The sequence below is a fragment of the Sorex fumeus genome, unplaced genomic scaffold (assembly GCF_029834395.1).
Source record: "Sorex fumeus unplaced genomic scaffold, SorFum_2.1 ptg000177l, whole genome shotgun sequence".
Classification (NCBI taxonomy): Eukaryota; Metazoa; Chordata; class Mammalia; order Eulipotyphla; family Soricidae; genus Sorex; species Sorex fumeus.
Genome location: NW_026606234.1, coordinates 1,193,383 through 1,330,000, shown reverse-complemented (window position 1 = coordinate 1,330,000; position 136,618 = coordinate 1,193,383). Strand labels below are relative to the sequence as shown.

Genomic DNA, 136,618 nt, shown 5'->3' with positions numbered 1-136,618 from the left:
AACAGGCGGAGAACACAGGGGCTCGAACATGTGGGCTCCTGCGCAGACCCCTCGGGGCTCGGCAGTGCCTTTGTCTGCACCCCCCAAGGGCACCTGGTGTGGGGAAAGTGGAAGCCGAGACATGCACTTCTGTAGCCCCCAGCGAGGGCCATGTCAGGGCTGGACCTGCCAGGGGGAGGCCAGGGCTGGACTGTTCTGGGTCAGTGAGTGCAGCCAGACTCCTGGCCCTGTGTGTGTGGACAGGGGTGACCTCAAGGAGGCTATGGCCCGGCCCTCGCTGTGTGCGTGTCCAGAGTGGGGAGGAGGTGGAGTGGGCGTGTCCCTGAGGCAGAGTGGACGCAGGCTCTGCAGTGGGCACAGCAGGCACCTCTGGCAGCAAGTGCCCCTGGCTGCCTGCAGGGCACAGCCCGCTGTGCCTGAGGAATGACGCCTGTGCCCAGGGGACTGGGGGCAATGACCACTCCTGGCCCATGCTGAGTAGAGACCAGAGCCTGAGGCCCGCGGGGACGCCCACTCATGACTGCCTGACTCAGAGCAATGCCCCGAGCTCCGGCCGGGCACGGTGCCACTGCCTCCTGCCCGTCTCCATCTCACACAGCCCAGGGCAGTTCCCCAACAGCACCCGGGTTGCTGAGGGAGGAAGCACCAGCCCCCCCCCCCAGCCCTCTGCCAGAGGGGCCGCCTCTCAGTGCAGGAGGTGGGGGGTGTCTCCAGATGTGCCCCTGGGACGGCCAGTTCACACTGTACGTCCCTGCCCCCCCCCACCTGACATCACTCAGGCACCCACACACACCCCTCAAGGTCCTGGTGCCTGGGGAGACTCGGATATCAGTTCCCCTGGGACAAGCAAGGACCTGGGGCAGCCAAAGTAAAGCATGGGACTGCGGGGCCCCTTGCGGAAGGCGCTCAGCCCCAAGCCGGCCACTCCCGCTGACCCAGCTCTGAGCCGGCCGCTCCCTCCGGCCCAGCCAGAAAGCAGACCCAACCCGAGTTGGTCTGAGTGTCCACTCTCAGGAATGTGCATGGGAAGGCCACACTCTTGAGCGGCAAGTCACCCGTGAGGGCCCATCACTAGAGCCCACCTCCACGCATGGGAGAGAAGGACTGGAGAGAGGACAGCTGCAGCCACACTGCCCTGTCCACCCTCCCCCCTAAGAGTGGACAGCTGCAGCCACGCTGCTGTCCAACCTCCCCTCCTAGAGTGGACAGCTGCAGCCGTGTCACCCCGTCCGCCCTCCCTTCCACCTTCCTTTGGAGCCACACTGGCTTGCACCCTGATGGCATCTGGGGTACATGGAGAGTCCCATCTGGGTGTCCTACACACACCCCAGTGACCACCCTCCTCCACTTTGCTTTTGGTGGCCAGTGGTGCTTTGGGACGGCCGTGGTTCAAAGGGCAGTGTCGACTCTTCTCAGGCATGTGTGGGGACCTCGGTTGTAACTTCAGTGACTTTATTAAAGTCAGACCAACTCATTCCCCACTCGTGCTGGTCCCTGCCTCAGGATGGGGTGGGCCCACGTGGCCTCGTGGCTCTGGCTCCCGGGAGCACAGAGAAGCCCAGCGCGTGACCCAGAGCTCAGAGCTTTCCAGGAAATGGAGAAGCTCCCTGGTGGGGAGGCGATGCCTTGCCACACGGCAGGTACCCACTCCTTGACCTTGGGGTTCCGTTCAAGTCCCACGCGTGTGCCTAACGGGATCGAGCTGAACCCTTACGTCTCCCGAGAGGCTCTCCGGTGGCCTTGTTTCCGACATGGACAGGAGCAGCCGTCAATGTGCCATCGCAGTGTGAACGCACCGTCACACCTCAGGGACTCCCCCGTGGCAGAGCGGAGAGTGAGCTGCCTGAAGCCGGCGTGTGAGGGAGCAGTCCGGCAGGAACAGTGGGCAGTCCTGGCAGCAACAACAAATAGATGGGCAGTAGCAACAGACAGCCGGGCAGTAACGAGGAGCAGATGAGAAGAGGAGAAGTAGCAGTGGACAGCCAGGCGATAACCACGGGCGGTGCTGGGAGTAACCACGCACAGCCAGCACCTTGGTCTCTGTATAGCACGGCAGGACAGCAGGCAGCGCGTGCGGAGAACAGGCGCCGCTGCCGTTCCTGGGCAGCGGGCGCCCTCTGCTGGAACGACTGGCGCCTCTCCTCGCTGGCCCGGCGCTCACAGGGCAGCTTCTCCTTTCAGCGTACTGAGAGGTGGGTTCGTGGTACCAGTTGAGGTCTCACTCGGAGAGGCCAAAAGCAAGAACCAAAGACAAGCCCAGAGAACCCCTCCCCGCGTCTGTCTTGCCACAGAAGGGACGTCCCCACGTCAGTCATCTTCAAGAGAACCGAGTGGTCTCCTCTCGCTGAGGGGGCAGGTTAAGGACTGCCGGAGCGAGCACTCCTACGAGCTGAACGAGAGCTCGGGTCAGCCAGGCCCGGGGGCTGCCCGCAGGCAGCTGGAAACAGCAAACGTTGAGTCCCTTGAGACCATCTCTAGAGACCACGCGCCGCCTAACTCCTGTCTCACGGACTGTCTCGAACCTAGTTCAGCCCGAAAGCCTCCCAGGCCGAAGCGGAACCAGAATCTTCCTTTCTAACCTTCCACTCTGGCTGACTCCATGGCTCTGCCCTTGCCTCTGTAGAAAAGCCCAATCTTTTGTCCGACCACGTGAGGAGATAAACCGCTGCGTGGTGTGAGGCTTTGCTGTTCCCTCCCTGGGGGCGCTGTGCTCGACCCACACACCCGAGACTTACAGCTCGGGGCAAATAAGGTACTTGGAAGTTCCCTTCACGGGGCTGTCTCTCCTCCAGCTGGCAGCAAGAGCCCCGGACTGTGATCCTTCCCACTTGTCGCCTCTCCAGAGGCTTGCCCCTCTGTGTCACACGCCCCCTCCCATCCTGTCACATCGTGTCCCCTCACAGCATGTCCCCCTCACGGGTCTTCTCACACGACATTCCCCCTCACATCGCGGTCTCCTCACATCTCTTCCCCGTTAGTTTTCTGTACAGGAAAGGAGGGTGGCTCCAGGCCCCCCCCCCAAGAGTCCGGGCCTCTCCTCACCCCGTGAGCGCTGACCAGGCCCTGTCCTGACACTGCCCGGTCCCGTGACCGACCTCCCTGCCCCGTCCCCGCTGCCCACCGGCCTCCCTGGACCGCTGACCAGGCCCTGTTCCTGTCCCCTCCCCACCCCAGGCCGTCCCCCCTCTCCGGCCACAGCAGCTCCGCGGGCAAGACCCCGAGTACTGTCGCCTCGTCTCTGGTCCCGGGCCCAGGACCATGTCACTGGCCGAGCTGGGCCCCATGTCTGGGGGCGCCCGCCGAGCGGATGGGGTAGGGGGAGAGACCGCGAGAGAGCGCCAGCCGGGCGAGGACTCCTCTCACCTGCGGCCAAATCGCACCCCAGCCCCCGGGGAGTGAGCTCCTGCGGCACTGGCCCCCCACCCCTCACATCACCCCACGTCCCTGCGCAGCACGTCACTCCCCCACGTCACACCCCCTCACAATCACGTCACTTCCCAACCTTACGTCACGCCCCTTCACATCATGTCACTCCCCAACCTTATGTCACGTCCCTTCAGATCACGTCACTCCCCCACGCCACGCCCCCTCACATCATGTCACGCCCCCTCACAATCACGTCACTCCCCAAAGTTATGTCACGTCCCCTCACATCACGTCACGTCCCCCCCACGTCACGTCCCCTCACAATCACGTCACTCCCCAGAGTTACGTCACGTCCCCCCTCACATCACGTCAAGTCCCTTCACATCACTCCTCCACGCCACGCCCCCTCACGTCACGTCACTCTCTTACGTCATGTCTCGTCTCCTCAGATCACGTCATTCCCACACGTCACGTCCCCTCACATCATGTCACGCCCCCTCACAATCACGTCACTCCCCAAAGTCACGTCATGTCCCCCTCACATCACGTCACTCCCCCCACGCCACGCCCCCTCAGATCACGTCACTCTCTCACGTCATGCCTCGTCCCCTCAGATCACGTCACTCCCCCCTCGTCCCGTCACGTCCCCTCGCAGCACGCGTCCCCGGGTTCCCCCCACCCCCCGGGCGGCGCCGCGGGTGCGAGGCGAGGCCGGGCGGGGCGGGCCGGGGGCGGGGCGCGGGCGGGCTCCGAGCCGCAGTCCCTGGCCGAGCCGGCGCGGCGCGGTGACGTCAAGCGCCCGCGCCGCCGCCGCCTGCGGGCGAGCACGTGACCCCACCCCGGCGCCGCGGCCCCTGCTGGCGACGCGCGGCCTCACGCGCCCGCCCCTTCCGGCGCGCTCGGCCCCGCCCCTTCCGGCGCCCGGCCCGCCCCTTCCGCGCGCCCCTTCCGGCCCGGCCCGGCCCGGCGGTCGTCGCGATGGGCGCGCGCGCGCTCGAGGGCTACTTCTTCTCGGCCGCGCTGAGCTGCAGCTTCCTGGGCTCGTGCCTGCTCTTCTCGGCCGTGGGCCGCGCGCTGCGGGAGCCCTACATGGACGAGGCCTTCCACCTGCCGCAGGCGCAGCGCTTCTGCGAGGGCCGCTTCTCCCCGGCGGAGGTGCGCGCGCGGGGTGCAGGGCAGGTGCGGGGGGGGGTGCAGGTGCAGGTGGGTGCCGGCCTGGGTGCAGGGCAGGTGAGGCTGAGGCATGCGTGCGGTGCAGGGGGTGCAGGCCTGGGTGCAGGGCAGGTGAGGCTGAGGCATGCGTGCGGTGCAGGGGGTGCAGGCCTGGGTGCAGGGCAGGTGCAGGGGTGGGTCCAGGTGCAGGTGGGTGCAGGCCTGGGTGCAGGGCAGGTGAGGCTGAGGCATGCGTGCGGTGCAGGGGGTGCCGGCCTGGGTGCAGGGCAGGTGCGGGGGTGGGTCCAGGTGCAGGTGGGTGCAGGCCTGGGTGCAGGGCAGGTGAGGCTGAGGCATGCGTGCGGTGCAGGGGGTGCCGGCCTGGGTGCAGGACAGGTGCGGGGGTGGGTCCAGGTGCAGGTGGGTGCCGGCCTGGGTGCAGGGCAGGTGAGGCTGAGGCATGCGTGCGGTGCAGGGGGTGCAGGCCTGGGTCCAGGGCAGGTGCGGGGGTGGGTCCAGGTGCAGGTGGGTGCCGGCCTGGGTGCAGGACAGGTGCAGGGGTGGGTCCAGGTGCAGGTGGGTGCAGGCCTGGGTGCAGAGCAGGTGAGGCTGAGGCATGCGTGCGGTGCAGGGGGTGCAGGCATGGGTGCGGGTGCAGGGCAGGTGACGGCGAGGCATGGGTCGGTGCAGGTGAGCAGGTGAGCGCAGCACAGGTGTGGCTACGGGCGGTGTGGACACGGGCACGGCGCGGGTGCGCCTGTGTCCTCGCCAGCCGGCCGAGTCTCTGCAAGCCCCCCTGGCTCGGGTTGGGGTCCCGCCGTCCGCACCCAGCGCCTGGAGCCCCCTCTCTCTCTGCCCCCCCTGCCCTCCACTGGCCGCTGCTCCCGCGCGTGGGGGTTGGGCGGGACAGAGAGCAGCCTCCTCCCTCCCTCCTCCAACTCACTCTGCACCCCCTCCCCCGCAGTGGGACCCGATGATCACGACGCTGCCCGGCCTGTACCTGGTGTCGGTGGGCGTGGTGAAGCCCGTGGGCTGGGCCCTGGGCTGGCCCGACCACGCCGTCTGCTCCATCGGGATGCTGCGCTTCGTCAACCTGCTCTTCAGCGTCGGCAACTTCTACCTGCTGTACCTGCTGCTCCTCCGGCTGCACCCCGGGGCCAAGGTGGGTGGACGTTCTCGCCTTTGGTTTTGGTTTTGCAGCCACAGCTGCATCACCGGCTGCCCCCATCTCTGCCGGGCACTGGGGTGGGGCTGCCTTCCTGCAGAGCTACTTTCCCAGCCCTGATAAACTTCCTTCGGAGTCTGCAGTGGTTGGTAGTATACCCATGTGTGGGCGAGAAGTGGATGCCCGGGTCTTCTCTGTCTGGCTCCTGACATAAGCAGCTGCTTGTGGGCCCAGGGCTACTGAGAGTTTTTCCGCGCTCGCGCTTTGCTGCTGGCGCTGCTTGTGCAGAGGGAAGGGGACATCCGTCCCCTGCTTGGAGAGCTCGTGCGTTGAGTGAGGATCCTCCGCCGCCTGGGGTTTGTGGGACTCGCGGCATCTGCCCTGATCCACCGAGGGCCTCTGGGCGGAGACTTCGGGCTGCCTGCCTGACCCCGGATGGGTGGGGTGCTCGGAAACCTCTCGCCAGCATGGTGTTGACCAGCCGGCGTTGGAGGAGGACGCGGGCAGCCTTGTCGGCCACCCCCACCCCCCGCACCCGTGACGGGCCGTCGGTCTCTCCCCACAGGCGTCCGGCGTGCAGCGGGTCCTGAGCACGGTGACCCTGGCCGCCTTCCCCGTGCTCTTCTTCTTCAACTTCCTCTACTACACCGAGGCGGGCTCCGTGTTCTTCACCCTCTTCTGCTACCTGATGTGCCTCTACGGCCACCACAAGACGGCCGCCCTGCTGGGCTTCTGCGCCTTCCTGCTCCGCCAGACCAACATCGTGTGGGCCGCCTTCTGCGCCGGCAGCCTCGTGGCCCAGCGGCTGGCCGAGGCCTGGGCCACGGAGCTGGCCAAGCGCAAGGAGGGCCGGCCGCCGCGCTCGGACCTGGGGCCGCTGCTCCGCTTCCTGGGGGCCTTCTGCGCGCGCCCGCGGAACCTGTGGGCGCTGCTGCGGCCGACCTGGCCCTACGCGCTGCTGGCGCTGCTCTTCGGCGCCTTCGTGGCGGCCAACGGCGGCATCGTGGTGGGCGACCGCAGCAGCCACGAGGCCTGCCTGCACGTGCCGCAGCTCTTCTACTTCTGCGGCTTCACGCTCTGCTTCTCGGCCCCGCACCTGCTGGCCGCCGGCCGGCTCGGGGCCTTCCTGCGCCTGGCCTGGCGGCGCCGCGGGGCCTGCGCGCTGCTGGCCGCGCTCGGGCTCCTGGCCGTGTGGCGCTTCAGCTACGCGCACAAGTACCTGCTGGCCGACAACCGGCACTTCACCTTCTACGTGTGGCGGCGCCTGCTGCAGCGGCACGCGGCCGTGCCCTACCTGCTCGTGCCCGCCTACCTGTTCGCCGGCTGGGCCATCGCCGACGCGCTCCGGGCCAGGTCCGTCTTCTGGCGGCTGGCCTTCTTCGCCTGCGTGGCGGCCGCCACCGTGCCGCAGAAGCTGCTCGAGTTCCGCTACTTCATCCTGCCCTACGTCCTGTTCAGGCTGCACCTCCCGCCGCCGTCCATCCCCCGGCTGGCCTGCGAGCTGGGCGGCTACGTGGCCGTCAACCTGCTGACCTTCCACCTCTTCCTGAACAGGACGTTCCGGTGGCCCAACAGTCAGGACGTGCAGAGGTTCATGTGGTAGGGGCGGCTCGGCTCGGGCCCCGAGCGAGACCGCTTCCCCGGGCGGGCGGGCGGGTGACGTGGGGCGTCCTCCGGCACGTTGGCGGCGCTCGGGCCACGTCACGCGTGGGTGGGTGCCACGGCTGGAACGGGGAGGGGAGGGCTGGGAGAGACGGGCGGACGCACGGCCTGGGAGGGGGTGCCCGCCCCACGCACCCGGGACAGGGGCCGCTGCACTGCCCTGCGGGTCGGCCCCTGGGTCCCCGCAGTCAGTCTGCGGGTCGGCCCTTGGCCCTCTCGGGCCGGGCTGGTTCTCAGCAGCAGGTTCTGGAGCGTCTGAAGGTCCCTGTGCCCGAGGGGGTGGGCACTTCTCTGCCCACAGGGTCACGTCAGTCTCCTCGGGGTGCCTAGACTCGGGGACGGGAGATCTGGAGGTCAGCTCCTGTTTAAGGGCCAAGTGGTTGATTTAGGAGTTCTTCCGCTTGTCCCTAACGGGAGGTACGCAGTGTCCGCAGATACTCATGTCAGCGAGGACCATCCTAGTTTACGTTTTACTGGTTTTGGGGCCACACTCTGGTGCTCAGGGCTCACTCCGGACTGCCCAGGCCTCAGGTCTTATGGGCTCAGGGGAACCATTTTGGGGCCCAGGATCAAACCCGGGTAGGCCACGTGCAAGGCAGGGGCCCTCGCCTCTGCACTGTCTCTCTGGACCCGAGAGAATCGCTTCTACAGGGTTCCTTTGTTTCTGACACGTGACCTGTGTTCATTTCCCGATGCCGCCCTCGCTGGCGCTCCAAAGACTCAGGACCCTCGGAGCCCGCCCCCACCCACGCCGTCTGTCGGGCTGTTCTGGACACTTCCTGCCGTGACGGCAGTTTTCACAGACTGTTCAAAATCGGACTTTCTTGCCACTCTCAATTAGTGGGGAAACCTGCTGCTGAGCCCAGGACCTGCAGCCAGGCCCTGACGCCTGTCCAGGGGTTGGGGGGCTGTGGGCGGAGCATCTTCCTCGCGCATGGCCCGCTCCAGAGAGCAGGGCAGAGGCACGTGTGACTCGGCCCACGGGCTCGCGGACTCACCTGCAGCGCGTGGCCAGTGTCGGGAGAGCATCCCCTGGGCCCTGCCCGAGTGTCCTCGGGGCCGTGCCAGGTCCCGGGGCCGCCCTGCGTGGTTGCACCTCGCGGGAAGCTGGTTCTGGCTGGGCACCGGCCCCGCCATGGGGGTTCCTGGGTCACGTTGGCGACAGACCCAGTGTACTCGAGACGCGCGTGACTGACCTCGCTAATAAAAGGTGAAGGATACGTGTCTCGCGTGACTCCAGTGCCGGCGTGTCCACACACGGGAGTCGTTCCCGGGCTGGGTTCTGCCTCGCTTTGCAGCCGGCGCCTTAATGGCGCTCTGGCCCCCGGGCTTGAACTTGTCCGTGTGTGGCAGCCTGAGGCGGGGCTGTGAAAGGGGCCTTGTGGGGGGGCCCTCGCCAGCAGCCCACGCGGGGTCAGGGCTGGAGCTGCGGGGGCCATGGGCGGAGGTGCCAGGAGTGTCTCGCCTGGGGGAAGCCCTGGCACAGGCCACCCCCAGCTGCCAGGAAGGCCAGTTTGCTGCCCTGGCGGGCACATGTTCATTCAGGACAGACCCAGTGATGGCAGGTCAGGGCTGGGCCCCGGGATGCAGCATCACACGTCAGCTCCCCGCAGACCCCAGCAGCAGCTGTGGGTGTGCAGAGCTTGGGCACCCATTGGCTCAGGGCCCCGGAGGTGCCCGGCAGAAGGCCCGCCCCGTCTGTCTCCTCTCGTGCTGGCTCCCGCTGCAGAATTTGTCACGGTTCCTCCTGGCCAGGAGCAGCATGGAGCCTCCGGATTAGCTGCCCTGCCCCAAGTGCTTCCTGGGGTCCCGAGGGGCTGTGGGTGCGGGCAGAGGGGACTTCATTGCAGTATGACCCTCTGCCCGGGGGTGCACTGCCTGGCAGGAGCCTGGGGAACCCGGAGGCCAGGCCCAAGGTTCCGGCCATCACAGGAGCCTGACGGTCAGTCCTGTGCCCTCTGCCCTGTGGGGACCATCTTAGCCTGAGGCGGGAGCGTGTGGGCAGCGTGGGGAGGAGCGTTCGTGGCGTTGGCGTGTCCTGGGCCTGCAGACGCCTCACTGCCCTGTGTGGGGCCTGGGGTCCGGCCTGACCTCTGCGCTCGGGCCGGCTTCCCCCCAGCTGCTGTGGGCGGGGTCGTCATCCCTGAGGGCTCCTGGGGTGTCTGACATCTGTGGGGATATGGGCAGCCTGGGCAGGGCCGGCTGTGGGCGCCTCCTTTGGCCTGGCTGCCCCGAGGGCCTGGGACTGGGGTTCTGTCCTGGGGGGCTTGGGACCGGCCTGCCACCCGCCCCACAGTCACCTCTACAGGGCGTGCTGGCGAGCAGGCCGGGCCGGGTGCAGGTGCACGCGTTGTGCTGTAACCGTGTGCTTGTCTCATGTGCTGTGTGCCGTGTTGACAAGTTGTAGCCATGTGTCGCGTGCTGTGGCCATGTGTTCTGTGCTGTGACCACGTGTCGTGTGTTTTAGCCGTGTTCCGTGTGCCGGCCGCCCTGGGTCCCAGCAGGGGGAGGGGTGTGGAGCAGGAGCGGGCTGCCTGGAGGAGGCGACCCCTCCCTGCTCTCTGCCGGCTGCTCAGGGTCCTGTGCTGCCCCACCAGGGGGCGCTCTTGCTCTTCTCCCGGCCTCAGGCGGCGCCAGCTGGGTCCAGTCTCGGGGTTTGAGCTCCGTCAGGCAGGTTGGGATGTTCTGTGCACGGGACCACCGGAAGCGGCACCCCTCTCCCGTCCCCGCTGCCAGGCTGCGTGGGGAGCTTCTTCCCGCTCTCGGCCCCTGGTCACACTGTGTGGCGGGAAGGACAGAGCTAGTGGAGAGGGGCGTCCCGGGGAGTGACCGCAGGGCCCTGACAGTTGGCCGCGTCCCAGTGTTGCCCCAGCCAGGGCGTGAGAAGCCTGTGCGGGTGGCAGTGGGCAGTCACGAGTCTTCTCCGCTGGAGCGTGTTTGTACCACGGAGGCCGTCCTGTGCGTGTGTGTGTGTGTGTGTGTGCGTGTGTGTGTGCATGTGTACGCATGTTTGTATGCGTGTGCTGTGTGCATGTGTGCACATATGCTTGCATACGTGTGTGCATGCATGTGTGTATATGTGTGCTGTGTGCATGTGTGTGTCTGTGTGTGTGTGTGCACACGTGGCTTGCCGACCTGGCTCAGGACATGAGCCACATAGCCGAGAGACTGTGACTGCCCGCACGTATTTTGTTGTTTGCTCAGTAAATTCCCAGTTGCGTGTTTAGGATGGACTTGTGAGGAATCACTTGAGAGTTTACTTTCTTCCGAATCCTTTTGCCTGTGCAGGGTCCTCTCAGAGTGAAATCCCAGAGCTTTGTGGGAGACAGCTCCTGGTGGGAAACAACTGCCAAGGCTGTAGGAAGAAAATCTGGGTCGCAGTTGGTTTTCCGTGTCTCTGTGGGCTGAAATTCGGGGCTTGGCCTTTGGCAAGAAGGGCCGGGCCGGGGCCGGGGCTGCCTCTGAGATGGGACAGTGGACAGTGTCCCTGCGTGAACGCCCTGAGCAGCGCCAGACCCCGAACTGTTCCCGGAGCCCCGCCTCCCTGCAGGCCTCGAGGGGGCTCTGGGGTCCCTCTCGGACCCGGGTGTGAGGCCCTGGCGGGTGCCGTGAAAAGCCGCTACTCCCACACGCGGCCGAGTGCTCGGGGTGCTGCCTTCCGTGGCGTCACCTCCTGGGTGCTGCCCTGCTGGGTCCCTGCTGTTCTGGCTCCACAGCTGCTCTGGGGGTGGGAGCGTATGTCCCTGTCATGTTGCTCCCGTCTGAGTGCCCTCCCTCCTCCCCGGGGCCTGTTCCCACCCCAGTGCTCCCCCACTCCTGCTCCTGCTGTAGCTGCCCCTGTTGCTTAGGGCAGGGAGACACCTGGGAGCGGGAAACGGCAACGTGGTGTTTCTGCTGTTCTGCCGGGGCTCAGGGCAGGTCTGTCAGTGGGAACCGGTGCTCTGCCAAGCGAGGGGCCGGCACGTCCTGCCAGTGCCCTCTGCGGCCTCACCGCCCGCTCCCCGGGATGAGAGCCCTTCCGGGGAGTGGACCAGCGCCGGCACCACCAGAACCAGGCGCTGCTGGGGATCCGGCAGGGAGGGAGATAGCCATATCCTCCCAGAAGCCCCAGCACAGCGTCACGGCCACCGTGGCTGATGTCACGTGGCCACCAGCACCGTCCCTGCCAGCAATGACACCAGTATCTCAGATCCACCCTCCATGTCTCTCCCCAAAGCAGGCCCCACCCGCTGGTCTGGTCTCGGGGCTGGTGCCGAGACCGTGGGTGAGTCGGGGCCGCAGTGGGGGTGGGCCCAGTTCTCGTAAGGTCCCGCGGGCTGGACACTGGAGTCCAGACTGTCGGTGACCGATGAGACCCCAGCGGTGGCCCAGTCCTCCCTGTGTCTAACCCGCGAGTCTCTCGTCCGTGAAACGAGAGAAACCAAAGGTCACAGCACCTTGTCTCGGGGACACCCAGCCTCTGGGGCTTGGGGCTCAGCCTCAGGTTCGAGTCCAGCCTCCGTTCCCGAGGCAAGCTCGGCGGTGGGACTGGAACCTGACATGGGGTCTCACAGACAAGGCGCCGGCCGCTAAGGCAGTCTTCCTCAGCATTCACCCACGTCTGCCCCAGCTCACGACCTTCTGCCAGCGTTGAATGAACCATTAGAAAGTGCCCTGGAAAGGGCAGCGGGGGAGGGCGGCATCGTGCCCACCCGTGCAGGGGTGGAGGGTGCTGGGCCGGACCGGGGACACGTAGGTCACGGGTGGGACCTTTCGCTCTGCAGGGGAGCCTGGGATGTGTGTGCGGTTTGGTCCTATTTGATTTCTTTCGGGGGCTCTTTTGTCCCCCTGATGCCGTGCTGGGCACAGACCAGGCCCAGAGAGGGTGGCCTGGGCCCCTGAAGTGGCCCCTGGGCCCACCAGCCTTTCTGAGAGGGACAAGGCTGCGTGTGGAAGCCTCGGCCCGAGGAGGTGGCACCGAGGACGCGGGGCTGGAGCCCCGGGACGTGCCCACGGCCACCAGGCACAGCCGTCTGCTCACACATGGGCTTTGCTCTGGTGGGCACCCGCCCTGCCGCCTTCCTGCCCACCCGCACCCAAGGCTGGGGGCACCTTTCTAGACACTGTCAGGTTCGTTCAGAGATGCTTGGAGACGCAGAGACACTCAGAGACTCAGAGACAATCAGAGATAATCAGACACTCAGAGACAGACACAGAGACACTCAAGAGACTCTCAGAGACACTCGGGGACACTCAGACATTCAGGGACATTTAGACACTCAGAGACACTCAGACAATCAGAGACACTCAGATACTGAGGGACACTCAGAGACACTCAGGGACACTCAGAGACACTCAGGGACACTCAGACACTCAGAGACACTCAGACGTTCAAAGACACCCAGTCACTCAGAGACACTCAGACACTCAGAGACACTCAGACATCCAGAGACACTCGGGGACACTCAGAGACACTCAGGGACACTCAGACACTCAGAGACACTCAGACATTCAAAGACACCCACTCACTCAGAGACACTCAGACACACAGAGACATTCATGGACACTCAGACACGCAGGGACATTTAGACACTCAAAGACACTCAGACAATCAGACAGAGACACTCAGACACTCAGGGACACTCAGAGATACTCGGGGACACTCAGAGACACTCAGAGATGCTCAGAGACAGACACTCAGACATACAGAGACACTCGGAGACACCCAGGGATGCTCAGAGAGGATCAGGGAGGGTCAGACACAGCCCTTCATTCTCTGCCTTTGGTTTCCCCTTTGTAACATGGGCTAGAACAGCCCCAGTCCCCTGGCGCCCTCGGGAGCAGTGGGCACGGGCCACGCGTGCTGCTCCCTGTCACTCCTGAGACCATGCGGGGCTGTCCCCTCCTCCCAGCACCAGCGCGGCCCCCTGAGTCCCCACCATAGCACTGGGGTCCCGTCTTGGTGTGGTTCTGCCCAGACACGCTGGGTTCTGGCTCAGCTGGTGTCCAGGCCTCAGACAAGCAGACCCAGGGCGTGGACAGGCAAGGCTGTGAAGGGCCGCGTTGGCAGCCGCAGAGCGCCCAGACACCCAGGGTTGGGGACACGGCAACAGAGGGAGAGAGAGGAGGCAGGGAGGACAGAGGGTCCTGACCAGCGCAGCTCAGGGCAGGGGGTCACGTCTGCTGTGAGACCCCGGATCCGGGTCTCTGTGGCAGGCGTGTGCCCCAGGGTGCAGGCAGTGGGCTGCACCGTGGCTTCAGAGGACCGTGCGTGCAAGGCTATTCCTGGGCTAAGGAGGGGTGGGAGAGAGTCACCGGTTCCTGGCTCAGAGAAACAGGCGGGGAGCTGTTGCCTTCAGAGCCTCCGGAGCGTCTTCACACCAGGCGAGTCAAGTGTGGAGTCAGCCGGGGCTGCTCCCGGGGTTCTAATGACTGTACTTAAGGCATCTAGAGAGGCACCATGGCAGAAAATAACCAGTGAGCCCCCGGGAAGTGTCACGCGAGCCCCACCCTGGCAAGGGTGAACGTTGGAGTGGGATTCCTTCCTCTTCTGTCTGGCAAAGGTTCTCCCGCGCACCGATCCACATGGCACTCTCTGAGGCTCTAGGTCACGGTAGCTTTTCACCAGCATGATGTTTTGAAATCGAATTAATTGTATTTGGATGGAAATATAAATAGCTTCCAGATGGTCAGTGAGTCATAAACCCGTGTATGATTATAAAGAAACCTGGTGACCGGAGTCCTAAAGCGTTCACTCTTCTGGATAAGGACAGAAGTTACTGGCAGCTAAGACCTCATTTGTGGCAATATTTTCTTTTGAATAACACAGTCACTTATTTACGTGTCCACATTTGATGTTCTTGAGGCTCGACTCTGGGTGTGATTACCCAGAGAAACGAAGCTGGAGTCGGGAGCAGCCCCGGCTCTCGGATCCTGCACCCAGCAAGTGAACCGTTTCCTCGTGTTCTGACGAGAATCAGACATGGACGGTGAGTGAGTGTGGCAGAACACAGCGGCTGAAGAACTGAAGAGTTTTTGGTGAGAGTGTGAAGTATCGATGACAGATTGGTGAGGACGAACTCGGTGAGATGTTGGAAAGGGTGAAGTATTGGTGAGGTATTCTGTATCACTGTATCACTGTCATCCCGTTATTCCTCGATTTACTCCAGTGGGTGCCAGTAACGTCTCCATTCCTCCCAGCCTGAGATTTTAGCAGCCTCTCCTTGCTCTCTTTCCCAACAATTGGAGGCTCTTTCAGGGTCAGGGGAATGAGACCTGTTACCGTTACTGTTTTTGGCATATCAAATATGCCACGGGGAGCTTGCCAGGTTCTGCCCGTGCAGGCGGGATACTCTTGGCAGCTTGCCGGGCTCTCCGAGAGGGGCGGAGCAATCAAACCCGGGTTGGCTGGGTAATTATGAAAAATGGGTAGGAACTGTCTTATGATGTGCCGTGAGGTATAGTGAGGGAAAAGTATTGATGCCATATTGAGGATGTACTGAGTATTACAAGGTAGTGAGGTATTGAGGAGGCTGAAGTATCGATAAGGTATGGGTGAGGGTGAGGTCTTGGTGAGGTCTGAGGAGGCCGGAGTATTTCTGGGGTATTGGTGAGGGTGAGTACTGATGAAGTGTTGAGCAGAATGAGGCATCCATGAGGCACTGTGAGGGTGAGGTCTCGGTGAGGTACCGAGGAGGTTGGCATATTTCTGAGGCATCGGTGAGGTGTGAGGGGCTGGGTGCAGTGTGGCTGCGGGTCAGCGAGGCGACCAACGCAGCAGCCTCCACACCAAGCGTGGTGCCCCAGCTCTGGGGCTCAGGTCTGATCCCTCCTTGGCAGGTGGGGCAGAGCTGCCGACTCTCCTCAGGCTCCCTCTGCTGCACTGAATGGAGCACTGTACCGCCGAGCAGTCTTGCACAACAGCCACAGAGCCGACTTGGTTGGCAGCCTGTCAGCGGTACTCAGGGGCTCCAAGCTTCTCCCGTGGCTCTCCCGGCACCAAACAGGCTGGCGGCCACCCGGGTGCCACCGAGACGCCTTTGGCCTTCTGGGGGTGGCCCCCCTCCGTGACCGCTGAGGGACGCAGGAGAAGGCCCCCGTGGGCAGCTGCTCAGAGAGGCTGAGCCGTGGCGGGGCGGGAACGCACGCGCTCCAGGCGCCAAACTGACTCCTCTGAGAAACAGTAAATCACGGATCGGCCGGGCCGAACGTGCTGCAGGGACCAGGTCAGAACCCGGCATGCTGACGGCCCGGAGGACGCCGGGGGACTCCCGGGCACAGAATCCGGGGGTGGAAGCGTTGGGGAGGGCGTGCAGGGACCCACTGTCTCCGAGTTCCTCATTTCACACCCAAGGCAATGGCCCCTCGGCCAGACACAGGCGGTGCCTGAGCACACGATCGCACAAACACGTGCACGGACACACGCACACACCCAGTCCTGCGTTCACAGTGCACCTGTGAACCCCACGTGCACGCTCGTGTATGCGTGTGTGTGTGCTCGGCCGTGTACCGTGCATGTGCACACATGAGCACAAAGGTACATGTGTACTGAAAACATGTGTATGCGCCTAATCATACCTGTACTGTGCATGCCTTCACACACATGTGTGCACACAACTGTGCTCATGTGCATGCGTGCAATGTGTACAAACACGCACTTGTGTACATGACCCACGCTGGGTGTGGGCATGTGCCTGCACACACATGTAGACACGCAGCACGGCAGGAGAGCAGGTGGGCCCCGACCTCCCATCATCATGACACCTGTCCCAGGGCCGGGAAGCAGCTGCTGTGAGGAGCCCGACCTCGGCATGCACGAGGCCCCGAGTTCGGTCCCTGCACACGCCGGGCAGCCCCCTGCCTCGGCCACCAGGCCGAGTGCCACCTTCCCCGCCCCGTCCTGCGGAGACTGACCCGAGCTGGCCCAGCAGCCCTTGGACCCGCCCTGGCCACACTCCGGGTCCACAGAGCAGAGGAGCCCAACTCCGCCCTCCCCCCAGCTCAGTGCCAGCCTGTGGAAGCTTCCAGAACCAGCTGCCCACACCCAGTCATGCTCCTGTCACCTGATGCCGAATCCAGCAGAGCAGCAGGAAGGGAGCCTGTGTGCCGGACAGTGCCTTGTTCCCAGCCCTGCTGCTCCGGGCACCCTGTCCCGGGTGCTGCCATGACCCGCCCCAGCAGAGCATTCCCCCAACCCGGCCGCTCCTGGTGCCTGGGCTAGGCTGCCTTCTCCCTCATTGCCTCAAGGGGTGACACTGGACATTCCAGCGCGACACACGGGGACGGGGCCCTGCTGCCCCCCGAGTGCCCGGCACCCCGCCCCCAGCTCTGAGCGTCTGGAAACATCAGGCTGGGCTCCTGGCTTGGGGACCTTTGCACCAGTGAGGAGGACTGAGGCGTCCGTGCCCGCCGACCACGCCAGGAGCAGGCCTCGGGATGTGGCTCAGGTGGTTCCCAAGCGGCTGGCTGAGATGGAAGCAAGGACGATGAGGGGGCTGGAGGGGCAACCCCGAGGACCGGGCCATCCTGGGGGGCGAGAGCGAGTCCTCGTTCCCCATGCCCAGACCACGGTCATCTGTGCAATGGGGTCACCCATGTCCACCCAGGACCTCAGCCTGGACACAGATGCAGTGGCCCAGAGCATGCTGGCCCACAGCCCATCACTGGGGGCACCTGGGTTTGAGCCCTGCACGCAGCTGCTGAGCTCAGGACCTCACACCCTGCGCCCGGCTGGCCCCTCTGCTACCCGCGTCAGCACGCTCAGCCCGAAATAAATCGCATTTAAGTGTGTTCAAATCTAATCTTGCGGAATGCGGTGGCACCTCGCGTCTGCCTTAATTTATGTTTTTAATATTTCTTCATGGATTTTCGAAATCTGCGAAGAAATTTAAAAGGCGAAAACAAATGCATGCGGAGAAGGAGGAGTGGGGGAGGAGGGCCCTGCCCCGGTGCCTCCGTCGGAGTCCTCCACCTTGTCAGCTCGGGGAGGGACGTGGGTGACACTGGCCTTTCCCGGGGTCACTGTGCTGGCGGGAGCTTTTGTCACCAGGGTTTGGCTGGGCTGCTGTGAAGGAGGGAGATCGGGCCTCTAGCACGGCACTGGCCCAGCAGGACATGCCCCCCCAGCCTCACCCACTCTGTGGGGGGGACAGCTTCTCCCCTCCTCACGGTGGCCCCACGCACACGTGGCGCCGGGTCGCTGTCAGCCGGAACCCGCCTGCACACTGTGGGCCGTGAGGCAGCTGCAGGGGCCGGCACCACCGAGCCTGGTGTCAGCTTGTCTCCCTCCGTTGCTCATCGAATGTCCCTGCTCATTAAGGAACCAGAAAAAACCTCACGCAGGGTAATTTTCCCAGTGATTTTTCTCGCTCCCTTTTTTTTTATTTTTGCTTTTTGGGTCACACCCGGCGATGCTCAGGGGTTACCCCTGGCTCATGCACTCAGGAATTACTCCTGGCGGTGCTCAGGGAACCCTGTGGGATGCTGGGAATCGAACCCGGGTCAGCGGTGTGCAAAGCAAATGCCCTCCCCGCTGTGCTCTCGCTCCAGCCCCTGATTTTTCTCACCTTTGCAAGTTTCTCAGGGCTCAGCTACGTGGTTCGTGGAACCCAGCTGGACGGATGGCCCGTCTCCTCTCCACTCTGGGACGGGTCGGTTCTTTCTAACCACGCCCCGATGCTCCCTCACGAACGGACCCACCACGGTGCGATGGGGGCGGTGCTCTTGGGGATGGTGCTCCTGAGTGACCATCTGGGCTCCACAAATTCCCAGCTCCACGTAGGGCTCCTTCAACCCTCAGTGCTCACGCCACCCCAAGGCCTGTCTCCTCTCCCAGGAGACTGGAAAACGGCCCGTCCACCTTCGAAAGAGCGATCTGCCCGTGAACTAGAGCCTCCTTCCGTGGGCGAGGCCTGGCCCTGGGAAAGACTGTCTGTCATCGTTTTCTGGAATCTGTAAGGGCTTCTTGAATGAGTGTGACCCATCGGTTCTGCTGTAAAAATGTACTAACGCCACTTCAGGGAGTGAGCTGGCAACTTATGCCTATTTCCGATATGCTAGTCACTCCTCATTTTTGCCAAGTTGCCATTTGGATCGAACCTGGGTTGGCCGCATGCAAGGCAAACGCCCTACCCGCTGTGCTATCACTCCAGCCCCCGCAGGGAACGTCTCTGCTCGGCCAGCCCACCAAGCCGGGGACTCCTCAGCAGGGATCCAAGGGGGATGCCCACAGCCAGGTGGCTCTGCCAGGGGTGTCCAGGGAAGGGGTTCGGGGAAACAGTGCTCCCAAGCACTGCCACCGAGCAGGGGCTTCCTCTGGGATTCCCTCAGGCACCACACACACATCTCTGGCGGTTTCCTGTCAAATCACAAAAATCCCTTTCAGCTAAAATGACATTAAGGCGGATGAATTTTCCATCAGGGAGAGCTGGCTGGCACCCCTCAACCCTCTGCGGGAATGAGAAACGAAACAGGCCAATTAGCCGGGAAAAGAGCAAGGGAACGTTCGCCAAAAGTCTCGTTGAGTAACTGGGTTCCAGATCATTCTAATAAAGGAAACGGTAATAATCCTTGCCTATAGACATGCAGGCCGGAAACATGAAAGGGAAAAGACACAACTAGAGAGATGGAGGAGGGGGGTGAGGCAGGGCAGAAGAAGAAGAAGCGCGGCAGAGTGCCCTGGAGGAAAACGTCAGCCAGGTAAGTGCAGCAGGAAAGACCCCAGCGGGACGGCAGCTCAGCCTTGGTGTTTGAGGTCGCCGGAGACGCAGCCAGTCTGCTCCGGAAGAGCCTGGTGCATCCACCTGAAACCACACCCCCCTGCCCTGCAGAGCCCAAGGTCAGCTGGGAGAGGCAGCCCCTCTCAGAGTGGCCGAGCGGCCCCGAGGCAGGACCGAGCTAACCCTCACCACAGCCATTAGCACTTTCTCTCCTGAGTGAAAGGCAAGCGGTAACAGGCTCTGGTCAAAGCGTTTCAATTGCTGCTGGTTAATCATGTAATCTTCTAAACAGTCCATTTTTTTTTTTTTTTTGCTTTTTGGGTCACACCACTCAGCAATGCTCTGCTCAGGGGTTGCTCCTGGCTCTTCACCTCCGTACTCAGAAATTACTCCTGGAGATGCTCAGGGGACCATATGGGATGCTGGGAATCGAACCCGGGTTGGCCGCGTGCAAGGCAAACGCCCTCCCCGCTGTGCTATCTCTCCAGCCCCAGCATATATTTTTTAAATTTATTGTTTAAAGCTTGGCGGTTTTTATTTATTTTTGCTTTTTGGGTCACGCCCAGTGATGCTCAGGGGTTGCTCCCTCCTGGCTCTGCACTTAGGAATTACCCCTGGCTGTGCTCAGGGGACCCTATGGGATGCTGGGAATCGAACCCGGGTTGGCCGCGTGCAAGGCAAACACCCTCCCCACTGTGCTATCACTCCAGCCCCTAAACAGTCCATTTAAAAAGCTGGATCATAGATCAGAAATGTGCTATCTTTCTTTAACCATCTCATTCTGTCCAATATGAGTCAGTGAAGATGCTTAGTACGGTGTTTATTCTAACCGCATTGTGAAACTACTTTTTTTTTTAGTTTTGTATAAAGTAGCTCATGAAATTATGTAAAATATAGCTCACTGAGAGTTATTTGGGTCATATTACTCTCACACCTCCCAAAGGCCTGACACAAAGAGAATGTCCTCATGGCAACAAAGGTTTCGGTGGCGATGTTAGGATGGAATTTATGTAGTATTTTCCTAAGAATTCAGACAAACAGAGAAAAGCTATGGCTTGGCTCAGTGGACACCGCCCTGTCCCCGCACTCCCAGGCTGACCTCTGTGTGGCCACTCCAGGTCCCCACCACGGGAGCCGCGGTCACGCCCCAGCCCCGCACGACAGCACAGGCTGTGGCTCACAGACCACCGATGTGTCCGCATCATCCCAAAAACTGCCAGAAGAAACCTTCATCTTGGATGGTCACAGACCCTTTCTGGCCCCAGTTTTTAAAACCTGTAAATATCAGCACGGACTCGGAGTTCCAACGTTCTCCAAGAACATCGACCTTGTTTGCCGGGTCTCAGCTACTGGGAGGCAGACCTATTCTCAGCGGCATCGCTAATGAGCCCTCTCCCCTGGGCCGCAGTGATAAGTGGGGTGGAGAGAGAATGATCTTCCTCTGTGGCAGGGAGCCTCATAAAAGGAGATCAGAGGCTCATTAACTGGCTCATTTCTTGAGGCCCCAGAGTGGGGACCTGCCTCCAACAGCCCGCACCAGTGGGGAAAGGAATTTCTTTGCCAAAGTCACGGTTCTGTCGGATCCACGAGGAGAGTGCGCCTAGCTGGGATCCTGGCTTAACCCCTTCAGGAATCTAAGCTGTGCAGGCGGGAGAGAGTGGGGTGGGGGCAGATCACAGAACTTCACAGAGGACGGAGACCCCGGGGCTCCAAGCTGGGCAGGAGAGAAAGGCGCTGAGAATCTGTGCTCTCCTGCTGGCTGTGCCCCCAGGGCCTGCCTACCAGTCTTCCAACACCCCCCCCCCCCCCAATGTACTTTCCCAGCCTCCAGCCCCTCCTCGCTCCGTCCTGGTCTCTCATCTCCCCTGGGCGAGTCCAGGGCCCCTGTCGTCTCTAGAAAGTCAGTCTCGGGTGCGGGGATCACAGTGTTTATTCTCAGCTGTTCTCTACCTTCCGCACGTTAGTGGCATCACGCTGTTCATAGTTACTCTCTATGCTCTTTTTGTGTTCCCGAGGTATCTGTTGCAACTTCTTCCCTTTGGATTTTGATTTATTTGGGTTTTCTCTCTTGCTCGTGAGTTTAGCTAAGGATTTGCCAATATTTCCTTTATCTTCAAAAATAAAACAATCTCTAAATACCAGGAGGTTTACTCCATGGCTTGGAGGCCAGCCGCACACTCTAGGGGAAAAGGCAGCTCAGATAGAGAAGGGAGCACCAAATAAAGGGTGTTGGGAGGATCCTCCCAGGATGGGAGAAGCATGCTGAAAGTAGACTGTAGACCGAACATGATTGCCACTCAATGCCTCTTTTGCAAACCACAACACCCAAAAGGAGAGAGAGAACAAAAGGAAATGCCCTGCCACAGAGGCAGGGTGGGATGGGGGGATGGGGGGTGGGAGGGGTACTGGGATTAGTGTTGGTGGAGAACGGGCACTGGTGGAGGGATGGGTACTCGATCATTGTATAACTGAAACCCAAGCACAACAACTTGTAAGTCTACAACTGTACCTCATGGTGTTTCACTAATAAAAATAAAATAAAACAATCTCTTGGTTTCATTTACCCTTTGAAGGGTTTGCTTGATTTCTGCACCGGTGATTACTGCTCTAATTTTTATTTCCTTCCTTCTACTTTTTGTGGGATTTGTTGGTCTTTTTCTTTTTTTTTTCTTCTTGGGTCACACCCAACGATGCATAGGGGTTACTCCTGGCTCTGCATTCAGGAATTACTCCTGGTAGGTTCGGGGGATGCTGGGAATCGAACCTGGGTCGGCTGCATGCAAGGCAAACGCCCTCCCCACTGTGCTATTGCTCCAGCCCCATTGTTGGTCTTTCTCTAGATTCTCAATCTGCTTGCTTTTTCCTGCTTCGTGATACAAGCCTATACTGTCTGAACTTCCCCTCTGTGCTGTTTTTACTAGGTCACATAGGTTTGGATAGTTTGCGTTTTCGTTCATTTCAAAGCATATTTTCATTTATTCTTTGATATCCTTCTTGCTCCAAGAGTTATTTAATGGCGTGTTGTGAAGTTTTCAAGTGCTGGCGCTTGCCCCAACCTTCCCTGTCTGGGTAATTGTCACCTGTGTGGTATAGACGACACTTGGTATCCTCTTTTTGTGACCTTCTGGACACTCAGGTTGCTCTCAGCTTGCGCCCTTGAGAGAATATGTATTTTGGCTTGGGGTGGGGGTGGAGAGGTCGATACGTCTTCCAGGTTTCCCAAGACTTCTGCTCAATCCTCCCACTGCTGTTGTGTTTCCATTCCACATTCCTTAGGTCTGTGAGCTGCGCCTTTATAAACGTCTCAGGCCATTGTTTCGGTGCATCTAGACTGTGAATAGTTAACCCTCGTGACCTACTACCAGTACGAGATGTACCTTCCTATCTCATTACTGTCTTTAGGCCTAACGCCAGTCTGATACAAATATAGTTCTTCCTGACTTTTTTGGGGGGTCTGCTGTTAGTGTTAGTCATATGACTGTTTTCCACTGTAACTTTCACTGGCGTTTATCCTGAGAGTTCAAATGTGTCTCTTATAAGCAGTAAGCTAATTTTTTGCTTTCAGCTCTCTCTCTCACCATTGTGTGACTTTTGCTGGAAGAGTTTAGCCCACTTACGTTTAGAGAAATTATTCTCTACGTGGATTTGGTGCCATTTTCTCTAAGGATTTTGGTTGTTTTTGTCATCTGACATTTGCTTTTTATAGAAGGTCATTCAGTCTTCCTTGCTGAGATCTGTTTGTCTTCAACAAATGGCTTCAGCTGTGTCTTTCAAGAATTCTTTTTATCACGCCTTGGGATCTGAGCGAGCCTTGCGGGGTGGAGGGTTTTTAGCTGGAGGTTGTTTTCATTTAGTACTTTGAGCGTATCTATTGTCTTTTTGCTTACAGAGTTTAAGCAAAGAATTGGTGTAGATTTTAAGTTATTTTCCTTCTATTTGAGGCTTTGCTTGTCTCTTGCTACTCTGAGATCTCTCTCTCTCTCTCTCTCTCTCTCTCTCTCTCTCTCGTTCACAGCATGTCCTGGTGTCGATCTGCTCGGGTTTATTTGGTTTGCAGCTTTGGGCCTCCTGGACCGTTGCACGAGCCCGTCCTCAGGCTGAGGAGCCTGATATTTCTCCCACCAGCCGTTCTTCCATTTCCTCTTCACTCTCCTCCTGTGTCCGTGACATGGAGGTTGTTCCTCTTGATACTGTCAAATGTATCTCAAATTTTCATTTTAAAAATCCCTTCTCTCTTATTTATTCCTTGTTGACACCATGTGCCTTATCTTTGGGGACCCCAATTTGATTTTCAGCTTCTTCCGTTCTGCTGCTGGGCCCTCCTCCTGGAGTCATTAATTCTGCTTGGATTCGTTCTTTCCTTCAAGCTACCTTCTCTCCCAGTGAATTCCCCCGTCCAGTGAACAGAGCAAGGAATGCGACTTGTCCTCAGTGTGGAAAGTTCGAAAGTAGTCAAGGACTTTCCTGGGCTGCTACCCCCACCCACCGGTGTGGCTGAACGGTCTTTCTTTCTCATTGTTTCTGGTGCCTCGTGGGCGCTGAGGCCGGAGCGCCCGGCTCAAACCCTGTGCTCTGTTCCAAACTGGGGCCCGCGATGACTAATCTCAGGCCGCCATAGCTACTTCATTAGAATTTATCTAGTTCTTTCGAGATCAACCCTGGGCATGTGGCTCTGTGTGCATCTGGAGGGCAGCAGGGATTTTTGGCCGCCAACGTCCCGTAGCTGCAGCATCGTGCCTGGCCGGTCTGGGCCCGGCTCCCAATCTGATGTGTCCTCGCAGCCCCACAGACATCGCAGTGACTGGACACGGTGGCCACAAACATCCAGTGGCGGTTCTTCATCAAGTTTACTTTAGTCACGGGGGACTTAGCATTTTCCGGCACAGCTAGCTCCGTCTCTGACACCACAGGTGAGCCTTCGGGGTCCTTGACACGGAGCCTCTGCCGCTTCGGCCTCTGCTTGCAGACTGGGTTGATGCCGCCGCCCTGTGAGCGCGCTTCAGTTCCAAGAGGGTGTGACTACAAACCTGTCAGCTCATCCCACAGCTGGAATCTGACAGGCTGGCCTTGAGGGTGGACTTGGGCCGGCCAGCCAGGCTCACCTCAGGGACAGCTGCTCCCGGCTGGAGCAGGTGGACACGACCTTGTGTTCCTGAGACCTTCTGGCTGAGGGAACTCAACTGCAAAGCTAATCCTGTTTCTTGTTTTTCAAAAGAACCAAAACCAACAGTTTTACGTTCAGCACCCCAACACGCACCTGAAGGCTGGCGTGCTGCCGCAGAAGCTCACACAGCCTGTTGGCCCGGCTCACCTCAGGAACTCACCTCAGGAACTCCCCTCAAGGTCTCACCTTAGGAACTCACCTCGGGAACTCATCTCAGGAACTCACCCTCTGTGGACCCAGTCCTGGCCTCCCCAGAGGAGAGATGGGGTGGGCAGACCCAGAGTCCATAGTGCAGAAGCAAAGTGTGAAAGCCCCGAGCTTGTCTCATCTGCCTTTTCTTCCCCCAGAACATGAGAACAGACCCCAGCCACGCTCCTGGGCCCTGCCCTGGAAATGGGCTGAAACATCCTCTTCCTGTGGGATAAAAGTGGGCTGTGTGGCCCCTAGGCCCACCTGCTCGTGCTCACGGTCACCCAGAGTTCAGGGGACCTGAGAAGACAGCGGGTGCTCACGCACGCCCTCCCACCACACCCCAGGGCCCTCAGCACCTTCTACAGAGGCCCCAGGCCCAAAGCTGAGCGTCTCAGCACAGAACAGGAAGATTCGGGCTCTCCCACCAGGTCAGAGCACTGCCCACGTGGCCCCCCACACACTACATACACATGCACACACCACACACAGGCACCAGACACACCACACACACATGCACAAGAACCAGACACACACACACAAGCACCACACCACACATACACACAAGAACCAGACACACCACACACACACACACCAGACACACCACACACATACACAAGAACCAGACATACCACACACACCAGATACACCACACACACATACACAAGAACCAGACACACCATACACACACTAGACATACCACACATACAAGAACCAGACACACCACATACACACAAACACCAGACATCACACATGGACACAGAGGCATACACACAAGCACTATATATGCAGCACACAGGTACACCACACATACACACCACACACATCTTACATAGCATATCTAAACACACCCGCCACGTATCACAACATGCACTCTGCACACATGTGCACACATGCCACAGCCATCTGCACACAGTGCACAGAGCACAGACTCGTCCTTTCAAAGATTTTAATACATACTTAAAAACGGACACTGTCACACAATTAGAGAACGTGGGAAACGTCGCATCTGTAGAGAGAAATGTCTGTATGGAGAGTTTCGTCTTTTCAGCAAAATAGTTTCATGCGTATAAAAGTGTCACCCTCAGCCACTTGTGACAAAGAGAAGGGGCAGGAGAGAGAGCCCGGGGAGGGCTCAGGGAAGGGAGCCGGTCCGCAGGGACAAGGCCGGCACGAGAGCATGGACCAGGCTGCTCTGTCACCGGAGGCGGTTCCCGATCGCTCCAGGAGTCCTGGGGAATTTAAGGCCATTTGTTCTAAGGAAACGCTCCAGTCAGACTGACGCCACCTCACAGAACTGGAATTCTGGCAGGGGCCGCGCACACGTGGACGCCATCACGTGTGCGTGGGTTCTTGATGGCTGGCTGCAGTCAGACGTCACGGAAGGTTCCAGCTTGTGTGCTGTGCGGGGAGGCAGGAGTGGGCGGGGGGGACCCACCGCGAGAGCTGGGGTCCCCTCTGAACGTGGGCGTTGATGGGGGAGCAAGGAAAAGGGTCAGACTCCTGCCACGGACGCGTGCGTAGGATCGGCTCATCCCCCTGGGCCACGCCTGTCGCTGCTGGAGAGATGCCCTCACGTCTGACTGGCTTCCGGGCACAGCCACGTGAGGCGCCTCCCGACGGTGCCGTTGCAGCTCTGGGTATTGCTCTCAGGAGAGGAGCGACGGGGCTAGAGCCTGGACTCCAGGGCCAACCTCCCCCCCGGACAGTCGGACCAGTGCAGAGACCCAAAAGGAGTGATATGTAAACGTTGGCAGACTCCCTCTCCACCAGGCCGAGGACGAGACCCGAGTCAGACCCGCGTGTGCGCCTCTCGGCGGAGGCTGGGACGGAGCCGTCTGCCCCGCGGAGGCTCAGAGGAGACGCCCGTGTTTGGCCCCAAGCAGCTCCACGCTTTTCCCGTGGCTCATGCAACCACCGTATTTACAGTTTTGGGTCAGGAAGAAAATCCGCTTCCAACCCAGGGTGCTCAGCCCCCGGAAGGCCCGGGCTCGGTCATATCTGCGTCTGCAGCACGTGTGTCGGGGGCGTGTAGGGGGGCGGTGCGGGCGAGGGCTTGACGCCGTGCGCCCGCATGTAGGCCAGGAACTGCTCGGGGATCTCGGCCAGCACGTCCTTGGCCAGCCGGGCCATGCTGAGGACGTGGTTCCCGCTCCTGTCCATGTAGTCCCTGAAAGGCACGAACTGAGAGAGGGGGCGTCATGGGCACCTGTGGCACCGCACGCAGGCAACACCGCTCGGGGGCGGCGCACCCCACCCGCCCTCCAGACCCCTGGGCCGGGACTGGCGGGGGGTCCTGAGTGGACGCTGCAGGCTGTGTCCCAGCCCGACCCAGCAGAGGGGGAGCCACCCTCATTCACGCTCACTTCGTGCCTGAATCACGCCACTTCACGCCTAAAGCGTGCTACCTCACGCCTAAAGCATGCTATCTCACGGCCAATGCACACTACCTCATGCCTCAAGCATGCTACCTCACGCCTAATGCATGCTACCTCACGCCTAATGCATGCTATCTCACGCCTAAAGCATGCTACCTCATGCCTAAAGCATGCTACCTCATGGCCAATGCACACTACCTCATGCCTAAAGCATGCTACCTCACGCCTAATGCATGCTACCTCACGCCTAATGCATGCTACCTCACGCCTAAAGCATGCTACCTCACGGCCAATACACACTACGTCACGCCTAAAGCATGCTATCTCACGGCCAATGCACACTACCTCATGCCTCAAGCATGCTACCTCACGCCTAATGCATGCTACCTCACGCCTAATGCATGCTACCTCACGCCTAAAGCATGCTACCTCACGCCTAATGCATGCTACCTCACGCCTAAAGCATGCTACCTCACGCCTAAAGCATGCTACCTCACGCCTAATGCATGCTACCTCACGCCTAAAGCATGCTACCTCACGCCTAATGCATGCTACCTCACGCCTAAAGCATGCTATCTCACGGCCAATGCACACTACCTCATGCCTCAAGCATGCTACCTCACGCCTAAAGCATGCTACCTCACAGCCAATGCACACTACCTAACGCCTAAAGCACGCTACCTCACGCCTAATGCATGCTACCTCATGCCTAAAGCATGCTACCCCAAGGCCAATGCACACCACCTCATGCCTAAAGCATGCTACCTCACGCCTAATGCATGCTACCTCACGCCTAAAGCATGCTACCTCACGGCCAATGCACACTACATCACGCCTAAAGCATGCTACCTCACGCCTAATGCATGCTACCTCAAGCCTAAAGCATGCTATCTCACGGCCAATGCACACTACCTCATGCCTCAAGCATGCTATCTCATGCCTAATGCATGCTACCTCACGCCTAAAGCATGCTACCTCACGCCTAATGCATGCTACCTCACGCCTAAAGCATGCTACCTCACGCCTAATGCATGCTACCTCATGCCTAAAGCATGCTACCTCACGGCCAATGCACACTACCTCACGCCTAAAGCACGCTACCTCACGCCTAATGCATGCTACCTCACGCCTAAAGCATGCTATCTCACGGCCAATGCACACTACCTCACGCCTCAAGCACGCTACCTCACGCCTAATGCATGCTACCTCACGCCTAAAGCATGCTACCTCACGGACAATGCACACTACCTCACGCCTCAAGCACGCTACCTCACGCCTAATGCATGCTACCTCACGCCTAAAGCATGCTACCTCACGGCCAATGCACACTACGTCACGCCTAAAGCACGCTACCTCACGCCTAAAGCATGCTACCTCACGCCTAATGCATGCTACCTCACGCCTAAAGCATGCTACCTCACGCCTAATGCATGCTACCTCACGCCTAAAGCATGCTACCTCACGGCCAATGCACACTACGTCACGCCTAAAGCACGCTACCTCACGCCTAAAGCATGCTACCTCACGCCTAATGCATGCTACCTCACGCCTAAAGCATGCTACCTCACGCCTAAAGCATGCTACCTCATGCCTAATGCATGCTACCTCACGCCTAAAGCATGCTACCTCACGCCTAATGCATGCTACCTCACGCCTAAAGCATGCTACCTCACGCCTAATGCATGCTACCTCATGCCTAAAGCATGCTACCTCACGGCCAATGCACACTACCTCATGCCTAAAGCACGCTACCTCACGCCTAATGCATGCTACCTCACGCCTAAAGCATGCTACCTCACGGCCAATGCACACTACCTCATGCCTAAAGCACGCTACCTCATGCCTAAAGCATGCTACCTCACGGCCAATGCACACTACCTCACACCTAAAGCACGCTACCTCACGCTTAATGCATGCTACCTCAGGCCTAAAGCATGCTACCTCACGGCCAATGCACACTACCTCACGCCTAAAGCACGCTACCTCACGCCTAATGCATGCTACCTCATGCCTAAAGCATGGTACCTCATGGCCAATGCACACCACCTCATGCTTAAAGCACGCTACCTCACGCCTAATGCATGCTACCTCACGCCTAAAGCATGCTACCTCACGGCCAATGCACACTACCTCATGCCTAAAGCACGCTACCTCACGCCTAATGCATGCTACCTCACGCCTAAAGCATGCTACCTCACGGCCAATGCACACTACCTCATGCCTAAAGCATGCTACCTCACGGCTAATGCATGCTACCTCACGCCTAAAGCATGCTACCTCACGGCCAATGCACACTACCTCATGCCTAAAGCACGCTACCTCACGCCTAATGCATGCTACCTCACGCCTAAAGCATGCTATCTCACGGCCAATGCACACTACCTCACGCCTCAAGCATGCTACCTCACGCCTAATGCATGCTACCTCACGCCTAAAGCATGCTACCTCACGGCCAATGCACACTACGTCACGCCTAAAGCACGCTACCTCACGCCTAAAGCATGCTACCTCACGCCTAAAGCATGCTACCTCACGGCCAATGCATACTACGTCACGCCTAAAGCACGCTACCTCACGCCTAATGCATGCTACCTCACGCCTAAAGCATGCTACCTCACGGCCAATGCACACTACCTCACGCCTAAAGCACGCTACCTCAGGCCTAATGCATGCTACCTCAGGCCTAAAGCATGCTACCTCACGGCCAATGCACACTACCTCATGCCTAAAGCACGCTACCTCACGCCTAATGCATGCTACCTCACGCCTAAAGCATGCTACCTCACGGCCAATGCACACTACCTCATGCCTAAAGCACGCTACCTCACGCCTAATGCATGCTACCTCACGCCTAAAGCATGCTACCTCACGGCCAATGCACACTACCTCATGCCTAAAGCACGCTACCTCACGCCTAATGCATGCTACCCCACACCTAAAGCATGCTACCTCATGGCCAATGCACACTACCTCACGCCTAAAGCACGCTACCTCACGCCTAATGCATGCTACCCCACACCTAAAGCATGCTACCTCATGGCCAATGCACGCTACCTCACGCCTAAAGAATGCTACCTCACGCCTAAAGCATGCTACCTCATGGCCAATGCACACTACATCACGCCTAAAACACGCTACCTCACACCTAATGCATGCTACCTCACGCCTAAAGCATGCTACCTCACGGCCAATGCACACTACCTCGCGCCTAAAGCACGCTACCTCATGCCTAATGCATGCTACCTCACGCCTAAAGCATGCTACCTCACGGCCAATGCACACTACCTCATGCCTAAAGCACGCTACCTCATGCCTAATGCACGCTACCTCACGCCTAAAGCATGCTACCTCATGGCCAATGCACACTACCTCACGCCTAAAGCACACTACCTCACGCCTAATGCATGCTACCTCACGCCTAAAGCATGCTACCTCATGGCCAATGCACACTACCTCACGCCTAAAGCACGCTACCTCACACCTAATGCACGCTACCTCACGCCAAAAGCACGCTACCTCACGCCTAATGCATGCTACCTCACGCCTAAAGCATGCTACCTCATGGCCAATGCACACTACCTCATGCCTAAGGCATGCTACTTCACGCCTAATGCATACTACCTCATGCCTAATGCACGCCAATTTATGCCCATCACATGCCACTTCATGCCTAATGCACGCCAACCCTTGCCTAATGCATGCTTTATGCTGGCAGACACCACCTCCTGCCTAGTGCAGGCGCACGGCCCAGCACGGGCTGGAGAGGCTTCCCCGTTGCCCAGGCGTGGGGTGTGAGACTGTGTGGGTCTCCCATGGGTCTCAGAACAGCTGTCAGGGCACAAAGCCGGAGGCTCAGGGGGCCTTTGCACCTGCTGCCAGCCCCTGGCAGAGGCACAGCCCGTGGGCCGGAGCTCACGGATCTCTCTACGCCTGCTCCCACATGAGGGCCTCCATGGCCTGCAGCCAAGAGTGTGACGGCTGAGCCCTGCTCGCACGGCACCTGGGACACCTCGCCAGGCATCTGCCCTCTGCCCTCGATGTGGCCAGGCAGCATGTCCTATGGCATGTGTCCTGCAGCCGTGCCCTGCGGCCATGCCCTGTGGTGTTGTCTGGGCCTCTGGGCGAAGGCTGGGGCTGTCTAGGGCACCTGTGGTGGGACCAAGCAGTGCCTGCTCCCGAGAGCCATTTCTGGCCCCATCACTAAGGAGCTTGGCTTGGCGTACCCTGCAGGGCGCAGGTCACAGTGCTCGGCCGTGCTGGGGGTGGGGGCGGCCACTGCGGGGGTGTGAGCCTCAGAGCGGGGTGGGGGCACGGGCAGTGCTGTAGTGCTGTCCAGGGCACTGCCTCCACCGACAGCAGGAGGAATCTGGGCTCCGGCCTGGAGGAGGCGCCAGCAGGGGACAGGGGTTGTCTTCGAGACCTGACCTGTTGCAGGGAATCAGGTGTGGCTCCCTGAGCCCGGGGGGAGGGGCTGCTGCATTTCCGTCCCTCCTAGCACTCAGCCCGGGCTCAGGGCTCAGTGCTCCTTGTAAGCAGCATGACCCTGAACACGCTTCCTTCCTCTCTCCCGAGTCCTCGCAGGGATGAGGCTGCCGTGCAGACAGCACTGGGCTGACCCCAGAACCTCCAGTGGGACGCCAGCTCTCACGGCCGGGGTGCCACCAGGCGGCCCGTCCTCCGAGCCTGCGTGGCCCACGCGGGAAGTGTCTCGACAGACACCTAGAGCCGGTCAGTTTCCAACTGAGCACGAACCAACACGGTCTATGGAACAGCGACCGCTAGCCTTGCTGGTCCACAAAAACTTTGCTTTCCTAGAACACCCGCAGAGGCACCAGGGGAGGGTGCCAGGGAGGGGCGAGGGGGAGCGGGCGGCAGGTGAGGGCGGGTCTCTGGGAAGGTGCAGCCCCACCGCAGAGCAGGGGGCAGACAGTGGCATCCTGTCTCCCCCCACAGGTCTCACTTTCCTGATTTGCAAATCAATGGAGTGAGTCATGTTGGGGCAACACTGAGCCCAGGCCCCCAAGTGACCCCGGGGTGGGGGGGTGGGGGGGCCCTCTGGGAGAGAGGGCCGAGGAGTGTGGCTGTGTATGTGTGTGCGCATGGATGTGTGCATATGTGAGTGTGCATGTGTGCATGAAAGCATGCGTGTGCATGTATGTTCGAGTATGTGAGTGTGTGTGCGTGCAGGTGTGCATGTATGTGAGAGCATGTGAGTGTGTATGTGTGTATGCAAGCATGTATGTGCGAGCATGTCCACACATGCAAGCATGTGAGTTTTTGTTTGTGCATGTGTGTGCAGACGTGTGTGTGTGTGTGCATGAAAGCATGTGCGCATGAGCAAGCCCGTGAGTGTGTGCACATGTGCGTGTGTGTGTGATGTGAGTGTGTGTGTGTGTGTGTCCCCGTGTGAGAGTTTCGATAAGTCACGTGGGATCAGGTCTCAGTGGAGACCTGAGGTCAGGACCAAGGCACTCGGCGGGCAGTGGTGGTTTCGGGCTGAGACTGGCCCAGCCCAGCGAGCCTCAGGCTGGGTCAGGCGTGACCGGGCTCCGTGAGGTGGGAGGGACGCAGCTCCGACTGCCTCGCACCCAGGGAGGCTGTGGGCTCCGCTCCCGCCCCATGTCCCCGTGGAAGGCCAGAGGCCACCAGCGTCCCCCTCAGAGCCGGAGCCCGGGCACCCGCCGACTCAGACCACTGCACCCCACAGCCACTTGCTGGGGTGCTTAGAGCGTGTCTGTGCCACATGGACAGGCTCCTCACCCAGGCCCGCCCTGCTGCCAGGGAACACCTCAGGGCAGTGCTTGAGACCCCGTGACCCTTCCTGGCCTGCAGAGGGGCAAGGGGTCACCCTGAACCTTTCTGCTTCCACGACTCCAGGGTCATTCCGGACTCGGCTCTGAATCTCCGGGGAGCAGAGTGTGCATCCCCTGCCGCCCCTCACCCTCAGGGGCCCGCGTCACTCTGCGGAGCACTTGGCCCTCCGGGTGTCCAGGCGCTGGTGATGGGCAATCGCTCTAAGGGCCTGACAAAGCCGTCCTGCGGGCCTCGGCACAGGGAGCCCTGCGGCTGGGGGCACCGGGGAGCCAGCAGCCCGTGCCCCGAGACTCGGGGCTGGCCAGTGGACATTCCCGCCTGACCTGGGCTGTCTGGTGTCCCTGCAGGGCCCTCTGCGGTGCTGGGGCTGGTGTGCATCTCCAGAGTGACTGTCAGCACTTCAGGGGGCACCGGCCCCTCCAAGAAACCGCCCCGACGCCGGCAGCAGCCGGGCCCCTCACCTGCACGATGTCCCTCTCGGCGAACTTGCCTCTGGACGACACCCGGACGTCATCCCCGTCCAGTTCCACCATGGCTGGGGGGGACGAGACGGCTGTGAGGGTCCGCCGGACACACTGGATGGCGCCCAGCCCCTGCACACCCAGGGTGCCCCGAGACATGCTCCGGGCCGGCTGGCACGGAGCCAGGTGCAGGCTGAGGGTCTGGTGGCCCTGCAGACAGCCCAGGGCTGCCCAGCTGGGGTGTGGGCAGGACTCTGTCTCGGGGAGGTCACCAGAGTCTCTCTGTTTGTCTCTCTTTGTCTCTGTGTGTCTCCCTTGGTCTCTGTCTGTTTCTGTCTCTCTCTGTCTCAGTGTCTGTCTGTGTCCATCTGTCCCTGTCTGTCTGACTGTTTCTCTGTGTGTGTCTCTGTGTATGTGCACGTGCATCTCCCTGTCTCTGTGTGTGTGCGCGCGCATGTGTGTGTGTGTGTCTCTGTGTCTGTGTGTGTGTGCATGTGCGTCTCCCTGTCTTTCTGTCTGTGTGTGTGTGCATATATGTGTCTGTGTGTGTGTGTGTGTGTGCCCGTGCATGTGCGTCTCCCTGTCTTTCTGTCTTCCTGGGGAATGAACCGGCCCAGCAGATGGCACGTGTCCTTTGAGCGGGGAGCGAGTGGCCGCTTTGGTCAGACTGCCTGGGCCCCTGAGCCATGGACTCGCATCTCCCACAACGCTGGGGGGAGGGGAGGGGACGGTCCGCTGTGGGCCCTGCAGAGGTGCCCGCACTCACCATCAAACTCCGCAGGCCCCACGCCAACGATGATGATGGACATGGGCAGCTTGGAGGCCTGGGGGGGAGAGGAGAGAGAGAGAGAGAGGGAGGGGGAGAGAGAGAGAGAGAGAGAGAGAGAGAGGGAGGGTCAGCGTGCACAGACCGTGGGTGAAGGACAATGGCCCAGAGCCCCACTGATTCTGCGAGGAAACCTGGATCCTTATTATGGGGCCATGCAGCCGACACAGGGCCACCCTCACACACTGTTGTGAGGGACAGGCGGGACAGGTGTGAGGGACTGTTGCAGGACAGGTGTGAGCAGGAGAGGTGTGTAAGAACAGCCTGGCAGCGGGAGGGCGGCTGTGCGAGGCGTGTGAGCGGCGATGACCGGGGTCAGTGCTGACTCAGTTTCCCCGTGCCCACTCACGTTCACGATGGACTCCTTGGTCTGCGCCATGTCCGAGATGACACCGTCCGTCACGATGAGGAGCACGAAGTACTGGGAGCCGTCCTTGACGGAGGCCGCGTACCTGCAGGCGGGGCTGTGGTCAGCGGGGCCCTGTGGCCTGGGCAGCCCCTTCACCAGGACAGGACACTCGGGCCTGGGGGCATCACTGGGAAGGAGACTCAGCAGCCCTGCCGGGGGCCGGGCCCTGGACACGGTCACTGGCATCCTGTGGCACGGCCGAGGGAAGGGCGGGCGTCTGCAGCCAGGCTCCGCGCTCGGTGGGTGGTGCAGGGGCACACGCAGCTCAGGGTGCTCCCCAGGTGGGGGCCACAGGAGGCGCAGGCCCCCTGGCATGGCCGCCTGCGGGAGGCCGGGAGCAGTGGGACGGCCCTGCCATGCCCTGAGCAGTGCAGGTCCACCGCCACTGAGGCAGGAGCACAGGAAACAACCAACGGGGCCATGGCGAGGGCCACAGAGCGGCGGAGACACGGCGGAGACCCGGCAGGAACCCAGCAGAGACGGCCCGCCTGGTGCTGACCTCTGGGTCGCTCCCGTGGGGCTCAGGGCCCCCCAGCTCTGCTCAGGGGTCACCCCTGGGCCTGGGGGTCAGGTGTGACACTGGAGACGGAACCAGGACCGGCCGTGCCTCAGTACTCCCTCTAGCCCTGAGCACGGACATCTTCCTGGGTAGATAAGCTAGTTTTAAACCAACAGGCCGGTAAATAAACTCGTAACATGTTTCAAGCAACCTGGAGTTCCTGAGGAACCGGAAGGCAGCAGCCCTGTGGCCGCCTGTGCAGCGGGTGACAGGGCTGCGGGGCCGCCGAGAAGTGCCCTGGGACGAGGCCACAGAGAGACCCGCCCTCATGGATGGTACCGGGCAGGCGGAAACCGCCTTGCTAAGAGCCCACCATCAGTCGAGCCGGCTCGCAGAGGTAAAAGCAGAACAAAGCCTCGGGCCAGAGTGACACACAGTGGGCGGCACTTTCCCCGCCCGCAGCTCATCTGGGCCCCGAGCCCACCGGAGGGTCTCTGAGCACAGAGCCAGGAGTGAGCCCTGAGCACCGCCTGGCACCGCCCCCAAACAGAACAGCCGAAGGCAGAACCCTTTGGGGGCCGGTGACGGACCCCTGTGTGTCTAAGACCCAACTAAGAGCGACCTAGTAGCTCACGGTGCTTTCAGAAAATAACATCTGGGAAAATGTCTTTGTAAAGGTTGAGCGTTGGGACACGCGAGGGCACCGATGCCAAGTGCTCTCTCTGCGGAGGCAGGACGAAGCCTTCTGCGAAGAGGTGGGCCGTGGAGACTCAGACTGTTCTGGGCGGGGTCCTACGTGGTCAGCTAGTTCCTACTGGTTCCTCATTTCAAAATGGCAATAAACGACCAGGTGTACGGCCTCCCAGAGAGCCCAGGAGGATGAGTGACAACAACTCACCGCGGGCGGGGGTCCTCGGCCCCCAGAGGGGTTGTGCGTGGCCCCGGAAGGCCGGAGCCCATCCTGCTGGTGGTGCTCTCGGAAGCTCGGCACCAGGAAAGGCCCAGACCCCCGCACAGCAGAGAGGTCTCAGCGACGGGCATGGCGGGCACCGAGTGGGCCAGCGTCTCCCTGGAAGCAGGGCAGAGGCAGCGTGTGCCCCGCAGGGGTCATGCACACTATAGCCGCCTCCCCTTGGCACTGCACCCACTGATGGAGACGCTGGCCTGTCATAACTGGGCCTGACACAGGTACCGGCTGGTAGCCCTGGTGAAGTGAGGGGCACTGCCCTCAGGGACCAAGGAGGGACAGGGACTGCCCTCGGGGACCAGGGAGGGTTGGGAACTGCCCTCGGGGATCAGGGAGGGTCAGGCATTGCCCTCCGGGACGAGTGAGGGTCGGGAACTGCCCTCGGTGCCCACCAATGAAATGACAGGCACTGGCATCAGTGGATCCCGGAACCCACGTGGCTCCAGACGGGCACCCCAGTCACGGGGAAACAGGGACACGCAGGGCCAGGGATGAAGGGGGAAGCAGAGGCGGGCACACCTCCCTAAGGACCCACCCCCAGCGGCCAGTGTCACCTGAGGAGAAGCCGCCCCATCCCTGGGTGGGGCGGAACTCTACAGGGATGTGTCTGCCCAGGCGGCCCCTCCATCACCGCCCGGCTAAGGGGAGCTCCCCAGGGACCCGGCCAGCCGGGCTGCTTGTGTGACTTTCCAGCCCAGCCTGAGGCAACACACACTGTGAGGTGGGGCCAGCAGAGGCCGCGTGACCCTCCACACCAGAGGGCTCCCAGCACCCCTGCCAACACCCCTGCCGCCCGCCCCCTGCACAGTTCACCTCCCTGCCCCCACCCCTGCTCCCTGCCCTATGCCCCCTGCATGACTTGGGCCAGGGAGGGAGGCGAGAGCGCCCCTCTTTAGGGGTCCTAAACCAGCGGAGTCTTACCCACAACAAGTCAGCGGCGCCTGACTCATTCACACCCAAGTGTCAGGGCAGAGCTGAGCCCGTCCGGGCATCGTCCCCCGGAGAGCCCCGAGCGCGCGGTCAGGGAACAGCGGGGAGGGGGCTGGCCCGGGCTCGGGGAGACCCTGGAGGAAGGCGCCAGCCCCCGGCACGGGCGGACGGCACCGTCCACGCCGACCTCGCACCCGTGTCCTCGGGCGTAGGAGCAGGGCCGGCGTGCGGGTCCCAGCGCCCCTCACGGCTCACCTGGCGACGTGGTTGATGACGGGCGCGAAGTTGGTGGGGCCGTAGAGCTGCACGGCGCGCAGGCTGCGGTAGTAGGCCTCCATCACGCCGTCGATGCCCTCGCAGTACGGGTTCTGCGGGTTGCCGTTCTGCGGGGCAGGGCGGGGCTCAGCTCACGGCCGGCTCACGCTCACGCTCAGTCACCCACACTCGTGCTCGGTCGCGTTCACACTCACTGACCCACTCACACTCACTCACACTCCGTCACATTCACCCGCTCTCACACCTGGTCATGCTCACACACACCCACACTCGTGCTCACACTCTCACTCACGCCCAGTCACCCTTACACTCAGACTCGGGCACACTCACTCTCACGCTCAGGCTCACACTCACCCGCTTTCACTCTCGGTCACGCTCACACCCAGTCACACTCAGCCTCACCCACACTCAGCCTCGGCCATGCTCACTCTGCACTCACCCACATCCACACTCACACGCGCTCCCTCGCACGCTCACTCTCACCCCGTCACGCTGACCCTCTCACACTCTCATTCGCTCTCACGTTCACACGCCCCTTCACGGTCCTGCTCACCCGCCCGCACACACTCGCGCTCACCAACACGCTTACACTCACTCATGCTCACACTCCCCCACTCACACTCGCCGCAGTGCGGGTGACGAGGTGCAGGGGGCAGTCAACGGGCAGGGGTGGGCCCTGGAGGAGCTGAGCTCTGCGGAAGCGTCTCCCACAGCACCACGGCGAGAAGCCCGCGGCCCGTCTGGCCCACGGTGTGGACTCGCTGTCTGGGGCCGGGAGAGGCCAGAAGAGGCCGGGGCGGCCCCGAGCCCCCTGCTGCCAGGCCACCCGCTGAGGGCTGCCCCCGCCCCCGCCCACCAGCCGACTCAGACCACTGCGGATAAACGCGGGTGTGAGTTCCACAGCCCTGAGAGGAACAAAGGGCTTTTCACGTCACGGTGGTTCTGCGAGCAGGTGGGCAGGAGCGCGGTGGCCGCCCGCCGCCCCCTCGGCCCCCCGCCCAACCCCTTCCGCCACGCCACGCAGGGCCAACGCAGAGCGGAGCTGGGGGGTGGCGGGGGCTGCCGGGGCCACCTGCCCTAGACACGGGCCCAGGGAGGCTCTGGGGCCTTCTCGCGCTCACCCCTTCCTGGGTGCCGGCTCGAGTCAGCCCAGGCGGGAGCCACGGTCACCGCTGAAGCTTCCGCCGCGCCTGCCTGCTGAGAAACTTTCTAACGCAGAATGACACGATCTTTTAAAAACAAGCGCTCTGACTTAAAATGATTTACAGCTTTCCCCTGATTCCTCTTAGTGGCAAAGTTGCAGCGAGGTTTAACAATCTGTTTAAAAACTACTTCTTAAACTAATCTGAAAATTAGCGTGCTAGCTGAAACAAAAACAGCTTGTGGGTGGACCCAGCACAGCAATAAAATGGGATACTTCATTTCTTGTTCTTGTTGTTGTATTTGTTTTCGGGTCACACCTGAAAGTGCTCAGGGCTCACTCCTGGCAGTGCTCAGAGAACCATATGGGGCGGGGGGGGGGGGTGTGCCAGGCATCACACCCAGTGACCACATGCAAGGCCGGCACCCTTCCTGCTGGACTATCGCCCGGGCCCCGAAAGTTCTCTCTGGATAGTGCTCTTGGCTTCAGCCCAGTGAAGAGGACCTGACGCCTCATGTTCCCTTTCACTTAACTCTTTTCCACATCTAAGTGACAATATGCACGCACGGGACACCCTGAGAGTTCAGAGAACAGAATCCAAAATGGGCCTAGCAGCCCTGGGGGTGACTCAGTGTCACCCGTGTGTGGCCCCTGATCTGTGTGTGACTGAGAATGGACTGTGTGTGTATAGCTTTGTGTGGTGTGACTGTGTGTGGTATGTGGTATGTGTGACTGAGTGTGTGACCCGTGTGTGTGGCCTGCTTGTCAGACTGTGTCTGACCTGTGTGTGTGGTGTGTGTGACTATGCATGACTGTGTGTGTGGCTGTGTGTAACTGTGTGACTGTATGTGGATGTGAGACTGTGTGTGACTGTGTGATCATGCATGACTGTGTGCGTGGCCCGTGTGTAACTTGTATGTGTGGCCTGTGTGTCACTTGCATGTGTGGCCCATGGGTGACCACGGTTGGGGCCTGGTGACACTGTCCTGTGTGTGGCCAACCTGATCTGCAGCTCCAGGAGTGGCGCCGGCTCAGAGCCACATGAGGTGTGGAAGAAGGGATCTCCCTGGCAGGAGAGGTCTTCCGGGTTCGAGTGCAAAGACGGGCTGGCCCCGAGGCTGGCGGAGGCAGGAGGGAGGCCCAGGCCGCACTTCGCTCAGCCATTGGCTCCCTGGGCTTTAAACAGCCGCTGACCTTTCCCCAGTGACGCCTCCGGTGCGGGAGGGACTTTCTCCGTCCCTCGCCCCTGATTCTGGTTCCTACGACCAAGAACCCCATGACTCTCCCGGGGGGGTGGGGGGCTCAGCCTCCCCGGGGTGAGGGTGTGGGATGAGGAGTCAGGAGCAGAGACTCAGCGACTGCTCCAGAGGTTCTGGGAAACGGAACCGTCCAGAAGCTTCTAGAAGCACATCTACTCGCAGGGCAGTGAAGGGCGGGCAGGTGGGGGGCCAGGGCTTGGGATGGGCTCTCCAGAGCAGGCCGGCCAGGGGCCCACGAGGCAGGGCTGGAGCCCTGGCACCGTGGAATGCGCAGAGGAGGGCCTGGGCCGGCTTTGGCTGGGCCTGAGGCTGTCTGCAGCTGGCCTGAACCAAGGCCCGATGCCGCCTGCCATCCTGCCCCTTCTCCCAGCCAGGAGACCCTCCACCCCAAATGCCTCTGGCAAGGAGGGGGGTGCGGTTGCCCCCTGGCCTCCCAGCAGCTCTCCCGAGTGGCGGTCAGTCCCCGCCTGCCCTGTGAGGTCCAGCGAGAGAGGCCCAGCCTCAGACACTCGCTGTGGGACGCGGCTTCCCTCAAGGGACCCCCGACCACAGGGTGCCCCTAACCCACTGCAGAGAGCGGTGGCGCCTGGCCGTGGGCGAGGCTGGCAGTGGCATGAGACAGCAGGGCCCTGGCAGGGGGAGTGGAGGGGGCACCTGGAGGCCCCCTCAGGACGAGCTGCCCGGGGCTGGCGAGGAGACGCAGCGTATTTGCAGAAGCCCCGACTGACCCCCACAGTGCTCACCCCTGCACGGGGCAGGTATGGGGCAGTGAATCAGCAGAGACATGGCAGAGACGTGGCAGAGACATAGTAGGAACATGGCAGAGACGTGGCAGGGACAATGCAGAGACATGAACCGATGCGGCAGGAATCCGGCAGAGCCGTGGCAGGACCCGTCAGGGCCATAGCAGGGGCAGGCAGAGCTGACACGGGGGCTGCTTCTCCCGGGCCGGGCTTGGGTGCCGGCGGCGGGCGCCTCCGTCAATCACTCCCAGTGCCCAGTGAGCCCCCGGGGACGGGGTCTGCACAGCGGTGGGTGACCCCCGCCGGCCCGAGTGCTGCCCCCGGGCCTTACCAGAGCAAACTCGTGCGAGATCCTCCCGTCCGGCGGCAGCCTGGCCCCGAAGCCGAGCGCGGGGAACATCTTGTCGCTGTCGTAGTCCTGCACGATCTCGCCCACGGCCTTCAGCGCCATGCCGTAGGCGTTCAGCTGGTAGGGGTTCATGTAGTGCAGCGACGTGGGCTGTGCCGGGTTCCCTGAGACACACAGGGCCGGCCAGGTGGGAGGGGGCGGGAGACCCTGCTGCCCGCCTCCCGCCTGCCCCAGGGCTGTGCCCTGCAGGGCTGAGCAGAGCCGGGCCAGCTGCCGGGGTTGGGGCAGCCTCGGGGACAGGCAGAGGGGGTCGCCCGCCCGTCACTGGCCCCTTCCCTCTGCCTACGAGGAGGACACGAGGACACAGTGCCACTGTCCTCTCACCGTGGCCTCGTGTGGACCCCAGACCACAGATCTCTGCCCCCAGGGACTGCAAAGCCTGAGGCCACATCGCAGACGGAAAGGGACCATCGGGCAATCGTTCTGATGTCTCCTGCAGGAGAGTGGAGTGGTTTCCCCTTCCAGGAGCTGCATCCGAGCGGCCCGCCCATCTACAGGGAACCAGCTCGGAGTCAGGGCCGGAGCAAAACCCATGGCCAGCTGCCTTGTGCGTGACTGAGAATTGGCTTTGCACCGGCTTCCGGGGGACACACCCTCTGTGGCAAAGGCTCCTGGTGCAGGCGGGCACCACATGCCAACCTGGCTGAGAACCTCCCAGCCCCAGATTCCCTCCAGGGCCCCAATGAGGGCCAGGCACCCACTCCCAGCATTTCCACGACAGTTTGCTCTTCTTGGGTCAGTGTCCACTTACCACACCAGCGGCTGCCCAGGGCTGTGCTTGGCGGGGAGACACCCCACACCCCGCACGCGGGAGCCTGTGGACAGTTCCAGCCCTCAACAGACCTTTGGCCGCCTGGCCCACCCCGCCGAGCGTGTCCGTCACACTGGGATCAGTCCCCTCCGGGCCCTGACCTGTGCGGCAGGGACGGGAGCTGCTTCCCGTTTATGTCCTGAGCTGGTCTTCCTCAGCATGCAGTTAAGAATATAACTTCTGCAATGGTGTTACATGTACTCCGGTGTTTTATTCCTTTGGATATAACATACATGGAGTTGACCTTTTAAATCTCATCTCCAGATCTTTCATGAAAAGTTTACCAAGAAAAGAATTTAATTTTACACGTCGATATCCTCAATCTTGATGAGTTCAGGAAGGACAGATGAGAACCTCAAGGCTGCCAAACCATTCCCCGGAGATCCACTGGGGCTGAAAGCTCTCAGGCCTGCTTAGAACAGGTGCGGGCTGTCCCCGCCCTTCCTTCCTGCCAGGCCCTGCGGCCTCCACACCGGCCCCTCCGAGTAAACGGCCCCAGATCCACCCCGCCTGAAGCACATGCAGCCACCTACACCCCCAATTTCACAGCCCAGCAGAGGAGAGGGGACAGTTGCACAGAAGCTCACCAAGCTCCGTGAGCAAAAACAGAACACAGAAGCCCACCCGGCACAGACCAGCTCGGGAAATCCTCAATGACTCTAGCAAACCATCGGGAGATAGAACAATCGATCAGCCATCACAAATGGACTTTCACTGGTTTATCTTCTGATAATCCCATTTACCATTTTTGTTGGAGCGAGCATACGGGGTGAATCTGTTATGTGCCCGCTACGGCTGGAGCGATAGCACAGCGGTTGGGCGTTTGCCTTGCGCACGGCCGGCCTGGCCAACCCAGGTTCAATTCCTCTGCCCCTCTCACAGAGCCCAGCAAGCTACCGAGAGTATCTCGCCTGCCGGGCAGAGTCTGGCAAGCTCCCCGTGATGGATTTGATAGGCCAAACACAGTAACAAGTCTCACAATGGAGCAGTGCAGTGCTACAGTTGCCTGCTAGGGGGAAACTGGGCATATCAGTGGAAAGAATGTAACACCAGTGCCGGGGTTGGTGTTGGAAAACTGTACGCCTGAAACAACTGTATCAAGAACAACTTTGTAAATAATAGCACTAAAATAAAGATAAAAAAAAGAGAGAAAGAAGGAAGAAGGGGCCTATTCTTGTATTGCTGCACTCGGCACAACAGCCAGGAGATGGACCCAGGTGTCTGTCGACAGACGAGTGCATGATCCAAGTGTGGTGCAGGTACACAACGGAATACCATGCAGCCACAGGAAGGATGAACCCGTGCAATTTGCTGCCACTAGGGTGGAACGGAAGGAGACCGGGGTGGGTGAAGGAAGTCGGAAGGACAAACACAGGCTTGTCTCACCTATCTGCAGTGGCGCAGAGTATCAGGACGAGAGAACACAGGTCTTAAAGGGATGCTCGGGATTACCCGGCCCCAGATGACATAAGTGAGGAGGACAGGCACGGAAAGGTCTAGAAGGAAAGTGAGAAGGGGCAGTGGGGGGGAACGGGCAGGGTCGGGGCCTCTACACGGGGCGGTGCAGTGGGCAGAGCTCACCACGAGACCCCAGTGGCAATAACCAAACTTCAAAATGTGCCGTGAGGGAGCAGGTGGGCGGGAGAGAGGGTGGGCACTGTATGTGTGGGCGGGGGTCACGTAGCCATGGGAGGGCTCCGCCCTGGAACGTGTGTGCCGGAAGCTCAGCTGTGCAGATCTCTCCCTGGACAAAAAAGTTTTTGTGGCGTTTCTTCTTTGGATTATTGGGCCACACCCAGTCGTTCTCAGGGCTTTCTCGGCTCTGTGCTCAGGGAGTACTCCTGGCATGCTCGGGGAGCACTCCTGACACGCTCAGGGAGCACTCCTGACACGCTCGGGGAGGACTCCTGGCATGCTCAGGGAGCACTCCTGGCATGCTCAAGGGACCATCTTGGGGGCTGGGGATAGAACCTGGGCCGGCTGCATGCAGGGAGACCCCCTTCTTGCTCTCCTATTGCCCGGGCCCCTTTATCAGAAAGATTGTTTCACCAGCGCTTAGCTGGAGTTAGAATTCTCTCCACTAAATCAGGCTGCCTGCGGGTAAACCCTGTTTACTTCCCTCTGCCCACCGTCCTCACTTCCTGCCCAAAAGGCCCCGTAGGGCGGGCAGAGCCCAGAGCTGCATCTCAGGGGCAGAGGCGGCCCCTTGCCTGGCCACGGGTGCAAGTGGCGTCCACCTCCCGGTAAGGACAGGGCCGCCTCCTCTCACGAGGTCACACACCACCGCCCCGCCCCTGGGTTTGTGACTTGACCATGAAGCGCTTGGGCCGCTGGGGCACTCCCGGCCGCCCCTGCCTCCCCGACTGCATCTGCTGCCAATTCACTGTGGGACCATCGACCACACTGACAGCACGAGACCCCAGTGACAGAGCCAGACTCAAATCCCGTCTCTGCACTTCTGGGTGACCCTGACCCGGCCGGGACTATCAGCTTCTCCACACGCTACCGGATCCCACTGGCTAGCTGGTCTTTCGGAGGATTTTTTTTTCCATGCGTGAAAGTCTTGGACTTCGGTGCATCTTTCTCTGTGTCCCCTCCACGTGGCTGTCAGCGAGGAAGGGCTGCCTTTGTTTTTGTTTGTTTGTTTTGCTTTTTGGGTCACACCTGGCAATGCACAGGGGTCACTCCTGGCTCTACACTCAGGAATTATCCCTGGTGGTGCTCAGCAGACCATATGGGATGCTGGGAATCGAACCCGGGTCGGCCGCAAGCAAGGCAAACGCCCGCTGTGCTATCACCCCAGCCCCGGAAGGGCTGCCTTGGAGAACTGGGGAATGTTCCTACCCCCATGCTTTGAATGAATGTTAAAAGAATGAAATTAACTGTTCTTAATTATTCGGTGAATTCACCAACGATATCTGGGCCCAGATAACTTTATCTTTTTCTTTTCTTTTTTTTTAATTTTTGGGTCACACCTAGCAATGCACAGGGGTTCCTCCTGGCTCTGCACTCAGGAATCACTCCTGGCGGTGCTCAGGGGACCCTATGGGATGCTGGGAATCGAACCCGGGTCGGCCGCATGCAAGGCAGACGCCCTCCCCGCTGTGCTATCGCTCCAGCCCCTAGCTTTCGCTCTTATTATTAATTCAGTTCTGTATTGCAAGCGCCTTCAGAGTGTCGGTTTATTTTACAGTCAGTTTGAGCTGAGTCCTTCTGTTGAATTAACTCTTAATTCTCCACTTGTCAAGCTAATGTGCGTGCGGGGGAAACGCTGGTGTTGCATGTCAACTGGACAATCCGTCCTATCCTATGTTCCACATTCCAAGGGACAGGGCCCGCGGGTGAAAGTCACCCCCTGGAGTCACAATGTTGAAGAAGACTCAGCCTGAGGAGGGAGACGCTGAACCCAAGTTCGTTTCCCTTCTCACGCCTGCGTCTGAGGGAGCTGGTGTGACGGGCCGGGGAGGGGAGACAGTCCACACCCACCTCCTCAGTCCACGAGAGAGGGCGGGGTGTGCCCACTCTTACCCCACCCCTGACATTTCACCAGGCCTGGGCCAGCTGTGAGGAGGGGGAGGCAAAGGCGGGCACCACAAGAGCCAGCACTTTGGGAAACGGAAACCAGGAGAACACACGGGAAGCCAGGCTCGTGCTCTGCTGGAATACAGCTCTAAATATTTTAGGCCTGACACTGGTTTGTCCTTTCCCCCTGGCCACAAGGAGCTTAGGCTCCCTGAGTCACACCCATCACAATGCCCCCAAGTCTCTCCCGTTCCTTTGTTTATCTGTGACCACTTCTCTCTGCCCTCTTCCCCAACCAGTTAATCAGCTTCTCCCCCTAATCAGACTCTGTTAACCTGTAAGGTCAGATCCTTCTAGGACACTGAACTTGTAAGCTAATATTGCCTTTCTCCTCTCCTTCTGACTTTTGAATAGTTTACTTTAAAGCAATGTCCTTTTGTATGGACACAGGAAGACGGTTAATACTATGCTTTTGTAACTTAGTATTTTATTGGCTTCGAATATTATTCACTCCTGGGCATTTGCTATCTCGACTTAAGCCTCAGTTGCCCTTAGTTCCTAGCACCCCCAAAGCAGGGTCCCAACGAGGGACTGATTGGACCCAGAGCAAGCTGTGAGCTACCCTGGCAGTGAAATGGGCCAGGCCAAAGCACCACAATACTCAACTATAAGCTAAGAGCATGGTCATGGACAAATGCTGTCATGATCCAAAAGTAACGACGAGACTAGGACCCTGCTAGGGATAGAAAAGACTAATCTGGCCTGAGCACTGTAGTCTGAGATGGAGATGACCCCAGGAGAGCAATTCTATAAGCTTAATGTATCTCTTACTGTGTCCATACAAAATGGTTAGTACTATGAATGCTTATATGTTTGTTGGACAAGGAGAGGAGAAACACACCCATGGGATTCCGCCCTTGGGTGGGTCGTCCTGCTGGATGAGAATCTGTCCTAGAAGCGGCATGCCCTGAGGGGAAGAACTTCAACCCTATTGATTGTGACCACAGCTAGGTGTAATTATTACCCCAACCCCTCATGCTGGGGGATATAAAGAGACTGGAAGAATAGGCAAGGGGAGGCAGAGGAGAGAGACAGGAGTGAGTGGAGAGGAGAGTGGAATGAACTGCAACTGAGACCAACCAACCTGGCCCTCGGTCCTTCCTTCGCCTGCCCATTGCCATCGACCTCCCCGGGGTGGGGGAAGCAGCCCGAGACTACCGAATGTGGGCAGCGGGAGAGATAGAGCACTGCTGTGCTCTCTTTTTTTGTGACTGCACAGTGCTCTGGGCACTAACCCCCGCTTTGGACGGTCACCTCTGGAACAGAACCAGATGACTCCGGGGGCACGTCTATCTCACCCTAGAACGCTGGGAGCGGGGAGTCTGCACATGGCAGCCCTGCGAGAAGCCCTCGAGTCCACCTGACTTCACTGTTGGCAGGAGTGACCACAAGGACTGGGAAGGGTCAAGTCAGCTGTCCAGAAGTCCACACCTCTGACTGCTGCTGAGACACGAGCACTGCAAACGGGAGCCCTGAGCGACAGTGGCGGAACACCCCCAGGCTGAGGGACTGAGGAGGTGGGGGGCGGTCTTCAGGCAGGACCAATCTGCGGTTTCCTCGACCTGTGGTCCTCTGAAGGGGCAGCAACGCTCACACGGAGAGACCCTGGCCAACCAGCCTCACTTCGACAAAGACGAAAGCAGGGGACCGAAAGCAAAAGCCGTCTCGCGCTTAAGAGCCTGACCGGGACTGGGGACGTCTCATCGGATCTCGCAGCCTTTTCTGTACCTGAACATCTCGTCACCCTAAGAAGAAAGGGAAACTCACGGGGATTTTACACGGGAGGCTGCAGAAAGGCATGAAACGGGAGCAAAATATCTAGAGACCCCGGGAGTCAGAGCACACTTCAGCCGCTGGTAACGTTCATCTGGGAGAGGTACTCACCATTCGACGCCGTGAAGTCGATAGCCACCGTGAAGTTGATCTGTGTCCTAGGACAGAGTGGACGGGACAGTCGGCGGCCGTCCCCCGAGAGCTGCAGCCCCTGCTCTCCTCACTCCGCCCCGCCCCGAGCTCACTGACCTGGCAGCCCTCACAGACCGGTTTGCAGGGGTTGGTTTAAAACCCCGGGGAGGCAGGGACCGAGCCGTGGCCCGTGGCGTGGCCTGTGGGGCTAGCTCCTGCGCCCTCGAACCCGGGGAACAGGCCCAGTCGGCTCCCGCATCCGAGCAGGGCTGGGCCCGCGGGGTCGGCCATCCCCAAGAGGGGGAAAGGGCCGGTGAGCCAGGGAGGCATCCGCGTGTCAGAGGCACAGACGGGAGGGGGCCCTTGCCCCAGGGCCACACGCCTGCCCTCAGACCGGAGCTCCCGCCAGCACACGCGTGCCTAGAGGAAGCGCCACTTCCCACTCACCTCCAGGGGCTGCCGAGTCCTGAGTCAGGACGCCTGCACCGGCCCGGCCCACACAGCTTCTAACTCACCCTCACCAACCCCACAGTGCACACGGCCCCTCCAGCTTCTGCACACGGCCCCTCCAGCTGGGATGGCAGCCCTGGCTGCATGGCCCCAGCACATCCCTGGGGAATAATTCCTCACCCTCTTCCACCACGCCCGTGGGTCTCGCCTCCCCTGCTCTGGGTTCTGAGCGTCTTTCCCTGTCCCTGGAGTGGTGGCCCACACTGGGTCGGGCAGAACCACCTGGGCAGAGGATGGCCCGGCCCAGCCCAAGACGCAGAGCACCTTGGGGAGTCCCGTGGTGTCGGCTGGAGAGTGGGACGAACAGCCCCAGCCCCAAGTCAGCGGCCTCCACCCCAGCTGTGTGCATCCGCCTGGGTCTGGCCTCCCCGACCTGCCCCGACCCCTGCTCCCACGTGACCCCACTGCTGAGGGGGACACGGGGCATCCGTCAGCCCCCTCCCCATGAGGCCAGTGGGGGCGGCCGCTGTCCCACCAAGTTGGGGGACAGACAGGCCGGGGCCAGCCGCAACGTCCGATCTGTGCAGTCGGTGTTCAGAGGCGGGGCCGGGCGTGGGGTCAGCGCATCCTGACCTGGTGGCCTCCAGGTGTAGGGCGGCCACACCCCAAGCGTCTGACCTGCTGGCATCCCCGAGGTTGGGAGGGGGCCAGGGAGGACCGGGAAGGGCCCGGGATCCTCAGGAGGAGCTCAGAGCTCACCGTGACGCTCTCCACCCCCCGCAGAGAAGCTGCCCCGAGAGGAGCCCCTGGAAGACTGACCACTGCCACCAGCTCCGAGACACGAGAGCCGAAGCCTGGAGCCCGCGGGGGGCCCACCCAGCTGTGTGTCTGCCCTCTTCACACGGGCCATGTCCACGCTGATGCCCGGGGCTCGCTCTGACACAGTCTCCCCCCACCCCAGCTGCACCCTAGCTTCCGGCCACTCCCATCTGCCCTGGGCACCTCTGGGTGTCCCCGTGAGGAGCCAGGCCAGGGGTGCTCACACGGGGGCCCCAGAGCCAAGCATGGAGCACACACCCCCAGACGGCGGCCACACCGTCCCACCTCCCAGGAGCCCGTCTCTTCTCCACGGAGGCTGCATTTCTTTGCGTCACCTCGAGAAGCCAACAGTCTGCATGGCAAACTGGTTTCTGACTGAGAAAAGCAACCCAGCGTGGCGGCTGGAACTGAGGGACAGACGGTGACCCAGAGGGACGCAGGTCCCGCCCGGACAGGCCCCGCATGGGTGCTGGCCACGCCCCAAACAGGGACTTCTTGCTCACGCAGGACAATTCGCGGTCGGGCTTCCGGGAACCACGTGCTCCTGCTTAACCAAAAGTGACCACGGCGAGATTTTCACCTCGAGGAACGCCTGCTGCGCACCAAGTCCTGGCTGGCCTCGGGGCGGCTGCCCAGGTGCTGCTGGGAGCGGAATCCGCGCGCCTCTCCCGCGGGGACCGAGGCAGGAGCGCGGCAGCTGGACGCCAGGCGAGAGTCCACCAATGGCCGGCGGAGCCAGTGCAGAGCCAGGTCTCTCTTGGCCGGCTCGGGGCCGGGGCATCTGCCTTCACCCTCCACCACGGGGTCCTACCCGAGCCACATTCCCAGGCCTCTCCCTGCAGTCAGGGGCGAGCTGGGACCAGCTGACGGCTGCAGCAGCTCCGAACCCCGCCCCGCGCCCTCAGCCTGTCACTGCCTCTGGTCCGCCCACACACCCAGGAACAAGCCGCTGGCTCTGGGGAAGGTGGGGGCAAGAGGGAGGCTGGAGGCTTCAGGCAGGCGTCATTGCTGCCACTTGCGTTTTAAGGGGCGGGTGGCACCTCTTGGCTTGTCACTGAAGGCACAGCAGAATGCAGACCAGGCGGGCGGGAGAGGGCACGGGCTAAGGCGCTTGCCTGGCACCTCACGTGGTCCCCTGAGCCCCACCGGGGCTGATCCCTGAGCACTGCCAGGGGTGACCCTAACACACACACACGCATACATACACATGCACATATACACGCACACACACACGTACGTACACACACACACACACACACACACACACACACACACACACACACATCCCAGACTCTCCTGACACAGGACAGCAGGTCACAGAGGCACCAAACTGATGCTCCGCTAACAACAAGGGACCCACCAGCCAAGGACGCGGTCACTCCTTGCCAGTGCTGCAGACAGACCAGGGCGGCTCAGGAACCCTGGGAACTGCCTGGGGCTGAACCAGCCCAAGGCCTCTGAGACCAGGATCCCTGAGGAGCCCGGGACCCCGAGATGCAGAACTCCAGGTCCAGAGGGTGGCTGGACCCTGGGAGGAGCCCCCCACCCTGAACAAAGGCCACCCGGGAGTATCAGCTGCTCCAAGCTCTCCCTGATGGCAAACACCCAGATGTGAACCAACTTGGCACCGGAAAGGGAGGGTCTGCTCATCCCCTCAAGCATAGACCTTCTGTCCTGGGGCCACTTTACTTCATCATCTGTGATGTATGACTCACACACCTCACCCGTGGTAAGCCTCTCCACCTTGAGGATAGTCTCTCCTGCCCTCTCCTCCTCTCTCTCTCCCTCCCTCCTCCCCTTCCTCCCTCCCTCCTTCTCCCTCCCTCCCTTTCCCTTCTTCTCTCTCTCCCCCTCTCTCACCCTCCCTCTCCTCTCTCTCTCTCTATCTATCTATCTATCTCATAAGATTCAGGACTGACTTTCCTTCCCTGCTGAGAGTGGATCCTTGCTCTAGCCCTGGGCCATGGCAGGGGAGGGGAGGGGCAACTCTGGCTCCCCGGGGGTCTTCACAGCACCTAGTCCCACCTACTGCAAAGGCTCCCGAACTTCCCAGGCTCGCAGCCACCTTCTCGCTCACTCAGCAGCCTCAGGGCAAGCAGAAACACACCCCTGCACTTGGGGCTCGTACCAGCCCCCAGCCGCCCGGAATCACTCTGGGGAAGCTGCTCCTGAGGCCCATGGAGACCCCCGGCGTCACCACGCCCGGGACCCTCAGAACAGAGCAGACACTCCCTGGTGGAGATTCTGAAACGCTTTTCGCAGAGGAGCCTGTCAATCTTGGTCCGACAGCACAGGCCTCCAGGCCCAGGAGGAGATCGCCAGCCCCCGCAGGGAGACCAACAGCCCCCCCAACCCACTGAGGCCACCCCTGGGTCACTGCGAGTCTCAAGTCTCGCCTAGTCCAACTCCTAATTTCCCACCATGCAAAGACAGAACTGCACAGAGGCTGCGGTGGAGGTGAGGCCGGTGGAGGGGAGGCCGGGGCAAGCAAGCACCTCCCCCCGCCCCTCCCCCCCTCCCCGGTGAGGCTCTTCTGAGAGCAGCTGCCCCTTAAGCAGGAAGTTCCCTCTGGCTCCTTGTTTGGGCAACAGTTAAAGATGCCCACAGCCAGCTCTGTGTTCGGAACCACCCTGGCTCTGCTCAGAGCTGACTCCCAGCTCTGTGCTCAGGGCTCACTCCTGGCTCTGTGCTCAGGGTCAGAGGTGGGAGGGGGTCTCGGGTCTCCCATAAGAAAGGCAGCTGGGCTGCTGAGAAGTTTCTGGACCCTTCTCTGTGTCTATGCAGAAGGACCACAGACCCTGCTGGTCACAGCCGAGGGTCAGTGCCCGTATGGGGGTGGAGGACTCCTGGGTGCCCCTCCTGGGGGCCGGCTGGCCCCTCACGAACCGCAGAACAGGCCCATCCAGACATGCTTCTCTGGGACAAGTTCCCACTGGGAGCCCAGCAGTGACCCCAGCTCTGCAGGGCTGCTCCAAGCTCCTGCCTCAACATCTGCAAATATCACTGTATCACTGTTATCTCATTGTTCATCGGTTTGCTCGAGCGGGTGCCAGTAACATCTCCATCCGTCCCAGCCCTGAGATTTCAGCAGCCTCTCCTTACTCGTCTTTCCCAACGCTGCCACATTGGAGGCTCTTTCGGGGTCAGGGGAATAAAGCCCGATATTGTTACTGTTTCTGGCACATCAAATACTACACGGGGAGCTTGCCAGGCTCTGCAAATCACAGAAGCGAAAGTGCCCCTGAAGTCGCAGCCCCGGAGAGACGGATGAAGGCACCCTGGGGCTCACAGAGCTTCAGCGAGGGAGGACAGGGCAGAGAAGAGAAGTGATGACAAGCTCAGCTCTGATCTGCCGAGCCTGGCTGAGCCGGGCTGCCGTCCAGTGGGGCCTGGCCTGGGCCTGCCGCCCAGCAGGACGATATCAGGACTGACCGTCCCCCCATCAGCCCACACTCACCCGCCCTTGATGTAGTCCAGAAAGGAGACCTCGGTCTCGACCAGGAAGGACAGCAGGGTGACCTGGGGGAGGGAGGTGGGCCCGTTAGCCGAGACGCCCCCCGGAGGGCTTTCCCTGAGGGAGACCCGGTTTCCGGGCCGCAGGAGCTGTGTGTGTAAGGGGATGGGGGGGAGGGTTCTCCGTCGCCAGAGCATCTGCCCCCGCCTGGATTGCCGGAGGAGGCTCCAGGCAGAGAACTGGGGGGGGGGGGGGGGAGGGCGGGGGGCTGATGCCCATTTCACAGAAAAGGGGCTGGGCAGTCCAGCTGCCGACCAAAGCAGGGCCTGGAGAGCCCCCCAAGTCCAGCCCTCATGCAACCCTTCCTGCCAGGAGCTCCGAGGCCCCCAGCGGGCAGAGCCCATCTCTGCCGCCCCTGTAGGAGAGAGCAGGCCTGCCCCCGCCCAGGGACCACCCAGCCCTGTTCAGCAGGGCCCAGGAGCCTGCGGCAAGGGGCCTCTGTTCCCACGCCCACACCCTCGGGCCACCCACAGCCCCTCCCCCATCCCACCCTCGGCCCATCGACCCCAGAGCCCTCCCAGCCCCACGCGCCCGCCCAAGGCTCCAGCCGCCACCCACGGCTCCCCACCTCGGACCTGCTCCAAAAGCCGTCCTCATCTGAGCAGCAGACAGAGACTCAGTGACGCGGGAAGGAACAGCCCAGCCCATGGACTCACTGCTCCTGGACCACAGTGCTCAGGGCCTCTCTGGTCCTGGGCCTGGGTCACCATGCTCGGGCCCTGGCTTAGCGGGGGCCACACTCACCGTGCCTGAGTTCGTGTACTTCTTCTTCTTCCCCTTCTTCTTGGGATTCACCACCTGTGGGGAGCAGAGGAGACCCTGGAGTGGGCTCTGCCACTTTCACGGCCGTCCACTCCCCACCTGCCCTGCCGCCCGCGGGGGTCTTGGACGGTGCTCGGCAAGTCTGTCTGCCTCTGTCAGCAGCCATTTCCCCGGATGCCCAGGTCGCAGGGCTGCAGCTACGCTGGGGCGTGGGACGGTGGAGCAAGCACATGCCCAGGGGACGCTGCGATCAGGAGACCTCAGGAGGCATTGGGGTCCTGATCTGTGCTTGGGGGGGGGGCGGGGGGCGCATAGAGGCTGGGGGGTGGTGCACTGACAGGAAGGGTGTGGGAATATCGCATGCCTAAGATGCACCTATCGATAACTTTGTGAATCGCGGCCCTTTAATAACTTCAAAAATAAAAAGTTGGGGCTGGAGCAATAGCACAGCGGGGAGGGCGTTTGCCTTGCACACGGCCGACCTGGGTTCGATTCCCAGCATCCCCTAGGGCCCCCTGAGCACCGCCAGGAGTGATTCCTGAGTGCAGAGCCAGGAGGAACCCCTGTGCATCGCCGGGTGTGACCCAAAAAGAAAAATAAATAAATAAATAAAAGTCTCCTCGGCCAGACCCTTCCCAGCGTTCCCTGCTGCTGTGCCCTGGCCCCAGGCTCATCCGGGCTTGAGGACATGTGTGTGTTGGGGTCCCGGACGGTGGCTAACAGGGGAGAAAGGCACATCGAACGGGCTACAGTACCTTAAAGTGTGGTACTGACATATTTAAAAGCTGTTCTTCCGTTCTGTCTGATTTGGGCCACAACTGATGGTGCTTGGGGACATCGCCTGGTTCTGCACTTGGGGGTCACTCTGGAGGCGCTCAGGGGACCTTGTGGGCTGCTGGGATGGAACCTGGGTCAGGCTGCATCGGGGCGCGTGTCCGGCTCCTTGGGATCCATCGTCATGCGGGGAATGAGCTCCTGGGAGACGGCCTGGGACCCCCGACCCACAGTTCAGAGATGGCCGTGACACCAGCACCCGGCAGCTGCAGCAGTGACCAGCCTGGTCTGTGCTGCCGGAACCCGGGTCCAGCTGGCACCAAGGAGAGCTGGGGCGGGGGCGGGGGGGGGGCGTTCAACCCGACCAGAGAGGAGACACACACATAGGGCACAAAGGAGGGCAGGGAGAAAGAGGAAGGGCCGGGCCCACGGCGACGGCAAGAGAGGGTGGCTGCAGAGACCCCCTGCCCTCAGGAGACCCTCACGCACGCCTGCCTGAAGCCCCGAGAAGTGCTGGCCAGGACAAGCCCCAGCCCTGCCTGGCCTCAGTCCAGGGGGCAGAACTGCAGTAGCACCCACCCTGCTGCCCACAGGGGACCTGTCCCAGGGGCACGTCCAGGTTCCAGACAGCGCCCCCTGCTGGCTGGCAGAGGCCCTCACCGATTCCTCCGCAGTGGAAACTGAGGCAGATGCTATGGATACCCAACAGTCAGCGGTCAGTGTCACACCGCCCAGCCCCCAGGGGGCACAGGGGCAGGAAGGCCTCCAGCTCACCCAAGTCCAGCCGAACCTCAGTCCCGGGGGAGTCCCCACAGAGCAGGTGGGAACCCTGCATGCATAGCAGGGAAGGTGTCATCCTCCAGCACACACCCCGCACACACACACACACGGCACACCTGGACCCACACGGACCAGCTCCAAGGGGGACTTGAAATAGCCAGTGACTGATCCACAGAAACGGAGAGCCAGGAAGCGAAGGACAGAGCCAAAATGACACCAAACCAAGGAGAGGGAGAGGGCGAGAGAACACACACACACACACACACACACACGTACACACACACGCACACACATGCACACACACACGCACACACATGCACACACACACGCACACACATGCATGCACACACGCACACATATGAACGCACACATGCACACGCTTGAGCGCGCATGCGCGCGCGCACACACACACACACACACACACACACACACACACACACACACACACACCCCGGAAGGAATAAGGAAAACCAGGCAATAACAAAATGAGAAACTTCAGTAGAAACTAGAAACCCCTCGTGAAAGCACCAAGCAGGGTTCGGAGCTGGAGGTCTGGAGGGCCAGACTGGGGAGGGGGCGCAGGAAGTCGGCAAATAAATCCCAGGAGGCCGCCTGGCATCAGCCACGACAAGGAGCCAGGCTCGAGCGGGAGGGGAAGTGTGGAGAAGCCCCGAGCCGGCCGCCCTGCACCCGGCAGTCCTGGGAGAAGCAGGGCGGATGGACGCGTGTTAAAGATCGAGGTCAAGTAAGTGGAAAACACACACATGAACGTCTTGGCCGGGGGAGCTGAGGCTGCCCAGGCAGGGCCCCCGGGACACACTGGACACACGAGCACCAGGACAGCGGAAAGAGAGGCCCAGCCCGGCCCGGCCAGCGGGGGCCCGTGGAGCAGCCACGCAGAGGAAGGAGACGAGGCACACACAACCTCGGCAGGCGGGCCACAGGCTCAGAGCACACAGGGGCAGCCCAGCGCCCACCCGCAAGGGACATTCCCAGCTCCGGCATCCAGCAAACAGGCGCCGGAGATCAGGCGCGGGTTCCAACGGCCACAGGAACTGGCCGGTGCAGGAAGCAGCTGTGCAAAGTGGGACACCAGTGGCAGGGGCGTGGGAGGGGAGGGCGGAGTCTGGCACGAGGCTGACACTGGCACCAGCCTCACACTGACACATTCTCCAGTACATCCTCGGAACAGTCGCAGGGGCAGGCCCAGAGTGAGGCACCGAGCGGGAGAGGAGTAAGCGCCGCTGAGAGACAGCTCGGGAAGGAAGCAGAGAGGGGGAGAGAGGAAGAGAGCGGGAAGAGAGGAGGGAGAAAGGAAGAGAGAGGAAGAGAGAGGAAGAGAGCGGGCAGGACATGCCACGGCACTGCTCAGACCAGGCTGACACCGCCAGCCAGCAGAGTGGACAGACGCACGGGGCGAGGGAGGGACGGGCCCCTGCAGACAGGACCAGGAGGACAGGCTCACATGGCAGGGCTGTTGCGTCCCCTCGGCTCAGTGACAAACAGGCTCCCAGACACAGTCCCCCCTCCGGTGGTGCTCCCAGGTCCCGGCCAAGAGCAGCAGGTGGCAGAGAAGCTTCTCAAACCTCAGACCAATGGCACCATGAGGAGCCACAGAGGCCACGAGCGCTGTCCTGGGACCAGCCGCCGCCACGGTGAAGATTCCTCACGAACGCCCTGCCCACGTCCGCATTAACTCCTACTCCAACCCTGCCCATGCCTGCACTAGCCGGCCCTGCCCACGCCCCCACGAACTCCCTGTCCATGCCGGTGCTGGCGAAGCCTCCTGCCCGCACGAGCCCTCCTGTCAGGGCCTCAGCACCAGGCAGGGCCAGGCACTGCCAAGCACCGGCAGAGCCGCCATGAGTTCAAGGCTGCGCCTTCCCTGTGCCATGGGGCAGGCAGGGAGTGGACACTTTCGGGACACACTCGTGGTGGTCAGTGGCCCCTGTGGGCTGGGCGCAGAGCAGAGAGGCATCAGCACCCCAGACCGCGGGACCCTCTGCCTCTGACCGGTGGCCTGCAGGGGGCGGGCAGCAGGCAGCAAATGACCAACACAGAGATGGACATCAGCACCGAGGGCGGGAGGGACCGTGGCGGGCGGCCTTCGCCACAGGCTGCCACGTCTGCCTCCCGCCGGCTGACACACAGCCCAGACTGAGACCCGCCCGGGACGCAGACCCTCGTACCTCGTACACGTTGAACTGAGACTGTCCTCTGGAAAGTTCCCTGTAGCTAGTCGTAAATTCTCCAATGAAATCGTGACTGAAAGGGAGAACAAAACACACACTAACAGCTTTCCCGAATTCTCCTTTAGGCTTCGAAACTTTTTGGAAGCACGTGGTTTAAGCATGAAAAACCCAACACTACCCGCAAACTTAATAAGTGGCATTTTAAAAGACATTCTAAAAGACTTAATTTCATTATTCCATAACCCACAATGATGTATAATCGAAATTTATATCGTCGGTATTCAAATAACATTTCATTTTCCTTATCACGATCGTCAGTCATATTAATATTTTAAGCAGCTTTATTCATTTTAATAACTCACCTCCAAATTTTCATCTATGCTAATCAAATTATTGCCTATTGCATCTCAGCGAAGACACTCACATTCGCCGCTGCCACAGGAGGGACCAGAAACAAAGAGGACGTCCCCGAGAGGACAGGACGACCCCAGGTTGTCCCACTGACTCAGTTACCAGGGCCTGAATCTGGTCCCTGAGTGTCACCCCGAGTCTGGGGGCTGTGCTGTCCCGAGTGTCACCATGAGTCCTGCTGGGCGGGTCCCCCTGGCCCCACGCTGAGAGCCTGAACTCACTGACCATAAAGGCAGAGGACAGACTGTCCTCTGTCCAGCGTGGCCATGGCCCTGGTGCAGGGTGGGGTGTCCACGGGTCTGTGTCCCCGTCCTGCCTCCCACACCGTGGTCCAGTGGGGCAGCAGAGACCGGTGGGTCCCACTTGTGACCGGCACATGGACCCACGGTCCCCTCTGGTCTGGGGTCTGGGCAGTGAGCAGCACCTGTGTTCCCCCTGTGTCCACCAGCACCTCACGAGGATGAGGCCTGGGTCTCTCCAGGGGACCCCCCCACACCTAGACAAAGGGAGGGTTTGTCCACAGGCGGTGACCTGGTCAGTGGACACGGCCGGGCTCCGGATGTTTGGCTGAAGCCCCTGAAACAGGCACAGCGTCCCTCCGCCCGGGTGGCCGCCCACACACGCACACACGCCCCTGACCATCTCTCACGGCACCAGCCGGAGGAGAGGCGCTCGCTGTGCTTTAATATTTCATGTTCCCCGTGGCCAGCCCTGTAACAGCGGGACGGTCCCCGCTGGGGAGACGGGGAGGTGAGCTTGGCGATGCATCACCACCCACAATTTCCGCCTGATTCAATAAAGCTGTTCTGCTATTTCCCGTTAATTTCATTGTCACTGAAATAATTACCCCCCGGTCCCGGCCCCCGCTCTCCGAGTGCAATTACGAAACAAGGTTTGCGGCTGATGCGGTTAGAGTTCATCCGTCAGGATGCTCGGCCGTGCGGGGGAGCTGCCCCCCAGGGCCATCAGCATCTTGGGCCCTGTGGGGTGGGGGTGGGGGGGCGGGAAGCGGGGCCGGGGAGAGTACGCGGGGTCCTGGGTCGGAGCGTGAGCACTGCTAGGAGGGCCCTGAGCGAGGTGCCCACGGGGAAAACAAGGGACAAGCTCCCACGAGACTGCAGAGCTCTGGGTGTTCCCACGCGGGACCCCCGGCCACGAGGTGCTTGGCCAGCGCCCCTGGCTGGGCCGCCCCCTCCCCCCTGCAGCTAAGCCCCCCAACCCCCACCTCCACATTCTCAAGCCCCCCCCCAGTTCCCACAGGCACATGGCGCCGTTTATCCGGATTTAGGTGTGTCTGGGGCAGCTCTGCCCGCTGCAGAGGGCGCGTGCCTGGGCGTTCAGAGGGAACGGCCCTGGCAGGGCAGGGGTCAGCACCTGACAGCTAAGAGCTCGCACCCTGCCCGGGCGAGGTTCCCTGGCAGGCCGGAGTCCCGGGGTTAATTTCCTACCATGAACGCGTTAGAAAGTGAGCTGAGACCGAGTCTCTGCTCCGTGTGAAGGCCTGTGACACGCTGGCGTCACCTGTCGGACTCCGTCCCGCTAAGGAATGAACTCATTTCAGCTCGAACATCGTCTGAGACGGCGGGTCCGCATGACGGCCCCTCCACGCCCGCCCCTGGGCACAGAGCTGGCAGGGTAGGTGCCGGTCAGACTGACAGTCGTCAATCACTCAGACCAGCGCTGCGGCAACACCGGCCGCAGGAGGGAACGACCCGGCAGGCCGATATTCTCAGGTAGACGGGGCTCTCCCTCCCTCCGGCCTCTTCCTTCTTCCTCCTTGGGGCCCGTGGCCAAGGCAACGATGCCAAGGGGAGGCCTCTCGGACAGCCCTCACCGCAGCTGTGTCGGGGACTCGGAATGTTCCGGCTCCTGCTGAGAGTGATTAGGCCTGAGGAGAATTTGCTTCTCCTCTCAGCGGGCCCGGCCCTGTCAGGGCGACACTTCACTGATCCACCGGCGGATAATGACCTCCGCGGGGTGGGCCTCGCTTAACAGTGATCAAGTCTGGGCCTCGGGGGCTCGAGTCATCAAGGCAATCCTCAGATTTAACAGGAAGCACGGGGGAGACTGACAGGAGTGACCCAGGGTACGAGCGTCTCCTTCTGTCACACGCACAGACACACTCACACAGACACTCTCACACATACTGTCTCTCACACACACTATAATATATACTCCATAGACACACACACACTCATCTACAGACTCCTCCATACACACACTTACACTCTCATACCCACAACTCCTTTCACGCACACACAACACTCTCATGTACACTCCATACACACTCCTACACACCACACACAATTGTGCACAGACTCTCACACAGTCATATATACACACATTCGCCCTTTAAAATGCACACACGTTCTCTCTCACACACTCTCGACACACTCTCCTGGGGATACTGTCACTCAGGCGTGGACACACACTTAACATACAGTCACACAGACTCTCTTTCATACACTTACACACACCCTCATGCACATGCTCTCGGCCTCACACTGTCCCAAACACACTCCCATCCACTCTGTTCACACACACTCACACACACACTCTGACACACCCCTGCACACACCTCCCGGCCGGCAGCAGCAAACAGGGCCTGGCACGCAGCGCCCCGGTGGCCCCCGAGCAGGAAGGTGGGCGCACAGACGCCATCACGCAGCCCGGGGCCTCCGCCGGGCACCGGCGCGCAGAGAGAGACGGGGCGCGGCACCCGCAGGGGAGGTGCGGGGAGGCCAGGGCCACCGCTTGGGTCATTTTCTTCCAAATCTCACTGACAGTGAGAGAGGGCCTGAGGGAGGCAGGGGGAAGGCACTCGCCCTACACATGGCCAAACCTGGTTCCATCCCTGGCTCCACATACGGCCCCCAGCACCTCCAGGAGCGACCCCTGAGCACAGCGGGAGTGACCCCTGAGTAGGGAGACAGGATCGAGCCTGTGCCAGCCAGATGTGGCCCAAACCAACCCCCCCCCCCCCACACACACACACACACAAGTCTTTTCTCCTGGAAATACGTATCTCGGTGGACCCAAAATCATTCCAGGAAATGAAGGCGCAGCCGTGGGCCTATGGGACAGAGAGAGACACACCCGTGCTCTACCAGATGGAGAGAGGGGCACCCGTGGGCCTACGGAACAGAGAGGGGCACCCGCACCCAGGCATAGCCCAGCCTGTAAGGAGGCTCCAGCCGCAGGTCAGGTCACCTGCGCAAGGTGGATGTGCCCTGCAGGCGAGAGACAGGACCAGGCGGCCGGAACCACCCAGACAAAAGCAGTGAGGGGCGGTCAGCCACCCAACTGGGCCCCCGGACAGACTCGGGCACGGGTGGGCACAGCGGCTCCAGGCCTCCCAGCGGCTCTCACGGGCGGCGGGTGCAACTCGGCCGCCGTGTCAGGGAAGGCGTCCCCGGCTCTGCGTGCGGGAGCCCCGCGCCCGTCCCCGCAACACAGTCCCGAGCACCCGGGAGTGAGCACCAGCAGGTGGGCACCCAGGCCAGAAGCCTGAAGTGGACTCTGCCGAGGTTCCAGGATGCCGGGGGCGGGGCCTGGGACGCTTCAGGGCTGATGAGACCCCGAGACCACCATGTTCTGGGCTGAGGACAAAGCACGGGTCAGGGTGAGGGTCTTCCTCTGCTCTCATCGCCAAGGGGGGTGCGAAGGCTCCCAACTCCAGGAACACTCGAGAGCGAGTGGCCGGTCAGGGAAGTCCTGGGGCGCCCCAGGGCTGGACCCGAGCGCAGTCTCAGGGGGCAGATCCCTCATGGACCCCGGCTCTCGGATCACACCCGGATCCCGCGCCCCAGCTCAGCTCAGACCACCCGGAGCCCAGCATCCGCGTCAGAGGCCGCCCCCCCCCCCCGCCATCCATCTTACCTCCCATCCCGGTCCCAGTCGAAGACCTCCACCTTGATGGTTCTGGCAGGAAAGAGAAGGGGAGGGGGGCATGGTTGGGGCAGAGGCCTGAGACCCTCCGGAGACCCAGACGCTGTGGGTGTCTACACTGAGACCAGGGCCTGTGGGGTCTACACTGAGACCAGACACTCGGGGTCTACACTGAGACCCAGGCCTTGCGAGGTCTACACTGAGACCAGGCCCTGTGGGGGTCTACACTGAGATCCAGACCCCTGTCCTGGGTGTTCTCAGCTCCAAGGTCCTGGAAGCTGACTTTGCTGCTCTGACAACTCTGGTCTTGGAGAAGGTTCTAGAACCTGCAGGACCCTTGCGGGGATGAGTGGTCTTGGGAGATGCACCCTGGTTCCCTGCTGGCTTCCCTGGGTACAGATGAGGACTCCCCTCGAGACCCGGACCCCCAGGTGAGGAGGGGGCGAGTCGTGATGCCCACTGCCCCTTGCGTCCACGCTGCTGCTGACCGGCACCAGCAGCCTCGGGGTCCGAGGGGGCTCAGGCCAGAGGAGTTTCTTACTCAACATCGCGCAAGTCGTGGCACTCTAAAGTGACTAATAATTTCCCTGGTCAACAGCTCCTTCTCCAGTGGAATAAATTCCCATTTTTCCAACATACAAGTAACAAAATTCTTTTTTCTAATTCCCAGAGTCTGGATTTTTACTTTCTACTGTGATCTCTTTGAGGTAACGAAGCATTTCTGTATTTTCACCCAGCAGAAAGGCAGGCGCCCTGACAGCTCCCAGGGGCACCAACCAGTGGCCCCGGCAGCTGTGTCTGCAGGGGCAGGCGGGCAGCCCCAGTGCCTGGCTTGTGCCATCCTGCCGGGTCCCCAGGGGCCTCAGAGCTCACAAACTCGTGAAGTGGTCTCAGCACACTGCACACTCGTCCTGGAAAAATCAGTTCAAGCAAAGTCAGCCTGTCCCTCTTCCTGAGTCGCCCTGGCTCCTTCAACCTTCCGTGGGAGGGCTCGGCTGTCCACCGACGGCTTCTGGTCCACCCGGTGGCAACACCCGCACCCATGGCCCCGGGAGGACACTGGCACTGACCTGTCGTGGTCCCCATTGCAAAGCGCCCGCACTGAGAGCTTGAAGGCTTGCCACACGGGGTTCAGCGTGTTCTTCACCACCTCTGTCTTGTGACAGATAGTAAAGCTGGAACGGGACAAAAGAAAGAGGCTCAGACTATGTTCAAGGCTCACTTGTGGTCTGCAGTTCTCTGTTAGCAGCTGTCCTCTGCTCTGCAGAATAAACGCTGCTGGGCTGGGACCGCTGGATCATTTCATAGTTTGGAAGATCTGCCGCCAGGTACCAAGCAATGAGACTGTGTAACTAACTGACCAAAAACATCTTCAATTTAAGCTCCTTAAAGTCCAAGTGCAGGGAGGAGGGTGAGCGGGTGCTAGGGGGTGGGGCAGAGCCAGACCCCGGGCCGCTGAGAACTGCACGGCGAGGAGCAACTTGGAGCGTCCCAACCAGGAAGGGCGCAGGTGGCAGCAAAGACCCAGCACAGAGGCACAGGAAACACCAGACTCATGTCCTGAGGCAGAGGAGGTCGCTGGGACACCCTGGAGGGACACACTTGGAGGAGGGGACCCTGGGGAGTACAGCAGCACTGTGGTGTGTACAGTACTTCAGACCTCCCACATGGAGGTCAGTGTGCATGTGGGGAAGGTCAGCGTGCACGTGGGAAAGGTCAGCATGCACGTGGGGAAGGTCAGTGTGCACGTGAGGAAGGTCAGTGTGCACGTGGGGAAGGTCAGCGTGCACGTGGGGAAGGTCAGCGTGCACATGGGGAAGGTCAGTGTGCACGTGGGGAAGGTCAGCGTGCACATGGGGAAGGTGAGTGTGCATGCGGGGAAGGTGAGTGTGCACGTGGGAAAGGTCAGCGTGCACGTGGGGAAGGTCAGTGTGCACGTGGGGAAGGTCAGCGTGCACGTGGGAAAGGTCAGCGTGCACGTGGGGAAGGTCAGCGTGCACGTGGGAAAGGTCAGCATGCACGTGGGGAAGGTCAGTGTGCACGTGAGGAAGGTCAGTGTGCACGTGGGGAAGGTCAGCGTGCACGTGGGGAAGGTCAGCGTGCATGTGGGGAAAGTCAGTGTGCACGTGGGGAAGGTCAGCGTGCACATGGGGAAGGTCAGTGTGCACGTGGGGAAGGTCAGCGTGCACATGGGGAAGGTCAGTGTGCACGTGGGGAAGGTCAGCGTGCACATGGGGAAGGTGAGTGTGCATGCGGGGAAGGTGAGTGTGCACGTGGGAAAGGTCAGCGTGCACGTGGGGAAGGTCAGTGTGCACGTGGGGAAGGTCAGCGTGCACGTGGGAAAGGTCAGCGTGCACGTGGGGAAGGTCAGCGTGCACGTGGGGAAGGTCAACGTGCACGTGGGGAAGGTCAGCGTGCACGTGGGGAAGGTCAGCGTGCACGTGGGGAAGGTCAGCGTGCACGTGGGGAAGGTGAGTGTGCATGCGGGGAAGGTCAGCGTGCACGTGGGGAAGGTGAATGTGCATGCGGGGAAGGTCAGTGTGCACGTGGGGAAGGTGAGTGTGCATGCAGGGAAGGTCAGTGTGCACGTAGGGAAGGTCAGCATGCACGTGGGGAAGGTCAGCGTGCACATGGGGAAAGTCAGCGTGCACACGGGGAAGGTCAGCGTGCACGCAGGGAAGGTGAGCGTGCACGCGGGGAAGGTCAGCATGCACATGGGAAGGTCAGTGGTCATGTGGGGAAGGTCAGGGGACCCTATGTGGTGCTGGGGATCCACCTCGGGCCGGCTGCACACAAGGCAAGCACCCTCCCTGCTGTGCCATCTTCCACCTGATCACCGTGCTTCTATATGACTCATCATCGAGCTCTCAACAACACCGGGGGAGAATCCTGATTACGAGCCTCTACCCGATGGGAAACTGAGTCTCACGTGGTCACAAGACTTCCCAAAGCCCCACAGAAATCAGGCAGCGGGATAAGGACTCATGCGCACACACAGCCCACGGCGCTGCTTTCTGACATGACCAACTAAATACAAACTAGAAAATCACGAGCTAAATATCCCATGGCAACCACATGTGTTCAAGTACCTACAGCAAGCCACGGAAACAGGTTTAAATCACACAGAAACCACTCTCGTGGCAAATCTTAAAATTACCAGAGTAGAGTGGGAAACGTTAACCCGTGGAAGACGGGGATGTTAGTGGGAAGTGTCACGGCATCAAGAGCTGCCCTGAAAATCGCTCCAAAGAACAGTCCAGCTGGTCCAAATATGCTTGTTTCATCACCGAGATTTCCACAAAGATATAACTCTTCGGTAGCAGTAAGATAACACGATCTTACCAGCAGCAGAGATGAAGCATTCCATGAAGACGAGAGCATTTTCCTTTTCGAGTGAACCGGAATGTTGATAAGCTAAGCACTGTTACCGAGCAGCTGGAATCCTTAGTGATGCAAACTCACATCAATTTTTAAAACACTAAAACTGGGCTCTGTTTATAAATGTAATGGCCTTTGAAAAAAACGTTCCTTGCCACAGAGTTAAAATGCACGAGAGACAAATGTACCTGCCGTCTTCATTACTCCGGTAAAATACGAGAAAAGGGTCTGATTTCCCAAAGAAGTCCTTTTTGTCCAGTTTGTTTGCACAAAATTGCATTAGAACAGCATCCTAGAGACAGGATTAATAAAACAGCTCAAAACCTGGGTCATAAAGAACCAGACACGACAGTTTATAAGCAAGACTCCACAGGAAAACAAGTTTTCCATTTTAATGCCCATGGCCAAGTGTTCCGGAGCCCAGACGGCCTAACCTGGCTCCGGGGGACCTTGGGGGGCTCGGCCACTGTCTGGGCCCTGAACTGCCACCTCCGGCCTCCCCAGGGCTGCCGTGCAGACAGGCCATGCACCCGGGCGCGCGAACAAGATGTCCTCGTCCAAACTCACATTTCAGACATGCACCTTTCTCAGTTCCTCAGGGGACTGACCCCTGGAGAGAGCAGTCACACCTCAAAGCCAGCACCTCCCACCAGGAGAAGCTGACCGGGCGGGGCGGCAGGGGTCCTGCTCATCACACACGAGCGCACACATGGGCTCAGCGACTGACTCATTTTACCCATCTCTTGGGGTGGGGGGATAGTACACCCAGCAGTGCTCAGGAGTCCCCGGGGCCCTAGATTCCACCAATCCCACAGAGACCCCACGGAGGCAGTGTGCAGGAACCGGGGGCCACCGGTGATGCCCTAGGGGTCCCTGAGCTGGGGCTGCCCGCGCGCCAGGGGGGTGCCTTCACCCTGCACCATCTCGGCGGCTCCCTGTCTCAAACGAGTCCCCCAGGCCAGCTTCAAGACAGCGGGGCCCCTCACAAGCCCTGTAGGTTGCGCCCCACGTGTCCAAGGATGTGGAGGCCCCCCTTTCCCAGCAGGGGTCCCGGCTGGCACCCCAAATGGAGCTCCCCTGGGAGCTCACATGGGCGGCCCCAGTGAAGCCACTCAAGGCTGAGAAGGTGCAGACACTGGGTACCCGGAACCAGCAGCGCCACGCTAGCCTGCGCCCTCGCCTGGGGGGTGGGGGGGGGCTGGGGTCCCGTGTCAGCCCTCTCCAGCGCCTGTTACAATGAGAACGGAGGGTTTCCGTTCTGAACTGGGACCAGCCCGAGCAGAGCCACAGCTAGAGTCAGAACACGGGCGCGCAGAGAGGCAGGAAACCTCTGGTCCAGAGTGACAGGCGGGCCCACAGCCCCCCGGAAGTGCTCACAGAGGGCGCGTGGGCTGAGGAGAGACTGAATGGGTCCAGCCTCCGAAAGCCGCTGCTCAGACAAAGTTCCCAGAACCCACAATGACATTTGATGGGCTACAGATTACATAAAGCCCTGGTTTAATTATTTTTGCACGATTATTTCATAATGATTTTAGTTTCAAAAATACCGTTTCACAGAAGTGTCAGAATTGCTTTTTCAAACCCAAGAAACATTTACTTACTCTGCAACAGTTCAACTCCTCAGCTGTAAGGATGATGGTGCCACATTTCTTCCCTGGAATTCCCCTAAAACAATAAAAAGCACATTTGTGTGCACGAACGTTGGATAGTAGCTCTGATATGTAAACTCGAACTGTGCATTTAATATCATCAATCAACGAGCAATGATGCGTGGAGAGGTTCTTTCCCAACAAAAGCACCCCCAGTTCACTTAATCACTTCACTTAACTTCCCGTTAGTCGGCGATTTGCTCGAGCGGGCGCCAGTAACGTCTCCATTTGTCCCTGTCGTGTGCTAGTGCAATGGCATCTGTTCGCTCCGGGAACATGAAGGGCCTCAAACCGATCGTTCATGATCTTGACCATCTGGTAGGTGGGCGACCACGTGGTCTTTTGACATCCCGTGGAATCCCCCAGTTACAACCTCCAAAAACACACTCCCAGTTTCAACCTGGACCCGATCCTCTAGACCAGACGTCGCCAGAATTACCTGGCCGCACCTGCTCTCAGGGCCCCTGGAAACCTGCCTTCTTATGCAGCAGGAAGAGCACCTCCCAGGGGTCTCCCTGCAGCCCCCCCCACCGCCATCACTCCAGAACCCTCAAGTGCCGCCCCTGTAGGGACACTCATTTCTCCACAATCCTGACCAGCAATGCTGAATCTGGGTGAGGACAAAGCTGAGCTCCAGGCGACACTACACACAGGATGTGCTAACGGTTCTACGTCTCTGGGTCCATTCCTGCCCGGATCATGGCAGCCCTCACGTGTTTCTCCTGACTCGCCTTCCTGCCCACAGTGTTGGCTGCTGCTTCCTCCAGCCCAACAGTCGCCCCAGCTGCTGAATTTGCAGGGAACCCTGGCCCTGAACCCACAAGGGGACTGTTCACTACCCTCTGTGTGTGGTCACCTGCAGGCCAGCACTCAGTGCCCCCTGTACCCAGGGGGAAAACCCATCATCCCTGTGTGTGACCACCTGCAGGCCACCCTCCGACCCCCGCATCTTCCAGAAACACCCGCTCATCCTCCATATGCTCCCCCATGCTCCAGAGACCCTCCCCATGCTGGGCTGTAAGTACACCTGTAGCTTAGGCTGGGTCATAAGTATAACTGTAACTGTAGCTGGGTTATAGCTGTAACTGTAACTGAGCTATGAGTATAGCTGCAACAGTAGCTGGGCTGTACGTACAGCAGTAACTGTAGCTGGGTTACAAGTATAACTGTAGGTGAGCTGTAGGTATAGCTGTGACAGTAGGTGGGCCTAACTGGCAGCTGGACCATAAGTATATCTGTAACTGTAGCTGGTTCTTAAGTATAACTGTAACTGTAGCTGGGCTGTAAGTATAACTAAGTAGCAGAGCTGAGTGTAACTGTGAGTGTCCTGAAGCTGAGCTGTGAATAGGACTCTACCTGAAGATTTCAGTGCGGCTGTAGACATGGGTGTAACTGTAACTGTGAGCGTAAGTAAGTGCGGCTCTATTTATGGCTGCAACTGTGACTGTGAGCTTAAGTGTGTCTGTAGCCATGGCTGTCGCTGAGCTGTAAGTGTTGCTATAGATGTACTGTCATTGTGACTAAAACTGAGCTGTCAGTGTGACTATAGCTATAATCGTGACTGTTAAGTGCCACTGGGACTTTCACCGAGTCCCGAGAGCGGCTGTGTCTGAGCTTCACGATGCAACAGCCCAGGGACCCAAGCAAAAGCGCAGCAGGTGGGCAATGTCCTTGCACGTGGAAGACCCGGGCTCAATCCCCAGCACCCACTTGGTTCCCACAGCCGCCGGCAGTGATCCCTGAGCATAGGGCCGGGAGGAAGCCCTGAGTACCCCTGGGTGTGGCCCCCAAAGAAAGATGTAATCGCCCAAACCTGGAAGCCGCCACACTGCCCTTCTCAGGCCCCAAGCCCACGGCCCAGATGTTTGTGGGGAGACGATTGGCAGGACTTGACCTTTACTTGATATTCACTCGCCAGGAGGGGCCTCGACAGTGATGGCAGGGAACTCAGTCAGCTTCTGACCAGCCTCTCGCCCCCCAGACCCCTGTTCTTAGCACCCACACGTCCATTTCTGGGTCTTTCCTGTCTCTCTGCAAATCGCAGATGACAATGGCCACATCCCATGAACCGATCAGAGGGACAATAGGTGAGAACCTCCCCACAAAGAAAGACCAAACGGTTTCACTGCATTCCCAAACACGGATATGATTAAAATCAATGTTCCAAAAACTCTTCCCATAAAGTCACGAGGAAGGAATTCTCTCACATTCATCCTGTGAGCTTGGCATCACTCTGACGTGAGCCAAAGTCTCTACAAGAAAACGACAGATTAAAATCCTCAACGAGCGTCGATGTGATCATCCTGCACTGCACCTGCAAACAGCCCCAGCACGGTGAGAGCACGGCCCGGGGGGCTTCTCCAGCACAGCACAACAGACCCCTTACAAAAGCCCATCACCAAGGACAAAGGACAAGACCCATGCGCTCGTCCCGTCTAAGGCATCTGACAACACCTGACACCCTTCTGTGAGTGAAAACACGAACAATCCAGGAATGGAAGGGAACGGCCCAACTGGTACCTCCACACACGGAGAACCAGAGCAAACGGTTGTATCGGTGGGGACTGGAGTTCTCCTGTGACCCTCAGCAAGGCACAGTGTCGGTTCTGCCACTTCTACTCAACCCCAAGTCGGAGAAAGAGCTAAGAGGCATCTAACTAGGCAGAAGGGAGGCACCCAGCAAACTGTTCCGATTTGCAAACATGCAAGAGGTCCTCAGACTCCCGGGGTGGGAGTTATCCCCGGTGACGCAAGCAGGCGGGAGCGAGGCCCCAGGCGAGGTCCCTGGAGTCCCTGAGATCGTCCGAGAGCAGGAGGGAAGGGAGACAGTTGCTTCCAGGGACATGGGAGACGCCCACAGCGCTGCTGTCCCGGAGACGGGAAGGAAGCACAGCAGTGACGCCGCCTGAGGAGAATGGACTGAGGAGAGCCAAGCAGCCCCCCCCCCCCCCCACCGGCTCCAGCGCTGAGGGCCTGGAATGTCTGTGCAGGGCCCTGTCTAGTGAGAATCCACCCGCACCCGCTCCTCAGGGCCACCTCAGCCCAGCTACCAACACAGTCACAGAGGCAAACACACACAGCCACACACGTGCACACACGCATGCTCCTGTATGTGCACATAAATGCAGACATGCGTGGTACACGTGGCACGCGTGCATATGTATATGCATGTAACAACACAAGTCTGCAGCACAGGCATACACATGTATGCATAACACATGCGTGCAGAGGTGCGTGTACTGCAGACACCAGCTGTGGGCCCCGCCTGTGAGCATGCTGGGACGGGAGCAGACCCCCGGAGGCCAGGGGCAGCGGGACACAGTTAGTGCTCTTCTCCCGTCCCTCTCCTGGCCGCCTGCATAGCCCTGGCCCAGCTGGCCTCAGGCAGACACAAGGCAGAGGGTCTTGCACCCCAGGAAGCCTCCACGGGCCCCAGGACTGTCCTCAGCCTAGGGGCACACGGGTGGCAGAGATGGCTGCGGGCATGGGCACAGCCCTCACTGGGAGTGGGTGGCTCCACAGCCGAGCTCGGGGGTCTCCGGAGAGCGTGCTCCCAGCACAGACGCTCAGAGCAACAGTTCCTCTGCCGGGAGAATGCCCGGTGCTCCCGCAGCCTCGGAGCCAGGATCAGAGCCAGGCCCTCGGCTGAGACTCAGTCTCCCCGCCTGAAGGGGGCTGGAGGGGCCCAGAGAAGTGGCCACAAGGTCTAGGCACAGATGGCCTCCCTGGCGGGCTGAGGGTTCAGAGCAGAGGTGGCCGCAGGGCCCAGTGCCCACTGTAGCAGGTGTGCCCACACCAGGCCCTGGGCGTGCAGGGTCGGCGGGGGGGGGGGGGGGAGGGGCAGGGGCGAGGGAACCTGCAGCCCCCCCCTCCCTCGTCCCAGGGGCAGGGGGCTCAGGGGCCGCCAGAAGCTCCTCTAGTGGGACCGTTGTTCTCCTCACACGTGCCCGGCCTGGGCGGCTCCAGCATCCGTGCGACCGGGGCTCGTTTCCGTGTGCAGGAAAACCACTAACATTTACTCGTGGCCACGTGATCTCACAAATCCAAAAACGTTTGAATGTTGGCTGATTTTTACCTCTAGGTTATATTTTGCAGTTGCCTGGGAATTCTGATTCCAGTGCTGTAAAAATTCAGAATGTTTCCAACAGAATAACAAGCCAGTGAAAAAGCTCTGATTGTTCCGCTCTACGCTGAGAATAGACAGAATAATTTTAATATTTATATATGGTGAATGATTTACATAAATGTAATCAAGTTTGGTTCAAAATTGCCCTTTATCTAAGCTTGCTGAATTCCTAAACAGCTCTCTAAGGAAACTTTAAAGAAAAAAGGAAGGAAGGAAGGAAGGAAGGAAGGAAGGAAGGAAAGAGAGGGAGATGGGGTGATTTCAGAGGTCTCTTAGGAAAAAGGTCCTGGCTACCTTGACAAACGTTTACGCATTTGAGAGCCTCCGTTTGTGTGTGATGCTACGGCCAGTGGCGGGTGCAGTTACTTGTCTGGCAACCATCATCTTTTGAAAAGGATATTATTCCAACGTTTCTAATGAGGACTTCGGAGTCGGGAATTGAAAAGCCTCAGTTCAAGTGATGCTCCAACACACTGCGGCAGGCCCGGCCTGCCCGAGCCCCGAGTTCTCAGCGTGGCTGTTCATGATCTCAGGAGGACAAATGTGAGCATGAACCTGAGACGCAGACAGGAGCTCAGCAGAGACAGACACGCCCGGTGCGCCGACCACAGCCCAGAGCGAGGGGCCAGACCCCAGGTCTTCAGGAGACCCTGAAACTCCCTGATGGTGTGACTGCTCCGGGCCGTGTGCTCCGCATGCTCACACTCACACTCACACACACTCACATGCACAAGTGCACACACGGACATTTACACGCGTGCACATCCAGGCTCACACACTCACATACATTCGCACGTACACACTTTTACTCACACACATTCACACACGTGCTTATACATACACAATGTATTTTCGCATGTGCACTCACATGTACACTCCCACGCATGCACCCATATTTGCACACAAGCACTCACACGCACATTTGCACACATGCATTCACATACATGTGCATGCATGCTAACATTTGCACACACACCTGCACACATGCGCACTCTCGCGCAGTCCCGTGCACTTGCTGGGACCTGCCATGGTGGCAGAGGCTGGCCCGCCCTCCAGCCCTGCTGTCTGGGCCTTCCCATGACCTTTTCTGGTGCCCCAGGGGTGCCCTTCTTGAGTCCTGAGTCTGAGAGGGACCCGGGTCCAGGCCTCAGCTGCCCCCACCCTGCTGCCCAATCACAGCTGCAGGACCAGACCCAGCAGCAGTCAGGACAGAAGGTTCTGCTTCGGGCCCGGTTCCATCCGGGAGACCCTGCTCTGACGGCCCAGAGAGGGCGGGCAGCTCCCCAACCCTGAAGGTGCCCCTGGCGCTTTGGCAGGAGAGTGGGGGTGCATCTTCACACCCCGCCAACAGGGGGCGCTGTGCAACGGCAGAAGCTGGACTCCTTGGGAGACAAGGACGGGGACACAGACCCAGTTAAGGAGGACAGGGGTCACTGTGAGTGGCGGGAGGGGTGGGGCAAAGCAGGCATACAAGGAACGTGTTTGCCCCAAACTGGGACAGCCCAACAGCTGACAACGGTGGCCCCAGAGCTGCTACTAAGAGGCCGAGTTAAAGATGCGTCCAGGGCTGGAGCAATAGCACAGCGGGTAGGTTGTTCGCCTTGCACGCAGCCCACCCGGGTTCGATTCCCAGCATCCCATAGGGTCCCCCGAACACTGCCAGGAGTAGTTCCTGAGTGCAGAGCCAGGAGTAACCCCTGTGCGTCACCAGGCATGATCCAAAAAGCAGAAAGAAAAAAAAAAGATGTGTCTGTCTCTGCCACTCTGTCCTCAGACGCTCAGCTGAGTCTCCACAGAAGAGGAGAAACAAATCATTTCCATCCTCGTCTACTTTCCAAAGTGAGAACAGCAACAACATCCCAGAACATGAAAAGATGAGACGGACCTCAAGTCCCTGTGACAGAGGCAGTGTGAGGGACCAATCCACGGGGTCCTCTGCAATAAGCCGGGGGCACATCGGGCAGCTGTGTAGCTGCGCCCACGAGATCAGGTGCCAGAGAAGCCCTCGGGCCGCTCGAGAGAGCCAAGGCGCAGAAGGAAGATGACACAAGACCCTTGAGAGCTTCTTGGAAGACAGGGCACAGCAGGTGGGAGAGATGGAGCTGGAGCCCGGGTCCTGGCTGCGACCCTGAGAAGCCCCCCAAGGAGGGACACGGCAGGTGGGCACTGGGCAGCAAGGAGGGCCCTAAGGAGTGGGGCCAGGGCCAGGGTGGGAAGGAGCCTGGGGTTGACCCCACAGCTCACAGGAACTGCTGCTTCTGCTCTGGCAGACTGTGTGTGACATAGAGGAAGCCCAAGCTGCAGTGACCCCAGGACACTGCAAGCCGTACAGGGGCTGGCGCACGCTCCAGCCAGGAAAATACTCACAAGATGGGCTTCTCCAGGCGACTGCCCTGGGAACCGACGATCTCCCCCAAGGTGCAGAACACTTGTCCCAGGAAGTCCTAAACAGAGAAGAAGGTTAAAGGTCAGGAGAGCCCAGAGATCCTACAGGATCGCTGACGTCCACCACCTGCTGGAACCCAGAAGCTGTGGCTTCTCCTCAGGGGCCCACCAAGGACATCGCAGGGCCCTGGTCAGCAGCGTGCAATGGGCCCTGAGAACAGGGCCTACGCCTTGGGGCGAGGTCTCCGGGAACAGAAACCCACAGGGCCAGGCACCCACCTGACTCCAGGGCCACGGATGCCAGAGAGCCTGAGTTACGTGGACACAACGGAGCTGTCCACACAGCTGCTGAAGTCCACAACTCCAAAACACAAAGCGTCCCCAGGACCACAGATCCCACAACCCCCCGGGGCCCATAAGATCACAACACCCACAAAATCATAGCATCCATAAAACCCCAGTGCCCACAAAGCCACAGCATTCAAAAACAAAGGCACCAAGAAGAAAGAGATATCTGAAAGGAAAAAAAATCCCATTCACAATTGTGTCCCGGAAAATCAAGTACCCTGGATCAGCTTAACTAAGAAGTGAAGGACCCATACAAAGAAAACTACAAAACTACCTCAGGAAATAAAAGCGGACACAAGGAAATGGAGATGATGTGTCCCCTGCTCATGGATCGGAAGGATTAACATCATCAAAATGGCAACACTCCCCAAAGCACTGTGCAGATTCACTGCAGTCTTATAAAGATGTCCATGACATTTTTCAAAGAAATAGACAAAACACTCCCAAAATTCATATGGAACAATAAATTCCCACAAATAGCTAAAGCAATTCTTGGGAAAAAGAAATGGGAGGCGTCCTCTTTTCCAACTTCAAACTGTATTACAAAGCAGTAGTAATTAACACAGCATGGTATTGGAATGAACAGACCAATGGAATAGAGTTGAATATACTGACACAGACCCTCAAACATATGACCACTTAATCTTTTTTTTCCCCTTTTTGGGTCACGCCTGGCGATGCCTAGGGGTTACTCCTGGCTCATGCACTCAGAAATTACTCCTGGCGGTGCTCAGGGGACCCTATGGGAGGCTGGGAATCGAACCCAGGTTGGCCGCGTGCAAGGCAAATGCCCTCCCCACTGTGCTATCGCTCCAGCCCCTGATCACTTAATCTTTGACAAAGGAGAAAGAAATTTGAAGTGGAGCACGTGGTGCTGGGGAAACTGGACAGTACATGCAAAAAACAAAACAAAACAAAAGGACTCTGACCTCTGTCTAACGCCAGGCACTTAAAAGTCAGATCAAAATGGATTAAAGACCTCAGAATCAGACCTGAATCCTTAAGGTACGTGGAGGAAAATGCAGGCAGAACCCTCCAGGACACTGAAGTCAAAGTCATCTTTAAAGATGAAATACCTCTGACCAAGCAAGTGGAAGCAAAAATAAACAAAGGGGACTGCATTCAACTAAGATGCCTCTGCACCTCAAAAGAAGCAGTGACCAAGATAGAGAAATTCCTGAGTGCATGAGCCAGTGCAGTGCCTGGAATGGGAGAAACTGTTTGCTGAATACCTGTAGGACAGCACTGGTTTGTGCTTCCTCCTCTGCCACAAGGAGCTTAGGGTCACTGAGTGATCCCCATCTCGATGCTCCCGGAGCACTCCCGTTTCCTGGGTTGTCATCTTTGACTTCGCTGTGCTCCGCTTTCTCTGCCCGTTAACGGCTGGCTGCTCCTCAGGACAGAGTTCCCCAGGGAGGAAGACTGTCTGTGTGAGAGGGATGGGAAGGCCTGCCTGGGGCGGGGTGACCACTGGCCCCTGACCCACGCTCCTGTGAGCGTCCTGAGTCTAAGAGAGAGGGGCGCTAAGCAGTGTCCTCGGAGGGACCGTGGGGAGCGGGTCAGGGGGTTACGTGCCCATGCCCACACCCACTGTCCACTGTGTGGCCATGCACAAGGCTCCCGCCACTCACGACCTGCATCCAAACCCACTGCCCGTGTCCACGGCCGCGGCCTCAACAGGCCCAGGGAGGAGCCCTGGGCAGGGGTGTGAGCACAGGGCACGGCCACTCGCTGGTGTCCGAGCACCCTGGTGGGACAGACCGACCTCCCTGCTGCCGGCACACACGGGAATGACCTGGGGGAGAGATGGCCGCAGCAGCTTCTGACACTGGTCAGCACTGCCCAACGCCGACTCGGCTGGGCAGGTACTGGCTGACGTGCAGACCCGGCTCAGGGGACGAAGCCCAGACCTCAGCTGGCTCCACACGGCCACCGACCGGGGCCCCACCCCTGCACCTGCCCCCCAGGAGGAAGGAGAATCAGCCCTTCAGGGAAAGTCTCGCTTCATCCCAGTGAAACCGCATCTTCCCCGCTGAGCCCGGGGAGCCTCGGCCGACCCAGCAGTACCCGCGGGGCTGGCAGCAGTCTGGAACCTTCTTTTCTGGGGATGCAGAACCCTGGTCTACTGCCCTGGCGGGGCTTTCCACGCCCCAGAAAGGCCGCACATGGGAGGGGACGGTCAGGGCAAGGCGGGCGACAGCAGCAAGGCCTGGACGGGGAGAACGAGCTCAACGGTGGGGTCACGCTCCCTCCCCCGCCCCCGCCCTGCCACCTTTGGCTCTGCCCGCTGCTCGTGTGTCTCCTGTGCTCTGAGCTGCCCCAGCTCTGCGTCTGGGGTCCCAGGAGGCCCCTTGGCATGCAGGTCGTTCCCATCTGACCACACTCTGGGCACATGCAAGGCACCGATTCTCTGCATGGTTTGGAGGGCAACGTGCAGCCGCTCGCTTGGCAAATCCCTGCTGGTGCCACCACCAGTTGGGGTGCCCGGTAGGCGCTCAGCTTATCGGGAGGTCTTCACTGTTTGTGCCGGGTCTGTGCCAGCTGGGACTGGATGCGGAGCGGGGGGCGGTGTGTGAGTCACGAGGGCTCGGAGAAGACAGAGGCGCGTGTGGCTATTTCTGTATCCCAAGGGTTGTGGGATGCAGAGACGAGTCCCTGAGACGTGGCTGGGTGAGCCCACGTCCTGCATGGAGCAGAGAGCACCGGGCACAAGTGGGGTTGAGGGCGGGGGGGGAGCTGGGACAGGGGTGTCGGGGAAGCACAAACGGGGGTGTGGGGAGCACAAATGAGGTGCTGGGGAGCACAGCAGGAGGGGGAGCACAGTGGGTAGGGAGCACAGTGGGAGTGGGGAGCACATGTGAGGTGCTGGGGAGCACCAAGGGTGTGGGGAGCACAGTGGGAGTGGGGAGCACAGTGGGTGGGAAGCATGGCAGGAGGGGGAGCACAGTGGGTGGGGAGCACAGTGGGTGGGGAGCACAGCGGGAGTGGGGAGCACGGTGGGTGGGGAGCATGGCAGGAGGGGGAGCACAGTGGGTGGGGAGCACAGTCAGTGGGGAGCACAGTGAGAGTGGGGAGCACGGTGGGAGTGGGGAGCACAGCGGGAGTGAGGCCATGTCCTGTGGCCATGTCCTCGTCCCCCAACAATAACTCTGTGTGGGCAGCGGGAGCAGGTGGCCAGCACCGAGCGCAGACAACAGTGCTGAGGCGGCATATTCCAACCCACAGAAAACGCCCTCGCCCGTTCCCTGGCATGATGGTGCCTGAGGAGAAGCCCAACAGCAGCACCGTCCTCTCATTCATTCCCCCTGGCCAAGGGCGAGTGACTGCAGTTACTCGTCTGTCCCTCCGAGGGGACACCACCCCACTGGTAGCATTCCCACAGAAAGGCGCCAGCCGGGCGATTCCTACAGGAAGTACATCTGCCCGCAACGGGGAGAGGAAGGAACAGACGCTTCCCCGAGGAAGCCCAGCAGATGGTCAGCGGGCACACGGGGGATGCTCAGCATCTATTATCACCGCGAATGATCCAAATCAAGATGGCAACGAGATGCCAGCCTCCACCAGAGAGGGTGGCGTGTATCAAGGGAACAATCTGTTGGCGGGACGTGGTGGAGAGGAGCCCCCGTCCCTGCTGGTGGGAACGCTGCCCTACGGGAAAGCTTGGAGGGTTCGCAGCAAACTTATCGGAGCTCCCAGATGACGAATAATTCCACGGTTGGGTATCTGTCCCCGGGACAGAAAAGAGTCATTCCAAAGGATGTGTTGCACGCCACTACCCACTGCAGTGCCCGTACAACTGCTGAGTTTCAGAATCAGCCTTGATGTCCCACAGCGGGTCAGTGGAGTGTAAGATGTAGTACATATATACACAGTGGAATACTACACAGCTGTGAGGAAGGATGAAATGGCACAATCCGCGGCAGCATGCATGGAACTGGAAGACTGACGTCAGGGTAAGTGAAGTCGGCCAGAGAAGGATGGACACGGTGCTAGCACTTCTTTGTGGTATTTAGAGTAACCGGGTGAGGGAATGCAGTGTTTTGAAGGGGGGCGCCCGGATCAACCTTGGCCCCAGAGGAGAGGGAGAAGGAAAGATGAGGGGAGGGGGAAGGGAGACGGGGAAGACAGGTGAGCAGCAACAAGCCGCCCGGGGATAAGGGTGGAGGTGGAGCCAAGGGGTGACAGAGCCGAGTGTCCAAACCTCAGGGCCGGCCACACTGAAACCCCGAGACCCAAACGCCAGCAGCAACTCAGAGAGGCGCCTCCTGCCCTCCGGAAGGAGCAACGTGACGCCCGCCACAGCCACGCCACCCCACCCGCGCCAGGCTGTGTCGCTTGGGGCAGCCCTAGGGGGGCGGGCGAGAGCCCTCCCCGCCCCAAGGGACCCAAAAACCTCCAGAACCCAACCGCCGCCACACTCAAGGCCGAGCCTCTTGCACGAGTGAACCTACTCCTGGACCCCTCGTACCTCACTCCACCCAGACTCCAAGAGTAGTGCTCCACATGGGATGGGACCCAAAGAGAGGAGGTAACCAATCATAGGGGGAATGTATATATACATCTGTATAAATATATATATGTGTGCATACATATTTACAGATTTTATATATATATATATATACACACACACATGATAGCACAGCGGTAGGGCGTTTGCCTTGCACGCAGCCAGCCCGGCCGACCCGGGTTCGATTCCTCCGCCCCTCTCGGAGAGCCCGGCAAGCTACCGAGAGTATCTCGCCCGCACGGCAGAGCCTGGCAAGCTCCCCGTGACGTATTCGATATGCCAAACACAGTAACAACAAAGTCTCCAATGGAGACGTTACTGGGCCCGCTCGAGCAAATCGACGATCAACGGGAGGACCGTGACAGTGATATATACATGAAAGTTCACAAGGCTCAACCTTTAACAGCATGTTAGTGATCTCTTATAGAAGGTCTTAACGGCCCCTGCCAAAACAGAACAGTCTTCATACTCTTTCCTCTAAGGACACCTTTTTGCAGCATTTTCAGTGGTTTTTACATAACCAACAGTACAAAAGAGGCTCTTTGGGGGCTCAAAGCTCCTGGGCTGGAATCGGGCTCGGTGCTGAGGCCCCTCACCCGAAAGCAGCCCAACCCTCCGGGGGCCGCATCCCACCTTCCCCTCTTGGACAAGCCTCAGCCCTCGGCTCAGTGCCGACTCACTCACCGACTCACTAACTCAGACCTGACTCTCTGCTCAGGAGAGGCACCGGGGCAGGATGGGGACGGGGGAGGGGGGCCCGTGGTGGGAGGGAGTGAGGGTTCTAGGTGAGGAGGCGATGGAGAGGGAAGAGGGTCCGAGTCAGGAGGTGAAAGGGTCCAGGCCTGGTGACCTGGGGGCAGGAGGCTCCCAGCAGCGTGTCAGGGCCAGTCCCCAGCCGGTTCAGAGCAGCCCATGGCCAAGGTCCGGGCGGGTCCAGAGGCCACGATCAGTCCCCACACGGCGGGCTGGGTAGGGGTGGGAGGGGCAGGAGGGGCACGAGGACACGTGGCCTGAGGGGGACAGGGACAGCCCGGCCGCAGCACTAACTGTGGAACAAGCTGACCCAGGAAGGTTCTGGAAGTGTGCCGTGACCACAGTCCTGCCCGGGGGGATGGGGGGAATCCAGCCCAACACGAGCCCCCAGGACGACCCTGAGACCTCCCCCCTCCCCCCCCATCCTCCCTCCCCTCCTCCCCCACTTCCCTGGAGCTCCCTGAGCTGACCGTGGGGCACTCGGCACCCTGGGGGGGCACGAGTGGGAAGGGCCTGGGGCACCTTAATCAGTGGGCAGGGGCATCGCGCTGTGGGTGAGCAGGCACAAACACCTCACAGACACACCCGCACACTCCCACATACACACACGCACACACACACTCATGCGTACACACACATTTCACCGACACATTTACACACTCACACATATACACATGCACACACACTCATGCATACACACATACACACTCATACACATTCACCCACACTGACACACACATACACACACACTCATGCGCACAGACACACTCACACACATTCACACACATATACACACATGCACACACACTCGTGTACACACATACACACTCACCGACACATTCACATATACTTGCACACTCTCACATACATGCACACACCCCTATGCATACACACAGACACAGCTGCGCACACACTCATGCGTACACACACACTCGTGCACACACATTCACAGACACGTTCATACTCATTCGCATACACAGACGTACACTAGCACACACATGTATTTACACTCACGTGCACACATACACACACACACACACACTCGCACCCCTGGCACCTGAACACACCATCTCATCATCTGTAACAGGTGACTCCACCCCTGTGACACGTGTTACCGAAAGCTCATGGAAATAGGTTTAAACCTTTAAGATGAACATAAATAGTTACGATGTACAATACACTCTATATAATCATAAAATACCATCAAGTACAAAAATACGGACTTACATGTTTGGACAAGTTAGGGCTCTTTGAATCGACATCGTACCTAAAAAATCAAAACACAAAACTCAAGTAATTCGAAATATCTGAGCCACGTCAATGAAACAAAACAATCCAAGCCCCTTCTCCTCCGGGAGAAGCCATGCGGCCCCTCAGCCCCAGCCGAGCCCCGAGTCCTGGGGTCCCCCGGCTCCCCTACCTGCCCCCAGGGCTGAGCCCTGCGTCCCCTCAACGGTCCCTGCCCCCACGGCCAGGCTCCACCCTGCGGCTACAGAAGGAGGAAAGCTGTATCTCCCCGCAGTCGGCCCGCTGGACAGCCAGACCCCCTCCAGGTCACAGACACGCAGGACCCAAAGGGCAGCTGGACGGACAGGCCGGCTGGGCAGTCGTGCAGGACACTGGCCGGGCTCTGGGTCCCGCCCTGGCCAGGCAGAACCAGAAACAGGCTCTGGAGCCACATGGCCAGATCACGGCTGGACCTGAGGGGGCTCTGGGCACGGGCACAGCCCTGGCTCTGGGGCAGCCGCGGTGGCTCTGGCCTGCGGCAAACGCCCTGCCCAGTCACCCCCGACAGGACTCCCTGTGGGCAGTCTGCCGCCCTGCCCAGGCGCTGGGGTGCAACTGTCCCCTGGGGTCAGGGAGGGGACGTGTCCTGGAGTGGTGGCCCTGGGCAAGGCCCTGCTGGGCTGTAAACGCCCGCCCGGCTAGTGTGTGGGCTGGGCTCGGACTCGGCCCCCGGAAGGAGGCCCCGTGCCCAGGGCCACGCTGCCATGCATCTCCCCCGGGCAGCCGGACAGGCAGTCTCGGTGGGGCCCGGGCGTCCACGGGGAGGGTCAGTATGGGTGCTGCCCCACGCGCACGGTGCTGATGCATGGGGACCAGCGGGTAGTCGGGGCGAGTCAGGGTCCGGGACAGCTGGGTGCCTGTCACTGCTCTAGACGTTGTTAGAATTCTCCTGTTTTGGGTTCTTAGCCACACAAGGCGATGCTCAGAGGTTCGTCCTGCATCTGTACTCCAGGGTCATTCTGGGGGTCACACCTGGACCAGCCGCGTGCAAGGCCAGGGCCTGCCTGTGGCGCTACAGCCCCGTGAAACGTGAGGCCACCATGTGTCCTTCCTGTCCTGGCCGCCCCCTGCCGGTTCTGCCTTAGAGTCCAGCGGGCCCAGGGCCCCTGCGGCCACAGGCCCCACCCGCCCGCGCGTACAGGTCGAAGCGAAGGTTCTCCCTCTCCTCGAAGAAGTAGTCCAGAATGAACTTCCTCACGAAGTCGGGGTTCAGCGTGTTGTCGATGACCTCCGTCCTCCCGAACTGGGGGAGAGAAGGGTCAGAGTCAGGCCCGGCCAGCCTGGCCAGTGCCCCTCCCACGGGGACTCCCTCCCCCGCCACCTCGGGCCCCGGGGCCTAGCTGCTCACAGGGCTGGAGCCCACCCTGCCCCTGGGGCCCTCCAGGGATGCACCGGCTAGTGGCACCGGCTAGTCTCCCTCTCGAGACCACGCTGGGACTCAGGCGTCCAGCTCAGGAGGGCCCCAGGACACACACTGCCTGGCCCCCGTGCACGCCGAGGATACAGACAGAGAAGGTTCCGGAAGGCAAGGCTGTGCTGGCCACAGTCAGCTGCCGGGACGCCCGGCTTTCCTCCCACCCTCAGAACCGGGACCAGGGCATGCCCATCAGGGACGCCAGAGACCTGGTTCCACCCCCGCACCACACGTCCCTGAGCACTGTGCTGGGAGTTAAGCCCTGAGCACTGTGTGGTGTGGTCCCAAAGACACAAACATTCATTTTGAAAAAGACAGAAGTAAACTAAACCAGAGACCAGCATGCCCCACGGTGCCCCCAGCTCAGTCGGCGCAGGGGCAAACGCCGCCCACAGCACCCACACAGCCCCAAGACTCAGCCCTGGCCCAGCCCAGCACGTCTGCTCCACGAGCACTGCGGGTACTCCTGCCCACTCAAACCTGAGAGCAGGAGAGCGAGGGTAGGACCTGTGACCTCTGCCCGAGCAGTGGCCTTGAAAGCCGTGTCCACACAATGGGCCTGTGGTCATGAGCCGAGACCAACCTGAGCCTCTGGGGCCCTGGACGCCGCAGGCCGGAGCCAGCAGTGCTGGGGCCCAGGGGACTCGGGTCCATCTCGGCTCATGACCAGGGACGTCAGCAGGCTCGAGTCCTCGTCCCGGGAACACGGTCAACTGTTAATTTGGTTAAAATGCAAAACATTGTTTTTTTGTAAAGCTTCAGGCAAAAGCATCAAACAATCAGGCTTTTGTTTGGAGGTGCCTGATCTGCGCTGGGGCTAATCGGATCAAGCCCACTTTTCCATCTAGGACAATCTTGCAGAGAACGAGGGTCTGGAAACACTCCCGTTGCTACGCCAGCTCGTCCTGAACTGCTTGAGATACTACGCCAGGAGGGCTGTGCGGGGGAGGTCTTGGTGCACGCCGAGAAGTGTCCAGAGCAGGAGCACGGCAGGGCCCGGCCGCAGGGAAGGGGACACAGGGTCCACCCCAGAGAGACCAGCCGAGGGCCCCTGAGGGCTGACGGACACAGTCCACACGGCCGATGCTCTGAGTGGGGTGACTGAATCCCAGGGCGAATTGGAGACCCAGTACAGAGGGGAGGGCCAAGCCGGGTTCGATTCCTGGCACTACTTGTGGTCCTCTGAGCCCTGCCAGGAGTGATCACTGGGGGTGGCCCAAAGCAAAACAAAACCGAAGACAAAGAATATCAGGGCAAGCGTGGAAAACCCTCAGTTTGGACTCTCCCTGTGCATTCCGCACAAAGGTGTCAGACGCACACACACACAGGGCGTTTGCCCAGAATCCCACGTCAGACATGCACTCACACGTGTGGGTGCACACACCCACGTCACACCAATACACGCATATGCACCCGTGCCTGGGCCCATGCTGTGGGTACTTGTGTGCACGTATCCAAGAGCCCACATCACACATATATGTGCAGGTGTGAATGTGTCTGCAAGCCCACATCACATGTATCATGTGTGTAACAGAATAAGCCCATGTTGCACGTGTGCAGACATGTTTGCTCACACATGTGCACTCGTGCACATACATGCATGAGACCACATCATGCATGTGCGCGTACCCCTAGACACAGACTCTTGGGGGCACACACACGGTCCACGCTCCACGGGTTCCTTCTTCAATCAGAGCCAGCACAGCGGGTCCCAGACTGTTTCACACGGAGAAGCACCAGGTCCTCAGTTTCCTGGCTCCGTGGCTGGGGCTCCTACGCGTAGGATAACACTGGTTTGTCCTTTCTCCCTTGACACAGGGCACTTAGGTTTATCGGGTTACGCCCATCACAGTGCTCCCGAGTCACTCCCATTCCTCTGAGCTTATCTGTAACTTCTCTGTGCTCTCTTCCGCAACCTGTCTGCCACCTTTTCCCCCTAAGCAGACTCTGTTAACTCCTAAGGTCCGATCCTTCTAAGGACACTTGACTTGTATTCATGTACTGCCTTTCTCCTCTCCTTTTGTCTTTTGAATAGTTTACTTTAAAGCGATGTCCTTTTTGTATAGACACAGGAATTTTCAGTCCTGAGCATCTGCTTTCTCGACTTAAGCCTCCGTTGCCCTTAGTTCCTAGCACCCAAAAGCAGGGTCCCAACGAGGGACTGAATGGACCCAGGGCAAGCTGTGAGCTACCCTGGCATCGAAATGGGTCAGGCCAAAGCACCACGATATTCAACTATAAGTTGAGAGCACATTCATGGACAGACTCCGTCATGACCAAAAGAGGTAACTGGATAAGGACCCCACTAGGATTAGGGAGACTAACCCGGCCTGAGGATTGTGGTCTGGGACATACAGTGAGATGTCCTCAGGAAGAGCCAACCTTTAAGCTTGACGTATCTCTTACTGTGTCCATAGGAAATGACTAATATTATGAACGTTTACATGTTTGTTGGACAAGGAGAGGAGAGACACACCCCTGGGATTCCGCTCTTGGGCGGGTCCTCCTGCTGAAAGAGAATCTGTCCTGGAAGCAGCATCCCCTGAGGGAAGAACTTTACCTCTGCTGAGTGTGTGACCACACCCACGTGTAATTATTACCCCACCTCCTCCTGCTTTGGGAGATACAAAGGCTGTAAGAGTGGGCTGGGAGAGTCAGAAGGGGAATGAAGTAGAATGAAAGGTGGGTTGGGGGAGGCAGAGGCAGGCAGGAGAAGGACGAAGGAGCAGGACCTGAGAGGAGGATGAGGGGGAAGGGGGATCCGGAGGAGGAAGAGGATCAGGATGGGAAGGAAATAAACAGCACCCGACACCAACCAGCCCGGCCCTCGCTCCCTCCCTCCTTCCTCCATCGCCCATCGCCATCAGCCTCCCTGGGGTGGGGAAGCGGGCGTGAGACCACCAACCGCGGGAGGGGTGTGTGTGTGTGTGTGTGTGTGTGTGTGTGTGAGAGAGAGAGAGAGAGAGAGAGAGAGAGAGAGAGAGAGAGAGAGCGTCTCTGCAAGGCCCTTTCGTATTTTATTTTTTGAATACACACCCACGAGGGACAGAAGGCGGGAAGCGCAGTTCGGGGAATCTTTCCCTAGAGACGCGTCACTGGCCAGAACCAGGCTTTGCGTCTGCCAGTGGTTCGGGCCAGCTCTTCTGCAAAAACTAGAAAAATCAGGCAAAAGATGAAAGTTGCCTTTTAAAAGGTACCAGAGAACTCGGGAAACTAGAAAGCTGTGGGTCCCCCACCTGGAGAAAAGAAAACAGAGAAATGCACAGATGCTTCTGAATGGGACCTTGCGGGCGGGAAGGTTCCAGGGTTGCAGGGAAAACCCTCAGGCCTTGGAGGGCCCAGGAGACAGGGCAGTGGTCAGGGCTCATGGGGCACTGTGGTCAGCCCCCCCCCCCACAGCCCCCCGAGCACTGTCAGGCACAGCCTGGAGCCCCCACCATGCTGATAGCAGGCACCCGGGCCCTTGTGCTAAACCACTCACCCACCGGGAGCCCCTAAGAATCCTCAGAGGCAGGGTGGCTCAAGGGGCAGAGCATGGCAGCTCAGATGAGGCCCCCATGGGTGTGGTCCCCATGTGCATGCCAGGCCCATTGGCTTCCATCGGCACTTTCCATGGAGCCAGGCCTGGGCGGCCACGGGGCCCAAGAAGCAGATAGAGCTGAATGTGGCTTGGTGGCCACAGCAGCACAAGGCAGCGTGGGGCAGGGCAGGGAGGCTGGTTCCGGGAGCCCAGCTTGGCACGAAGGAGGCAGGGAGGAAGGAGGAAACCCAGACAGCAGAGGCGCGAGCGAGGGAGTATCAGGAGCTGCCTGCCGCCGTCCCGACAGCCAGCCTGGTCAGCCACAGGAGTGACGAGCTCAGGGCCCTGGTCCAGGGTGGCTACAGGCACGGCCCCGTGAGGAGGGAGAGAGGACCCGGGCCAAGCCAGCGCCCGTGGCCAGCACCCTCAGGGGGAACCCAGAGCAGCTCCCCCCGGACGGGAAAGGCAGGAGCGGGTCCAGAGGACACAGACTCGAGAGAGCCGAGGGCGGCAGGGCCAGGGGCAAGCCCTGCAGGACGGCACCGGAGCAAGCCAGGCCACCCCAGACCTAGTCGTCCTGAGCCTCGGGACCAGCTCCCCAGCGTCACCGCTGAGAAATCAGAATCACGTGCTTCATTCTCAAGCACAGCAAAGCCCACCAAAAGCTGTGTTACCCCCCCAGACCTAGGGACCCGCATGTGGGTCCTGCATCCAGAGCTCCTGAAAGCACCTCCAGGAAGTCGGCAGAACAGAAGCTGCCCCACGCAGAGCCTGCAGAAGGCGGGTGCTGCGGGCTCATGGGGGGACCAGGGGGCACAAGACGGTGTTGCGCGAGGACCAGCCGCTGTCGGCAGGCGCGTGAAATTCAGCCCTCTCGGCCTCAGCACCCGGCACGGCAGACGCTGGTTTGGAATCTGCCTCCCCGCAGAATCCCCGCGCACGGGGAACTTCCCTTTCGGCCGGCAATCAGGCTGAGGCTGCTGTGATGGCCCCCTCAGCCGGAGGAGGACGGGAGGGGATTCTGTCCCCTTCTCCTGGGCAGACTAAGGAGCAAGGCAGAGAGATGAAGGTGGAGATACGTAATGAAGCACTGTCGCACTGTCCTCCCATCGTTCATCGATTTGCTTGAGCGGGCCCAGTAACGTCTCCGTCGTGAGACTTGTTATTGTGTTTGGCTTATCGAATACGTCACGGGGAGCTTGTCAGGCTCTGCCGTGCGGGCGAGATACTCTCGGTAGCTTGCCGGGCTCTCCGAGAAGGGTGGAGGAATCGAACCCGGCTCAGCCAAGCCAGCCGCGCACAAGGCAAATGCCCTAACGCTGTGCTAAAATTGTAGAATGGTAGATTAACACCAACACTGGGTAATCTGGATACACTAAATAAAAGGTGAAGATCACTGATGTAGGTTTATACCGAGACCTAAGCACCTGCAAACGGTAAGAGAGATGCTTCAGACGCAGAACACTCGGGGAAATTTCAGAGGAATCCATGGGAGCACATGAACTCTGCAACTGGACCTTTCAGAGTGGGGCCAGGCTAGAAGCTGCCGGGGGGTGGGGGACAGCCAGCGCCTCTTGTGCTGGCCCGAGCACTGCTGAGGGAGCACAGGAGCACGCGGGTGAGTGAGGGGGGAGTAGGGGGTGCTCCCATAGCGACTGGGAACGACCACCAAGGACAGGACAGAAACACACAAGACTCGACAGAGCACAGGCGAAGCCGCGAGCCTCAGCACGGGGAGAGGGGGCTGGGAGGAGAGGGGAAGGCCACGACGCTCGGGGTACGAGCCGTCCCGGCCCAGCCCAACTGCGGACTCTCGAGCTCAGCGGAACCAAAGGAGCTACTGACAGCAGCGGGCACGCGGGCAGGCCAGGCACCCGCTCAACTTCACTCTGCAAACAGGAATGCACCCGTCCGCCTCACACCCACCCGCCTCTGCAGGAGGTGAGGTCGCTGCCCTGTCTAGACGGGAGGGAGGACACTGCTTATCTATACCGAAGTGAGCACCGCCCCGTCTCTGCAGGAGGTGAGCACACGGCCCTGTCCACCGCTCAAACGAGAGGGGCAGCCCAGCGCCGGACAGCCTGGCTCCAAGGCCTCTGCCCCCAGCTCCACACGCGGCGCACACGGCTCCACACGCAGCCCCACGCAGCTGCCGGCACACAGCCCTCTGCCCTCGCCCAGCCGTGCGGGACCCTGGCCCTCCCCCCAGGGAGCCGCACTAGCCACCACCAACGTCGGCCGGGCCCCCATGGCTGTCCCCACCCTCGAGGCGCCCTCCTGGGGGTCGTGGGGGGGGGGAAGGGCGGGTCGGACCCAAGGGAGGCCGTGGGCTCCGAGAGACACCCCGTGGCAGAAAGGGCGTGCAGCTCTCCCCAGGCCGGGCGGCTCCCGTGGCGGGCAGACACTGCAGCCCAGGGCCAGCTGTCCGCCCCCACCGCTGACCGCCAGGCCTGCTCCTTCAGACGCTGTAGCCACCAGGGCCAGGCCCGCGGCAGATAATCCTGACAAAACCTGTTTCCAGCCAGTTCACAGCCCGACACCTGACGACAGCCAGGCAGGGTGCAGGGTGGGCCTCCGGCACGCATGGACCCCCAAGCACCACGAGGTGCCCAGAGCCTGCAGTGGACCTGAGCACAGGAGCAGGAATATCCTCCGAGCACTGGGTGGGGGGAGCTGCCCCTGAGCACTGGGCAGGGAGCAGCCCTGAGCACTGGGCTGACAGCAGCCCTGAGCACAGAGCCAGGAGCGGCCCCTGAGCACCACCACGTGTGCCCCGCAGCGCGCAGAGGGGCGAGTTGCCTCCCTGAGCCTTGAGTGCGGCCAGGGCTGTGCCGACTCCTCCCCCGGCAGTGACGAGGCACCGGCCGCCCTCAGTCACGGCCCGTGAGTCTGGCTGCGGTGCTGAAGTGGCATCTGCCTTAAAAAGCCATTTTTTCAAGAGCTTTTGACAGCTCACAGCTGCTGGAATTTACCTGCAAGTCCGGCGGCGAGGCTGTGCTGCCAGATAAGCGGGTCCAGAGTCCAGCAGGACGTTGGTCTTTAAGGATTTCGCTACCCTTTCACGTGCGCGTCTGTTGCAGCAAATTTTGAATTCCCTTTTCCGCCCTCACTGCTGTCGGGGGGTAACTCACCCCGAACACGAAATCCCACGGCAGGCCACGGCGCAGCCGGCCACACGGACCCCCGTCTGCGGGGGCTTCAGGGACCCTCTGGGTCAGGCTCCCGCCCCGGCCCACGGCCCCACTAACACAGCGTCCACGTGTGTCCCTCAGTGCTTGGGGCATCGCGGGGAAACGCCATCTCACACGCACGGCACGGGGGCCAACGGCACCACCAGTGTGACTCGACACGCAGAGGAAACTGAGGCTGGGGTCTCCGGGAGGCCCACGGGGGCGCCAGCTGACCCAGTCTTGGGCTCCCACCCTCAGCCCATGTCCAGTCTCTGCTCTGCTGCCTTGGGCCACGCCCCCCTTCCCCCTATGGAGCAGGGCTGAGCCCAGAGCTCAGCTCTGGCACGGTGCTCGGCTCTGAGCACTGAGCTGGGAGTCACCTCTAAGCACTGCCCGGTGTGGGCCAAACACAGGGAAAGGCTCTGAGGGCCCAGGGAGGTAATTTGGGGACAAAACATGTCCTGTCCCGGACACCACACGGCCCATGAGCCTCGTGGAGCGGCGCTCGGGTCCTTCCACAGAGCCGCCCCTGGACCTCAAAATAGCCAGGTCAGGAACGGCCGGGAGGGCCAGGGCGTGAGTGCCAGCGAGAGGAGCCACGCAAGAAACCTGAAGGCCCTCCCGGCCACTGCTACGGCCACAGGACACCGCTCCGTCCAGCCCAGCCCACTGCGGCCACAGGACACCGCCCCGTCCAGCCCAGCCCACTGGGCAGACCATTCAGCCCTCACACCAGGCCTCCCCGCCTGCGGAGCTCCAGACCCGGCTGAGGGTGGACGGGCTCCTTTCAGCACTGGTGCTGGTGTTGGAAGCCACAGCAGCCCGGGGGGGGGTGGGGGAGCGGCACTTCTGAGGGTCCCTGTCCGCGGCTGGGCGCCCCCCTCCCCCCGCCGCACAGCCCTGCCGGGGGCCACAGCGAGGCCAGACCCCAGCCCTGTCAGCTGACCCGACACTCCCCACGGGGTTCTGAGCACGGGAAAAGCAAGTTTCAGGCTAGAACATTCCACAGGAGGCCCTACCCCCCCCCCCACCGGATGTTCCGGCGATCAGAGACGGGACACAAAGACGCCTTTCACCATGGGAACAGAGGCGGCCAGCCCCGCTCCCCAGGGCACCCCCAGGGACGAGGCGCTCACCTCTCTCCATTCCTTGTTGCCGACTCCTTGCACGTACAGGACGCAGACTGCAAAGGGGGGAGAAGCACAGAGACATGGTCAGGGTGTGCAGTTCCTCTCCAGCTGCCTGGAGGCGACATTAAGGCTGACGCCCAACCTCGGCCTGAAGCCCGCAAGAAAACGACTAAGTCATCAGCAAATGGTGAAAAACTTCCCTAAAGAAACGAAAGAACCAGGGTACAAATTAGACACAAACATGCTCCATCTTGGGCTGGAGCGACAGCACAGCAGGGAGGGCGTTTGCCGTGCACGCGGCCGACCGGGCCGACCCGAGTTCGATTCCTCTGCCCCTTGCCGGAGAGCCCGGCAAGCTACCGAGAGTATCCCTCCCACACGGCAAGGCCTGGCAAGCTCCCTGTGGCGTATTCGATCTGCCAAACACAGTAACAACGTCTCAGAATGTTACTGGGCCCGCTCGAGCAAATCGATGAACAACAGGAGGACAGTGACAGTGACAGTGATGGTCCAACTGACTCTTGCTTCCCCTGTCTGGCCGGCACCTGGGCCCCGGGGAGGGCGCTGGACAGGGGGCATTCGTCATGTCACCCCCGAGGAAGCCTGCGTGGCCACCTGCCCGCCCATTCTCAGAGCAGAGGGCGCAGAGACCCTGCCAGGGAGAGGAAGCCCCTGGCGTGCGCGGGCATGGTCGGGGTGAGAGGGTAAAAGCCCACCCAAGGGACGAGCCGGAACCGGAAGGGGAAAGCCCTGTCCTGCCCCCTCCTGTCGGGGCGCCTCGGGGCTGCAAAGTGTGTCCCCTGGAGTTGTGCCGCGTGTGCTCACAGGAGACTGGGCCACCCGGGTCACTCACAGCTGCAGCAACCGAGCCCAGGGGTGGGGGGAGGGGGGGTCCCAGCTGCAGACAGGGTGGTCGCAGGTACCGGTCTGCTGCTTTCTGCCCTTCCCCTGCCCAGGGCTGAGGGGGCCTCCTGCACTCAGCTCTGTGGGGCTTTGCCTTTCCCTGGGTCTGCCCGACTCTGGCGCTGGGGGCAGCTGGGGGCCCCGTGCCCCTCCCCGGCCTTACACCAACACAGAAGGAAGAACAGTCTATGCAAACCCCGGCCCGGGTGGCCGTACTCACTCGGGTCCGACTTGGAGAAGGTGTCTCGGTCCAGGAGGTTCCTGGGGACAAAGAGGAGACGGTCGTGAACTCGTGGCAGCCCGTCCCCATCCACGAGGTCAAGGGCTGAGCCAGAGGCTGATTCCTGCTGCCCCGCTGGTCCCCTGAGTGCCACAGGGACCCCCGCAGAGAACAAAGAAACCCCCCCACCAGGGAGAATGCACCATCCGGGGGACTCCAGTCCTTGGCACCCACCAAATCTGCCTCGTGCCAAGCCCAGGAACGCCGAGCATACAAGGGTGGGGGGGACCTGCAGCCACAGGGGTCCGCGGCCCTCACATGCATTCAAGTGATCAGCACAGCCCCACAGGCAGGAGAGCTGGGCTTACGGCCCAGCACCCGTGGGCCTGAGCACAGAACCAGGAGTTTGCTCTCAGAAAACAGAAATGAGGGGCCAGAACAACAGTATGGTGGGGAGGGCGGCCCACCCAGCATCCCACAGGGTCCCCCGAGCACCACCAGGAGTGATTCCTGAGTGCAGAACCTGAGGAAGAAACCCTGAGCATCGCCGCGTGTGACCCAACGTGAAAAAACAAAAAACCCAGAAATGAGAGACACACGCTCACCCGACCCAGCAGAGCTGCCCCGGCTGGGACAGGGGCCGGGGCTCGGGCTGGGGGGCCTCGTGGTCAGAAATCAGCAAACACCCCAGGCCCCAAGGCTCATTCCAGGGCGTCAGTGACCACAGGCCTAAGCTGAGCCCCTGGCCGGGTCTGGCCTCGTGGACACCCGCCTTGTGGAAATATCCTGAGATGCACCCAGCCCCCAAGCTCAGCGGGGAACAAGCAGGGGGTCCCACCCTAGATGCAGGAGGGATGAGGCTGCCTGACCTCTGACCTCTAGAACAGCAGTGCCTGGAAAGGCCCAACCCCCACGCCCGGTGGGAGACGGGGACAGAAGGTTCCTGAGGACACCTGCGTAGACCGGCCCACACAGAGCTGCTCCTCTAGGCACTGGAGAGACGCTCCTCCCTCCAACCCGCCAGCCACACAGCGCCAACCCAGACCCCGTCCACCCAGCCTCCAGCCCGGACCTCCGTCCCCGCGCCTCCAACCTGGCTGCCAGGCCTGTGCCCCTGGAAGCCTCCGCGTGGTGGCAGGGACAGGGCCCCCTGCACTCCACAGACCTGACTCAAGCCCCGGGAACACCTACGGCCCCCGGGGCCGCCAGGGGGCCCCTGAACACAGAACCAGGAGTCACCCTGAGCTCCGCCAAGTGTGATCCCCACCAGGAAAGAATTGGAAAGTGCATCTCCCATTCTAGCCGACCTTCCTGACCGTGCCGGGGGGCTCCTCCGACCGGGCGGCCAGACCCTCCGGAACACGCGTCAACCCCTGCTCCACGGCCACAGCATGATCTGGGCTGTTCTGAAATTCGTGCGAATTAAAATTCAGGGGCAAACTGCTGGTGCTGAGAAGCCCACTGGCTCCTAGACAGCGGCCAGGCGGGCTCTGCCCACCAGCCGTGCCAACCTCGGCCCCTGCCGACTCCACCCAGGCAGCTCCTAGAAGCTTCTCCCAGGAGCAGCCACGCTCATTCACCTCCCTCCGGGGACACGGACACCACGCCCACCCCCCCCCCCCTCCTCTGCTCACACTTGTCCTGTCCCATTGCCCCAGACCTGAAGAGCACCCGGCGCCCTCCTCGGCCCGGACACCAGCCCCCAGACCGTCTGTTCTCTCCTTCTCACGCGGAGCCTTTAGAGCTTTCTAGAAGAAAGGCAGAACTACGATGGCGTCAAGTTGTGTCGGCAGGTGAGGCGCCGTGACACTCCCACTGGGGTCAGAGCTACCACTCTGACGACGTCCTACGGACCGAACGCTACTCCAGCAGCGACTGCGTGGAGGGGCTCGACCACAGATCCAGGGGCTCCGAGGCTCCCAGTTCTCGAAGAACTTCTGTGTGTCGAGGAAGCAGATCGGCCTTGTGAGAATCGATGAGGAATCAACTGTGCGCTTCCAGAGCCGTCGGGGGACAGGCATGAACACGCGTGAGGCAGGGCGGATCAATGCAGGAATCGTTAGGCAGCAGGAAAGTACAGGGAAGCACAAGCGCTGTTGTGAGTGGGCGCCCTGAGGAACACCGCCCGCAGCTGCCGGAGCCGGAAGGAGCCGGAAGGAGCCGGAAGCTGGGGGGTGGGGGTGCGTGGGCTGCCACAAAGGAGGGTCAGGCGTGGAGCGACCGCAGGAACGGCCTCCGCTGGGCTGGGGGCTCTGCGGGAGGGGCAGGGGCGCCCGCAGGGAGCAAGGGACAAGGGACAACCCCAGGACACAGGACAGCAGCGGGGCTCTGCCCTGCCACAGGCCAGCCAGAGAGAAAGTCACCCCACAGCGGGCAGGAGCGAGCCTCACAGGGTGGGACGGGGCCCGGGGTCAGGGCTGACCAGACCCCAAACTCCTCACTGAGAGAACAGGGCCACACAGACACACACACACACACACTCAAACACACACACTCACACACACATACACACACACATACTCAAGCAGGGCCCAGGGTGCACACACACACATCCACATCCACACTCACACACACATACACACACTCACACACACACATACACACTCAGACAGGGTCCAGGGTGCACACACACACACACACTCAGGCAGGACCCAGAACACAGACACACACACACACACTTAGGCTGGGCCCAGGACACATACACACACACACACACACACACACACACTCTCAGGCAGGGCCCAGGGTGCACACACACGTTCACACACACACTCACACACACTCAGGCAGGACCCAGGGTGCACACACACACATACACACACTCACACGCTCTCAGGCAGGGCCCACGGTGTACACACACACATTCACACACACTCACACACACTTACACACACACACACTCTCAGGCAGGGCCCAGGGTGCACACACACACACACACACACACACACACGTAGGATGGGCCAAGGACATACACTACACACACACACACACACACACATTCAGGCAGGGCCCAGGGTGCACACGCACACACACACACACACATACACACATGCTGGGCCAGGGCAGAGCTTACACGCAGGCAGGCCCCGGGGACAGAGCAGGGCCCACGTCTCAGACAGGTGCACAGGGTAAGTGCCTCTGACCTCACTGGCCCCAGTGGGGTCTGGGCTGACCTGCCCCACCCAGCTCCTGGACACAGAGGCAGCAGGGCAGCAGGAAGCAGGTGCCCCCGGACAAGCCTCGGGGCCCTCCTAGTGCCCGTCCAGAGCCACGCTGTGGCCAGCACCGCCCGGAAAGAGCTGAAGGGTACAGGCCCTGCCGTGTCCCAGGAACCTTCCAGAAGTGGCTGTCACCGGCCATTCAGGGCAAAGCACTGAGAATGACCCAGACCAGCACCCAGTCAGGCCCTGGGGACACCCACTCCCAGGGGAAGCTCAGGGCTCTGCTGTGGGGAGGGCCTGTTCCCGCCACACTGCCACGGGAGGACACTGACCCAGGCCTGCAGGGACAGACCATGGAGGGACACGGCAGGACACTGACCCTCAGGCTGCAGGGACACAGACCACGGAGGGCCCAGCAGCAGGCAATGGGTCTAGGGGACACAGGGCCACCTCCCACCCTCCCGGACGCCTCATTTCTGATAAGTGCTTCCTTCAGGGTGCACGGGAAGTCTGCCTGAGACTGTCCCCGCGTGGCCGTAGGTGAGACAAGCCCTGGGCCAGGAGCCACGGCGGCCAGCACACAGCCCCCCGGGAGCCGCACTCACTGCCCTCCCCCCGCAGGGCCTGGTCCCTGGGCAGCTGGCTGCACGGGTGCAGCTGTCCACCAGCATCAGGGCTGCCACCAGCATTGGGCTGTCCACACACCCTGCGCCGGCCACGTGGGCCCCCGGCTGGGACCATGGCAGACCTGGGAGGCGGCAGGGAGGCGGGGTGATAGCCGGGGGGCCCGCCGGGCCAGGCGGTGACCTCCACCTCTGCCGTCCCTGGGGTCCCGGGCTGCCCATGGACCAGGCTGGGGCCGGTGGTCCTCCTCCCTCCCGGGGCTGGGGCCCGCCCTTCTGAGGAGGCTCACCGGCCTTCCAGACTGGAGCTGGTTAAGGCAACTGACCTAGAAACCCACGATTCAACACTGACCACGGGAAAGTGGGGCCAGCCCAGCTCAGGGACAGGTAGAGGGGCCGCGGGGGCTGGTGTCCACCCGCGTCTCTGCAGCCTGTCCCTGAGGCTCAGGGAAGAGTCCGGGAGCTGCTCCCAGGAAAGCCTGTGAGTGGACAGGGGGCTTTGCTCCCGAGAGCCTGCGGCCTCAGGCTGCCACCCACGGGCCAAGAGCCCACTCACCCCCCGAGGGTCCCCAGTGGTGGCCCCGTGCCCAGACACCACAGCTGCCCCAGGTCCTGTCCTGACGGGCCTGGGGGCTGCTCCCAGGGGACCCCACCAGGCCCAGGTCTGCCGGGACTCAGAAACACGAAGGCCAGTGGCTAGGGAGCAGGGCCCGGCCCCGGGGAGGAGTCCTGGGTCCCAAGGGGGGTGAAAGTGAGCAAGGAGACTCAGGGTCCAGCACCGGGCTCCGCGCCACCCGGCCAGCCTGCGCCCTGCCCAGAGTCCCACTAGCCTGTGGGCCTGGGGCTCCCCCTTGAGCTGACCCCCTTCCACCACGCGCCTCGCCAATGCTCACCCCCCCACCCCAAATCACTCGGAGCATCTGCAGCGCCGGGACCCCTGGACCCTCGGGGCAGCGGCTTCCGTCCCTGAGTCTGCAGGCTGGAGGACGGGCAGGGGTCCGGCGGGAAGGGCCAGCAGCCCCGGCCCGCGCCGACCCCCGCCTTCCGGGCGTGCGCGCACGGGCAGGGGCGCACGGGCAGGAGCGCACGACCCCGCGGGCCGGGGCAGTGCCTGGCCCCGCGCGAGGGTCGCGCCGGCCGCTGAGTCACGCCGGGAACTTTCCCGCGGTCCCCGCGGAGGTGCCGCGTCCCCCGCCCGCCCCCCCGGGCCGCTCACCTGCACGACACCGACAGCTCCACGCGCGTGGCGGGGATGGCGGCGCCCAGCGGGCTCGGGTCCGAGAGCCCCGCCGCGCCCCGCCGCCTGTCCATCCCGCGGCCAGCTCCGCCGGACTCCGCGAGCGCGCGCGGGGCGGGACCGGCAGGCGCGGGGAGGGGAGCGGGAAGGGGAGGGGAGGGGAGGGGAGGGGAGCGGGAAGGGGAGGGGAGGGGAGGGGAGGGGAGCGGGAAGGGGAGCGGGGAGGAGAGCGGGGAGGGGAGCCGGGAAGTGCAGGCACCCGGTGGGTGCGCCCGGGCTGGGACCGGACGGGAAAGGGAAGGGAAGTGGGTGGGGAGAGGAGAGGCGCGGGGAGCGGGCGGGGAGGGCAGAGGCGCGCTGGGGGCTGGGAGCGGAGCGCGGAGCGGGTCCGAGGCGGGGCGGGTGGAACCGGGAGAGGCGCGGGGAAAGACTTGGGGAGAGGCCCGGGGAGGGGAGAGGCGGGGAGGGGAGAGGTGCGGGGAGAGAGGAGGGGAGAGGCGCGGGGAGGGGAGAGGCACGGCGAGGAGAGAGGCGGGGAGGGGAGAGGCGCGGGGAGGGACGGGGCGCGGGTCGGAGAGGGGCGCGGGGTCCGACCCCTCCGCGGGCAGGGGCGCGGCGCTCGCCCCTGTTCCAGCTCTCGGCACCGCCCCTCCCCCAAAGGCGCGGGGTCGGCGCCCGGAGCCAGACGGTCCCGGTCCCGGCTCGGAGCGCCCAGGTTTGACCCCGACCCCCAAGTGGGCCCTGATCCCGCCCAGCCCCAGCGCCGGCCCCGCCGCCTGCCCGCCGGGACGCCTCCTCTTTCTCCTCCTCTGGCTCGGGGAACGCCCCTCCCAGGCCTGCTGCCCCACCCCCCACCCCTGCAGGGCCTGAGCTGGGGGACTGTCCCCTCCTGACCCCCCTCCAGCCCTGCCCTCTGCAGGTCAGCCCTGGCCTGGCCCTTCAGGTGTGGCCAGTGGTGTGAGCCGACTACCGCTACCCACCAGCTCCCACCTGTATGACCCAGGGCTGGGCCCTTCAGATGAGCGCGCTCTGCACTCACCTGTCCTGTGTGCTCATCTGCCCACTGTGTGGACTCACCTATCTACTGTCTGCTCACCTGTCCACTGTGGACTCACCTGTCCTGTGTGCTCACCTATCCGCTGTGCGCTCACCTGTCCTGTGCTCACCTGTCCACTATGTGCTCACCTGTCCGCTGTGCGCTCACCTGTCCTGTGCGCTCACCTGTCCACTGTGTGCTCACCCGTCCTGTGTGCTCATCTGCCTCTGTGTTCACCTGTCCTGTGTGCTCACCTGTCCGCTGTGTGTACTTACCTGTCTATTGTGCACTCACCTGTCCACTGTGTGCTCACCTGTCCACTGTGCACGCACCTGTCCTGTGTGCTCACCTGTCCACTGTGTGCTCACCTGTCCTGTGCGCTCACCTGTCCACTGTGTGCTCACCTGTCCTGTATGCTCACCTGTCCTCTGTGTGTACTTACCTGTCTGTTGTGCACTCACCTGGCCACTGTGTGCTCACCTGTCCACTGTGCACTCACCTGGCCACTGTGTGCTCACCCGTCCTCTGTGCTCATCTACCTGCGTACTCACCTGTCCACTGTGTGCTTACCTGTTCTCTGTGCTCAACTGTCCTGTGTGCTCACCTGTCCACTGTGTGCTCACTGTCCTGTGTGCTCACCTGGCCACTGTGCTCACCTGTCCTGTGTGCTCACTGTCCTGTGTGCTCACCTGGCCACTGTGCTCACCTGTCCTGTGTGCTCACCTGTCCACTATGTGCTCACATGTCCACTGTGCGCTCACATGTCCACTGTGTGCTCACCTGTCCACTGTGCTCACCTGTCCACTGTGTGCTCACCTGTCCTGTGTGCTCACCTGTCCGCTGTGTGTACTTACCTGTCCGTTGTGCACTCACCTGGCACCTGTGTACTCACCTGTCCATCCTATGTGGACATCCTCACTGTAGGGAGAGGAGCCCGTGATGGGGCCATTGGCCCGTTGGCTGGTGGCCTCACAGGAGCGGCCTTCTCTCCAGTCCCCTGTCCCGGGTCCCATTCCCGCACTCACAGCCACACACGCCCCACCTGACGCCCTGTGGCCCCTGGCCCTCGGACCCCATGGACGCACACCACAAGCCTATTCCCCGTTTCTGCTCTCAGGCAGCCGCTGGGGCCAGAGTCCAGCCACGTCTTTGCCTCGTGCTTCCCACTGTTATTGTGGTTGCCTTGTTCCTGAGCCTGAGAGTGTTTCGTGGGTGCTAGGTGAGACCCCTTCCAGACTCACACAGGATTAAGTTAATCACACAGATTCACTCACACAGGAATAAGTTAAAAGCGGGTGTGGCTATCTACATTTTATAAGTATTGAAGCGAAGCAGTTTATGATTTTGGTTGACTTGGTTTACAGATCATGGTATTGCTGCAGAATTGAAGAAATCTTTATCTTATCGGAACTTATCTGAAATAACACAAATCGCCTTGTATGTTTCCTTCTAGAATAGCTATAGTTTTTAAGGTTTGACATTTAGATATCTGATTTATTTTTAGGTATTTTTTGTTCTAAGGGTTTTTTTTTTCCAAATTGGCATTAAAATTTTCCTTTTGCTGAAAGAAGCGTTCTTTCTCCACTGACTTGTTGCTATAACTTTGACAAAAATCCGTTGTGTGTGTGTGTGTGTGTGTGTGTGTGTGTGTGTGTGTGTGTGTTACCCGCGCATGCTTTCACCTGTGCCAGAGTGACCTGGGCACATCTGGCACTTTTTAAAAAATTTTTTTATTTTATAAAGTAGTTCAAAATATTTGATTACATTTAATATTCAAACACCATCCCACCACCACAACACCTTCCCACCACCACATTTCGGATGTTCCCGTCCTGAACCCCAATCTCTGCCCGCCCCAAAGCAGAACCAAAATAATATATTTTGTATTGTTTGTTATGAAGAACTGCTGAAGATGCTACAAAAAGGTTTCCTTAGGGGAAAGAGTGTGTAGATCGTTGTGTTCCACCCAGGGGCCATTAAGCCCTTCTATAAGAGATCACTAACATGTTGTTAAAGGTTGAGCCTTGTGTGCTTGTGTGCATCTATATCTGTAAAAAAATTAAAATCCCAATAAGAGGGGCTGGAGCAATAGCACAGCGGATAGGGCGTTTGCCTTGCACGCGGCTGACCCGGGTTCGATTCCCAGCATCCCATATGGTCCCCTGAGCACCGCCAGGAGTGATTCCTGAGTGTAGAGCCAGGAGTAACCCCTGTGCATCGCCGGGTGCGACCCCCCAAAAAAATCCCAATAAGATTGGTTGCCTCCTACTTTAAACCTCACCAAATCTGGTGCGGTACCCTTGGAGTATGGGTGGTGGTATGAGGTACCGCGGCCGCACGGTCCAGGAATAGGTTTGCTCGTGGGTGAGGCTCCACCTGGGCGTGTGGGGAGTGGCTGTGGGTGTGGCAGTGGTTGAGTTCTGGAGGTTTTCGGCTGCTGGGGCTGGTCCCTGGGGGCAAGGAGGGGCCCCACCCGCCCCCCTCCAGGGCGCCCCGAATGAAACAGCCTGTCCCGGGCGGGGTCTAGTGGCACGGTGATGGCATGTGTCCTGTTGTCCCTTCCGGGAGAGAAACACCTGGAACCTCACCCAAGCTCACATTCGCAGCGCTGAGGCCTTGGAAGGGGCCGGGTGGGCGCAGGCAGCTCTGAGCCCACTGCGGGGTGGCAGGCGACTCGGGGACAGGGTGCCGCTGCCCCAGGCCTGTCTCCCCTGGGGTCTCTCCCACTCTGGCCGCAGGAGGAACGAGGAGGGGACGCAGGGACAGGAGGCAGGGCGGGAGCTGTTCACAGTCTGGCAGGATCCACCAGTGATGCCCCCACCGGCCCAGCTGCGCCCGAGGTGGCCCCGCCCCGGACGCCACGCACTCATCCCGGAACCCCGCTGACATTTCACGGTCCGGGTGCGTGGGCGCTGGCGCCTGACTTAGAGCTGGCCGGTTTAATTACAGGGGGGCGCAGCGGCCGGGGCGGGCAGTGAGAAGGTGCAGCCAGGCGGAAGAGCCGGGCCTTTCTGGCAACGAGGGAAGCAGCGGCGAGGGGAGGAGAGGAGAGGAGAGCCTGGGTGTGATCACGGGTGACACTCACAGTCCAGGATGGCCCAGCTCGGGGCTGAGACAAGAGGCCGGAATCCGGCAGGACTTGGTCCTCAGAATCCCAGGGCTTTGGGCACCGCTTGGTCCTTCCCAGATTACTTTCCTAAGCCGCTAAGTTCACCACCACGTCACGGAGAGGCAGGTTCTCGTCTCAAGTTCAGACCGAACACTGTTCCCGGAGTCTGTCCCTCCGGCCGTCGGGGGCTATCGTGGCTTTTCGATCCGGGGGGATATCTTGCGTGGGCACTGACTCGGGCCAGTCCTTCTGGAGGAGCCAGCTCCTGCTCCCTCGGGGCTCTCTGTCGGCATCTGCGGAGTTCTTCCAGGCTGTGGCAGTGACCGCCTGGCAGTGAAGCCCCGTGTCCACTGCTGACTTCTGCCCCTCGGAGCGCCAGCAGCTCATCACGGCGGCACGGATGGTAACGAGGAGAGCCGGTTTGCAGCCACAGGCACGAGAAAATGGCCCCCGGCCGAGGTCAGGCTGCTGCCCCGTGTGGCCGCTGCATCTGCCTTTGGTTAGTCCCCCGCAGAGAAGTGCCTCTGGGTGACTCAGAGCGACAACTTCGTTCAAAACTACCGTGGTAGGGGCTGGAGGGTCAGCCCAGCCGGCAGGTGCTTGTCTTGGCACAGCCGATCCAGGTTTGACTCTGGGCACCACACCTGGTCCCCTGGTCCCCACCAGGAGAGATTCCTGAGCAGAGCAGGAAGAGGCACCAAGCAGGCCTAATGTGGCCCTAAAACCATGACGAAAACAGAGAGGATTTTAACTGAAAGTTCTAGTATTTTTCACAAAACTGTTTCCTCCATCAGAGAAACATATATATATTATATATATATATATATATATATTTTTTTTTTGCTTTTTGGGTCACACCCAGCGATGCTCAGGGGTTACCCCTGGCTCATGCACTCAGGAATCACTCCTGGTGGTGCTCGAGGGACCACATGGGATGCTGGGAATCAAACCCCGGTCGGCTGCATGCAAGGCAAACACCCTACTCGCTGTGCTATTGCTCTAGCCCCAGAGAAACATTTTTTAAGGCAATGAAATAGTAAGTAGTAATAGTAGGCAACAAGTCATAGAGGGAAATATATACATATATACGTTATATATACGTACATATACATATATCCATATATATGTGTGTGTGTATTCATTCATTCATTCATCATCCTGTTAATCGTCGATTGCCTCGAGCAGGCCCCAGTAACGTCTCTTTCATCCTAGCCCTGAGATTATATTCAAGGCTTTTTAGGAGAATGAGACCCATCATTGTTACTGGTATTTGGCATATTTGGTGCGCCACGGGGAGTTTGCCAGACTCTGCCCTGTGGGCAGGCTATATTCGATAGCCTGCAAGTTTGTCCAGAGTAGGAATGAGATAATGAGATATCATAAAAAGATGTTCTGATAAGATGTGTGTGTGTATATATGTGTATATATATATACACACACGAATATATATATATATATATATATATATATATATCACTGTCATCCTGCTGTTCATCGACTTGCTCGAGTGGGCCCAGTAACGTCTCCATTGCAGACTTTGTTGTTACTGTGTTTGGCATATCGAATATGTCATGGGTAGCTTGCCAGGCTCTGCTGTGCGGGCGAAATACTCTCGGTAGCTTGCCGGGCTCTCCGAGAGGGGCGGAGGAATCAAACTCGGGTGGGCCATGTTGGCTGCGTGCAAGGCAGATGCCCTACCCGCTGTGCTATCGCTCCAGCCCTATAATAATAATATACGCCTCTTGGAGAGCCCAGCAAGCTACCAAGAGCATCCTGCCCGCACGGCAGAGCCTGGCAAGCTCCCTGTGGCGTATTCGATATGCCAAAAAGCAGTAACAATAACGGGTCTCATTCCCCTGACCCTGAAAGAGCCTCCAATCTGGCAGTGTTGGGAAAGACGAGTAAGGAGAGGCGGCTAAAATCTCAGGGCTGGAACGAATGGAGACGTTACTGGTGCCCACTTGAGTAAACTGATGAACAACAGGATGAGAGTGATACAGTCAGTGAAGGCAATGAAAGAGCATTTAAGACCTTATGTTAGTTCCTACAAGAAACCCAGTGGAAATAACTGGCAAAAGACAGAGAAAGTACAAAGGCACGAGGGCACGGTGGCAGGCGTGGGCTGTTGGGGGATGGGGCGGAGGAAAGGGCGTGGGGGAGCAGGGGATGGCGCATCTTCAGGGGTGAGGGGGGCAGGAATGGGGATGGGGAGTGAGGCCACAGGCTGTGGGGCAGGGCGGGCAGCGGGCAGGGTGTGCGTCACTCCAGAGCTGCACCCCTCCCTTTGCTGCCTGAAGGGACACGGTGTATTCAAAAGATAAAAGAGGCTTCCCCCACCGGGAGGCCTGGGCAGGCTGGTCGTGTCAGCTGCCTTTGCTCCGAGCGCCTCTCCACTCTCCTCTGATTCTCCCTCTGCTTCTGCCTCACTCTCCACTCCCCTTCCTCCTCCTCCTGGACCCCCCGGCCCACTCTCACAGTCTGGTCAGATCACCACGCGGGAGGGTTGGGGCTGACACACTGGTGTGGTCACCATCGGCAGAGGCAAAGCTTCCCTCAGGGGAGGCTTCTCTAGGGCAGATTCTCATCCAGCAGGAGCTGACAGGAATTCCACCCAAGAGCAGAATCCCATGGGCGTGTCTCTCCTCTCCTTGTCCCGCAAACATATAAACATTCATAATATTAATCATTTCGTTTGGACACAGTAAGAGACACGGCAAGCTCAAAGGTTGGCTCTTCCTGAGGACATCTCACTGTATGTCCCAGACCACAGTCCTCAGGCCGGGTTAGTCTCCCTAACCCCAGCGGGGTCCTTATTCAGTTGCCTCTTTTGGCCATGACAGAGTCTGTCCATGACCGTGCTCTTAACTTATAGTTAAGTATATGGCGCTTGGCCTGGCCCATTTCAATGCCAGGGCAGCTCACAGCTTGCCCTGGGTTCGTGCAGTCCCTCATCAGGACCCTGCTTTCGGGGTGCTGGGAACTAAGGGCGACTGAGACTTAGTTCGAGGAAGCAGATGTCCGGGAGTGAACATTATTAGTCAATTAACTCCCACATTACAAAAGCATAATATTAACGGTCTTCCTGTGTCTATATAAATAGGACATTGCTTTAAAGTAAACTATGCAGGGGCTGGAGTGATAGTACAGCGGGTAGGGCGTTTGCCTTGCATGCGGCTGACCCGGGTTCGATTCCCAGCATCCCATATGGCCCCCCAAGCACGGCCAGGAGTAATTCCTGAGTGCAAAAGCCAGGAGTAACCCCTGTGCATCGCCGGGTGTGACCCAAAAACAAAAACAAATACAAAAAAACATAAAGTAAACTATGCAAAAGACATAAGAGAAGGAGAAAAGCAATATTTAACTTACAGTACAAGTTCAGTGTCCCTAGAAGAATCTGACCTTACAAGTTAACAGAATCTGGTTAAGGGGAAAAGGTGATTAACTGGTTGGGGAGAGCACAGAGAAGAGGTTACAGATAAACAAAGGAATGGGAGAGACTCGGGAGCCCTGTGATGGGTGTAACCATAAACCTAAGCGTCCTGTGGCAGGGAGAAAGAACACAGCAATGTTCTCCCATGGTGTTCAGAGCTATACTCCAATGGACACACGTTCTGACCCAGCTACAGTCCCCAGTTTTCTCAGATCTGTTGGCTCCTGTCCACTCGAGAAGAGAATGCATTTAAATTCTTGGCCTCAATATAAAACCTAAAATGATAAAAAGTTATGGAAGCAAACGTAGGAAGAAAACATTATGGCCTTGGATGAGCAAAGATTTCATTGATGAACCACATCCGTGATCCACCAAAGAACCGGCGGGTAAATGCCAAAGAACACGGGGGCTGGAGCAACCGTACGAAGGGGAGGGGGCTTGCCTTGCACCCAGCCCCCCGGGAGTCATCCCTGGATGCAGAGCCAGGGAGTAAATCCTGAGCACTGCCCAGGGCCCCCAAAGCCAAAACAAAGGAACAAGCTGAAGCTCACAGGACCTCGAGGGCCTCGGCCACTTCACTGACAGACTCTGTGAAGGCACGGAAAACAGCGCCCACCAGCAGAAATGCACGTCTCTGTGACTCGCAGCCGGAACTGGAGTACGCTCGGCACCTGGCAGGAGAACACGGAGCCACGGCAAAGCAGTGCATGGAACACGCTCAGCCAAACCATCAGGCAGGCCGGAGCTGGGGCCCTCCGCACGCACTCACGCTGCTCTGGGGGCCAGAACCCACCCAGGAGAGAGAGTTGCTGTGTCTCGGCCATGCCATCAGCGTGATGAAGCCACACGTCCACGCAAAGGCGTGAGGCACCTGGGAGCAGCCCACCGTGGGGTTCTCGCCCACACAGGGACCACGCAGCCACCTGCTGAGGCTGCCTGCTGCGGGCCCCGAGGGCTGGACAGTCTCTCAGGGGGCCACGGAGCCGGCAGCCCCCCGCCAGACCAGTGAAGCTGGGGTTTCTGAGACATTCAGGCCTTCCGCCTTTCTGATGAGACAGAAACCAGGTCATGGGACATTCTGGAGTCAACATAAGGATGCTCAAGGTTTTATTTCTGATTTCTCAGAGGATGGACATGTTCTCTCTTCCGAAACCACCGACTCCGACACTGCTCGGCTCGGAGCTCTGAAAGGATGGACTTTGGCCTGTCTCAGAAATTGCTCAACGGCTGAATGCTTTCACTCTGAGTGCACATTGTGTCTGCGAAGTTATTCTTGGCATTTGTTTACCAGCCTGTCGTGCACGCGCTAAGACACGTCCAAAGATGATCCATACAGGTGACACCAAGGCCGAAACCCCAAACAGATAGCTGGCAGGATGCAGCCCTCCATCTACAGCAATCTCAATAAACGCCGATCACGCCGATCGTCCCCAAGCAGAGCGCGGAAGATCCTGGTTGCCTGGGAACCAGGAGGGAGGAGGAAAGAGAGCCTGGGGGCGGGAGACGGGCCCCTGTGTCACCTCCTGGTGCCCTCAGCTCAGACAAACCAGCCCACTGTGGGGCTGCAGGGAGCCAGCCGCAGCACAGGCTAGTCAGGCTGCTGGGACGATGGACGGACAGGCGGACGGACGGACGGATGGACGGACTCCTGGCCCTGGTCCCGCCAGGCCGACTCCAGAGCCCCTTCCACAGACACTTGCAAGCGCATGAAATTGCATCTGCCTGGGGTCATTAGTGCACCGCAGTTGCTAATGCACAAAGCCTGGGGGCAAGTTAACTGTTGGCCGGAGGGGAAGTCTTGGCAAATGGAATGTGCTTCCCGCAGGGACCGCGGATGCAGTGAAGGATACATCCTCTGCCTCCCACGGGGAAACGGGCTCCTCCGTAATGAAATCCTCGGGCAGAACAGTGGGCATTGTGCTAACTTTCAAAATTAAAAAATCAAACGCGTGTTCTCACATACGCATGCAAAAGCACAGAACATATGTCTGTATTTCAGGGAAACGTCTACCAGGGAGTCTGTGTCAAGCTGCTCCGACGAACTTACTTCCCGCTGGATGCGAGGGGGCGAGAGAGGCAGGAGGCCGTGGCCGTGTCTGGGGTGGGGCCCTCCTTCCTCACACACCCGTGGCCTCACCCGCCACCGTGTCTAGTCATTGAGCGGCTTCTCCCTCCCCCCTCCCTGTGCTCTCAGGCTCTAATGGGGGAGGGGACTGGAGCTCAGCTCAGCTGGGCCAGAGGAGACACAGGTGGACGGTCACCCGGTACCTGGGACGAGGCGCCCTCCACTCCCAGCCTGTTGCTGCCGCACCCGCCAACACTCCCGGCTGGTCAGCCCAGCCCGCCCGCCGTCTCTGTGCCCGTCTCCCTCGGAGCCCAGGCGTGTGGGGCTGCGCCCTGCTGGTCCTCCCCGGCCCCTGCGGGTCACTGCGCTGAAGTACACGGCTTCCTGCCTTCTCGGGGTTAGGGCCTGGGTCTCCGCTCGGGCTGGGAAGACCCGCGATGCCCCAGCAGCATGCGCCTGGCCACCCCACACGGCCCGGGCACAATCAGTCATGCACCATCTGAGGGCCCCAGGGCCACTCCGAGGCTTGGCCAGGCCTGCGGTGGTGCCCACGGGGTTGCCATGGGAGCCGTGACGCTCGGGCTGGCCTCACACAAGACCTGGGGATCCTCTTCCAAAGCTCCAACCTCGGAGCACCCACCACACGACCCTCCCGAGGCCCCTGTGGGCATGGGACAACTCCATGCCAGGCCCCGGGCACAAGTGGGCACGCAGCTCACTGAACCCCAAGGCGCAGCCCGCCCCAACCCACAGGAGTCCGGGAAGAGTGGCAGGAAAGAGGTGCCCCTGCTCGAGCCAGACAGTGAACGGCACCTGATCAAGACCGCCCACCAACCCCAACCTCCCCCAGTAGCCGCAACAGTCCCACCGCGTGGGGCCCAGTGCCCGCGGCAGCAGGTCGCCAGAGGTGGGGCCACTGCCTCACACCACAGTAGGGGCTGGGTTGGGCCAGACCCTCTAGTGACGCCTCGGAAGCAGGACCCAGACCCTTGGCTTCCTGCGCGATCGTGCCACACCTAGTGGGGGCAGTGCCCGCCCATCCCTGCTCACGTGCCCCTCTCAGAGCTCTGAGCACAGTGGTCCGTGGGCATCAAACCCCCTTTCCTGTCCAGGTCACAGGCTGGCCGTGCTTAGAGCTGACTCAGCACAGTCCGGCACAGTGACACTTTCGGCTGGGGGCTCTCTGGCGTCGCCACCCCAAGCACTTCCTGTCCTGAAATAGTCCTGCAGAGACGGGAAGGTCTGGGAGCAGGGAGATCATTACACGATCTAGGTGCTGACGCCTGGAGCTTTGCACACAGCGGAGGAGCTGGGGATGCTGTCCACAGGGGTCACAGGCCCAGTCAAGGATGAGTAGAGGACCAAGTCAACTCAGCGAGGACAAAGGCTCTGTCAGGGGAGAAAGGAACCAAGGGAGACGCAGGAGATGGGACAGCAAAGGGGAGCTCTATGGTCGCCTGGGCTAGGTGGGATGGAATGTCACGAGGGGTCCCGGCAGCTGGCTCAGAGGTGGACTATAGCCTGACAGATGCCACAGGAGTCAGCTCCCCTGCCTCAAGCCGGGGCCTGCAGGCCGTCCAACCCAGCTGGTCGTCGGGGATGCAGGGAGTCCCAAAGCTCTCCCGCAGGCCCGGATTTGGGGCTTTCCCACCCAAGCCCGGCAGCCCAGATGGTCAGCGATACCGTCCTCTGTCTCCTGGATTTTCTGTGCCTGCTAACCCTTTTCCTGCCAGGTCCCTGCAGAGAAGCTGAGGCGTGGGGGCCCAGCACCCGCAGCGTGGGTGCCCAGACCCTGGGTGTCCCGAGTCCCTGCCTGGTCAGGGTCACACCCAAGTCTCCAGCGGCCGTGGCTCTGCAGTCGTTTCCCCAGTTTCCTCTCGCTCTCACACTCAGCCAGCGCCATGGCCGCGGTACATGGGCAGCAGCGCCACGGGCGATAGCAGGGTGTCCCTCAGGCTTGTCTCTGCCTTCGGTCTCCTGGAGCTGTCCAGCGCAGCGGCAGAGTCCCCAGGTGCTCTCCCGGGGATGAGTCTGGGCACACACAGGCCTCGTGGTTGCGAGGGGCTCCGGCAGCAGGGCCTGGAGCCTCCCCACGGAGCCCCAACACGCAGAGAGCCCTCAGGGCAGGCTGAGCCCAGGGGCAGGGCCCCACACGTGCATATGCGCACGCACCCACGCACAGGTGCCCACGAGGTGGTGTGTCACCCTCCGACCTCCCCTCCCCGTGCCCAGCGGCAGGCTGCTGTCGGATTTGCAGATGGGTTTGGTGTCTCTGAAGACCTTCCCTGTCGTCCAGGGACGGACGAGCAGCGCTGAGCTTCTGCAGCAGCTACTGACCCAAAGTCCAGCGCAGCTTGCTCCAACGGCTGTTCCTCGGCCCGTCCACACGGAGGGTTACTCGGACGGGGCTGATTTCAAAGGCCCAAGAGGCCAGCACTCACTGCTGCAATAGGATCAGACAACCAACGGGCAGGACATTGCAAGGCTGGAGTTCCACGGCCTGAGCAGCACCGAGCGGGCCCCATGGACAGCCATGCTCGGGGTGGTGGGCCCTGAATTACCAGGTGAGGCCCAGGGCCCTTGGCGAAGCAGACGACTCACTGCCGGGTGCTCCGGGAGAATGACATAGTGGTACACCTGGTTTCTTGAACTCACCATGACCCTTTGCAGAAACATGGATAACTACTGATTTTTGGCTCCTTTCTCATTTCTAGCGTCCCCTTACATTGTGTGTGTGCGTGTGTGCGTGCGTGCGTGCATGTATGTGTGTGTGTGTGTGTGTGTGTTCTTTTCGTCCTTTACTAAATGATTCTATTTAAAACCAAGTGCATTTCAAGAAGCCCAAAGAATTGACTGTTTTCCAAACTGGCCTTTCTCACAGAACCCTCCAGTAACAAATGCAGTCCCTGAACTGGAGTTAAATTTAACCATCTCTGAGTTTCCAAGCACACAGTGTTTAATTAAAGGTTCTTCTCTGGTTTCATTTAAATTGTTTGCTTGTGGTTGCTCTTCCACACTGAACTAAAACCTTAAAGATTTTGGAATAAAGAAGTTAAGAGAACCCCCAACAGAAAAATTTCAGAAAATACTGGATTAAAACATTTATGTTGGAGGTAGGAAAGGCCAGTCGAATTTTAGGGAGTGAGAGTGAGCGAGCCCACGGCAGCCTTCCTTGCAGTGCTACAGGAAGGAGGTTTCCACCGCCAGTTCCTGGGCCAGCATTGGGCTGTGGGAACTTCCTGCCAGTCCACAGAAAAAGTTGCCGTTCCTGGTAAAGGGGTTTGAACTTCCAGTAGCTCCAGAATTCTTTTTGTGGAGGTGTATTTAAAAGCACACAAAAGCGCGACTGCAAATGACGCCTTTTGTTTGCTTTTGCTTCTTGGTTGCCTGTTTCTTCACTCCCATGGGCCAACGTGTGAAAGGCAGAAAAGAGCCGGGGGTCAGGCAGAGAGGCCGAGCCCACAGGTCTGTCTCCCAGGGCCATTCCCACCCACGGGTGTGCCGCTCAGATACCGGGTGAGCTCCAAGGCCAGTCTGGGCCAGTTTGAACAGAAATGCTGATTCATCGGCGGGAACCCCTGAGGCAGGAGAGAGTTGCACCGGGCAGGCGTGGGGCGAGTCCCCAGCCCCCCACAGACGTCAAGGCTGCCTGGGTCCCCCTGGAGACTGGTCCCTGTCCAGCCGAGTTCCCGGGTTCCCGGGCTCCCGCACCATCCCCTGCCCGAGTCCTGGCCAAAGCCAGGCTGTTCTCCAGCCTCCCTACGAGGACAGGCTCCGTCTCCCCCAGACTCCGCGACGATGCCCTAAGACGCGAGGGAACCTACACGGGGAGGCCCACGCCTGCTCAGTGGGCCCTTCTCTGATAAGCCTCACACCCTGCACCTGTCCGCGTTAGCCCTCGTGACTGCGACAGTCCTGGAGGTTGAGAGGAGGAGGAGGAGGAGCAAAGGGGAGTAAGCTGAACTTCATTCTGGAGTGGAAGGAGATGTTTTCACCACAACTTGTGTTCCTATAGTAACATCCAACTGGGGGCCAGAGAACCATCAGGCCCCGTGGAGGCTGCTGTGAGACAAGGTCTCTGCAAAGACTCTGCTGGGATACCGAGCCGGCGCCCCAGTCGCAAAGGCCTCCCCCAGCCTGCCAGCGGCCCCGGCCCCGGGCAGGGCTGCCAGCCCGCAGCGCGGCTCCCAGTGTGTGGTCCTGCGCCCACATCCGTCACACCCCACAGCCCCTGCGTCTCCGCTGGAAATCATTAATTAGCACGACGTGGAGATCTTTCGTGACTCAGAATCCCACCGTCCTAAAAACTGTTATTTGGTGGAAGGGATAGGAAAATCCAGCCGTTGTCATGGCAAGAAGGATTAGTAATCCATCCATTTATGGGGGAAAATCTGAGCAAGTTAGAAACCCAAATCTTGCCATTAAAACAAATCCATGAGACCAAAGCCGGCCTTTGTAATACCCGAGGAAGGAAAGCGTTTTCTCACCCACGCCAAGTCTGCGGAGCGCCTCCTGAGGCGGGGATGCCGCGAGGCACATCTGCAGGAAGGCCGTGCGAAGTGTCTTCCCGGAACTGGGCTCGGGCGCCCCAGAGGCTACACCTGAGGAGGCGGCCCAGGACCGGAGGCCACTGCTGGTCCATCTGCCGCCCGCCCCGGAGGACCCAGGCAGGCCCTTCCGCTGCCTTCTCGGGCCCTGCTCACCCTGCCGGCGGCCGCCCTCTCGACCGCATCCCCACAGGCCCCCTGGGGGCTGGCGGTGGCGGCAGCAGGAGGCACATTCTCAGGCACAGCACTGAGGAGAGCTCAGGCCGGCGCCGTGGGGTCTGTCCCCACCCCAGCCCACGGTGCCTCAGGGCAGCCGACAGTAACACCACTTTGGGAGCCCAGAGGCAGAGCCCTGTGCAGCTGTGACGAGGGGCCAGTCTGACCCCCACAGCAGGGGCCAGCGGTGCAAGGGGGCATGCGAAAGCAGCAGTGAGGCGTCAGATCACTCCAAAGTCAGCCCCCAAGGGCCACACCCCCAAGGGTCACCTCCATGGGGCCCTCACATCACAGGGGCCTCACACCTCCACGGCGCCCTCACTCCCACGAGACCCTCACCCTCATGGGACACTTGCCCCCTCAGGGCCCTCACCCCCACGGGACTCCCCCCCATGGGACACTCACCCCCAGGGGGCGGGAAGAGCAGGTGCAGCTGGGTTCGAGAGCACCAGGCTCCACGGACGGTGCCAAGCCATGGATCTGCCAACCAGGCCCACGTGAGGGCGGTACTGGGAGGACAGAGGCGGCCCATGGTCAGGGGCGGGGGAGCCCCAGCCATCACCAAGCTGTCACGACCCTGACCTGGGCCTGGTGTCCAGGGCACCCTCGACCGTGACACCCCAGAGCCCGGGGTACGTGGGATGGGCCCCACGGGGGAGGGTGGCGAGGAGCAGAGTGGCTGGGCGCAGCTGAGGAGCGTCTGAGGTGGGGCACCTGGGCCGACGGCCTACAGCTGCCTCACGCCCCCTCGGTGGCCCAAGGCCCGTGCAGACACTCGGGGGAGAGAGCCGCAGACCACATGAGGCCGGGACACTGCAGTCACATCATATCCAACTTAACCTGTAATTTCCACATTCGAAAAGTTTTTAGGGGAGGTAGAAAACATGGACTGCGGTGTGTGACTCTGGCTGGTGTTCTTAAGATCCGTTTCTACCTCAAAGTTGACCGTCAGCTCCTGGGAGAGGGGCGCGGATATCAGCACGCTGATTTTCTGGAACAGAGAAGGGAGGACTCAGAGGCCGCGCGGAGAGGAGGGTCTGGGCTCAAGGGCGGGGGGACGCCTGCCCCCTGCCGATGGGGGTGAAGCGCCCGCAGCCCTGCACCCACCGGAGGGTGAGTCCGGGCCAGGCCCTCAGGGCGTCTGCCCGCAGTCCCGACGGTGAACCAGCCGCCCGTCCTCCCCCGTGCCCCGGCCCCAGAGCGCCCTCGCCACCCAGGGCGGGATACGCCCGAGGCAGCCACTGCTTGGGCAGACCGCAGGCCGCACCCCCACACAGCTCACCCCGCTGTTGTCAAACTGGACCCTGCTCTCGGCGATGGTGTTCCCGTTCACAGACACCACGTGGGGCTTGGCGCTGAGGCCCAGGACCTGGATGGTGCCGTAGGCCAGGTTGGTGACCCCCTGGAAGCCGTTGTTCACCACGGTCGTCGTCAGCAAATGCTGTGGGGAGAATGCGGACGTGGGCCCCGCGCAGCCGGGCCCCAAGCCACAGAGCCAGCGAGCCCTCACGCGGCCACTTACGTGGCTGAACTTGTAGTCCACGTAGAAGAACTGCTCCTTCTCGATGGAGTCTGCAGAGAGAACGTCGCGTGGGAGGGCCGCTGTCCCCTCTGTTCCCTCTGTCCCCTTCAGCCCACAGACGCACCCCCGGGTCAGACCGCTCAGCTCAGCCCATGGCCGAGCCAGCCAGAATCCCCCACACGGAACAAGAGTTCTGAGAGATGGAGCGGGCAGCACCCGCATCTCCCTCCGGGCTGGGAGGAGAGGCCAGGTGCTCGCCTTGGGTGGGAGTGTCCTCCAAGGGAGCCCGCCCGCTGCCCCGCCCCCCAGCTCACCTCAGGGAGACTCAGGCTCCTGGGCAGAAATGCTCGCTATGCCCTGGGCCCACCACATCGAGGGGAGGGAGACTTCAACCGCTAATATCAGGGGGATCCAGAACATTCTGCCGCACTGCCAATCACTTACCGATGGAGTCACCGTCGTCCCAGAAAAGGGAGCCTGAAGCTTCCCCCTGGTCGTCTAGAGCGATTATGAGACCAAGAGGATTCAGACGGCTGCAGAGAGAGAGAGAGAGAGAGAGAGAGACGTACTTCCAGAAGGAGAAGACCCTGCCACAACACAGAAGGCTCTAAAACAATGTTGAATCCTGTCCTAAACATCTTGGCCAAACGTTTGCTCCTGACGCCCAGCTCTGTTCTGGAGTATCACGGGGGCCACAGCAGGGGCCTCGGTGCCCCCTCAGGCCAGACGACACACAGGCACACACACGCACACTCAGGCTCGCCTCCACAGACACTGAACCAGCGTCTCCTCCTCACTGGGCAGCTGTGAGCAGGACTCTCACCTCAGGCCCTAGGAGGCGGCGTCCTCGGCCGCTTCTTTGATGCCACGCAGGGCGAGGCTGGCCGAGGCTCTGGCCTGAGGAAACCGCCTGGCAAGGAGCCCCCTTAGAGAAGGCGCAGGGGAGGCCAGGAGACACTCGCCTGCCCCACGCACTGCAGCACTCCACAAGTGTCTCCGACTGACAGAGAGTGAGGCCTGAGTGCCTCTCGTCCACCTGCCACTAGCAGGGCCGTGCTCCCCTGGCTGTGCTCCCAAGTGCCTGGAGTCGGGCCCTGTGCTCAGGCTGATCACTCCTCGAGACGTTCCCACATTTCACAGGTACCAAAACTTCTCATTAAAATGCACATCGAACGCATTTTTAATCATGCTGACGACAACTTACATCCCACTTAAATTTATAAAAATTTACAAGCTCGGATTTGCTATTTTGAGCCTTTGGCATAAAATAGAAGCAGAAAGGGGTTATTGCTGCTTAAGAAACTATACAGACAGTTCCTTTGAGTAGGCAGTGTCTGTGGGGGAGATGGCAAACGCAACAGAACGCCACAGACAAAAGCTCAGGGACCCCGACCCAGCCTTCCAGAGACTTCGGGCGGGGGGATTCAGGGCTCAGAAACCATCGGCTGGCTGAGAAATAAGTGCAAGAAGGTACTTGGACAGGGACACTGGAAAGTGGCCTAAGTGCTTAGTCTCCCTCTCACTCACCCTCTGTTGTCCCCCCCCACACACACACAGTCACACAAGCACACACACACACATACACACACACACACACACTGCTTCACTCTCATCTGTCGCACACATATTCACTGTCATGTACACAGATGTGGTCACACACGTGCTGCCTCACCTACACACATGGACTGTTTCACACACATGGCCTTACATGTACACACATGTACACATATACCCTCCTCCCTCACACACACACATGCATTATCTCATAAGCATGTGCACACAGGCACTCGTGCACTCTCTCACACTTGCACAGTCTCACCGTCCTTACACACCCATGCTGACACACAGGTGCCTCACACACACTACGCACTGTCTCATATTCACAGTACCGCCTCGCACGAGCACGCTCAGGTTCATGCACGCACACACGCCTGGTCTCTCACACGTGGGCATGCATGCTGCCTCCTGACACTTGTCGCTGGCTCCTACAGTACAGCTGCACATGGAGACCCGCAGGGGCCTGCGGCCAAGCGCGCGCCCTCGCACGGGCACCCAGATGAGCAGGGAGCACCCAGATGAGCTGCGTCTGCTGACACAGTGCCCGTTACCTCATTGTTGTGGTCCGGTCGGGATTCTGCGTGGGCAGGATGTGCCCTCCACGAATGAACAGGGGGATGATGTCCAGGGGGGCAGAGACATCCACAAACTTCCCGCTCCATGAAGACGGCATGTGCTCCCCCTGCCATGAGAAGGGGCTCTCAGGGCTTGGTTCTGGCTGGGGACGAGTCTCCAGGTCAGGGTGCAGGCCCGAGGCTGCGCACCATCACACCCGCACGGCACGGGGGCTTGCCATGCACAGGACTGTCACACATGTCTCCGCAGGAGTGGAGAGAGAGGGCATGGCACAGCAGTGCTCACCGCAGAGCCCCCTGGTCCTGGGACTCTCGACGGGCCCCAGGTCTTCAGCTGGAAATGACAGCACCGCATGAGCTTTTTTCTCAGTCGTTTTTCAAGGCCAGTTTTATGGAGAGTGGCATTACACACACACACACACACACACACACACACACACACACACACTTCTGTGGGGAGCAGCCAAGTGCATCTGCAGACGTGCTGGACACCAGAGTGTAACGGTTTCTTCTGGCCACGGTGATCTGCAATACCTCAGACATCTCCCGCAGACGACTAACTGGTCATGGGCTAGCTCACGCATGAAAATCACATGGCGACAGAATGGGGTTCGTTCCGCAGTTGTGCATGGGGGGATGTGCCCAGGCGGAGATCTGCTCTGTGGGAGGGGGCTCTGGGTAAGACCCTGTGCCTCGCTCGTACCCTCTAGACCTGGGTATACAGATGCCTCCGCAGGAGGAGTGTCCAGTCCCCTTGGAGGACTTGGGAACCAGAGTTCATGGGACGCAGCAGTCCTGGACACTTAGCCTGCCAGGGCACCTCCAGAGCTGGACCTTCCGCCTGAGTCACTTCCCACCCAACTCAGCCTCCTGCCTAACTGGACCTGGCCAGGTATGGCCCCCAAATCCTGTTCTCAACACTTAGGAAACTTGCTGTTCTTGGCTCCCATGGCGTTTCCCTGTCCACTGCGCTGTGTCCCTACAATGAACCCCAGCTCTGCGCCACCTCTAGTGCTGGGTCATGGAAGACCGGAGTCTCTTATCTTTGCTAAAGAAATATCACTGTGGGAAGCCGTGTGTCTTGGAGTTCAGCTCTATGTATGAAAAGCACTGATTGATCTCTGCTTACAAAAAATAAGTCATTGTGTATTTTAAATACTTGCCAATCTTCACCCAAATCCAAGTTTTGGGAAGTGCAAACAGTCCTGAGCAAAGGGGTTTGGGCTCCAGAGGTCTGCGACAATAATAGAAAGCATACCATACAATCTAGAGTTTTTCTATGAAACATCTAGAATACATACCGTGTAAAAGTCAAACCAGGATGCATCAGGGAAATACACAGACACAGTTCTTGCACCCTTTAGAAAAAAAAAATTGATACTTGAAAATGTTTTTGATCATTAAAGTTCCAACTAAAACACGTTTGTCTCTCTGTATAGTGAATAATGGTACTATTTAGTAGTAGAAACAAGAGTTAATCGACTCACACATGATCGTGCAGTATGAGAACTGATCATCTGGGAAATTGAGCTCATGTTTACATCAGAAAGTGCTGGAGCTGACTTCTCGTAATGGTTTCTACAGGTCTAGCTGAGTTTGCTCTGTGTGTCAAACTGTAAACCTCATGAAATATGTGTTTATTCTAATAGCACCGATCCCGTTGCTTTGTGGTGGTCCCAGTTCTGAAAAACTGTTCTCTCAGCGAACAGACTAGTGGAAGGACCGTGTTTTTTCAGAGTATGTGGCCTGTGTTTTGGGTCAACACCTGAGCTTTGCAAATGATTGAGTTTTGTGGTTTCTGAGCAGCACACACATTCCCACTTTGTGCATATTTTGTCACATGAGGCTGAGACAGGCAGTCGGACATGAACTGCCTCCTACGAGACCCCAAAGGGTGAAAACAACATCTCTCTCATCTGCACAGATGCACAGGGCCAGGCACAACCATGACTGCACACACACATACATCTACTGGTACACCATACATACATACACAGGCATGCATGGGCATGCACGCATACACACACACAAGCACACACACACACACAGATGCACACACGCATGCCTTCACAACCAGGCAGGCACCGGCTGTGGGCCGCCCTGCTGCCTGGCCCGTGTCCAGGACTCACCTCCTCGAGAACCGGGGCGATCATCAGCGCAGGCCCCCACAGGAATGCTCTGTCAATTTCATGAGCCTGAGGATCTGATGTAAATCTAGGTTTTTGGGGTAAAAATCATTAATTTAATCAAACCGGTGACCTTGTTTAAGTAGCTAAATTCTTACTTCATGGTCCCGGTGACCAACACCCAAGAGTCCCAGGAGAGCCGAGGGGTGACGCCCGGTCGCCGTGGAGGCGGGCGAGGGGCTGCAGCGGGTGGCCGGCGGGGACCCAGCACAGACTCGTGCAGGCTCACACGCAGAGGAAGGCCAACCCCTGTGTGAGCTCAGGACGCTCGGGCACGCAGCCCACACCCTGCGCCATTCCCGGGCGTGGCGAGAGGGAGCCCGGGCTTACTCATTCACCAGCCCCCGGACCACCGTGTCCCCAGAGACGTGGGAGCGGTAGAAGAGTGTGTAGAGGTACGGCAGCAGGAAGTATCTGTTCCTCAGGACCGCGCGGGAAATCACCGCAAACTCTTCTCCAAACACCCCGGGGTCTTGCTCCTGGAACACAGAGCGACTTCAGGGGCCTCGCCACTCTCTGAGGGGACCGAGGAACGGCTGTGGCATCCCCAAGAGGGACTCCTGCAGAGCTAGTCACGCCCGGCCCAGACTGCAGTGCTCGAGGCCAAGGTGGCCAGCTGGGACAGGCCCTGCCCCTCCCCACCCCCCGCCCGCTGGCAGGGGCTCAGGGGCTCCTCCCTTCCCAGGCCTCCAGCAGAGCTGGGGCCTTCCGAAGGGCCCCTCGCAGGGAGCTCTGCAGGGCAGAGTGGGCTGAGAAGCCGGGCTGGGGGCCCTCGCCCTCCCGGCTTTCCTATCTTCAAGAACGTGTCACAAAAACCCAATCACATCTCAGCCATGCTGAAAATCGTTTGGATTTTCGGACCTTGCCTTATGATTTTACAGAAATACATTTACTAATCCCGAAGGGTAAACACAGCAGCTGCCACTGAGGGGGCCCCGCTCTCCCAGGACCCCATGGCATTATGGTTCTGGGTGGGCCCCCTCCCCCTGGCTCACCTTGGACCCCATGGCATTATGATTTCTGGAGTACGGGTAAAAGGCCCCAAGCTGCATCCAACGCAGGCAGAGTTCGTACGTCGTGTTTCCATTGAAACCACAGACACTAGCTCCAGTCTGGGGACAGGAGATGCCTGGTTAGCCCTGGTCCGACTGCACCCGACATCTCTCAGGCCACATGGCTTCTGAGGGCCAGGAGACAAGGCCACACAGGGCTGTGGTGCTTGGAGGAGTGGTGGGACAAGGAGATGGGGCTAAGGAGCTGGGGGTAAGAGGCCGCCCTGGTGGGTGACGGCACATGTCAAAGTTTCTCTCTGTCCTTCCTGCCTCCAGCTGGGAGTGCAGACTCGCCCACGCACTGACCCGGGAGCTCCCAAGTGTTGGTGGCTGAGCGGCCTCCCAGCCCCAGGCCCCAGGGACACAGGTGTGTGGCCCCGTGCCCGGCGCCCAGCCCACCCCCTTCTGGACACAAGTGGGAGCTCAGCCCCTCCCCCACTGCTTGCTTCATTGCAACACTCTTCCCTGTCCCGAATCTATCACTTGAGCCGCCAACTGCATTCCCACTGGCCCTGGGCACCTCCGGCCGTTGCTCCCTCGAGCTCCGACTTCCCAGGACAGGCTCTCCTGGTCTCTGCTACCCCGGGCAGGTGCTCAGAGGACACTCACGTAGGGGATCCCAAAGAGGTTGAACTCCAGCATCCCGATGATGGACATGTGCATGTCCCTCCACTGGGAGTAGTTGTCGCCCAGCCAGTGGCCGGTGTACTTGCCGCTGCCGATGAACGTGGACCGGCTCACGACGAAGGCGCGCTTCTTGGTGGCATTCTGACAGGCACTGGGACGAGACAAGGACACTTCTGTGGAGGGCTGAGCGCAAGCGTGCCCGCTCACCACTGCCTGGAGCCCAGCCCCGTCCAGCACTCTGCTCAGGGGAGTCTACGAGAGCGCCAGTGGTCTGCGTGGGCGCTGCTATGACCAGGTACCACAAAAACGGGTGGAAGGAGAGAGAGCACCAAATCAAATAATAAGGCAGCAAATTCAACCGCAAGAGGAAGACTAGGCATAATCCTTGAAAAGTCAAGAAATCTTCTAAGAAGACATGATGTCTGGGGCAGGGTGCTAACTTGAAGGGCCAGAGAATGTGCGTGGCCGGCTCAGGCCCAGTTCAATGCCGGCTCCGCGTGGCTCCCGAGACCATGTTCTGAGCATCTTGCCAGTACCGCCCAGACCCGCCCCAAGTCCCTGAAGCACAACTTGTGAACCCCTCCCCAAGGCAAGAAAGAAGATGTGACATCTGTTTTAAACACTTTTCCCCCATCTCTTAAAGGCTCCTGCGGTACAATCTGTGGACACTAAAAGTGCGCATTTTATGAAGGTCTACAAACTTACTAGAAGGTGGGAATTGCTTGCGACCAGCCATACAGAGAATGAGTGTCATAAAAATTTCCCAAGAAAGTCTTGGAATCGGGGCATAAGGTTTTCTCGGCCAAAAATCCACCGGTGACATCTAAGGATGAAATGAAGTAAGTTTCCATTCCTTTTTGGTTGGCTTTCGGGACCCACTGGGCTGTGGCTTGGGGATCGTCCCCAGCAGAGCCCCAGAGCTCAAACTCAGGGCCTCACACACCCACGGGGCCACAGCCCGGCACTAAGTGTCCAACACCATCACGGGTTAAATCTTTACAGCACGTGTTTCTCCGCCTCAGTCTCTGACCCTGTGAACATGCCCTTCCCAGGAGGGGCCTGGGGCCTGCCCACAGAAGCTACTTTGGCTCCGAGTCGGTGAGACATAGTTGGTGCTTGCGTCAAGACCAGCTTGTTGTGTCTCAGAAACCAAAGAAAACGTAACATTTGAAAATAAAGAGAATTCAGACATTATCATTTTGAAAGAAGCAAGTAATCATCTCAAATTTTTTAAAGTGCATGGGAAAATTCAGCTTAATTCATGATAAAATCTATGAGACGGTAATAAAATGAGACTCATTCAAGCTATTTAGGTTTCTAGAGCAGCCTCGCACCTAACTGACAGCTAGAACCTCCTGGAGTCTGAAATCAGACGTCATGAGCGCGGCTGCTCCCCTCCACCTCGTCCTGTGCTGGCCTAAGTCTAAGGAGAACGCGGAGAGGAGGGAAAGGGTGGCGAGCACGGACCGTGGATCAGAGGGGAAAGACTCCGCCACAGAACAGAGTCCTCGCCTAGGGCGGGGTCTGCCGGAAGGGCGGGCTGTCTGTCTGTCTGTCTGTCTCTGTGGGAGCGGGCCTACCCCACAGAGCACGTGCAGGAGTCTGCCGCCCAGGGCCCTGTGCAGTGACTAGCCCGCACACCCTCGCACCTGAGACACAGCTGGAGCAAGTCCCTTCCTGAGTGGGCACCCTGACTAGGGCCGTGGCTCCTGCCCTGGTCCTCCCCAGCACCCTGAGATTAGCTGACACTTTATGGCATGTACAAACGTAGGAGCGTGGCGCCCCCAGGCCACAGGTCACGGGAACCTCCCTCGGGACACTCAGTCCTGTGTCCTGCGTCCCGCCTGGCCCCCTGTATAGTCAGTCCTGTGTTAGTCAGCCGCTCCTTAGATCCTGCTGGGGCCCCTCGGTCTCCCTGTGACCGCAGCCCATGAGAAGGGGCCTAGCTGGGGGAGGGGGTGTCTGTGCACACATGAGGCTGCCTGGGCAGTGTGGGCGGTGGCCTCCTGCCGCACAGTGCTGCAGTGACACGGCCACACTCTCCCACCGCCCGTGAACAGTGAGAACTGCAGGACAGGGCCAACGGCGCTGGGAGGCGGAGTCTCCGGAACCTTCCCTGATGCTCCTGCACGCACCCACCTGGCATGAACGGGGGGTAGTTGAGGAGATTCTCCTGACACCCCGGCTGCTGGCCCGCACGGAAATTGGCCGGTTCATTCATGTCCTAATGGGCAGAAGGGCTCAGTGAGGCCTCCACAGCCCCACAGAATCTCTGCACTTGAGTGTGAGGGCGGCTCTGCGAGACATGGCCCCTGCATCTCCCTTCCCCGGAGCAGCGGCCACACACACACACACACACACACACACACACACACACACACACCCTATACACCCACACATGCCTGTACAAACATACTCATGCCTATACATACACACATGCACATACATACATACACATGCACACATACACACACTTATATACACATGCACACACAGACTTATACACACATACATGTGCACACATACACACATACCTATACTTGCATACACATGCACACATACATACATGCATGCCTACACATAGACACATACCTATACATACATGCGATGTGCACACATACACACATAAATACATACCTATATATACACACATAAACGCACATACACACATATACCTACACACATACTCATGGACACATACCTATATATATACACATGCACATACAAACATATACATACATATGCACACACATACCTATACATACATACACATGCACACATACATACCTATGCACACATGCACACACCTACACACACATACACATACACCTATATATACATACACATGCACACATTCATACACACATACTTATACATACAAACTCATGCACACACATGCATGCACACATACCTATACACATATACACATGCACACATACACACCTATACGTACATACACATGCACACATATATACATACACACATACCTATACATGCATACACACAGGCACACATACCTATGCATGCACGCACACACACACACACACACACACACACACACACGGAGCGGTCCCCATGCAGGCATCAGAGCCTCGGAGCCATCCAGGCTGTCTTGCTTGCTCCCATCACTGCCACCCGCAGGCTGAGTGGGCAGAGCCCTCAGCTACCCGCCTGCCCTGTCCCAGACCCTCAGGTCCACTTTCCCACCCTGTCTGGCCCCCACCCCACCCCATCCCATGCCCCAGGTGCCAGCCCCTGCCCTGTCCCACCCTCCGGGGGCTCACACCTCTGCCCCTGCAGACTGAAGCCCCTCAGCCTGTGCCCACAGGAAATAGGAAGGCAGCAGCACCCCCTCCCAGGCTCCGTCTGGGGCCGGCCCTGAGGGCCCCACTCACGATGGCGATGCCGTCGAAGTCCAGGGTGCCTTTGAACTCTGTGCACAACTGGATCCACCACTCTCCCGTCTTGGGATTGGTGAAGTCCGGGAACACGCAGTCTCCCGGGGGCCAGGCCTGCAGCGGGCAGTAGGTGGCAGGGATGGGCCTGGGACTCCCAGCACCCACAGGAGCCCATTGCTGCCCACCCCGCCCCCAGGACGGCACTGCTCCGAGTGTCCCTCACAGGGCTGCAGGACGGTGTCACCTCACTGCAGGTCCCATCTCAGGGCACTCGCACCCGAAGCCCAGGGAGACCATCGCTGAGCAGAGCCCTTGTACCACGTGGAAGGGAGGTCAGTCCAGAAAAACCGTGGTGAGCCCCCAGAGTCAGTGAGAGCCGGAAGCGGGGGCAGGAAGGTGCAGTGGGGGGCAAGCAGCCTGCACGGGGGGGGGGTGGGGGTGGGGGGGCGGGGCCCGGACCACAGACGGCCCCTCCAGGGCAGTGTCTGGAGGCCAGGGGACACCTGCAGTGCGGAGAGGCCGCAAGGGCTGGGAGGACAGGCAGGAGTCCTCCTTGGACATCTGAATCTGATTCCACACAGAAAGGGCCTAAGCTCACTGACGCGGTGAGCAAGTTAAAGGACAGAGCAGCTAGACGTTTCAGTAGCACGGAGTGGCCACTAGCTCACGATAAAACCCCCCCACGGGGACAGGGCCAGCACCAGGAACCAGCAGCAGAGCCGGGCTCCTCAGACGCCTGACCTCACGTACAGTGAGAAAACTGAAACGGACACAGAATCCCCTTTCCAGCCTTGGGCCCTGGGGCTCAGCACGCTGCAGCCAGCCCTTTGCGGGCCTGAAGAGAACAGAGCCAAAGAAAGAGCTTTTCAGACACGCTAATTCCCTTCTCAATAACTGCTGTGGGACCAAACCCACAGTGCAGGGACAGGGCGTGTTGGCCTGGGCTCCATCCCAGCACCCATACGGTCTCCTGAGACCCCCCAGGAGGGATCCCTGAGCACAGGTCCGGGGGAACCCCTAAGCAGTGTATTCCCCGCCAGCCACCACCACACACACAAAAAAAAGATGAGCCATTTATACAGGAATTAGTATGGGAAATACATAAGACAGTATCATAAGGGTGTGCACCCTCATTAACATTTGCGTGAAAACCAGGGTCAGGTGCGCTTAAGCTGGAGAACTACCCACGGAGATGGAGAGCTGGTCTGTGGAACAGAGCACTGCCGTCTGACACTTGCCACAAGTCACTGTGACGTTTTCTTCCTACAGCGTTGAACTATGTTGATAATCAGCAAAGGCATTACAGAAATTCCCATTGCTGAAAAGAAGTCACTCAGGACCTTCCTTTCACTTCAAAGATACCGTATAGAGCAACCATCTAGATCAGATTAACTGTGCAATGTCGCGATCAACACATCCTGCCTGTTCTAATGCACAGGAGCTGCAAGAGCTGTCTCAGGCGTGTCTTCCCTGGGCGTCCAGCTACCTTTGAGTTTCTCACCAATTCTACGGGACTTCAGTGGCCCCCCAAAAAGCCACCTGGGCCCAGCCGGGTGCAGAAGGAGCCAGTCCCCGGCGCCGAGGACACCACCCTGCCCACCAGGCAGCCCCCCTGCTCCTGCTGGTACTCACCTTCCCGATGGCCGGTGTGACTCCGTCAGAGTTATTGACCCAGATTCCCAAGTCCTTCCCGAGGTCGTAGGGCTTGTAAGTACCCACGGGCTCGTCCTTCGTCAGAAAGGGGTCCTGCAAAGCCCAAGCACAATGTCCATGGCGCACGTCTGATCACTGGCATGTAAATGTGGCTTCCCGATGCCCCGGGCTCTCCAGAGAAACTGAGGGCTACCTCGCGGGAGATCTCCATGCAGGACACTGCCCCTGCCCCTGGCCTCCAGGACGCTGTCAGGGGGCAGCGTGGGCCCCCGAGGAGGAGAGGTGAGGGCACGCGCCCCTGCCCAGGCTCAGGCCACTGCCCTGGGCTCTCCCTGGCCTGCTGCCCGGGAATCTGCTATCCCCTCCTGGAGGGTTTCCTGGGGAGTTCTGAGGCGCCCACACAGACACTGGCCAGTGGTCACACCAGTCTTTCTGTGTCTCTGGGCTGGAGACGGGAGGAGGGACGCTGCCTTAGCCACCAGCTGACACTCGGGTCCAAGCACCAGTGACCCATGCCTGGACAGGACACTCCCCTACAGGCTGCCTCTCCTGGCCGCGGGGTGTTCCTCTTCCATGATGTCGGTGAAGAGTGAGGCCCCTCCTGAGTGAGAAGTGACCCCGCTTGAACCTACCATCAACAGGACCATGAAAGGTCTCGTCAGCCACGGGACAGGACCCACGTTTCCCCTCCATGAAATGCAGGGGTGTGAGCAGAGAATTTTTTAAGTTACTCTTCTTTCAGAATCAACATAATTCAGAGGGAAACTGTGTCTGATTCTGTATTGTTTTTATCTGGAAATATTTGCTATTTTTTAATATTTAGACCCTATTCCAAATGTTTCTCTTGCCAAACACTTTATGGCCATAGTAGATTTACACTTTAGCATTTTATTCATGCCTTCCTGCAAAATCATCTCAGTTGGGAAATATGTACCTATTTCCTCATTTATAGTAAATCGTGTTGTTTTTTTTTTAAAGAAACTAACACCATTTAAGTCATGTAGGGATTCTAACACAGTGACATTTTCTATCAAAGGACAAAGCACTGAGGATAGAGCATAAAGGACAAAGTGCCACAGACCTGCCAGTTCCCGACGAAACTCCCCCACAGGGAAAAGGCAGACACCAAGAACCGTTCACCCTACCGGGATCAGCAAGGCCCCTGGTTCTGCGGAACAGAGCCTGCCCGCCCCGCCCTGCAGCCTGGGCACCGGTCACACAGCAGCCCCAGGCTTTATGGACAGGCAGGATCATCCATGGTTGGTGCCTTTCCCCCATCTCTCAGCCATTTTCAAGAACACTGCCTCATTCCGTCCCCGCTGGTGCTTAATTTCTGGCCTCTCCCTTTGGTGCTCAGGGCTTACCCCTGGCTCTGTGCTCAGGAGTCACTGCAGTGAGGGGCCGTGCTGTGGATCAAACCAGGCTGGGTGGGAGCGAGGCTCTCTCCAGCCCGCTTCCCCGCCCGCTGACGCCACTTCCAGGTCACTGGCTAACGTCCCCTGCATGTCACAGACTCTCCTTCAGTGCAGCAGCGCTGCCACTGTGTGCAGAGGTTTTTCCCCACAATGCAGCGGTGTCTGGAAATCTGTGCTGAGTCCTTCGCTCAGCATACACTTTGAGTCGCCCCAAACTAGGAACAAGGCTGCTCTACGCCTGCTCTGGGCCAGTACCAGGTCGATGATGTAGCGCAGGCCCTCCGTCTTCAGCTCCTTGACGTACTCGGGCAGGCCCAGGAAGTTGGTCCTGTCGTAGGTGAAGTCCATGTGGCGGTCCATGTAGTCGATGTCACTGTACTGCACGTCCTGACAACGCAAACGGGGAGAAGGGCACGCTGAGCCAGCGGCCCACAGCGATGCCATCTACTAGGAACTACATGGGGAGCTGCAGGTCACACTGGGCCGTCAAGAGAGAAAACCGACTTTTCACAGAAAACTCAGAAAGTGTCTGCAGACAACGCGCCCACCCCACCCACGCCAAGGGGTCCTTCCTCCTGGAGTCGGCGTCTCCAGCTGTGCTACCTGAGGTATGTCAAAGAGCCTCATGCGGTCGACCGTCTTCTTCAGCTCGTCCATGCTGTATCCCTGTCGGCAGAGATGGAATCCCAGAGACCAGTATGGCGGCAGGTAGGGACGCCCCACGACCTGTGGAGGGGGGACAACACAGGAGGAGCTCCCACCAGTCCCCAGGACAGCCACGGGCGTGGCGTGGCGTGCCAACTTCCCGGTGCTGAGCCCACAGGTCTCGGTGCCGACAATGGCAGGACGCAGAGCTGCTCGGAGTCGGACCCCAACCCGGGGGTCCCTCTGACACACCGAGGTGGCACCAGACTTTGGGGAGCAAGGGGGCATGCTTCCAGGGCCCTGCCCCTCTGGAATGCAGACCCCTAGGAAGGGCCCCACCGGGAAAGGCTGAGCCGCATCTGAATTCTGCCTTTCGGTATCTGTGGATGGTGCTACCGGCCCACTTATGGTCTTCGCTTTTTCCTTTCTGGCGAGGTGGCAGAGCTGGACCAGCTGCCCAGGGACAGTGGCTCCACCCAGACCCACCCCCGGGAGCTGAAGGCCCACATGGGAAGGAAACCCAACCGGCATGGTCACAGAATGAGGGGGCTTGGGACCCCAGTAAGTCATGGGGCAAAGGGCAGAGGCCTCTGGGGCTACAAGGACGGAAGCATACTGTGTCATCAGCCCCAGTATCTAGAATTCGTGACTGACATCACACACACGCCATTTCCTCCCTGGTGGGGAGAGCTGTGTGCTACTGTATCTTAAAGAAACTTCTTGAAATCATGTCATTTTACCTCTACACTTGTCCCTAGAAACGAATCTCTTACCACCAGCACAAAATTAACCATAAGCCCTGAAAGACCTCAAATGTTCAAACTTCCTCGTTTGCTCCAAAATGTCTTTTTTACAGTTAGATTACAAGTGGAACCATTAAAGGGGATGAGATTCTCTACGTTACGTTTCTGGGCACCTCGCTTGGACTCAGAATAAGCCACGGGAAAATGGGAGCTGCTGAAAAGCTCTTGGGAGGGGGCCAGCCCGGCCCAGGCCCACGTCCACTGGCAGCCAGACTGGTTCTATTTGGCCCACAGCCAGCAGAACTGCTCCTGGGCCTGACGTCATGCCAATAAGAGGACAGAGCAGCTGAGTGGTATTCTGTCTCAGGGCTGGGGGACAGAGAAATCACCTCTATTAAGTGAGCTGAGAAGACTCGAGGGGAGCCAAGTACAGGTTTGGGGGGCACTGGGCCTAAGAGTGGGCCCCCAAGCCCACCATCCCAAGATCACTCACACACCCCGGGACCACAGTCCTGGGAGCAGGAGACAGGCAGAGCGAGCCCAGGGACACACACTCCACACTGAAACCACACGTGGGCACCCAGTGAGCCATGCCACAGGGCAGAGTCCAAGAGACGGAGAGGGCATTCCGTGAAAGCCCACTGCACAGGGACGGAGAGGAGCACAGACTCTGGTAAGACAGAGAGGAAATCGGGAGAGACGGCCCTGCACTGAGAGCTGAGAGGAGCTGGCGGCTGGGCAGGGGGAGCTGTCAGCGCAGTTGGCTGAGGGATGGAGCTGGCAGGCAGGAACCAGCTCCGAGCACAGGAGAACTGCTCCATGAGAAGGACACAGGGACACCCTGACCACGGAGGGGAGACATGCCGGTGCGCTGTGAGCAGAGATACGCCACCTGGGAAACAATGTGAGGCCTGGGTCTCACTCTACACTGCTCTGTCTTTCACTCCCACCTTCCTCTGTGAAACAGTAAGCCACACCAACAGGCAAAAGCTGGACGGAGGCATTGCTGAGGTCTCAAAGAGGAAGTGTCCACTAAGTCTCTCTGAGCGGGACTGTAAAGACTCTCATCTGGGACATTAGTGTGACAGCAGGACACAGAGTGTGTGCGTGTGTTTGTGTGTGTGTGTGTGTGTGTGCACATGTGTGCATGTGTGCGTGCATGAGTTTGTGTGCATGAGTGTGCGTGTGAGTGTGCGCACATGTATCTGTGGCGGGGGTTGGGGGGGGAAGGATTGCAGAAACAGAGCATCTCAACAGACTAGTCACTAACAAGGAAATCAGAATGGTAAGTAAAACTTCTGAAAATTAAGTCCACACCCAGTGGGTTTATTAGTAAATCAATCGAGTTTTCAAAGATAAGTGAATACCCTTCTCAAACTTGATTTAACAACTGAAATGAAGGGAACGAACACTATTCTGATCCCAAATCCATACGACACACATACGACATTATAGGCCAATACAGCTAGTAAACATAGCTGCAACTATTCTCAATAAAATGTTTGCAAGTCAAATTCAATAATGTATTAAACAAATTTTTTTCAGGAATGCAAGGATGGTTCACCATATGCAGATCAATCAACCTGATATACCACATTGATAAAAGGAAGGACAAAAATAACCATCTCAAAAGATGCAGAAAAAGCACTGACAGTTTCGGCAATTATGATTTAAACTCTCAGTGAAATGAGTTTATAGTGAATGTAATGCAACATAATAAAAGTCACTTTTGACAAGCCCACAGATAACAGCATAACCAATAGTGAAAATTTAAAGCTTTTCCTCTAAGATATGGAGTAATACAAGGATGTCCATCCTCACCATTAATATTCAACATAGTACGGGAAGTCTGGATGTAGCAATGAGGCAATAATTTAAAAGTACATATCCTAAAGGAAGAAGTATAATTTTCTCAACTGCAGATGACAGGGAATTACATGAAATCATTATACATAGAAAACTATAAAAGGAAAGAAGTTCTGGAAAAGAAGGATTATAAGTAACAGGTTGGTGAGACGATACAGTGGGTGAGGCACTCACCTTGGAAATGGCTGCCTGGGTTCATTCCCCGGCACCCCAAGAAAAATCACAAAGGGATCCAAATTGGAAATGAAGTCAAACTATCACTATTCGCAGACAACATGGCACTATGCATTGAAAACCCTAAAACAAAGGCCTTGAAATAATCTAACACAGCAAGATAGCTGGTTAAAAATATATATACAAAAATCTATGGCATTCCTGTATGCAAATAATAGAATAAAAAGGAATTTTAAAAGCTATCTCCTTAAAAATAATATCCCCAAGCATCAAATACTTAGAAATAAACTTAACAAGAGAAGCGAAATACTTCAGTAACAGTGAAAATTATGTATCACTGCTTAAGAAAAACAGATGAGGGCATGACCAACTGGACTCTCCCTGTTCATGTACTAGAAGACATACTGGAAATGATTCTTCACTAATTGGAAGAATCAGCATATTCAAAATGACCATCCTGCCTGAAGTAGTATACAGATTCAAGGCAATAGCAGTTTAAGTTCCAATGATGTTTTTTCAAAGTCGTGGAACAAATTCTACCAAAATTTGCATGGAATCACAAAACTTCCTGAATAGTCGTGGTAAATATAAGTAGAAGGCATTACATTTTCCAGCTTTCAACTGTACTACAAAGCTATAATAATCAAAACTATATGGTACCAAACTATAGATAGACCTGCAGACCAATGGAACAGAATGAAGTTAACCACACAGACACATGCAAAGTTTTTCTACAACAAGCCTAAGTAAACAAAGCAGAGCAAAGAAAATCTCTTCAACACACAGTGTTGGGAAAATTAGATAACTACATGTTAAAAAATGAAATTAGTACCATACCACTCACAAAAGTATACTCAAAGTGGATTAAAAACCTCAAAATTAGACCAGAAATATAAAATATATTGAAGGAAACATTCTCAGAACTCTTCCAGAAATGGACAACAGATATGTCTTCAACAAGAGGACCACAGAGGCAAAGATAATAACAAGAAGAATAAATGGAGCTACATCAAATTACAAAGCTCTTATACAGCAAAAGAAACTCTACAATAATAAGATATTCTACTAAATTATTGGACACAGTTCTTCAGGTAAAGGGCTAATATCCAAGAATCATAAAGCATTCAGAAAACTCAACAACCAAAAAATCCAACCACCCCATCTAAAAATGAGGGAGAGACGAACAGAGGCTTGCCCCAAAGACACAGGGACAAACAATATGCATATGAAAAAGTGCTCATTGTCACTATGATTAGAAAAACGAAATCAAAACAGCACTGAGATAGTTTCTCACACCAGTGAGAAGGGCACATGTCAGGAAGCCTGGGAATAGCCATTGCCAGTGGGGCTGTGGGGAGAAGGGACCCCTCACCCACTGTCGGTGGGAATGATGTCATTCTTGGTGGACATCAATAAGGAGATCTTTCTAAAAACTAGGAACAGAACTGCCATCTGACCAGCGATTCTACTTTTTGGCATCTATCCCCAAAACACAAAGACATTAACTCAAAAGGACATACACACTCCTATGTTCATCGCGACATTTAGAAACAGTCAAGATATGGAAACGATCCATCAGTTCAACAGTGGGTGAATGATCAAGCAGTTTGGTAGATACAGATGCACAGTGGAGAACTATGCAGATCTAAGAACAAAATCACGCAATTTTCCCCCAACATGACTGAAACCAGAGGATATCATGCTGAGGGAAGTCAGTCAGGAGGAAAGGGGATAGATGCAGAATAATCTCTCTTTAAAAAAGGGGGGTCGAAAGGCAACACTCGGAAAAAAATTGATCCACAAAATTGAGTCAGGGGCTCTGGTTTCAAGGGGAGGGGCATTGGAAACCTTCATGTAGATGGGCGGGCATGCTGGTTAGAGAATAAAGTTGGAATCACATACAAGGAACACTGCACCTCGATTTTTTGTTTTCACAATAATAAAGTAAACAAGCCCTAGCCCTGCCTTTTTTTTTTTGAGGTAAAACATTTTATTTGGAGGGTTTTTGAAGGAAAGGAGGTAGAGAAAGTGGGAGAGAGTGGAGAGTAAGAAAGACAGAGAAAAAAAAAAAAGACAGAGTAGGGGGCTGGAGTAATAGCACAGCCGGTAAGGCGTTTGCCTTGCACGCAGCCAACCCGGGTTCAATTCCCAGCATCCCATATGGCCCCCTGAGCACCGCCAGGGGTAATTCCTGAGTGCAGAGCCAGGAGTAACCCCTGTGCATCGCCAGGTGGACCCAAAAAGCAAAAAAAAAGAAAAAAGAAAAAAAAGAAAGACAGAGTAGCTCTGGAAAGAAAGATGGCGGCCGCATGGGAGCCTTGTGGAGAGCAGGTCTGAGCCGGGGGTGGGGGCGCGACTGAAACCTCATGGGACAGGGGGCGTTCCGGCCTGTCCTTCACACCCTACCGAGGTCACCAGTTGCCCCCCACGAGCGGCTCTCTGGCACGGCCACGGCCCCCGAAGCACAGAAACCAATCTCTTAATTATCTGACTCTCAGTAGAAATACTTCCAGGGTTAATAAATAAAATAGCAGAAATCCAAAGCAATTGCGGCCGTGCGACATCATTTAATTCTTGAACCCAGCTGTAGAAAGCAGATCATTTCACAATGCTTTTTCAGCATGGCTGATTTGGGGGGGGGGTAAAGTCTAAATAATAATGGTGCAACTTTTATCGAAACAATGAAGCTAGTCAAAGTAGATAGAGTGTTAACTAGAATTCATCTGCCCCACAGGCATGGGGGGCGTTTATTGGGGTCCTTCGTGGTGAAAAATAAGTATTGGTAAAGGGAAATGTGATTGATATTTGCATGACCGAGACCTAAACCTGAAAGCTTTGTAACTTTTCCCACAGTGATTCAATAAATAAATAAAAAGAAAGACAGAGTAACGCACTCAGGAGAGAATGCGGGCTTCTCCAAGGGTGGAGAGAGCCCCTACACACACCCCAGCATTAGGCATGAAAGTACACATCTCAAGAGGGGAGATGCGGGCAACACACGGGCTCAGGAACCACATGTGCTCGGCCCCGCGGGCACAAGCAGCACACGGCTCGGGCAGCATATGCGCCCCTAGCCCTGTCTTTCGAGAGCTCAGCAGCCACACTGCTGGTGGCAACACGCAGGTCCTGTGGCTTACGCTGCCACAGGGCTGCTGGTCTTTATTTGGAAGAGGCAAGATTGTCTGGCAAAAGTCATACCTGTCCAATTTGTAGTATTCATAGTATTTAGCCTTGTATTTAAGCCTCATTCCCCCAAAGATTAAGTACAAGGAAACGGAGGTAGGCTTACAGGAAATACTCGGTCTCAGGCCCCCTGTGGGGCCTCCACTTGGGTCGTGAGCCGGCACGGCATGGCTGTTCACGGGCAGGACTCTCCATGGCCCGGCTGCTCAGGGAAGTCTGGAGGTCCCCAGGTGAGGGGAGGGCACACGGCCTGAGACCCACCTCTCGGGATCCCAGCCCACGCCGCTCCGACCATTCAAAGAGAAGGGCAGGTCCTGACGTCCCAACCCAGAGCTGGCGATCTCGGCGGGTCCCCACTCACCCCACACAGGCGACTTGACCTGGACCCTACTAAGTCAGACGGGTAAGTCCCACAGGCCAACACAGGCCGTTGCTCTCACACTCAGCTGCTGCCTCAGGGATTATGTCTTTGTTGCGAGAATTTTTTAAGTGAGATTTAGAGTAGTGCCTCCAAAAGAAGACACGTGTGCTAATTCCTTGGCACTCAGCCATGGTCTCTCCACGTCTGCAGCAACTAGTTTCACAGGTGCTCTCTCTTCCCGGCCTCGCTGCAGCTGCCATAGACAGGGGCTCCTTGAGGCCCCTGCTCACCCACTGAGGCCACTCCACGGCCACAGGAGCACAGCAGGACTTTGTCACTCCTAGTTTTCCCCCTGAAACTTCAGCAGAAAACAGACTCTTTGAGAGATTATAGAAAGTAGGGGGTGGGGGCGAAACACATCTGATCCAGTTCCTGGTGTGCCGTTTGGCTGGGGGACGAGCCCTGCTGACTCGATGCTACTGCTCCTCTGAACTGCCAGTGACCGATCTCACAGTACAATGTCCCTGCCAGCACACGGGACCTTGGAGGAGGGCACAGGTTCAGGACAAACCCTGGCGAAGGTTACAGTCGGGCCTGGAATGAAGAATCCCACTCGTGATGGCTGACACCTCTCTTCAAAGGACTTTACTTCAAAGCCACTGAGCAGCTTTGCTCTGAATTACCTCAGAGGCAGCCGGAACTGCCATCACTATAGCAACAAAGGGGGACTGTAATGTCTGAGGGACATCTGAAGGGACACGGGCTCAGAGCTGCAGCTCTGTCGGGGCGGGCGGGGACCCTCGGGGTCCCGATCCACTCCACTCCTTCAGAGGGGGCCCTGCTTGCCTTCTGCTATTGCAGGGGGAGGCTGACGATCTCCCCTGGGAGCTGGGAGCTGAGCATCTCCTGACAGGCTTCACCCCAGCTGGCCTTGCTCTCCTACACCAAACTCACCCCTCCGCTGGGCCTTCTGGTCAACCCCCACTCAGAGCCAAGAAGCGAAAGCGACAAGCTGTAAGATTTTACTGACACTGACTCCACGAAAGGAGAATGTACGGCCTGACTGCCAGCCGTGCCCCGCCAGGCCCAGGCCCACATCTCTGCACACTGAACCCTCCTCGGTGACCGCGGAGAGCACAGAGGAGATCCCACCAGGACAGCCCCCATCAGATGGTCTGGCTGCGCTCTCCAGGCAGGAGTGCTGCCAGGGGCCTCAGCTTGAGCCCCTGACACAGCACCCACAGCAGGACCCCAGGCCGGACGCACTGGCCGGGGTGGACAGGCTGAGAACTCTCCCCCACTCTCCGTCCCAGGACACGGCGTGTGTCAGAGGACTTGAGAGAATCTGAGGAAACAGGAGACGGTCTCTGAGCTCCAGGAAGAAGGAGAGATGGAAGCAGGTGATGCCCCTGTGAGACGCTCCGGATCCAGGCCAGGAGACCAGGAATCTCGGCAGTCAACCGAAGAACGACAATTAGGCCGCGTTAGTGAGAGAAGGTCCTCTCCTGTGCGTGAGCGAGAGAGGAAGTGGCAGGGAAAGAAGCAGGAAGAAAAGGCCGGCCCGTGCGAAACCTTGTTCTCTGTGAGGATACAATCACTCAGGAGAAGGGAAAGATCCTCATCTCCAGATTCTGTCGGGAAGCTCAGTCATCATCGAACATCATTTCCAAAATCAGAGTTTCGGCGAATCAACAAGTAACGAAAATGCAATGCCAAGTGAGAGGCCTTTTGAGAGTCAAGTGTCTGCCTTGTCTGGCTGAAGCAAAGCTCCTGAGTAGCGGTGGCACAAACAGCAGGGGTCCGGCTATTTGCTGGCAACTGAGGCCTTAAGGGCTCTTGCCTAGACAGTTCTTCTGGAAGGTTCTGGCTTGGCCTCGTTGACACACATCTCGCCTGTGGGACGCTGGTGGGGACAGGTGTGTGGGAATCACTGGATCCGCCACTCAGCTTCGCAGGAGCCTGAAACCACCCTAAGCAGTGGGTTTGGGAGGGGCGCAGACATCTGGGTGCTGCGACGGAGACGCACGGCCAGTGGCGAATTCAAACGGCACGTCCTACACCACAGTCCCCGAGGGGACCTAGTCCAGCACCAGAAACGGGCGTGTGTGGGGCAGAGGCTCCTGGAGGACAGCGGGGAGCCCCCCACAGCGGCTGCAGCACTGGACACAAGTCTGGAGGGAGGCTGCAGGCCGCCGAGAAGGGCGGGCGTCAGACACAACGGGCTCACCACGCCGGGACCCTGCCTCGCACCACCTCCTCTGCGGCTGAAGGACGGAGAAAAGCTAAGAGATGAGGAGCCAAGGGCGGAGGAGCCTCACTGGAGACCCTGCTGTCTCCTCAGGACAAGTCAGGCTAGGGTTTTAGAGTTGCGAGAGAAACCCAGAGTCACTGTGAAGGACTGGCTTCGACGAAGTTCTAACGGGACGCTGGAAGGCAGGGTCCCAGTGCCTGAGGGGCTCTCGGGGCTCAGGGGCACCTGCCTTGCAGGCACGCGTCCCAGCACCTTGCAGTGAGTCCTGCTGGGTGATGGCCCCAGCACTGCCCCGCGCAAGTAGCACCATGCTCCTGGGACCCATCTTTGAACCAAGCCTGGCTGGCCCAGTGACTCCTGGAAGTGGCTTGGAGATTCCCGAGAATGGCTTGGGAACCCCCCCCCCTGCTCTCTCTCTCTCTCTCTCTCTCTCTCTCTCACACACACACACACACACACACACACACACACACACAGAGAAGCATGTTGATACACAGTCAAAAGATAGGAATGAATTTCTTGGAATATAAGGACAAGAAAAGAGAGAAATAAAGAGAGAGAAAGAAAGATGAAAGAAAGCAAAAGGAGGGAGGGAGGGAGGGAGGGAGGGAGGGAGGGAGGGAGGGAGGGAAGAAGGAAAGGAGGGAGAGAGGGAGGGAGGGAAGGGGGAAGTACGGAGGGTTCAAAGAAATCTGACGAGGATAGGTCTGCTCTGCCTGAGCCAGAGAGTGGGGGGCTCTGCTGTCTGAGGGATGCTGGAGTGTGCAGGTAGGCAGGCAGGAGGGAGGGAGGGAGGGAGGCCCAGGGCAGTCCAGGGAGGGGACAAAGCGGGAGGAGATGGGGCCACAGAGGACCACGAACGGCTCCCCAGGACCCAGTAGCAGCCGGGAGTGGACGCCTCAGCTTCTGCTCCTGACAGGCTGAGCACCTCCCCCACGTGTGCTGTGGGCACCAGCAAGTGGCTGTGCACGTCCCGTGGGGCTCCGCACAGGCCTTCAAGGGAACAAAATCCAAACCTCGCCCCTCTGGGGGCACCCAGGGAGGAACAAGGCGCCTGGCTCCCTCCTGACTGTGTGACCGGCACTTGAGCTCTCAGGCGGAGTGAGAATTCTCTCGCTCCTTCTGCAGGGCCGTGTTTGAGGCGCCTCTGTGGCATGCAGGAGCCCAAGAACAGAGGAGGGGAGAGACGGCAGGCCTGGGGCCTAGAAGAAAGGGGGCCTGCAGATTCTGGAAGGTTCCAGCGAGGAGATGTGTGGAAAAAAAAGGCTCTGGAGAGAGGGGAGCCAAGCACGTGCTGGGGGCGGGAGCCTCACACTGGGTCACACAGCCCTGCCTCAGACACGAGCCACTTCTGACCAGGCCAGCCCTGAGCACAGAGGGGACCAGAAGGCCAGGGGCGTGCGGAGCCGAGCTCAGAGACAGCCCCCCTGCAGCCCTGCGCCCTGCCTCCACCTTGCTTCCCCCGCTGGACCGCCTCTGCCATGGAGGTGGGCACACGAATGTGACGCCCGCCGAGACTCCGGGCAGCCCCAGGGGCACTGCTCCCTGGCCGTGTGGTGCTTCTCCCCAGGATGCAGGGAGCACGGCCCCCTCTTTTGAGGCTCCAAGGAGAGTGCCGGGGTGGGGTCACCCCTGGGAGACAGTGCTGGGCCCACCCCCCCCAGGGCCCCGACATCTACTGCTTTTGAATCCTGTGGAGAAGCTTCCAGAGACTTGGGAAGAAGCATCTGCTACGGAATCTCCTGAAGCCAGTTCCCCACTGGCTGCCACAGGCTCTGAGAACCCAGAGGTCCACTGGAAACGCCCCTTCTCTCCTTGCTCCTCCCAGCAGAGGCAGTGAGCCACCGCCAGGGGACAGGGGGATCCGGGGCACCCCTGGGCCACGTCGCCCTCCCCCACTGCCCAGCCCCAACAGCCCTGGGCCACACAGACCTCCCCCGCCCCCCGACTCTGTGCCAGGCGCCCACTCACATCCGTGAACTGCTGCACCACGTTCTCAGGCGTGGGGCCCAGGAACATGTAGAAGTCGAATATGCCCCCAATGGTGCGGAAGGTCAAGGACGGGTACGGGCTCAGAGTGACATCTGGGGAGACAGCGAGGAGGCCCTGCTGGGCTCGCAGTGCCGGGCACTAGTCTTTCGCGTGCCCTCGGGTCTCACAGCTCGCCAGGCTCCCTCTACCCAGCAGGTCTGACCCAAGGCACAGCCCGGGGCTTTAAGAGCACCCTGGGGAGCCCCCAGCAAGGGTGCTGCAGCAGGGAGGTGCTGGGACAATCCGCAGAGGGCACCACCGTGCAGTTGGGAGGCATCGGGGCATCTGTGCCAGGCACTGAAGATGGGCCGTTTTCATCACCTGTTCCATCCCCAAGCTGACTGACCCACACCTCACAGGAGGAAGCGGCGGGCGCGCCACGTTACCTTGGGGGTCCGCGTTGAGCAGCAGGACACCGTGGGCGTTGAAGTCCTTCTCTATGCACATGTAGAAGGGGTGGACGCCGTAGAGGTTGCTGAACGGCTGCAACAGCAAAGCAACCCGGGAAGCCTGGGCCCGCCCGCCACAGCCCACAGGGCCCAGGCAGCCCAGGGCACACAGCTCAGGGGGACAAGGCGGCCTCATCAGCACCCGCGGCAGGGCGCCCTCCCAGAAACTTGCTCTCATTATTTGGGGGGGGTTGTTGGGTTTTGTTTTTATTTGGGGGCCACACCCAGCGATGCTCGGGGGTTACTCGGGAATCGCTCCTGGCCGTGTTCAGGGGCCCGAACGGGCACCTGGGTCCTCTGCATGCAGGGCAGTGTCCTCCTCACGCTCAGGGATGGCCGTGGCTTTGCCCGGCCCCCGCGGCTGTGAGCACTCACCATGGGCGGCTGGTCCCTGGAGTACATGCCGTACCGCATGAAGTTTATGTCGTGCTTGAAGGACGAGTGCTCCTGCTCGCCGAAGCCGTAGATGGACATGCAGGGCACGGACGTCATCAGTTGCAGAAACTGGTTGGAGAAGATGAGGCCCCCGAGGCTGGTCTCCCACCTGTGCAGGACCCAGCGTCAGACAGCGGGCAGCAGAGGGGGTCTGCCGGGGCGGGGGGAGGGACTGTGACGCCAGAGGCACGTCTGGGGAGAGATGAGAGCGATAACGGGGGCACGGGACAGCGTCTGGGTCGGGACTGTCCCAGTCTCCCACCGTGCAGGACCGTCCCTGTCCCCTCAGGTCCGGACCCCGGGGCCACAGGGCGTTCCTCCCCAGAGTGGGGCCACGCCCGTCAGGAGACTTGGGCCCTCCACCCCAGAGCCGCTGCTTGCTGCTGCAGGAGCTACGTCCTGTGACCCTCACCTGCCGAGGCAGCCATAGCCACCCCATGCAGAAGTGTCACACGTGGGAGCACTGTCCGCCTCGGGCCAGGGCACGAGTCCTCCCTGCCCCACGTGCTCAGCTCCGGCAAAGCCCAGGGCCCAGGCCAAGTCTCTGTGAGATGGCTGCGGGGGTCCATGACCCTTCACAGCCAGACTCGGGTGGTCCTTGGGGCAAAGATGGGGAGGCGCCGTGTCGGAAGCTGTCACATGACACAGGGACAGCCGGTGCGTCTGGACCATAGGCGGGATGCTGTGAATCCACACCTGGCTCTCGGGCTGGGTCGGACTGGGCAGACCCGAGTCCAATCACAACGGGCTCTGGCCACGCAGTGCCGCCGAGCATGTCGTGGACTCCTACCCCTAACATGTCGGCTGTCCCGAGCTGGCTCGGAATGACGCATCCCAGTGCTTCCCTAACATGACGATGCAGCGTGAGCCCCTGCTCCCATGGGTGCCACCGCTGGCATCCATACCGCAGGACTTACAGGACAGTCCTGTTCTTCTTCCTGATGACCCGGAACACAAGCGTCGACTCATTCGCAAACTCAACGTCGTACATGGTATCGACGGTGAAATTCGAGGAGGTGTGAAGATCAAATGGAACTTCAAATCGCTTATTATTAGGATCATAAATCTGGCTCAGGTCAGAAGAGTCGAAGCGTAAACGTCAATGCCAAGCGGGCCCTGGGGCCCGAGGCCCCCGGGCAGGAGGCGCCCCGAGGTGCCTGGTGAGCCTCGCCTCACCTTGAAGTGCAGCATGTCCATGGTGCTGAAGTCGGCCTCCAGCACAATGGGGGAGATGTCATTCCCGAACAGGGAGATGGAGTCGCGCTTCCTCAGAGTCAACCTAGAGCAAAGCCACGTTCTCAGTCCATGCGGGCCTCCCGGCCTGGCACATGGCGGGCACCAGGCAGGAAGGCGCTGACAGCAGATACACACTCACTGTCACCAGGAGGAGAGAACCAGTATCAGAAACGCCACACACAAGCAGCCAGCATGGCAATAGGCGTCTACACCCCTGCAGGACAAGACCAGTGAGCCCCCTGCTCCCTGCCCAGAGCCCCCTGCTCCCTGCCCGGGGACCCGGCGGCTCCAGGGGTGCCCTGAGCCTGCATGGGCACAAGCCCCAGGTCTCCCGAGAGTCTGCAGTCAGGGTGGGGGCCACCAGAGCAGCCCCTCTCCCCCAAGCCCACAGCCCACCACTGCCCAGCACTGGCCCCTCTTGCCAGGGAAACCATGCTGAGGCCCACCAGGAGGGCAGCCTGGGGTAGCTGTGGGGGCTGCCGTGGGCACTGCCTTACTCGCATCGTCCTGTCCAGTCTCGTGAGGGCACCAGGACGTCCTCTCAAATTGCTTTCTTTTCACTTTTATCACTTACGAAGATGTTAGTAACTGAGCTGCAGGCACACACGGTCCCAGCTCCGACCCCTTCTCCAGGTCCCCACTGCCGTCCCT

The 136,618-nt window shown here is 59.3% G+C and overlaps 2 protein-coding genes across 3 annotated transcripts; one reads left to right on the top strand and one right to left on the bottom strand.

Annotated features, from left to right (window-relative positions):
• Nucleotides 1-4,341: 4,341 nt before the first annotated feature.
• Nucleotides 4,342-7,322, top strand: ALG10 (ALG10 alpha-1,2-glucosyltransferase). Its single transcript, XM_056107805.1, has 3 exons — nucleotides 4,342-4,521; nucleotides 5,483-5,680; nucleotides 6,249-7,322. Exons 1-3 carry the CDS (start codon nucleotides 4,345-4,347, stop codon nucleotides 7,284-7,286), a joined length of 1,413 nt encoding a protein of 470 aa, XP_055963780.1. The 5' UTR covers nucleotides 4,342-4,344; the 3' UTR covers nucleotides 7,287-7,322.
• An 18,952-nt stretch (nucleotides 7,323-26,274) lies between these two features.
• On the bottom strand, nucleotides 26,275-94,314 carry CPNE8 (copine 8). 2 transcript variants are annotated; one of them, XM_056107802.1, is made up of 20 exons: nucleotides 94,185-94,314; nucleotides 89,185-89,225; nucleotides 88,068-88,114; nucleotides 79,967-80,070; nucleotides 78,768-78,807; nucleotides 71,915-71,991; nucleotides 65,374-65,437; nucleotides 63,961-64,064; nucleotides 61,465-61,569; nucleotides 60,386-60,427; nucleotides 56,093-56,168; nucleotides 52,332-52,385; nucleotides 51,531-51,592; nucleotides 46,784-46,830; nucleotides 40,429-40,610; nucleotides 36,934-37,061; nucleotides 34,223-34,325; nucleotides 33,814-33,871; nucleotides 33,048-33,121; nucleotides 26,275-26,564 (listed from the first exon to the last, which is right to left on the bottom strand). In XM_056107802.1, the coding sequence occupies exons 1-20, from the start codon at nucleotides 94,277-94,279 to the stop codon at nucleotides 26,364-26,366; spliced, it is 1,704 nt and encodes a 567-aa protein (XP_055963777.1). In that variant the 5' UTR covers nucleotides 94,280-94,314; the 3' UTR covers nucleotides 26,275-26,363. The 2 variants fall into 2 exon arrangements, with proteins under 2 accessions (XP_055963777.1, XP_055963778.1); XM_056107803.1 differs by having other exon boundaries at nucleotides 26,276-26,578.
• Between the last annotated feature and the right edge of the window lie 42,304 nt (nucleotides 94,315-136,618).

What these genes read in the sequence shown, in the direction of transcription:
- CPNE8 (XM_056107802.1), bottom strand. Translation starts at nt 94,279, where the DNA reads ATGGACAGGCGGCGGGGCGCGGCGGGGCTCTCGGACCCGAGCCCGCTG. An exon ending in GAGCTGTCGGTGTCGTGCAG is followed by an intron (nt 89,226 to 94,184) that starts GTGAGCGGCCCG and finishes CTTTGTCCCCAG; the next exon opens with GAACCTCCTGGACCGAGACA. An exon ending in TCTCGCACGAGTTTGCTCTG is followed by an intron (nt 37,062 to 40,428) that starts GTAAGGCCCGGG and finishes CCTGCCCCGCAG; the next exon opens with AACGGCAACCCGCAGAACCC.
- ALG10 (XM_056107805.1), top strand. Translation starts at nt 4,345, where the DNA reads ATGGGCGCGCGCGCGCTCGAGGGCTACTTCTTCTCGGCCGCGCTGAGC. An exon ending in GCCGCTTCTCCCCGGCGGAG is followed by an intron (nt 4,522 to 5,482) that starts GTGCGCGCGCGG and finishes CCTCCCCCGCAG; the next exon opens with TGGGACCCGATGATCACGAC. An exon ending in GGCTGCACCCCGGGGCCAAG is followed by an intron (nt 5,681 to 6,248) that starts GTGGGTGGACGT and finishes CTCTCCCCACAG; the next exon opens with GCGTCCGGCGTGCAGCGGGT.